Raw genomic sequence first — 121,896 nt, 5'->3', positions numbered from 1 at the left:
CAAAGACTGTGACTTAAATATGCACTTCATGTCAAACATTTGCTGCACTTTTGGACGTCTGAGCTTTAAATGTACGTTGAGTTCTTTGACTCTATGAGCTTTGGTATGCATGCGTTCTGTTTCTTCTGTCTTGATATTGACTTTCAGAAAGTGTCTAAAAAAGGGAAATGATACAAATGCATGTACAGAATGCAGTTCCATATCAACGTCCAGTAAACAGACCAAACCAAAGTAGGATCATTTGAAATAATACTTTATTAGTTTGCATTCTTTGTGCGTATCCCTATATCAAAGTATAAAAGTCACCTTTTGTGCAAGCTACTTTTACCCTGTAAATCTCTTTGACAGTCTTTTCCAGTGCAACTTTTTCAGAAGACCACTATAGACATGAAAAAAGGCTAAATTTGGAATGGCTTTTCTAATGATAAAATGGCATGTTATTGTCTAATTAGAGACTAATCTTTTATAATCCAAAAATTGTGAAGGGGGATTTTGAAAGAACTATACTTCATGACATTTACTTTGTCTTTTGCATATTATGCTCTTAAATTTGCAAATGAAGTTAGATTTAAACTGGCAATGAGAAAAAAACATCCCATTAAGTTCCATTCAATAAAAGAGTCCTCTCTTGCTCTGAACCAAGATGAATTCCAGGACGGGACCTATGCAAAATGAGAAGAAAAAAAATGTTCTCAGCATATTGGGACACTACAAAGACAAAGAGGCAATATAAGCACACTTTTCTCATAATTGGGCATATTATTTTGCATAAACCAAAAAATAAATTGTATTACACTGTGGAAACTGGCTGTAAAAACAATGACATTGCTTCACAGAGTTCACTCAAAGGTAGCAAATATATATATATTTGTCTGATTCATGTGGGAAATCCAGAAAAGAGCACTGCTGTAGAGAAGGTGGCTATGTGGCAGCTTCAGAGGACTCTGGAAGAAGTGGATTATCTGGACCAGTGGTGGGTTGCCCCTGGTTCGCACCTGTTCTATAGAACTGGTAGTAAAACCGGTAGGGGGGCCAGCCCACCAACCCCGACGTCATCAAAATGCTTCTGCGCATGCACAGAAGAGTGTGCATGCAAGCAAAGCAAGTGCACATGTGCGGCCCCGCTGCGAACTGGTAGTAAAGGTAAGTAGAACCCACCCCTGATCTGGACCCCTTTCAATCAGGATTCAGGCCTGGGTATGGGACTGAAATAGTATTGATCACACTGCTAGATAACCTCTGGAGGGACAAGATGGGGGTGGGTGCATCCATTGGATGACCTCTGGCAGGAGTGGGATAGGACTGGTGCATCCATCCTTGCTCTTCTTAACCTCTCAGTGGCTTTCGATACCAACAAACAGTATCCTTCTGGACGAGGGCAGAAGACATGATATTGTACTGGTTCTCTTCCTTCCTCTGGGATTGGTTTCAATCAGTGTTGATAGGGGAGAAGAGATCCAGCCCACAGACCCTACTTCATAGGGTGCCGCAGAGCTTAGTACACTCCTGTTTAATATCTAATTGAAGCCACTGCATGAGGTCATTTAACAGATTAGGTGAGATGCTGATGATACTACTCAGCTTTATATTCTGGATGTGCTATAGAGGTTCTCTCCATGTCTAGAAGTTATGAGGCCTAGATGGGGCACAGTAGGCTTCAGCACAATCCAAACCAGACTGAGTGGCTCTGGGTTTTTGGACCTCCTCCTTAGGACCCATTCATATTTGGCTTTGTATGAGGTGGTACCTCAAACCTGTGCATAATCTGGAGGTCTTCCTGGATTTGCAGCTCTGCTCCAAGAGCAGGTGGCAGGTGTGGCTAGGAAAGACCTTTGCACAACTTCGGGTTGTGCGTCAATTGCACCCGTTCATGGACTGAGGGGCCCTATTCACAGCCACTCATGTCTTTGTGACCTCCAGATTGACTATTGCAAATCACTTTATATGGGACTGTCCTTGAAGAGTATTTGGAAACTTCAACTGGTGCAGAGAGAGGTGGCATGGGCAGTTATTGGTGCCAGTTAGTTAGCACATCTAACACCATTGCTTTGGGAGCTGCAATGGCTTCTGGTGTGCCAATTAATTCAGGAAAAACACAGAAGATCTAACAAAAATTAGCATTAATTTTTTTGTTGTCTAAGTGAGAATCAATAACGAAGCAGTCTCCTCGTTTCATCAAATTTTAAGAAAAAGAATAAAATTTCACTGTACCTCTTCCTTTGTATGGCTTCATAGGTGTAATAAATTGCAGCTGCTAGTCCCTTCAGAGAAAGCAATTATTAGTATATTTGTGACATTTCATATTTAGATGTAATAAAAGAATGAATAAACCATGTTAGTGTACATACACTTAACAATGTAAATCCTCCTTGTATGGCTGCAGACCATTCAAAACCCAGTTTCTCATTTAAGAAGCCACCTAAAGTTGGACCTACAAAAGACCTGCAAACAAACAAACAAACAAAACCATACATACCAAATTTATCATAGATCTAAAAATATGTAAGATCGGGAAATAAATATGTAGCAGGGAACAACAGATTGAGGTAATCAACATCCACACAAACTGCCTTATGGGAATTCCACGCTCCCAATCATGGGTATGGCTATTCCACAGGTAAAACAAATCCACTGTCAAACCCAAAATTGACATATGTGTAGCCATTTTAGTTAGGTTTATATTATACTCATTTATTTCTTCTCTTTCTCTCTGTTTTGTAAGGGGAGTTTCTCAGGCTCGCCACAACCTTAAGATGGGAGGATGGAACAGATGGACTTTGACTATTTCTTTTTTTGAGTGGGTTTCATCACTTGGAAACCTAACATACTTTTTGGCAGGTAGCTATTCTGCCATCATCTGTTCTGCTACCCTCTTCTGAAACCTAGACCTTTGAACCTTCCCCAGAAATAAGCTTTTAAATAAATGGCTCCAGTTTTGCCCTTTGAACCAAGGTTACCCGAGTAGTTTCAGACTGCAGGCTGCTAAGGGCAAACTTCATCCAAACTCCATTAGGTGCAGTGGTTAGAATGCAGTATTGCATGCTAAATCAGCTCACTGTCAGGAGTTCAACCCTGACTGGCTCAAGGTTGACTCAGCCTTCCATCCTTCCGAAGTCATTAAAATGAGGACCCAGATTGTTGGGGGCAATATGCTGACTCTGTAAATGGCTTAGCGAGGGCTATAAAGCGCTATGAAGTCTAAGTGCTGTTGCTAGTGCTATTGCTATCCTGGAATGAAAAAGAATAAATGCTTTTATCTTAAGAAAGATAGCAAAATACTTGAGATGCAACATTTATGTGAGGTTGATACAGTACGTAGCAAAGGTAACCATCATTAATCTGTAAACAGCCTGAACAGACTAAGAGATAGGCCAAGAACAGGAATGCACATACAGCTAATCCAAATTAAGTAAACCACATTGAAAAGAAAAGAAAAAAAATCTGACCTGGCAACTTTAATTTGCTTGTTCCAAATCTCTGGGAATACCTGAATTCCTAGGCTCAATCAGATAAAATCTGTTTCTTTAAGGTTCTTGCTTCTCCCTAAGGCCATTAGCCAAGACTCTACAGAAATAGATTCCTAATTTTGTTTCCCTTGAGAATCCCATCCCCTGCCTCTTACTTGAGAAAGATAGTAGGTGTGTTTGTAGATTACTTAGGATTCCCAAGAGACCCCTCCTGGCCAGGTTCCTAGTTCCACTACAAAGTACAAAACAACTATACAAGATGTACCAAACGCCAGGCCCCACAGACTTTTTATTGTATATGTTACATTAAAAATCTGAATTAGTTGCCAGTTATTTCTAAACAATTCCTTACTCAATTGATAGTTTGAATGTTTTAAATTACAATAACATTTTCTTTAAAGAAAAATAATGGAACATATTATAATTGATTTTTAGTACACTGTGTATATCAAGCTCAATATCCAAAATAAGTGCATGTAATTGGCATTAAGAAACATTGAAGCCAAATTTAACCACCCCAACCGACAGAAGCAACTGTCAAGCCACATGCTGTTTTTCTAGAGAAACATAACAAAAAGTACTTTCTTCCGTATCTATACATAAAGACTAGGCAACCTGTATCTGTTGGGTTATCATTTCATATATATTTCCTTACTTAACTCACCCCACTCACACACTTGCTGCACCTTCTCCATACCCTTCCAGACACACTTGAATCCTCCCCAACCTGCACAGTACCTCTTGTGCCCCCCCACCCCCACCTGCATTCTCCACCAGGTGTCTCTTGTGCACCCACGTGCACCCTCATATCAATGGCACTTAAATTTATATACCACTTCACAGTGCTTTACAGCCCTAAGTGGTTTGCAGAGTCAGTGTATTTCCCCCAACAATCTGTGTCATCATTTTACCAACCTCAGAAGGATGGAAGGCTGAGTCAACCTTGAGCTGGTCAGGATCGAACAGTTGGCAGTCGGCAGAGTTAGCCTTGTCAGATGTAAATGCCTTATTCTATAATGTGTAAATAATATATGAACGGGGTATCAGGGGTTAACTTATTCTTCACTTCTTAATGTATTCATGATTCACCACTCCCACATCTAGCTCCACCCATTGTATATATAAGGAGCTGTTTGCCCCCATTTACTTGCTTCTACCTATGAATATTCAGTTAATATAGAATGCCTATTGTAAATAAAAGGAGATATATTTAAACCTTTAACTCTTACTAAATTTATTGAGTCTGATCCTGAAAAATATTGCAACAAGCTGGTAGCAGAGGATGGTTAATTGACTCAATAAAAATTAAAAATGTCTAAGAAAGATAGGCCCAACACCAGGGCATACAGCAAAGAAATAGAAACAGAACAAGAAATAATCAACGAATCCACAAATGCGATTTCGAGAGAATCTGAAGAATACACCACTGAAGACGAAGAAATAATAGATGAAAATGATGATGAGGAGGAAATCGAAATAGAGAATAACGAACTCAGGTCAGAAATATTAAAACTATTGAAAAGCCAGAAGAATGATGAAAGCCTCATCGCGAACCTCCAAGATATGCTGAAGAACAGCGGAGCAGCGAGAGAGAAGCACATCACTAATGAAAAATCAAAAGACACCAAAATAGTGAGTGATATGACTACAGAAAATATTGTTGTGAAGAAGAAAACCGGTGATCCCGTGCGAAATTTTGAATGGCAGCCATCTTGGTTTCAACAGACCTCCAGGGTGAGCGAAGAAGAGCCAATCAGAAAGCTCAATTCAAAATTTCTGGCGCGAAAAACATCAGACAACGAAAATGAAAAAGAAGACTCTAACACCTCTGAAGAATCAGAATCGGAAAGTGAAGAGGATTCAACAAACAATCAAATAAAATCAGCAATGAAAACGCTTTTTGCTGCCTTTGGACCAAAACTAAAAATAACAAAAAAACTGACGAAGAAGCGAGCGGTCAAGCCAATGCCTCAAGACCTGCCCGCTCCCATTCTGACTACGAGAGCGACGACGCCCGAACCCAGAGAGCCCTGCCGATACCGCCCCACGCCACAGACCGAAGCAAGCACCAACGCCGTCAAAAGAAGAAGAAGAGCAGCCGCCATCGTCAAGACTCCCAAAATCGAGCCAGAGACCAATTCGTCTGAGGAGGAGCAGAACGAGCGAGCCGCAACGAGGAGAACCTCTCACGACGACTCCGTGGAAGAAATGAACAACGCGCATGCGCAAGACTACGCAGACGGTCCGGGAAGACATGAACTGGCGAGGAGACCGTGCAGGCTCGTTGCGAGCATCCCCACGCCGTTTTGTAACTTTCTGCATTTGCGAGACCACGGACTACCTCAGGTTGTAAGTAATGGACCTAATAATGTCGGAAATTTACCCAGTGACTTCCCAAAGCTAAGGGTAGATGGCATTAATTTGCAAGAATGGTATCAGCAGCTCCAGGTTGTCTTTATGAAGGAAAACTTACTGTTTTTTATCACTAGTCCCCCAAAAAGACCTTGGACTCTAAAAATAGACTGCTTACACCATAGAGCATTTTTCTTATTAATATCTAGCGTGTCTCCTGCAATGTATCATAGCATTAAGCAAAATATGACTGTGTCAGAAATTATTCAATGCATGTTCAATTTGTTTTACAGTGACAGTGTAGCTACCACCACAAGGATGTCTAAAGATTTCTTTTCATCTAGGATAAAACCAGGGGTTTTCATAAGTGAGCATTTAATATCTTTAAACAAAATAAGAGCTGAGCTGCATTTAAGGGGGGAGGTGATTTCAGATCAAACAATGAAAAGTGTTATTATCAACTCACTTGATCCATCATGGGACAATTATATGTCACATTTAGACACAATCAATCTAGGATACTTATCCATAGAAAGTCTATCCAATAAATTAATAGCAGAAGACAATTCAAGAAGGAATCGTTCTAACAATCACATAGAACACAAAACATATAGGAAAGTAGCTTTCCAAGAAAAATATAATGAAACATTTAAATGTCATAACTGTGGATCCAGGGAACACAATAGAAGGGATTGCCCCAAAATTTCAAAAGAAAGACGTAGGTCAGAATATAGAAACAAATACAATTATAGACAGTCTTCCATGGATAGACATAGATACAGAAGCCCACCAAATTACAAAGACAATAGAGGGGGCAGAGATAATTCAAAGGATAGAAAATCTGGTTCATTGAATGGATTAAATAAACAAGACAACACTAACACACAGCAGAATGAAAATAGTAATTGGCTTATTGATTCTGGAGCAACTAATCACACCACTAATAACAAAGATATATTGTCTTCATTTGTAGAAGATAAATTTGTAATAAAGGTAGCTAACCAAGAAAAGGTTCAAGTATTAGGCAGAGGGAATGTAATACTGCCAGGTCTAGGAAAAATAGAGGGGGTATTGCTAATACCTGAAATACCTCATAACATACTAAGTGCCATAAAACTAAGTAGAGATTCTGATATTAACATAGTTTTTTTCTAAAGGAAAGGCGACTTTAGAGAAAAATAAAATAGATATAGGCACTGTAATAATTAAAGGAGGCCTACCTTAACTGATAACAAAGGAAAAATGGTTACACAACATTGATTCAAATATGGAAGATTGTATTGAAGTAGATGATGAAAACATTAGCAACAGTGACAATGATGAATGTAAAATATCTCATGATCACAAAGATGTACACAATGAAAAAAAACCAAAAATAGGTAAGCCAATTCATGATGAGTGTGCTCACATCTTACATAGGAAGTTAGGACATGCCAGTTTTCCTGTAGTACAAAAAATGACTGAACACGCAGAAGGTGTCAAAATAAAAAATTGTGAAAACTATTTGGAATGCTCAGTATGTAAATCTACAAAACTAAAGACTAGCCCCAGACCAAGAAAATCCACCAGATCAACCAACCAAATTTTTGATTTAGTACACATGGACTTAGTTGGTCCACTAACTCCATCAATCACTTATAGAAAACGTTACTTCTTAACCATAGTAGACGATTATAGCCGTTATGGATTTGTCTATACATTAAAACACAAAGACGAAACCTTCCAAAAATTTAAAGAATTTTATAAACGCATAGAAACACAACACAATATCAGAATAAAACAAATTATGACAGATAGGGGATGTGAATTCATGTCTAAAGAATTCTCCCAATGGTTAAAGGACAGAGGAATGTTACATTACACGTCTAGTCCATTTTCTGCGTTCCAGAACGGGATTGTAGAGAGGAAGAACTCAACATTACAAACCATGATTAGATGCACATTGGAAGATGCTGGCTTAAGCAAACAATTCTGGTCAGAAGCCTTACATTATTCCAATTACACACAGAATAGAACCTGGTCCAGCATTGTAAATAAAACACCATATGAAGTAATGTATAATAGAAAACCAAAATTGGCACACATGCACATATTTGGGGTCACTGCAGACGTACACATACCTAAGCAACTGAGAAGAAAGGGAGAAAACGTGTCCAGAAGACTCAGATTTATGGGATATGAGACAGGTACTAAAGGGTACAGATTCATTGATAGTAATAACAAATTTATAGTCTCCAGAACAGCTGTATTCCATGAACAGGCCAACTGGTCTAAAATACATCTTAATGAAATATTTCCAAGTGACAACAAAGATACAAAATCTCAAGAGAAAGGGACCATAGAAAAGCAAAAGATCAACAAATATAAAAACAAAACCAAAACATGGACAAATAGCCAACACAAAATAAAGACAGACACACTAACTAAAAAGGAAGCAAGATATTTGCATGATAACAATAGTAAACCTGAAAAAACAATTAGAAACACCAGAAATCAGATGCCAAATAAATATAAAGACTATATAATGCATATGGATGATGAGCCAAAGACACCTAATACATATGAGGAAGTGTTAAAACTCCCTCGTGAAGAAAAAGAAAAATGGGAATTAGCAATGAAAAAAGAAATGGAAAGCTTACAAGGACTAAATGTATTTACACCTGCAATCGCACCAAAGGATAAAACAATTATTGGTACCAGGTGGATATATAAAATTAAGAACTTAGAGGGAGGCAATACCCTATACAAAGCTAGACTAGTTGCACAAGGTTATGCACAGAAATATCCGGAGGATTACACTGACACGTATTCCCCCACAGTAAGAACCGAGAGTGTCAAAACAGCTCTAGTGGTAGCATCAGCACTTAATCTCGATGTATTCCAATATGACATACAGACAGCGTACCTACACGCAAAACTAGATAAGGAAATATATGTAAGAGCACCCCACAGTCAATACACAAACAGAAATGAGACTTGGTTGTTAAACAAGAGTTTATACGGGTTAAAACAATCTGGTAAACGATGGTATGATTGCTTAGTAAAAGTACTTAAAACCATGGACTTCAATGCCACCACTGCTGATAACTGTTTTTTCGTTAAAAAGGGTGATGATTACATGGAATTTGTATTGATCTATGTGGATGACATTTTATACATAGGAAAACATAAAGAGAGAAGAGAAACCTTTGTAACTAAGCTAAATGAACATTTCTCATTGAAATCTTTAGGCAAAGTAAACAAATATCTTGGTGTTCAAATTAATAAAACAAAAAGAGGATTCAAACTTACTCAGAGAGATAAGATCATAGAGCTTTTAAATAAATGCAATCTAAGTAATGCCAAACCTTGTGATACTCCTATGCAAACTGACTTTCTAAGAAATACTGATGAATCATCCCCTGAATTCAAAGATAACACATTTTATAGATCAGTCATAGGTTCACTTCTTTATATATCTAATTGGACAAGACCAGATATCGCTTTACCCCTCAATTTATTATCCAGACATGTCAGCAAGCCAACAATGTACCACTGGGAAGCTGTTAAAAGAATATTAAGATATCTGAAAAGTACACTAGACTTTTGTTTAATGTTGGAACCTAACGATAATAAAGAACCAAAGCTTACATGTTATGCAGATGCAGACTGGGCTGGAGACACATCATGCAGAAAAAGTACATCTGGTTATATATTCCTCTTAAATGACTGTCCAGTTTACTGGTACACTGGTAAACAAGAATTAGTGGCCACTTCAACGACAGAAGCAGAATATGTTTGTTTATCTAAAGCTGCAAATAACCTTGTATGGTTTAATGATTTGATTTCAGATGTTTGGAAAAAACCTGTTTTACCTTTTATTATGCATGAAGATAATAAAGCAGCTATTGAAATATCCAGATCTGACGCCATTGGACAAAGGTCCAGACACATAGATATAAAATTTAAACATGTGAGACAATTATCTCAGGATGGATTTATTAAAGCTGTGCATTGTGAAACTTCAGAACAATTAGCTGACATATTGACAAAGCCTTTACCTGCCAAGCAGCATAAATACTTAACTTCTAAATTGTATGTTTTGTACTGTCCTGAATCTGAATGTAATTGGTGTTGTGTAACGAATCGGCATTTAGAGGGGGATTTGTCAGATGTAAATGCCTTATTCTATAATGTGTAAATAATATATGAACAGGGTATCAGGGGTTAACTTATTCTTCACTTCTTAATGTATTCATGATTCACCACTCCCACATCTAGCTCCACCCATTGTATATATAAGGAGCTGTTTGCCCCCATTTACTTGCTTCTACCTATGAATATTCAGTGAATATAGAATGCCTATTGTAAATAAAAGGAGATATATTTAAACCTTTAACTCTTACTAAATTTATTGAGTCTGATCCTGAAAAATATTGCAACAAGCCTGCTGTACTGCATTCTAACCACTGTGCCACCAAGGCTCATGCTGTCTCCTGACCCTCATGGTGATTCTTGCACACCCACTCACACCCCACTTACCCTCCTGACCCATGTGTGGCCCTCTTGCACATTGTCATGCATCATCCCCAGCATAAATGGGGATGCATGCAAGGGCTTGCAGCAGTTTCATAGAAATGCGCAAGATGTGCAAGAGGTACTGTGCAGGTCAGGGTAGTGCGGGGTACACACGGGAATCAGGGACGGCACATAGGGATGTGGCACCTATCAGGAAAGGGTACGTGAGATGTGTGACTTCACAAGTGACAGTTTTTTAATAGTCCTGACTTACCACTTGTTGCAATGGGCCATTTTGCCCCATTTCACAAATAAGCAGTTGAGGTGTGCTTGATCCATCTGATCCTACTTGACTTTTCCCACCAGTAGGAATAGCTTCAGGAATTCTTCAGGAAGAAAACTCTTAATTATTATTGATACCGATTATAGATGTGTTGCTCTCCAATAAAGCAGAAATAGACAACTCCAAACTATGGTTTCAGACTCCGATTTATTGGAAACAACAGACCAAAACTTCCAACTTTATGTACGTGTAACTCTGAACCAGGGGTGTCAAACTCAAGGCCCGGGGGCCAGATGTGGCCCACAGGGCTACCCTGAAAATAGTGAAGGACTGGCCTGCGGTCCCTCTGCCAGCAAAAATGGAGCTCAGGAGGATCGCAGACCACACTCCCGAGCTCTGTTTTTATTGGCAGAGGGTTGCAGGATGCCGTTGCAGCTGAAAACAAACCTTGGGAGCCTGTTTTCTCTTGGTAGAGCACTCGGACCACCATAGGCATCCCTGACACGAGTGATGTTGAGCTGGCCATGCCCACTCTGGCCCCCTGAAGTCAAACACAACCCTGATGCGGCCCTCAATGAAATTGAGTTTGACACCCCTGCTCTAAACCTTTTCCTCTGGTTTTGTTTTTTCCCCAATTCCTGAAGCTTCTCCAACTGGTAGAAAAACAAGTATGTATTTGTCAGCATATTGTTTCTGATTTGATAAACCATGATTCTGAAACATGTGCTAGCTTTATAAACTGTATATCCAAATGCACCTTTAACATCCTCTCTCTGGTTCTCTATTGGTGCCCTTTTTCTTTCCTTCCTTCTCATCTTTGGTTCTTTCTCAGCAACCATTGCTGGACATAGATTCTTTAATACACTGTTGCAATATTTTCAGGATCAGACTCAATAAAGATAATAGAAGTTAGAGATTTAAATATATTTCTCTTTAATCATAATAGGCATTCTATATTCGCTGAATATTCAAGATAGAAGCAATGAAAATGGGGAGGATGGCTCCTTATATATACAAGGGGTGGAGCCAGGAATGGGAGTGGTAAATTATGAATACATTAAAGTCCAAAGAATAAGTTAACCCCTGATGTTCCATATATACATTATTTACACATTAGAGAATAAGGCATTTACATCTGACAAATCCCCCTCTAAATGCCGGTTCGTTATACAACACCAGTTACATTCAGATTCAGGACAATATAATACATATAATTTAGAAGTTAAATATTTGTGTTGTTTAGAAGGTAAGGGTTTTGTTAATATGTCAGCTAATTGTTCAGAAGTATCACAATGTATTGCTTTGATGAATCCGTCTTGAGATAGTTGTCTCACGTGCTTAAATTTTATATCAATATGCCTGGACCTTTGTCCAATTGCATCGGATCTAGATATTTCAATGGCCGCTTTATTGTCTTCGTGCATAATAAATGGTAAAGTAGGTTTCTTCCAAATATCTGTGATCAAATCATTGAACCATACAAGGTTATTTGCAGCTTTAGACAAGCAAACATATTCCGCTTCTGTGGTAGAAGTGGCTACCAGTTCTTGTTTACCAGTATACCAGTAAACTGGACAATCGTTCAATAGAAAAACATAACCAGAGGTACTCTTTCTGCATGATGTATCACCAGCCCAATCTGCATCAGCATAACAAGTAATTTTTGGTTCTTTGTCATTATTGGGTTCCAATATTAAACAAAAATCTAATGTACTTTTTAGATATCTTAAAATTCTTTTGACAGCTTCCCAATGATACAAGGTTGGTCTGCTAACATATCTTGACAATAAATTGAGAGGTAATGCAATATCTGGCCTAGTCCAATTGGATATATAAAGGAGTGAACCTATAACTGATCTGTAAAATGTGTTGTCTTTAAACTCAGGGGAAGATTCATCAATGTTTCTGAGAAAATCAGTTTGCATAGGTGTGTCACATGTCTTGGCATTATTTAAGTTACATTTGTTTAGGAGTTCAATGATTTTATCTTTCTGAGTAAGTTTGAATCCCCTTTTTGTTTTGTTAATTTGTACACCAAGGTATTTGTTCACTCTACCTAGTGATTTCAATGAGAAGTGTTCGTTTAACTTATTTACAAAGATTTCCCTGCTCTCTTTATGCTTTCCAATATATAAAATATCATCCACATAAATTAATACAAATTCAATATGATCATTACTCTTTTTTACAAAGAAACAGTTATCAGCAGTGGTGGCGTTGAAATCCATGGTTTTAAGTACTTTTACCAAACAATCGTACCATCTTTTTCCAGATTGCTTCAATCCATACAGACTCTTATTTAATAACCAAATTTCGTTCTTATTAGTGTATTGACTGTGTGGTGCTCTTACATATATTTCCTTATCTAATTTTGCATGTAAGTATGCAGTCTGTATGTCATATTGAAACACGTTCAGATTGAGTGCAGATGCTACTACAAGAGCTGTTTTGACACTCTCTGTTCTCACTGTTGGTGAATATGTGTCAGTATAGTCTTCTGGATATTTTTGTGCATAACCTTGTGCAACTAGTCTGGCCTTGTATAAGGTATTACCTCCTTCTAAATTCTTAATTTTATAAATCCACCTGGTACCTATAATTGTTTTATCCTTAGGTGCGATCGCAGGTGTGAATACATTTAATCCTTGTAAACTTTCCATCTCTTTTTCCATAGCTAGTTCCCATTTTTCTCTTTCTTCACGGGGAAGTTTCAATACTTCCTCATATGTATTAGGTGTTATTTGTTTTCTATCCATATGCATTATGTAATCTTTGTATTTATTTGGTATTTGGTTTCTATTGTTTCTAATATTTCTTTCAGGTTTGCTATGGTTGTCATGCAAAAATCTAGCTTCCTTTTTTGTTAATGTGTCTGTCTTTATTTTATGCTGACTGTTTGTCCAAGTTTTGGTTTTGTTCTTACTTTTGTTAATACTTTGAATTTCTGTTGTTCCTTCCTCGCAAGATATATTATCTTTGCTTTTATTAGGAAATATTTCATTAAGGTGCAATTTAGACCAATTGGCCTGCTCATGGAACACAGCTGTTCTGGATACTATAAATTTGTTATTATTATCAATGAATCTGTACCCTTTGGTTCCAGTTTCGTATCCCATGAATCTTAATCTCCTGGATACGTTTTCTCCCTTTCTCCTCAATTGTTTAGGTATGTGTACGTCTGCAGTAACTCCAAATATGTGCATGTGTGCTAATTTGGGTTTTCTATTGTACATCACCTCATATGGTGTCTTATTCACGATACTGGACCATGTCCTATTTTGAGTGTAATTTGAATAATGTAAGGCTTCTGACCAAAATTGTTTGCCTAAACCAGCATCCTCTAATGTGCATCTAATCATGGTTTGTAGTGTGGAATTCTTTCTCTCTGCAATCCCATTTTGAAATGCAGAAAATGGATTGGACGTGAAATGTAGCATCCCTCTATCCTTTAACCATTGGGAGAATTCTTTAGACATGAATTCACATCCCCTATCTGTCATAATTTGTTTTATTCTAATATTATGTTGTGTTTCTATGCGTTTGTAGAATTCCTTAAATTTCTGAAAGGTTTCATCCTTGTGCTTTAATGTGTAAACAAAACCATAGCGACTGTAATCATCCACTATTGTTAGGAAGTAACGTTTTCTATAGGTAATTGATGGAGTTAATGGACCAACTAAGTCCATATGTACCAAATCAAAAATATTGTTGGTTGATCTGTTAGATTTTTTTGGTCTGGGACTGGTTTTTAGTTTGGTGGATTTACATACTGAGCATTCCAAATAATTTTCACAATTTTTTATTTTGACACCTTCTGCGTGTTCAGTCATTTTTTGTACTACAGGAAAGCTTGCATGTCCTAACTTCCTATGTAAGATGTGAGCACACTCATCATGAATTGGTTTACCTATTTTTGGTTTCTTCTCATTGTGTGTACTTTTGTTATCATGAGTTATTTTACATTCATCATTGTCACTGTTACTGACATTTTCATCATCTGCTTCAATACAATCTTCCATATTTGAATCAATGTTATGTAACCATCTTTCTTTGGTTATCAGATAGGGTAGACCCCCTTTTATCATCACAGTGCCTACATTTGTTTTGTTCTTTTCTATAGTTGCTTTCCCCTTTGAGAAAACTATATTGATGTCAGATTCTCTGCTTAGTTTTATGGCACTCAGTATGTTGTGAGGTATTTCTGGGATTAATAATACCCCCTCTATTTTCCCTAAACCAGGCAAGGTCACATTTCCTCTGCCTAATACTTGAACCTTTTCTTGATTAGCTACCTTTATCACAAACTTATCTTCTGTAAATGAAGATAATATACTTTTGTTGTTAGTGGTGTGATTTGTTGCACCAGAATCAATAAGCCAATTATTGTTCTCATCTTGTTGTGTTCTGGTGCTGTCTTGTTTATTTAGCCCATTTAGTGACCCAGATTTTCTCTCTTTTGAATTTTCTCTACCCCCTCTACTTTCTCTGTAATTTGGTGGACTTCTATATTTGTGTCTATCTGTGGAAGATTGTCTGTAATTGTATTTGCTCCTGTATTCTGGCCTATGTCTTTCCCTTGGGACTTTGGGACAGTCTCTTCTACTGTGTTCCCTGGATCCACAATTGTGGCATCTAAAGGCCTCATTATATTTATCTTGAAAGACTACTTTCCTAAAAGATTTGTGTTCTGTTTGGTTACTGAAACGATTTTTTCTTGAATTGTCTTCTGCTATCAATTTGTTAGATAAACTTTCTATTGATAAATATCCCAAATTAATGGTATCTAAGTGTGACATAAAGCTATCCCATGATGGATCAAGTGAATTGATAATAACACTTTTCATTGTTTGATCTGAAATCACTTCCCCCCTCAATTGCAGTTCTGCTCTTATTTTGTTTAGATTTATCAAATGCTCACTTATAGAAACCCCTGGTTTCACTCTAGAAGAAAAGAAATCCTTAGACATTCTTGTGGTTGTGGCTACGCTATCGCTGTGAAATAGATTAAACATGCATTGAATTATTTCTGATACAGTTAGGTTTGGTTTGATGCTATGATACATTGCAGGAGACACGCTAGAAATTATTATGAAAAATGCTCTATGATGTAAACAATCTATTTTTAAAGTCCAAGGTCTTCTTGGAGGACTAGTTATAAAGAATAGTAAATTTTCTTTCATAAAAATAACCTGAAGCTGTTGGTACCACTCTTGTAAATTAATGCCATCAACTCTAAGTTTTGGGAAGTCACTGGGTAAATTCCCTACATTATTCTGTCCATTACTTACAACCTGAGGCAGTCCGTGGTCTCTCAAGTGCAGGAAATTACAGAACGGCATTGGGATGCTTGTAACGAGTCTGCGCGGTTCTCTGGCCAGTTCAAGTCTTTCGGGGCCGTCTACGTAGTTTTGCACATGCGCGTTGCTCATTTCTTCTTTGGCGCCGTTGTGGAAGGTTCTCTCCATTTCAGCTCTCTCGATCCGCTCCTCTTCAGATGAGTCGGTCTCTGGCTCGGTTTTTGGGGCTTTGGTGATGGCGACGGTTCTTTTCTTTCTCTTGTGTGCGCTGGCACTCGATTCTGTCTGCGGTGTAGGACGGAATCGGCATGGCTCTCTGGGCTCGGGTGTCGTCGTTTTCGAAGTCAGGATGGGAGCGTGCAGGTCTTGAGTTGTCGGTTTGATTTCTTGCTTCTTTGTTGATGTCTTGGAAATTTTCAATCTTGGCCCAAAAGCAGCAAAAAGCGTTTTCATTGCTGACTTTACTTGAGACTTTGTTAAATCGTCTTCACTTTCTGATTTTGGTTCATCTGAAGAGTTTGAGACTTCTTTTTCACTTTCTTCGTCTGATAGCGTTTTTCGCGCCAGAAATTTTGAACTGAGCGTTTTGATTGGCTCCGCTTCACTCTCTTTTGAAGTTCGTTGAAAACAAGATGGCTGCCATTCAAAATTTCGCGCGATGTCACATCTTTTCTTTTTTACAACTATTTTCTCAGTAGTCATTTCACTCACAGTTTTTTGATCTTTGGGTTTTTCTTTAATGACGTTTTTCTCTCTCGCTGCTCCGCTGTTTCTCAGCATCTCCTGGAGGTCCGCGATGAGGCTTTCATCATTCTTTTGGCTTTTTAGTATCTTTAATATCTCTGACCTGAGTTCGTTATTTTCTATCTCGATTTCTTCCTGGTCGTTATTTTCACTCATCAGTTCTTCTTCTTCAGTGGTGTATTCTTCGGATTCTCTCGAAATCGCATTAGTGGATTCGTTGATTGTCTCTTGGTCAGTTTCTATTTCTTTGCTGTAGGCCCTGGTGTTGGGCCTATCTTTCTTGGACATTTTTTATTACTTATTGAGTCAATTAACCATCCTCTGCTACCAGCTTGTTGCAATATTTTCAGGATCAGACTCAATAAAGATAATAGAAGTTAGAGATTTAAATATATTTCTCTTTAATCATAATAGGCATTCTATATTCGCTGAATATTCAAGATAGAAGCAATGAAAATGGGGAGGATGGCTCCTTATATATACAAGGGGTGGAGCCAGGAATGGGAGTGGTAAATTATGAATACATTAAAGTCCAAAGAATAAGTTAACCCCTGATGTTCCATATATACATTATTTACACATTAGAGAATAAGGCATTTACATCTGACATACACTGATTAGAAATGAATGAGGCATAAAGTACAATATTTATTAGAACTATCTGAACTTCAGCAACAATTAACCATAATGGGAAATCCTATTATGTAGGACATGTCAGAATTCTATCGATCTCTGTTGCCTAACAGTAAATAATTTAGTTACATTAAATTAAGGTAAGCTATTAAATTGCTGCATGCTTTAAAAATGGTTTGGAAGAAGTCATTTGAACCTGCCTACGTAGAGTATTTCTCTTATTCATTATAGCACATCTTTGTTGAGGCTTCCTGAAACAGAGATTGCTGCTGTTTTAATGAATCAAATAATTAGATGCAACTTTTAAGGCTGCTAAACCTTTTCTCAGCATCATATAGAAACTTGGAAAAAGATATCTGTGCTTTAAGAAAAGACAGAGAGGGGCTGGATTTATGAACATACTCTTAAGAGCCATTATGTGTAGCTAGCTCTCCCATATATGCCAATTTGGCACAGGAGCTTAAAGTGCTAGCCTAAAAACCAGGAGACTGTAAATTTTAGTCCTGCCTCAAAGCTGAAAGTCGGCTGGGTGACTTTGGGTCCAGTCACTCACTGTCTCACAGACCAACCCACCTCACAAATAAGAGAATGAAAAAGTATTACAGATGTTTTACTTTTCTTCCCATCACATAGAAAATACTGGCTTCTGAAGGAAACACTGTGATTGATATCTGTTCTTTAGCAAAGCCTATAACCAGCTTTCAGTGCAAAAGTAGGGCCTGTTTAATAATACAATGTGATCCAAAAGAGAGCAAAATGACCACGATTGTGATCTATAGATCCAAGAAAATCAGCTGCCCCTTAGAACCAGAATTACTCTGTATAGTGCTTTGGTGTCTTTGTGCAGTTCAACCTTCTATACTTCTGGAAAGGTCCTGCATGGATCACTCAACACTTATGGAGGATACAGATATTGGGAGAGATCATATGTTGGAAAATTTAAGGCACAATGTTTCAGAGTCATCTCTCGTTAATATCCATGATTGTTATGCCAAAGATTGCATACAATGTGCCTGAGCAAGCATCACAGGCTAGTAGCTAACAAAAGTAGCATCATTGCTTGAAGCAATAATAATTTACTGTGCCATTTTGTAAACCTCAAGTATCATGTTTTAATAGATGAAGGCCGACTACACATTCTATTGCTCATGAAGCACCAATATAGCATCTTGATGATAGAATGATAGTAGCACTATCATGGTGCAGACAGATTATGGGTAGGGCTTGATTTGGGGTGCTGCATTTATCAGTGTGAAATCCCCCCCACCACCACTGATTGGCTCTTCTCCACAGATGCTATTGTCCTATTTCCTGAAGCGTTATTGGCTTTTATGTATTTCTCCCCAACTCTTAAGAATTTATTTTGTACTTGATAATGCTGTTCAAAAGTCTACATAATATTTAGGCAACAGTGGTATTTCTGATCATGAATTGTATAGGTTTTTTATGAATGGTTACATACCCAAGTGCCCATAATGCACCGAAGAGTCCAGACACCAATCCTAATAAGCTTAATCCTTCCTCAAATCCATTCTCACTGCAGAAGGAAAGGCAGAAACCCAGAGTTATTTCCAGCGATGATATTTTCATTTACAACTACAAAACATTTTAAAAGGTAATCATCACAAAAATAATTATATAGTCCCAGAGCAGCAACATCTGTAACAGAATAGTTTGTCCTTAAATGTAGAAAATGAAAAGAAAAATATCAAGGGTTATCTTTCTCCTCAATACAATATATTCAGCATTTAAAATCTTTTCAGTGATTGGGCTCACACACTGAACTCTGCCATGGTTTGCTTAGAATAGAATAACAGAGTTGGAAGGGACCTTGGAGGTCTTCTAGTCCAACCCCCTGCTCAGCAGGAAACTCTATACCATTTCAGACGAACGGTTGTCCAATTTCTTCTTAAAAACTTCCAGTGGAGCATTCACAACTTCTGGAAGCAAATTGTTCCACTGATTAATTGTTCTAACCATCAGGAAATTTCTTATTAGTTCTAGGCTGCTTCTCTCCTTGATTAGTTTCCATCTATTTCTTCTTGTCCTGCCCTCAGGTGCTTCAGAGAATATCTTGACTCCCTCTTCTTTTGGCAGCCCCTGAAATATTGGAACACTGCTATCATGTCACCCCTAGTCAGTGGTGAGATTCAAATAATTTAACAACCGGTTCTCTTTTCATTAAACTAGACATACCCAATTCCAGCAACCGTCCTTTATATGTTTTAGTCTCCAGTGCCCTAATCATCCTTGTTGCTCTTCTCTGCACTCTTTCTAGAATCTCAACATCTTTTTTACATCATGGTGACCAAAACTGGATGCAGTATTCCAAGTGTGGCCTTACCAAGGCATTATAAAGTGGTATTCACGCTTCACATGATCTTGATTCTATTGCTCTGTTAATGCAGCCTAGGACTGTGTTGGCTTAATCATGATTATTTCTGGGTTTGGCCAACGGCCACACTTAATCTTCTTAATGATAGTCAAGGATTGTTTCAGATATATGGGATGGCAGTTTGTGAAGATGGGGGATATACTTTGTTTAGATTTTTTTACATTACTTTTTTTTTAATTTGATTTATATGCCGCCCTTCTCCGAAGACTCAGGGTGACTTACAATGCATTAAGCAATAGCCTTCGTACTTTTGTATATTTTATACAAAGTCAGCTTATTGCCCCCACAATCTGGGTCCTCATGTTTTCATGTGTTTACCAATTCAAACATCATGAAACTGCCATTTCAGCTATCATAAATGGGGTCACCAAGCAAGAAAGAGAGACAGAAACAGAGCACTCAGGGGCCACGTGTGGCCATAGATTGGGATCAGTGATGGGTTGCTACCAGTTCGCCCCAGATTGGGCGAACCGGTAGCGGCATCAGCAGCAGCGGGAGGTTCCGCCCACCTGCCCAGACATCTCTGCGCAGAAGCTTCTGCGCATCTGCAGAAGCGGCGCACACACAAGCGCGCTCACACCCACGAGCAAACCAGTAGCAATGGGATTTGAATACTGATTGGGATGTTTATTCCAGTTTATTGAATAAATGGGGATTAACCAAATATGAGAGAGAGAGAGAGAGAGAGAGAGAGAGAGAGAGAGAGAGAGAGAGAGAGAGAGAGAGAGAAGAAAAGGTTTTTCTAAACAGAGGCAGAAGCCAAACCATAATTTGGTTTAATAACTATCTCTGTCTTTAAAGCAATCCTAGCAATTTGATGTAGTTGTTAAGGCATCAGGCTTGAAACTGGGAGACTGGAGTTCTAGTCCCAATCTGAGGCAAAAAGCCAGCTAGGTGATCTTGGGCTAGTCACTTTCTCTCAGCTTTTGTTGTGGTCCACAACAAAATCCTCTGTTGGCAGCAGAGTCAGACAGTGAGGAGATTGGGAAAGAACATGGGCCAGTCCTGGAGTTTAGGGAAGGCTCAGACAAGGGCTCTGCTTCGGAGGCAGAGATGGGGCCAGGGCCATCTGGGAGTTATGGGCTGCCTCCGGAGCCTCTAAAGTTGGACATCAGCGAGGCAGAGGAACAGGGGGAGCCTGTTCCCAGTGCGCGCATGTGCAGAGCTGCCTGAAGGCAAGAACAGTTAAGACCAAAGAGACAACTCGGGAGTAGGGCTTGGAGATGATTGGCCCCTCCCATAAGACATAAAGGAGGAGCAAAGGCACGTGAGCCTTTGCAGGAAGCAACTTTCTTTGTTTTGATCCGTTTAAATTCTGAAGCTCCATTTTTTTGACTCTGTGCTCTCTGTGGCCTTGCAAAGCTAATTGCCAATTAGGTCTTTGGCAGCATGCCAAGGGAGATAAAGGTGGGTGGTTATCAGCCTTATCCTGAAGGACTGTGGCAGAGTTCTGTCGGACTCTTTACAAACTAATTGTGACTCATTACGGGCTGTGAATGAACATAATTCACAGCTGTTGAAATTAAAAAAAGGGGTTTTGGGACTAATCATGTGCTTTTTACTGCCTCAGAAAGCCTAGGTCAGCACAGCCTTAGGAAGGAGAAAACAGCAAACCACTTTTGAAAATCCTTGCCAAGAAAACTGCAAGGACTCGTTCAAGCAGTCCCCAAGAGTCAGGCATGACTGAATGGAAAGGGGGGAGGGAGGGGAGGAAAGAGGATATACAACTGTAGATAATTATTCTAGTCTTTGAGAATAAGGAATAGCATCAATATGAAGAGAAGATCACTTACTATGCACAATTGATTGCTTCAGGGTATATTGGGATAGCAATCATTGCAAGAGCAAAACCATCCAGGACCAACATCAGAATGAAAAGCCAAAGCTGACTGCAAAATCAAAAGCACAGACACAATGCTTCATTTCAGCTGTAATTCATAGTATCTCTCTGCCACCTGCCATTAAAAGGCCACCCAACTGTCAGTGACCTTAGAGATTTAGAGTCCACCACTTCTTTTATCTCTTAAGTGTCATTCTCACTGACTGCAATAACACTACACATAGCTCCTTTCTGTTAGTCGGGGACTGCTATGTTGTTGTTGTTTTTAAAATTTGATTTATATGCCGCCCTTCTCCGGAGACTCAGGGCGGCTTACAATGTGCTAAGCAATAGCCTTCATCCTTTTGTATATTTATACAGAGTCAGCTTATTGCCCCCACAACTGGGTCCTCAATTTACCTACCTTAGAAAGGATGGAAGGCTGAGTCAACCTTGAGCCTGGTGAGATTCGAACCTGCAGTAATTGCAGGCAGCTGGTCTAATAACAGGGTGCTTGTACTACCAAGGCTCTGTTAAACCATTCAGGTTTCATGCTGGTGCTACCAGGATTTTAAGCCATTTTAAAAATATTCTGCCTAAACTCTGGGTCACTTCAGTGAAGATCTGCCAATTAAGGCTTCAATTAAGATTCCCAGCTACAGAACAGAAGCCCTCCATTGAGCAATTCCCTTACTGTTGGTCCCTCCCAATGTTTCATGCCTGGAAAATAATTGACAATTGTATGTACTCATAAGCATATATTTAACTAAAGTTAAGCTAAATACAGCATTAAAGTATCAAAATACACACGCATGCAGATACAACAACCAAGTTTTAAATAAATAAAATAATCCTTTCTTGCATTTTTTCCAGATTTGGATGAATAATGTCCGACGCAGATACTGATAAAAATAGCCTCTCAATAGCATAGTTCTGGCTGACATACAGAAATTCACTGATTTAAAACTTAGAGCAGGCATTTTCTTTTCAGTGATTTTTTTTCTTTTTCTGAGCTATATTTCTTAGTCTTGGGCTTTTTTTAAACAAAGACACTGGTGCAACTTTTCATTATTTTCCATGTCATCTAAGATGAGAGTTTCATTCCTGTTCCAGGAACAGAAGGGAAGGGAAGGGACAACTCGCTGCAGCCAACTTGCCATGTGATAATTCACCATGGCCAGCCTGCCATGGTACAATGTGCTGCAGGAGAATTCAATAATTCAATTTATTTATTTAACATAAATCATTATTTTAACGGTTATCATTTAGTCCTTCCTTTGGCATGATGATGATTCTATTCCACTGTTTCTCTGATATTAGTGTAACTCTTCTCCTAAGGCAAGTTGTCCCATGATGAGTTGGCCATGGGGAGTTGGCCACAGTGAGTTTGCTGCACCAAATTGGCCATGGGGAGTTGTTATAAACCAGGGAAGGGAAGGGAAGGGAAGGGAAGGGAAGGGAAGGGTGATTTTGTTAAGTTTTAAGCCAGTGACCCTCTGCGTGTCAGAAAAATGTCCTGACTCCTAACCAATATGCAACTGGAACATCAGCAATAACAGTAGCCAGAACAGAGCTTAGAGATTAGTGATCCAGATGAGAGGATGTTCTAGTCACTATGCACTGTAGGGGTAAGGATGAGAAGCAGGAAATGTCTCTAAGCCTTCCCATTCACAGATAAGGAAAAATAGAATTGTACAGCTGTTATTCTATCCACAGGCTGAAGAAAACATTAAAAAGAATACTAATGCTAGGCAGCAGAGTTCATTTATTGGGGTACAAAAATTTGATATTATATCAAATTATATTTAATACACAGCCGTTTCCTTATTGACTTAATGAAAAGTGGTGGGTTGCTACCTGTTCACCCCAGATAGGGCAAACTGGTAGTGGCAGTGGTGGGAGGCTCCGCCCACCCGCTTTTGCGCATGGGAGCGCATGCCCACAAGAGAACCGTTAGCGACGGGTTTTGAAATCCTACCCCTGCTTCAGACCAGGAAAGTTAGTGAAGTATATCTTACCTTTCAATATGTAAGATGGGAGCTGGCCCTAAGAAAATATAGCATAATGTGGTCAGAAAAGCTCCAATGATTAGTAGCCACTTCCTTAACCTCTGTAAGAGATAGACAAAGAACTTGATTCTCATAAAAACAACAACCATATTTGAATAAATTGAATGCATTAATTCAACCAATAGGGAATAAAGTGAAATAACTGAGAAATTTCACATTAGATCATTTTATGTATTCAGTTCAACCAGAACCTAACATTCATCTTCACTTTCTTTTTAGAAGATGTAACCAATCCTATGAAAGAGGTTACTTTTTCAAGAGCAAAGGGTGACTAGGGAAAACTTCTTCTCTTTCTCCCAATGAAAGTGTTGCACGAGCAAACTGGTTCTTCCAAAAATTAAGATTCAACTTGTCTGTTGCTTGGTGAACAAAAACACAAGTTTCATCACATCTATCAAATCAGAGATGGGACTTTTTGATTGGATGGCAGTGACAAACCAGCTCTACAGTTCTTCCACACATTATGAATATATTGTATTACTATTTCTTACCATTTCTTGGCTGAGGAAACTCATTAGGCAGAAACATGTCTTCATAGCTGATCTATGGGATTTGGTAAGATCCAATGTCAACACAAGGATTTCTATTATTTGGCTTCTGAAGCATGTCAAACCTAAACACCAATACTGGATAATCACAACTGGCAAATCTAAAAAAGTTTAAAAATTGAAATAAGGCTGGGGTAAGATCTTGTACTCACCGGCTTTTTATCACTTAGAAAACCAAGAAGTGGTGAAGATAAGGAATAAGGGAGCGCTAGGGCCAGAAAAACCAATCCTACGTATCCTGCTGGCAATTTAAACTATAGAAAGAAAACCAATATTCTTGTTAGGGCATAAAAATAGAATACAATATTATTTCAATGCAGGTAGTCCTTAACTGACAACAGTTCATTGAGTGACCGTTCAAAGTTACAACGCATTGAAAAAAGTGACTTATGACTGGTTTTCATACTTGGGGGCTTGGGTGGGTGTGGCCAGCTCAGCATCGCTCATATCGGGGGCGCCTGGGATGGCCAGAGTGCTCTGCCAATGAAAACAGGCTCCTAAGCGTTATTTCGGCTGTGACAGACTCCTGCAACCCTCTGCCAGGGAAAATGGAGCTGGGGAATGCCGCCCGCAGCCCTTGCAAGCTCCATTTTCAGCTGTGATGGCCTCCTGCAACCCTCTGCCAGCGAAAAGAGATCTCGGGAGGGCTGCCCCCAGCTCTCCCGAGCTCCATTTTCGCTGGCAGAGGCACTGTGAGACGGTACTTCATTGTTTTCAGGACAGCCCCGCAGGCCAGATCTAAACATCCCATGGGCCGGATCCGCCCCCCAGCCTTGATTTTGACACCCCTGCTTCAAAGTGTACACAAATGTAGCACCTGCCTGCAGTTCGTTAAAACAATCCCATCTTTTCCTGAGATCATGTGGCAGCAGGCAATCCTACTGGCAATTTAAACTATAGAAAGAAAACCAATATTCTTGTTAGGGCATAAAAACAGAATACAATATTAATTCAATACACGTAGATCTCAACTGACAACAGTTCATTGAGTGACCGTTCAAAGTTACAACAGCATTGAAAAAAGTGACTTATGACTGGTTTTCACACTTACGACCATTTTTCACACTTACAATGATTGCGGCATCCCCACGATCACATGATCAGAATTTAGATGCTTGGCAACTGATTCATATTTAAGACGGTTGCAGTAACTCTGGGCCATCTGACAGCCTTTCGTTTCCTTCTCATAAGCAAAGTCAATGGAGAAACCAGATTCATTAAACAATTGTATTACTAACTTAACAGCTGCAGTGATTCACTTAACAACCATCACGAGAAGTGTCGTAAAATTAGACTTGGGTCACTTAACAACTGCTTTGCTTAGTAATGGAAATTCTGGTCTCAATTGTGGTCTTAAGTCAAGGACTACCTGCTTTGACCACGTGGCTGAAGATGAATCACATCAGATATATTTCATGTTAGTAATGTTTTCCTTATGTTGTTTTAAAGCAGGGGTGTCAAACTTGATTTCATTGAGGGCCGCATCAAGGTTGTGTTTGACCTTGAGGGACCAGGGTCAGCATGCCAAGGTAGGTATGGTCAGTTCAACGTCACTCGTGTCGGGGTCCCTGTGGTGGCCCGAGTGCTTTGCCAGCAAAACGGGTGCCCAACAGTGGTGGGTTTCAAAAATTTTTACTACCGGCTCTGTGGGTGTGGCTTGGTGGGCGTGGCAGGGGAAGGATACTGTAAAATCTCCATTCCCAACCCATTCCAGGGGAAGGTTACTGCAAAATCCCCATTTCCTCCCGATCAGCTGGGATTCGGGAGGCAGAGAATAGATGGGGGCAGGACCGTCAGAATTTTTACTACCGATTCTCTGAACTACTCAAAATCTCTGCTACCGGTTCTCCAGAACTGGTCAGAACCTACTGAAACCCACCTCTGGCGCCCAAGCTCCATTTTTGGCTGCAACGGCCTCCTGAAGCCCTCTGCCAGCGAAAACTACCATTTTTGCTAGCAGAGGCACATGGGTTGGTCTTTCGCTGTTTCTGGGGCGGCCCCGCGGGCCAGATCTAAACACCCCATAGGCCAGATCCGGCCCATGGGCCTTGAGTTTGACAGGTTATAATTTCTGAGGCATGAACTTATTTATATTTTGGAGCCCATATGACCCTTTGGCACTGCTAATTAGAATTACAATGTAGGAAGAGACATCTAAAAATGTAGCAACCATTTGAAAGGTTAAAACAAACAGATAATATGTGTTATACACCCATGATTTATAAATCTTTGATCAAATCTATTAAGCTTGATGAGTTCTTTTAGAATGGATAGGATGTATCTAAAAGATTTTTTTTTCTTCCAAAATGTACCTACTTTTTCCAAGACAAATAAAGACATTGTAGGATCCAGAAAAGCTATACTTGAACTTAGTCCAAATATATTTAGACAAAGGATTGCAACTTTTGGTAGAACAATAAGCTTCAAGAACGAATCTTTCTTAGGAATTGAATCTGAAATTGGAAAAGCATAGAATATAAAATTAATTATTATAGTAGCTAATCTTTTACACATTAAATATTTTACACATTAAAAGATACTAGTCCTTGCCCTAAGTCTACAGTCCTGAATTCAGATAAAGAAGAAGAAATAGCCTTTCCCTGTTAATATCTAACCAGGCTGACATAGGCTGACACACAAATTGTATTTATCATGCATTTTCCTTATAAACAAGAATATGAATCATTTAAAATATCAGTTATGAGCAGGATGAATGTATCAGGACAGAAGGTAGCATCCTGTATACCATGTCTAGCATACGAACGGTTATGGATAATGATAATACAGTTAGAAGTTATCACGCCCAAATACGGTTCTTGCCCTGATATCACCTTCAGCCCAGCCCATTTCCATTTAGCATTTTAAATGCTAAAAGAGCCTGCCAAACTTGTTCATCAGAAAGGCCAACAGGAAGGGGACTTCCGGTGGCTCCGCAGACGTCGAGGACGGTCTCCATAGACCGCCAGCCACCCGATCTGTTAAAACCGCCCTGACAGCGCTAAACAGCTGTCCGGCGGTTTGAAAAAACTCTCCTTCGGGCAAAGAAGGAGAGGAGAGTCGGAGGGGGTGGGTAGAGCTCCCCGAAAGTAACTGGATTAATTCCAGGGACTCGGAGGGTGAGAGCTCCCCAGTTCACCCCTCCCATCGCTCCGGATCGCTGGTGCCTCTGTCTTCAGAGCAAGACGTCTGCGTCCAATTCTGCCGGCAAACAGTGAGTTTTAATGATTTTCAACAAGGCAGACAGAGCGGAAGCAAGAGTGCAAGCTTTTTAAGAGAAACAGAACTTAACTCTGTGAATACATTGTTGCAAACGGAGCTCTCTGGAGCTGGAGGCTGGGAGGAAGCCTTTGTTATGGGCGGAAGGGAAAGTGAAAGTTAAAAGGAAACTGCTTGTTAATAGCCCTCTGCCTGAAGAGAAAACTGCTGGGTATTGAGTATAGTTTGAAGAGAGGATTGTTTATTTTGGAAAAACCTTGAAATATACTTTCTAAGACTGTTTACAAGATTTCCTGGCTGTAAAAGGAAAACTTTTTTTAAAATAAAATGGCTGCTAAACAACTAAAGCCACCAACTTCTAAAGGGGGAGGAGGTTCCCCTGTAGTGACTCAAAAACAACAACTTCCGGCTGATACACAGTCACAAGACCTTAAAGAATTTATAATGGGTGCCCTGAATAATCAGACAGAAATGATGAAAGAATTTTCAGAGGAGTTAAAGAAACTTACAAGTGTGGTGGAGGAAAAACATGATGAAATAAGAGATGACATTGTTTATGCAGTTTCAGGATTGGCTACTCACATGTTAAAGATTGAGGAGAGAGTGCGGGAAATTGATGATGCCAACTTGGAGATTGCAACTAAACTGGGAGAGGTTATGATACAGACAGAGAAAGTGGATGACGAGATGGTTATGTTACAATACAGGTCAATGGAATTTGCCCTGAGGCTGAGAGGTTTGAAAGAAAAGAGTGGTGAAAATTTAAAAGATGTTTGCTCCAACGCTTTAGCAGAGCTGATTCCAGAAAGGCCAGAAGATGTGGCAATTCAAATGGACAAAATTTACAGGGTCAATTCCTGGCTGGCAAAACAAAAGCAGCTACCAAGAGATGTGGTGATCTATTTTACAACAAGGAGAGTTAGAAATGACATTTTGCAAGCGTCTTATAGAAATAAGATTAAAGTGGAAGGACAAGAGCTGGTGGTCCTGAAAGAGCTCCCTCCTAAAATGTTAAGAGACAGAAAGCAGTTTGGCTTTTTGGTGAATGAACTAAGAAACCAGCAACTTCAGTACAGATGGGATGTCCCATTTGGGATAATAGTGACACACGCTGGGCAAAGACATCGTTTAAACACAGTTGGAAAGGCAAAAGATTTTTATGCCAACGTTTTAAAGGCTGGAAGGCCACCCTCACCAGGGGGTGCTAGAAAGCAATTGGAAATTACTCAACAAGAGAAAGATGGAGGGCAACCACAAACCTATGCTCAAGCACTAGCTGGAGGAGCTATTCTGGAAGAAGATCCATTACTGAGTGGGGGTCCACCACCAACCCTTGAGTCATTAACGATGATTCAGCTGCCAAAAGATCAACGACTGACAAGAGCTACCTATAAACAACATTTGGCACAACAGCCTCAAGATCCAACTCAACAAGCCCAAAAAACACAAGCAGTGGGAGGAGCTAGGCCGAAGTCTAAAATGGCGGAGGAGGTTCAGCTGATGCTCTCAAAGCTTGGAACGCCCAGAGATGGCAAATAAATTTCTATCATGGAATGTTAACGGTTTAAATTCTCCACAAAAAAGAAAGAAAATATTTCATTATTTGAAGCAATTTCAGAACGATGTTATTTGTTTGCAAGAAACGCATATCAAATCTTCAGATCAAAAGTACTTGATAAATTCGAAATTAGGTACACATTTTGTGGCATCAGCACCAGAAAAGAAAAATGGCCTAGTAATATACGTTAAAAGAGGCTTAGTGGCCAATTTAATTGAGGCTGACACTCAAGGTAGATATATTGCAATTGAATTAACAACACAGAGTGGGAAGCTGCTTGTAATTGGAGTATACGCACCTAATCAACAACAAGATAAATTTTACAAACTTTTACATACCAAAATATTACAATGGGACTATAGATCCTTATTTTTAATGGGTGATTGGAATGGGGTATTAGATACCCAGAAAGATAAAAAAAGTCTTTCCAAGATCTCCATGCGTGCCAAGTTGCCTAAATCTTTTTTTGATATTTTGGAGGATATGGAGCTTAGAGACATTTGGAGAGAAAGGAACGTATTGGAGAGCGATTTTACTTTTTTCTCAGATAGGCACCAATCTTTTTCGAGGATTGATTTTATATTAACTACAAACGATCTTTTTTCTAGGGTGAAGAGTACGAAGATATGTCCAAGAACTTTAACTGATCATAGCCCGGTTTGGGTGGAACTAGAGCAGGAGAGAGGGGAAAGGAGGTCTTGGAGGTTAAATGAGAATTTATTTAGGTATGAAGATAATTTGTGTGAGCTTAAAAAACAAATGAAAGAATTTTTTATTAATAATATGAACAAAGGAACTTCGATGGAGATGGTATGGGATGCGTGTAAGGCTTATATGAGAGGAACATTAATCTTTTTGAATAATAAATATAGATTAAAACAACAAAATAGACGGAAAGAGATAGAGGAGGAAATTAAAAAGAAAGAACAATTGCTTATAACTAACCCGGGAGATAAAAAGGCAAAAGACATGATTAATATTTTAAGAGAGCAATTTAATATGTTAATGGCGGGGCAAGTAGCAACCAGCATACAATATGCCAGACATAACACATTTTGTAATGCTAATAAACCTGGGAGATGGTTGGCTTACACGATGAGGAAAAAACAGAAATCACGTATTATAGACAAGATAGAATTTAGAGGTAAAGAGATTTATCAACAGAATTTAATAAAAAAGGCTTTTTTGGAGTTTTATACAAAATTATATGCTAAAGATGCAATTCAAGATGTTGATATTGATAGATATTTAAAGATGGAGATTCCTGAATTAACGTTGGAACAGAGAGAGAGATTGAATCAGCCAATAACTTCTGAGGAAATTGTTGGGGCAATTAAACAATTAAAAATAGGTAAGGCTCCGGGAACAGATGGACTAACAGCTGTTTATTATAAACATTTACAATCCGAAATGTTAGAACCACTAAAAATTTTATTTAATAAAATACAATTAGGAGGAGGAGTACCACCTTCTTGGAAAACAGCCTTTGTTTCACTAATTCCAAAGGAGGATCAAAATTCCATTAAACCGGAGAATTTCAGGCCAATTTCACTTCTGAATACTGATTATAAGATTTTTGCTAAAATATTAGCTAATAGACTAATGCCAGTTATGCAACAAATAATTCACAATGATCAATCAGGGTTTATAAAAGGTAGACAAATGAGATATAATGTTAGACAAATTGTAAACTTACTGGAATATTTGGAAAAAAATAATCAAGTCCCTGCAGCGTTTATATTTTTGGATGCAGAGAAGGCATTTGATCGTTTGAACTGGCAATTTTTGTTTAAAATAATAGAGAAAATGCACTTTGGGGAATATACACAATCAATTAGAGCGATATACCAGCAGCAAACAGCACAAATCATAGTTAATGGAGGTTTAACAGAGGCTTTTAAAATTGAGAAAGGAACAAGACAGGGGTGTCCTCTGTCCCCACTATTATTTATTTTGACTTTGGAGGTACTATTGAATAAGATACGTGATTCAGAAAAATTGAAGGGTATTGTAATTAGACAACAAGATTACAGATTAAGAGCCTTTGCAGATGATTTGGTTATTACTTTATCTCAACCTATAGAGTCGGCTCCATACATATTGGATATAATTGATCAATATGGGAAAGTATCAGGATTTAAAGTTAATTCACATAAGACAAAGATGATAGTTAAAAATATGACTACATTTGAAAGAGACAAACTAGCAAGATTAACAGATTTTGAAATAGTTAAAAAGGTTAAATATCTAGGGGTATACATAGCAGCTTCAAATACAAAATTATACAAAAACAATTATGAGGTACTTTGGCAGAAGGTACAGAAGGATATGGAAAATTGGAAAAAATTACAGTTGTCTTTATTGGGAAGAATTGCAGCAATTAAAATGAATGTTTTACCAAGATTTTTATTTCTGTTCCAAATGATACCTGTGCTTAAGAAAGATGAAAATTTGAGAGAATGGCAGAAAGGTGTTAATATTTTTATTTGGGCTGGGAAAAAACCCAGAATAAAAATGAAAATTATACAAGATACACGGGAAAGAGGGGGTCTTAAAATGCCTAATTTAAGATTATATTATGAAGCAGCGGTTTTATCACAAAGCAGTGATTGGTTTAACTTAACTGAGGGGAGAATTTTGAATTTAGAAGGTTATGACTTGTTATATGGATGGCATGCCTATTTGTTATATGATAAAAAAGTGGATAAAGTATTTAAGGTTCACATATTAAGAAATGCTTTGTTAAGGGTTTGGAAAAAATATCAATATAAGCTAAATTATAAGATACCTTTATGGGCAAATCCTAGACATGCAATAGAAAATATAAGTATAGAACAAAAACAGGAGGTGATTACTTATAAAGAGCTTCTTATTATGGAAAGGGGGGTAATGTATTTGAAATCTTTAGATACACTGAGAGAAGAAGGTATAATTTATACATGGTTTCAGTATGGTCAACTTCAAGCTAGATGGAAGGAAGATCAAAAAACTGGCTTTGTGCAAAATGAGGAGAATTTGGTTAAACAAATTAGAGATCAAAAACAAATGCATATTAAAAGGTTGTATAATGCTTTACTGGAAATAGATTCTGAGACTGAATTGGTTAAAGACTGTATGATTAAATGGGCACAAAATTTTCAAGAGCCAGTAATGATGGAAACTTGGGAAAAGATTTGGATTAGAAATGTGAAATTTACACAAGCACAAAATTTAAGAGAAAATTTTTATAAAATGTTTTATAGATGGCACTTAGATCCTAAAAAATTATCATGTATGTATTCTAATGTGCAAGCTAAATGTTGGAGATGTGACTGTGATGATGCAACTTATTATCATATATGGTGGACTTGTAGAAAAATCAAAGCATTTTGGATAAAGATTTGGTGGGTGATGCAGAATATTCTTAAAAAGAGATTGAAATTTACTCCACAGTTGTTCTTACTGGGTATAACTATGGATTGTACAGTTGCAGAGACTAAATTGATTTTGAACTTGATAACAGCAGCAAGATTGCTGGTAGCACAACATTGGAAGAAGGACTTTTTGCCTACTATTGAAGATTGGATATTGAAAGTAACTAATTTAGCTGAAATGGCTAAAATTTCAGCATATTTGAAGGATCACACACAAGAAAGGTACATACAGGACTGGAGAAGATGGATTGATTATATACAAAATAAGTACCAGACCAAAAAATATCAAATAGCTTATGAATGATTTTTCTTATTTGTATAAGTGTTATATAAGTGATATTAGATGTATTATGTTTAAGAAATAGGATTTTACATATGGAGGGTTAAGAAATTTTTTTATAGGGGTGTTAGTTTATTGATTGGTTATGCAATTTAGATTATTGTTAAAGATCAATAGAAATACCTTGTGTTCTGCTCTGGGAAGTCGGGGAGGGGGAGGGGGGGTTGGGGGGTGGGGGGGGTTGCGGGGAAAATATGTTTGTTTTTAAAACTTTTTCAATAAAAAAAAAAAAGAAAGGCCAACAGCTTCCATCAGCAATAATGCCGCTACAATTAATTTTCTATAGAAAATTATATTTACTACACGTTCCTGCAGAACACATCCATGTAAAATACCACAATATTTTTTTTTTATTGTGCTATCATCATCTCTCTTGTTTTTCATTGCTTTCTAAGCTTTCCCTGAGGCATATGAGGAGAGATTGCCATTTAAGACAAAAAATATTTTGGCAAATATATACAGCCATTGCAGCAGAGCTCTGGCATGCTTCAGAGCAAATATGTCAAACTCAATTTCATTGAGCGCCGCATCAAAGTGATGTTTGACCGTGGGGAGCCGGGGTGGATGTGGCCAGCTCAACATCACTCATATCGGGAGCGCCTGTGATGGCTGGAGCAGTCTGCCAATGAAAACAGGCTCCTAAGTGCTATTTCGGCTGTGACAGACTCTGTTGTGGCCCCGCCCTCTGAGCCTGTCCCATCGGAGGAAGAAAGCTCCGAGCATGAGGAAGAGGAGTCAGCCAGGCCTCCCTCTCCAGGCCCCTCCCCTCTGGCATTGTTTCAAGTGCCGGCTGAGGGAGAGGAAACAGCTGATTCGAGTCAAAGTGATAATGAAACATCATTCCTGGACGTACGCCTCCGAAGGCGTGATAAACGTTTGCAGCAGCTTGGGAGGCGTGCTAGGGATTAGAACTGAGTCACTGGACCACACCCCAGAGACTATATAATAGAGGGTAGTGGTCAAAGGATCCTTGTGACGAACAAAGCAAAACCTTGGAGTCACTAAAGCCTCGTCCGGAACTGCTGGGAGGAATATTATTTCTGTTTGGACTTTCTTGAACGTTCGTATCTTATCTGTCTGTTTGTGAAAATAAAGACCCTTGGCAGACGGTGTGTCTATCGCTGCCAAGTCGGAGATAAGACCTGGGTGCGTTCCAAAGTGTTTCCTTAACCCTCGACTGGCTGTGTGGGTGTGGGTGTGGGTACGGGGACAGATCATCTTGTTCGTCACCCCATACTCCATCGTTAACCCACGATGGACCAACAGCTGCAGCAGCAGATACAGCAGATGCTGGAGGCCAATCAGCTTCTGCAACAGCAAGTAGCACAGCTAACTGCCCAACTTGCTTTGGGAAATGCTCCTGCAGCTCCACCTCCTCCCCCTCCCCGTCCGAGATGCCCAGTGAATGTGCCAGATAGGTTTTCTGGGCAGCAGGAGATGTTTCCGGCCTTCTTGGGACAATGCCAACTGTTTATGGCAATGAGGCCGGAGGATTTTCCGGATGACCGGGCTCGGGTGGCATTTGTTATCAGCTCCCTCTCGGGCACTGCCGCCCGATGGGCCACGCCCCTGTTGTTGCAAGATAGCCCCTTGCTCCTGGACTTTCAGGGCTTTTTACAACACCTGCGCACCATGTTTGAGGACCCCCTCCGGGTGCAGACGGCAGCGAGGCGCATCAAGGACCTCCGCCAAGGCAAGCGCCCCCTGCAGGACTATATTGCAGAGTTCCGACTGCTAGGCCAGGATTCGGCTTGGAATGAGGTGGCGCTGATGGACGCTTTCCAGGACGGCCTTTCTGACGAGATGCAGGACGAGCTGGTTCGTGTGGAGGCACCACCGACCCTCGACGCGCTGGTGACCCAATGCCTGCGCATCGACGCCCGCTTGCAACGGCGACGGCCCCGTCGGGCTCTTCCGGAACCATCGACAGCGTCGGCACCCCCGCGTTTCGCACCGACAGCGCTCCGGACCGCACAGCGTTTTGTGGTGACGGCTGAGGAGCCTATGGAGCTCGGAGCAGCCAGACCTCAACTGACGGCCCAGGAGCGGATGCGGAGACGTCAAGGGGGGTTGTGCCTCTATTGCGGCGAGGCGGGACATTTTGCCGCCTCGTGTCCCCGGAAGCGGAGTGGACCGCTCAAGCCTGTTCCGGAGTCTCGGCGTGACCTGCCGGGAAACGGGCCAGGCCTGGCCTAGGGGAAACTCTGGGTCAGGCACGTGACCATGCCCCGCCGGAGTTGGCGGCTGTGGACTGTGAGCCCCCTCGGCACCTGATTTTGAACACCCGGGTGTTGTTGGCTAACCGGTCGGAGGGGCTCCAGGCGCACGCGCTGGTGGACTCGGGGGCCACCACGAACTTTATGGACCAGGCCTTTGTGGCCCATTACAAAGTCCCCTTGGTTCCAGTGGACCCTCCGTTGAGGGTTGAAACTATAGATGGGCGGGAACTCGTGGCGGGACCCATCAAAACCGCTACCCAGCCCTTGCGCCTCGCCATTGGAAACCACGAGGAGGCGATCCAGTTTTACGTAACGGCGGATCTGCACTTTCCCTTGGTCCTGGGGATGGCCTGGCTTCGAGCGCACGACCCTCAGGTGGCGTGGTCGAGAAACGCCATCTCGTTCCCGAGCCTGCAGTGTGTCGACCACCTTCGCCACACCTGCGCCGGCCAGGACGTCTCTGCCCCAAACGTCTCCTTGCCTCCGGAGCTGACGCCCTTCGCCGACGTGTTCAGCGAGAAGGAGGCGGACCGCTTGCCCCCGCACCGACCCTACGACTGTGCGGTGGACCTAATGCCCAACGCGCCCCTGCCCTCGGGACGCCTGTACTCCATGTCGGAGCCCGAGCTGGCCGCCTTACGGGACTTTCTGGAAAAGAACCTGGCCCGTGGGTTCATCCGGCCTTCGACCTCCCCGCTCTCGGCCCCGGTCCTCTTCGTTAAAAAGAAGACGGGGGACTTGCGCCTGTGTTGCGACTACCGGCGCTTGAACGCCATCACAGTGCGAAATCGCTACCCCCTGCCGCTGATCCCGGAGCTGATGGAGAGGTTGCGGGAGGCCTCGATCTTCACTAAGCTCGATCTCCGAGGGGCTTACAACCTGGTGCGCATGAGAGAGGGGGACGAGTGGAAGACGGCGTTCGGCACGCGGTACGGACACTTCGAGTATACCGTCATGCCGTTCGGGTTGACCAACGCCCCCGCGGTCTTCCAGCACTTGATGAACGATGTGTTCCGGGACATGCTGGATCGGTTCGTGGTGATCTACTTGGATGACATTTTGATCTATTCCCGGACCCCGGAAAGTCACCTCCAGCATGTCCGCCAGGTCCTGCAGCGCCTGCGGGAGCACCAGCTCTATGCGAAGTTGGAGAAATGCTACTTCTTCCAGACTTCCATAGAGTTCCTCAGGCACATCATCACCCCCGAGGGCATCGCGATGGACCCGCACAAGGTGGAGGCCTTGCGCAGTTGGGAACCCCCACGTCGGGTGAAGGACGTCCAGCGTCTGTTGGGATTCGCCAACTACTATCGGACCTTCATCCCGGGCTTCGCCACCCTGACCTTGCCGTTGACCCAGCTCCTTCGGAAGAAGGTCCCGTTCCAGTGGGGGCCCCCGCAGCAGCAGGCCTTCGAGGTCCTCAAGCAGGCCTTCCTCACGGAGCCAGTCCTGAGGCACCCCAATCCACACCGTCCGTTCGTGGTGGAGATGGACGCGTCCAACGTGGCGATTGGGGCGGTGCTGCTACAGGCTCCGGTGGATGGCGGCACTCTTTTTCCCTGCGCATACTACTCCCGGAAACTCAACCCTTCCGAGCGCAACTACACCATCTGGGAAAAGGAGTTGCTGGCCATCAAGGCCGCGTTCGAGGCTTGGCGACATCACCTCGAGGGGGCCCGACACCAGGTGGAGGTGCGGACGGACCATCGGAACCTGGAGCACCTCACCACGGCATGGAAGTTGAACCAGCAGCAGATCCGGTGGTCGTTGTTTTTCGCCCGGTTCAACTTCCACGTCACCTACATTCCGAGCAACCTCAACCAGAGGGCGGACGCGCTATCCCGTAAGCCGGAATACTTTTGCCCCAAGGACTCCCTTCCCCCCTGGACGGTGCTGCCAGCGGACTCCTTGGCCGCGGTCCAGGAACCGGTGGACCTGCGGGCTCGGGTGCTGGAAGCGCAGCGACGGGACGACTGGTCGCAGCAGCGGAGAGCGGACGTCGGCCCCGCGTCCCCATGGACCGTGGAGGAGGGCTTGCTCAGACATCGGGGTCGGCTGTACGTGCCCACGAGTCCGCTCCGAGCCCTCATCATGAACCAGTGTCATGACAACCCCGCGGCGGGGCACTTCGGCTTCTTTAAGACTTTGAACCTGGTGACGCGGACTTTTTGGTGGCCTCGGGTACGGCACGACGTGCACGCCTACGTGACGTCCTGTGTGACGTGCCGACAGGCCAAAGCCGCGTCCGGCCCCCCTCCCGGACTCCTCCAGCCGCTACCGACACCGGAGAGACCTTGGGGAGACATCTCCATGGACTTCCTGACAGACCTGCCCCTGTCTGCTACGTACACGACCGTCCTCGTGGTGGTGGATGCGCTCACGAAGATGGCACATTTCATCCCGTGCTGCGGCCTGCCCTCGGCCCGCACCACGGCTCGCCTGTTCCTGCAACATATCTTCCGCCTCCACGGCCTGCCGGACCGGGTGGTTTCGGACCGCGGGGCCCAGTTCACGGCTCGCTTCTGGAAAAGCCTGATGGCCGCGCTGGAGGTGCAGGTGTGCCTGTCATCGTCGCACCATCCGGAGACTGACGGGGGCACGGAGAAGGTCATCGGCATACTGGAGCAGTACCTCCGCTGTTTTGTCAACCAGCAGCAGGACAACTGGGCCGAGTACCTTCCCCTGGCGGAGTTCGCTTTTAATAACTCCCAACACACCTCCACCCAGATGACCCCGTTCCATGCCAACGTCGGATACCATCCACGGCTTTTCCCGTTGACCATCATGGACTCCCCTGTTCCCGAGACCCGGGACTTCCTCTCGGAGCTGCAGGCAGTGCAGCAACTGGTGCGGCGGCAGCTGATCCGGGCGAAAGAGGATTATAAACGGTTCGCCGATCGCGCCCGCCGGGCGACGCCACCGCTGGAAGTAGGAGATCGGGTGTGGTTGTCCACGAAACACCTCCCCACGGACCGGCCGGTGAGGAAACTGGCCCAACGCTTTATCGGTCCCTTCCCTATCGAGGCGGTCATCAATCCGGTGGCCTACCGGTTGACTCTACCCCGCTCCATGCGGCTCCACCCTGTTTTTCATCGGTCCCTCCTGGTCCCTGAGGCCCCCGCGAGCCATCTCCGCCGCCTGCCGACACCTGCCCCCCCAGCCGCAGCCGACGAGGACGATGCCTCGACGTACGAGGTGGACAGTATCCGGGACTCCCGTTGGCTGAAGGGGCGCTTCCAATACCTCATTGCCTGGAAGGGGTACGGGCCCGAGGATTTCACCTGGGTGGACGCATCTGCCGTTCAGGCCCCTGACCTGGTGCGGGCTTTCCACGAACAGTTCCCGTCCCGACCCCATCCCGACCGTCAGACCCGGGGGAAGGGCCCTGCGGTGGGGGATAGTGTTGTGGCCCCGCCCTCTGAGCCTGTCCCATCGGAGGAAGAAAGCTCCGAGCATGAGGAAGAGGAGTCAGCCAGGCCTCCCTCTCCAGGCCCCTCCCCTCTGGCATTGTTTCAAGTGCCGGCTGAGGGAGAGGAAACAGCTGATTCGAGTCAAAGTGATAATGAAACATCATTCCTGGACGCACGCCTCCGAAGGCGTGATAAACGTTTGCAGCAGCTTGGGAGGCGTGCTAGGGATTAGAACTGAGTCACTGGACCACACCCCAGAGACTATATAATAGAGGGTAGTGGTCAAAGGATCCTTGTGACGAACAAAGCAAAACCTTGGAGTCACTAAAGCCTCGTCCGGAACTGCTGGGAGGAATATTATTTCTGTTTGGACTTTCTTGAACGTTCGTATCTTATCTGTCTGTTTGTGAAAATAAAGACCCTTGGCAGACGGTGTGTCTATCGCTGCCAAGTCGGAGATAAGACCTGGGTGCGTTCCAAAGTGTTTCCTTAACCCTCGACTGGCTGTGTGGGTGTGTGTGTGGGTACGGGGACAGATCAGACTCCTGCAACTCTCTGCCAGTGAAAATGGATCTCAGGAGGGCCGTCTTTTCCTGAGTTCATGTGGCAGCAGGCAATCCTAAGAGAAGTTGAAACTGCTTTCAAGATTTGCTGAATGACCACAAGATTCACTTAACAACTGCAGCGGTTTGCTTATCGAATGTGGCAAAAAGGTCATAAAATGGGGCAAAACTCACTTAACAACCATCTCGCTTAGTAACAAAAATATTGAGCTCAATTGTGGTAATAAATTGAGGATTACAGGTAGACCTCGATTTACAGCAGTTCATTTAGTGACAGTTCAAAGTTACAACAGCACTGAAAAAAGTGACTTACAACCGTTTTTCACACTTATGACCATTGCAGCATCCTCACGGTCATGTGATCAAGAGTTGGATGCTTGGCAACTGGTTATGATGGTTGCAGTGTCCCGGGGCCATGTGATCCCCTTTTGTGATCATGTGACAAGCAAAGCCAATGGGGAAAGCAGATTCATTTAACCACCATGTTATTTAATAACTGCAGTGACTCACTTAAGAAATTGGGAAGAAAGGAAGGAAGAAAGGAAAACTGCAGAAAGGAACAAAACTCACTTAACAAATTTCTCACTTTACAACATAAATTTTGGGCTCAATTTCAAAGAAAGAAACTGTCAGATGTAAATGCCTTATTCTCTAATGTGTAAATAGTATATGAATGGGGTATCAGGGGTTAACTTATTCTTCACTTTTTAATGTATTCATAATTCACCACTCCCACTTATAGCTCCACCCATTGTATATATAAGGAGCCACCTACACCTTTTTCCTTGCTTCTATCTGTGAATATTCAGTGAATATAGAATGCCTATTGTAAATAAAAGGAAGTATATTTAAACCTTTAACTCTCACTAATTTTATTGAGTCTGATCCTGAAAATATTGCAACAAGCTGGTAGCAGAGGATGGTTAATTGACTCAATAAAAAAAAAACTTAAAAAATGTCTAAGAAAGATAGGCCCAACACCAGGGCCTACAGCAAAGAAATGGAAACAGAACAAGAAATAATCAACGAATCCACAAACGCAATTTCGAGAGAATCCGAAGAATACACCACTGAAGACGAAGAAATAATAGACGAAAATGATGACCAGGAGGAAATTGAAATAGAGAATAACGAACTCAGGTCAGAGATATTAAAACTATTAAAAAGCCAGAAGAATGATGAAAGCCTCATCGCGAACCTCCAAGAAATGCTGAAGAACAGCGGAGCAGCGAGAGAGAAAAACATCACTAATGAGAAGTCTAAAGACCCAAAAACAGTGAGTGATATGACTGCAGAGAAAGTCATTACGAAGAAGAAAAACAGTGATCCCGCGCGAAATTTTGAATGGCAGCCATCTTGGTTTCAACAGGCCTCCAAGGTGAGCGAAGCAGAGCCAATCAAAATGCTCAATTCAAAATTTCTGGCGCGAAAAACGTTATCAGACAACGAAAATGAAAAAGAAGATTCGAACTCCTCAGAAGAATCAGAATCAGAAAGTGAAGATGACTCAACAAAATCCCAAATAAAATCAGCAATGAAAACACTTTTTGCTGCATTTGGGCCAAAACTAAAAATTACCAAAGAGCCACCGAAGAAGCGAGCGAGCAAGCCGATGCCTCAGGACCTGCCCGCTCCCATCCTGACTTCGAAAGCGACGACGCCCGAACCCAGAGAGCCTTGTCGATTCCGCCCTACACCACAGACCGAAGCAAGTGCCAACGCCCCCAAAAGAAAAAGAAGAGCAGCCGCCGTCGTCAGAACTCCCAAGGTCGAACCAGAGACCGACTCGTCTGAAGCAGAGCAGAGCGAGCGAGCCGCAATGGAGAGAACCTTCCACGACGACTCCAAAGAAGAAATGGACAACGCGCATGCGCGAAACTACGCAGACGGTCCGGGAAGACATGAACTGGCGAGAGAACCACGCAGACTCGTTGCGAGCATCCCCATGCCGTTTTGCAATTTTCTACACTTGCGAGACCACGGACTACCTCAGGTCGTAAGTAATGGACAAAATAATGTCGGAAATTTACCCAGTGACTTCCCAAAACTAAGGGTTGATGGCGTTAATTTGCAAGAATGGTATCAACAGCTCCAGGTTGTCTTTATGAAGGAAAATTTACTATTTTTTATCACTAGTCCCCCAAAAAGACCTTGGACTTTAAAAATAGATTGTTTACACCATAGAGCATTTTTCTTAATAATATCTAGTGTGTCTCCTGCAATGTATCATAGCATCAAACCTAATCTGACTGTTTCAGAAATTATTCAATGCATGTTTAATTTGTTTCACAGCGATAGTGTGGCTACCACCACAAGAATGTCTAAGGATTTCTTTTCATCTAGAGTGAAACCAGGGGTTTCCATAAGTGAGCATTTAATATCTTTAAACAAAATAAGAGCTGAGCTGCATTTGAGGGGGGAGGTGATTTCAGACCAAACAATGAAAAGTGTTATTATCAACTCACTTGATTCATCATGGGACAGTTTTATGTCACATTTAGACACTATCAATCTAGGATATTTATCCATAGAAAGTCTATACAATAAATTGATAGCAGAAGACAATTCAAGAAATAATCGTTCTAGCAATCACACAGAACACAAACCTTATAGGAAAGTAGCTTTCCAAGAAAAATATAATGAAACATTTAAATGTCACAATTGTGGATCCAGGGAACACAATAGAAGAGATTGTCCCAAAATTTCAAAGGAAAGACATAGGTCAGAATATAGGAACAAATACAATTATAGACAGTCTTCCATAGATAGACATAGATATAGAAGCCCACCAAATTACAAAGAGAATAGAGGGGGCAGAGATAATTCAAAGGATAGAAAATCTGGATCACTGAATGGATTAAATAAACAAGACAACACTAAAATACAACAAAATGAGAACAATAATTGGCTTATTGATTCTGGAGCAACTAATCACACCACTAATAACAAAAATATATTGTCTTCATTTACAGAAGATAAATTTGTAATAAAGGTAGCTAACCAAGAAAAGGTTCAAGTATTAGGCAGAGGAAATGTAACCTTGCCTGGTCTAGGAAAAATAGAGGGGGTATTGTTAATACCTGAAATACCTCATAACATACTAAGTGCCATAAAACTAAGTAGAGATTCTGACATTAATATAGTTTTCTCAAAGGGAAAAGCGACTTTGGAGAAGAATAAAATAAATATAGGCACTGTGATGATTAAAGGAGGCCTACCTTATCTGATAACGAAGGAAAAATGGTTGCATAACATTGATTCAAATATGGAAGATTGTATTGAAGCAGATGATGAAAATATTAGTAACAGTGACAATGATGAATGTAAAATATCTCATGATCACGCAGATGCACGCAATGAAAAAAAACCAAAAATAGGTAAACCAATTCATGATGAGTGTGCTCACATCTTACATAGGAAGTTAGGACATGCCAGTTTTCCTGTAGTACAAAAAATGACTGAACACGCAGAAGGTGTCAAAATAAAAAATTGTGAAAACTATTTGGAATGCTCAGTATGTAAATCTACAAAACTAAAAACTAGTCCCAGGCCAAGAAAATCTACTAGATCAACTAACAAAATTTTTGACTTAGTACACATGGACTTAGTTGGCCCATTAACTCCATCAATCATCTATAGAAAACGTTACTTCCTGACAATAGTAGACGATTATAGCCGTTATGGGTTTGTTTATACATTAAAACACAAAGATGAAACCTTTCAAAAATTTAAGGAATTTTACAAACGCATAGAAACACAACACAATATCAGAATAAAACAAATTATGACAGATAGGGGATGTGAATTCATGTCTAAAGAATTCTCCCAATGGTTAAAGGATAGAGGAATGCTACATTACACGTCTAGTCCATTTTCTGCGTTTCAGAACGGGATTGCAGAGAGAAAGAATTCCACATTACAAACCATGATTAGATGCACATTGGAGGATGCTGGCTTAAGCAAACAATTTTGGTCAGAAGCCTTACATTATTCAAATTACACACAAAATAGAACCTGGTCCAGTATTGTAAATAAGACACCATATGAAGTAATGTATAATAGGAAACCAAAATTAGCACACATGCACATATTTGGAGTCACTGCAGACGTACACATACCTAAGCAGTTGAGAAGAAAGGGAGAAAACGTATCCAGAAGACTCAGATTTATGGGATATGAAACTGGCACCAAAGGGTACAGATTCATTGATAATAATAACAAATTTATAGTTTCCAGAACAGCTGTGTTCCATGAACAGGCCAACTGGTCTAAATTACATCTTAATGAAATATTTCCAAATAAATGTAAAGATACAAAATCTCATGAGAAAGAGACCATAGAAAAACAGGATATCAACAAATATAAAAGCAAAACCAAAACTTGGACAAATAGCCAACACAAAATAAAGACAGACACACTAACAAAAAAAGAAGCAAGATATTTGCATGATAACAATAGCAAACCTGAAAGAGTCATTAGAAACAACAGAAATCAAATGCCAAATAAATACAGAGATTACATAATGCATATGGATGGTGAGCCAATAACATCTAATACTTATGAGGAAGTGTTAAAACTCCCTCGTGAAGAAAAAGAAAAATGGGAATTAGCTATGAAAAAAGAGATGGAAAGTTTACAAGGATTAAATGTATTTACACCTGCAATTGCACCTAAAGATAAAACCATTATTGGTACCAGGTGGATATATAAAATTAAGAACTTAGAAGGAGACAATACTCTATATAAAGCTAGATTAGTTGCACAAGGTTATGCACAGAAATATCCGGAGGACTATACTGACACGTATTCCCCCACTGTAAGAACAGAGAGTGTCAAAACAGCTCTAGTGGTAGCATCAGCACTCAATCTTGATGTATTTCAATATGACATACAGACTGCGTATCTACACGCAAAACTAGATAAGGAAATATACGTAAGAGCACCTCACAGTCAATACACCAACAAAAATGAAATTTGGCTGTTGAACAAGAGTTTATACGGATTAAAACAATCTGGTAAAAGATGGTATGATTGTTTAGTAAAAGTACTTAAGACCATGGATTTCAACGCTACCACTGCTGATAACTGTTTCTTTGTCAAAAAGGGTGATGATCACATTGAATTTGTGTTGATTTATGTAGATGACATTTTATATATAGGAAAACACAAAGAGAGAAGAGAAACTTTTGTAAATAAGTTAAATGAACATTTCTCGTTGAAATCTCTAGGTAAAGTGAACAAATATCTTGGTGTTCAAATTAATAAGACTAGAAGGGGATTCAAACTTACTCAGAGAGATAAGATTATAGAACTTTTAAATAAATGCAATTTAAACAATGCCAAACCCTGTGATACTCCTATGCAAACTGATTTTCTTAGAAATACTGATGAATCTTCCCCTGAATTCAAGGATAACACGTTTTATAGATCAATCATAGGTTCACTTCTTTATATATCTAATTGGACTAGACCAGATATCGCCTTACCACTCAATTTATTATCCAGACACGTCAGCAAACCAACAATGTATCACTGGGAAGCTGTTAAAAGAATTTTAAGATATCTGAAAAGTACACTAGATTTTTGCTTAGTATTAGAACCTAGTGATAATAAAGAACCAAAGCTTGCATGTTATGCAGATGCGGACTGGGCTGGAGACACATCATGCAGAAAAAGTACATCTGGTTATATTTTTCTCTTAAATGACTGTCCAGTTTACTGGTATACTGGTAAACAAGAACTAGTAGCCACTTCAACGACAGAAGCGGAATATGTTTGTTTATCCAAAGCTGCAAATAACCTTGTATGGTTTAATGATTTAATTTCAGATGTTTGGAAAAAACCTGCTTTGCCTTTTGTTATGCATGAAGACAATAAAGCGGCCATTGAAATATCTAGATCTGATGCCATTGGACAAAGGTCCAGGCATATAGATATAAAATTTAAACATGTGAGGCAATTATCTCAGGATGGATTTATTAAAGCAGTGCATTGTGATACTTCAGAACAATTAGCTGACATATTGACAAAGCCTTTACCTTCTAAGCAACACAAATATTTAACATCTAAATTGTATGTCTTGTATTGTCCTGAATCAGAATGTAATTGGTGTTGTATAACGAATCGGCATTTAGAGGGGGATTTGTCAGATGTAAATGCCTTATTCTCTAATGTGTAAATAGTATATGAATGGGGTATCAGGGGTTAACTTATTCTTCACTTCTTAATGTATTCATAATTCACCACTCCCACTTATAGCTCCACCCATTGTATATATAAGGAGCCACCTACACCCTTTTCCTTGCTTCTATCTGTGAATATTCAGTGAATATAGAATGCCTATTGTAAATAAAAGGAAGTATATTTAAACCTTTAACTCTCACTAATTTTATTGAGTCTGATCCTGAAAATATTGCAACAGAAACTTCATTAATTGAGTTAAACAGCACAAATATTATGTTCCCTTTCCTTTTCCCAGTTGTAATAAGGAAGGCAATAAAACCTCCACCTACTATAATTTGGCAAGATGAACATATTCAGAGGCACCATGAGCAGCATTACACTTCCAAGTGCAATGAAAGGGATTTCATAGCCAAAACTCTGGTACAAAAAGCCACCAATTGGAGGACCCAACACTAATCCCAATCCGGTAAAAATTTCAAGAATGCCCTAAAAAGAAAGAAGAAACAGCAGTGCAGTCAGAAAGGATGGACTTTTGACACCAGAAGAAGCCCACGGGCTGGGTAAATAACTATCATTTATTAACAAGAGTGCTATAAGAGTGGACTGCATGTGGTTTCTTGTATGTAAGAGGTGCACAGAACCCCACTACAAATAATTGCTGGCACATTTTTAAAAAGCCGGTCATTATTGTGACTGATTAAAATTCTGCAAAACAAAATGGCATCCTGATTCACTGACTTGCTGTGCCATTTTAAAACAATAGCTTCACCAGCCTTCTATGGCTTTTCAGGATACATCACTGAAAACCTTTCCAGTGAAGTAAAGTGAACTGCGTTATGTTTTAGTTAGGGTTGTCCTGCACCTTAATTAAGCCTGGGATATGCCACTTTGGTCTAGTGATTAAGGCACCAAGCTAGAAATCATGAGACTGTAAATTCTAGTCCCACTTTAAGCACAAAGCCAGCTGGATGACTTTGGGCCAGTCACACTCTCTCAGCCCCAGGAAGGAGTCAACGGCAAATCATTCTGAAACCTTGCCAAAAAACCTGCAGGAACTAGTCCACGCAGTCATTCATTCATTCATTCATTCATTCATTCATTCATTGGTTCAATTTATATGCCGCCCTTCTCCAGAGACTCAGGGCAGCTTACAATGTGTTAAGCAATAGCCTTCATACTTTTCTATATACCTGTTTAGTAGGGCTTTTGGGGGGCCCCTAAGCAGTGTTTTTTTATATATATACAAAGTCAGCTTATTGCCCCCACAAACCGGGTCCTCATTTTATCTACCTCGAAAGGATGGAAGGCTGAGTCAACCTTGAGCCTGGTGAGATTTGAATTTGCAGTAATTGCAAGCAGCTGGTGCTATTTAACAGCACTTTAGTCTGCTGCGCCACCAAGGCTCTTGCTGACTTGCTGACTTGAAGGGGGAAGAAAGATTATTTAAAAAATTATAGTTCAGTTAACTTTCTGGCCTCCTAGATTACTTACAGAGATTATTCTGAATTGTTACCTATTAAGGTCATCTAAGAAGCTGGCAAAAGTACAGGATCATTCACTTTAGAGAAATATACATATAATTTAGGGTTTTTTTTATCATTTTCAAATAGTGTATTCATTAACAAATCCCTATTTAATTAATAATGAGCTGATTTTTTTTTCCTCTTCCTCTGCTTGTTGCTTTATATTATGTTACTGATTTTACTCTGAGTGGCTCTCTATTGTCATTTTAAGCTCTAAAATGTTTCTGTTTGTTTAGCACTTAATGTTTAAGTGCAAGTGTTTGATGTATTAAAACATTCTTTCCAGGATCCTTAAAGAGTACTTTTCTGAAGTGTGGAATAAAAATAGAATAAAATAGAAACAATCAGCAAGCAAAGGATCCTTGTGTTACTATTAGTATTACTACTGGTATTATTAAAATTCATTATAGCTGCCCACTCTCATAGACTCTGGACTGCTTACAAACACAAAAACATTGCAAGTGTTTAAAAACATACAGCACCACAGGCAGCCTGGACCAAATTAATCATAATGATAACACACTAGATCAGGACTCCCCAAAACACATTAATCTCAGTCCTGACAGCAAAGCCAGGTCTCATGAACTTTCTGGAACCCCAAGAGAGAAGGTGCTGTTTTATCGCTGAGGGGATGTTGTTCCAGAGCATGGAGGCCGGCACAGAGAAGATACACTACCTCAAATCATAAGATATCAAAGTTTAATAAAAGGGATCTGGAATATACATTATTTGCCGGAACATATTAGGTGGAGAGAAACAGTTGGCAGTCCCACAGGTATCTAGGTTTGATGCCAGAAAGGTCTTTATAGATAACAACTAGCATCTTCAATTGCTCCTGGAAACTGACTAGCAGCCTACGCAGCTCAGTGATATATTGGCATACTAAAAAAATGATAATACCGCTTTATACTGCAGTAGTGAGGTCCTACTTGGAATACTATATACAGTTCTGGTCACCACAATATAAAAAAGTTGCTGAAACCCTACAAAGTGTGCAACAAGGATGATATAGGACCGTGTTGGCGAACCTATGGCATGGGTACCACAGGTGGCATGCAGAGCCCTGTCTGCGGGCACATCAGCCGTTGCCCCAGCCCAGCTCCACCGTGCATGCATGCATGCCTCCCGCCAACCAGCTGGTCTTCGGGTCTCTGCCATGTGTGTTCGGGGGGCGCGGACTTCCCCGATCTCTGCAGGTTCCCTTCCCAGCACACCCTACCTTTCTCCTCCATTTCTGCTGCCCTCACCAACCTGGAAACCAAAATGGGGTGCAGGGACACCACGTAAGGGCCCACCGCACCCTGTTTTGGGCCTGTAAAGCCATCTGCACCAACCTGGGAAGCCAAAACAGGGTGAGTGAGGTGCATGCGCAGGGCATATGCATGGGAGATCCTCACATTGCATTTTAGGGGTTGGGGCACATGCACGTGCATTCGCACATGCACACTTGAGCATTGGGCACTCAGCACCAAAAAGGTTAACCATCACTGATATAGGATATGAAGACTAAATTGTATGATGAATGTTTGTGGGAACTAGATATGTCTAGCCTACCAAAGAGAAGAACTGGGAGGACATGATAACTGTCTTCCAATATTTGAGGGATTGTCAAAGAGAAGAGGGGATTGACTTATTCTCGGAAGCACAAGAGGGCAGGACAAGAAGTAATGGGTGGAAGCTTGTCACATCCAACCCAGAAGTAATAAAAAACTTTCTGACACTGAAAACAATCAATGGAATATCTTGCCTCCTAGAATTGTGGGTGCTCCATCACTCAAGGTTTTCAAAAATAAACTGGACAACCACTTAACCAGGATGGTATAGAGCTCCTGCCTTGGGCAAGGATTGAATAGCCAAGATCCCTATGATTCTATATTCTAAATGCCCATTACTACTTAAGATTGCTGCATTTTGTATTAGCTGTAGGCTCTGGATGATAGGGTTCATTAAAACCATGAAAGCAGAAGGAATTCCACCAGAAGCAAGGAAAAATCTATAAAATGAAACAACTATTTATTTTATTTTATTTTATTTATTTATTTATTTTTAAATTTATATACCGCCCTTCTCCCTGAGGACTCAGGGCGGTGTACAGCCAGAATTAAAAAACATGAAATACAAATATTAAAAACAATTAAAATATATATAAATTTGGCCCAAAATTAAAAATACAAACCAATTAAAACATTTAAAATTTCTTCTTAAGCCAGCCCGGCTTGTTATTAAACAACCCTCTTACTTGTTATTAAACAACAGTAAGAATAAGTAAATTTACTGAGGAGTCATCTTGATAACATCTTTTTCAACTAATTGATCGTATTAAAAGGCCCAAGCTTTTGTGAGTTTATCAAATGTCCAGAGAGGTTTCATTGTAGAGGGAGTTTAATTCTTTAGTCTCTTCACCAGCTCCTTATAGCTTGCAATACTCTTATTACTCTTCCTCCCTGTTATTTTGGTAACCAATTTCCTAAACCCTATTGTCTGCTGAATTTCTTGTTACTCCAAAAGTTCGCAATAGTGCATTATCTTAAACAAAAAGAATGCATATTATTTCATACCTTTTGCTGTGATTGAAATTCATCTGCACTCAATTTAAAAGCTAGCTTATAAAAGAATGGAACTGCCCTTTGGTTTAATTAGGTTATCCATAGAAAATCAAAATTGCATTGGCTCATAAATTCATTTTTTCTGGTTAAACTTTTTCTCAAGGGAGTTCAGCGTATTACAGCCTTTCTATGAACGCATGATAGAGGTATCAAGCCACAGTTAGATGGCTTCCGGTCTCTCCCCCTCTATATGAGCTTTTATGGCAGCGTGAGGCATCTGATTTCTGGCAACCAATGTAGAAAGAGAAAATTCTTCATTGTTGAACCACAAAGCCTAATTTACCCTCTTTCTTAAATGTTTTGTGGGAGAAGCCACAAGTTAATTTCTTTTCAGCAAAGACCTCATACAGTATCTTAGATAAGTGAAGGAGGAGAGAATCAATTTCTTTGCATCAAGCCAGAGGTGGGCTTCAAAAATTTTAGCAAGGGGTTCTCTGCCCGGTTGCTGGGTGGGCATGGCCATAGTGGGCATGGCCTAGTTGGCCTCCTGTACCACGGTGGCAGGGGGCCGTTTTTGCCCTCCCCTGGCTCTGGAGGCTTTCCTTGAGCCTCTGGGAAGGTGAAAATGGCCTCCCCAGGCTCTGGAGGCCCTCTGGACGGGTTCTTCCCAAACTTCCAGTAAGCCTGTTTTTTGCTCTCCCTGAGCCTCTGTGTGCGCCCTGCACTTACCTGCATCCAAAACAGGCCATGTGGGGACTCCTGGGAGGGGCGGAGCAGGGTGGGCAGGGCCAGCCAGGAGTGGGATTTGGGGGTTATCCAAACTGCACAGAATCTTAGCTAGAGGTTCTCCTGAACCCCCGCGAACCCCCAGCAGCCCACCCCTGCATCTAGCTATATTAGGTCAACAGCCTATTATGACTGCAGGAAATAGGCAAGGGAAAACAGAGTCAACTACCTCAAAATATATGTATAGATATGGAAGATACTATGTTTTTCTTCTCACATTCTACTGGTTAAAGTATGTTACAAAGTTGGAATTAAGCATCCTCTATTTCTTGATTGGGGTGAAATTACAAAATAGGGGTCAGACTGAGGATTAAATAAAAGCACAGGAAAAGGAGAGACAAAAAAGTGAAAGAGTCAGGGTAGCTTTCAAGAAAAGGACTGTGTTCTTTTGTTGTATATTAAGATGGAAATACTATATTCGCCAGGGTGTGGAGCAAGGCTCCAGGCCAGATGCGTCACATGCTGGCCATGCCCACACCCAGTTTAGCGAAGGGGGAAAAAAGTCACGATACGTCATGTGATGCCACCGCGATGACGCAAGTTTGTCATCCCTGGTGTGGAGCTTTTAGATTTTTTTAGAAAAGAGATGCTCATTCTTATAACAGTCATCCATAGATCCAATCAATCAATTAATCAATCAGATTAGACCTGGAAGAGACCTTGAATATCTTCTAGTCCAATCCCTTGCTGAAGCAGGAGACCCTATATGATTTCAGATAGCTGGCTGTCCAGTCTTTTCTTAAAACCTCCAGTGATGAAACACCTACAACTTCTGAAGGCAAGCTGCTCCACTGGTTAATTGTCCTCACTGTTATGAAGTTTCTCCTTAACTCCAGGTTGCTTCTCTCCTTAGTTAGTTTCCATCTATTGTTTTTTGTCTTGCCTTCTGGTGCTTTAGAAAATAAGTTGACCTCCTCTTCTTTGTGGCAGCCCCTCCAATACTGGAATATTGCTATCATGTTATCCCTAGTCCTTCTTTTCTCTAGACTGGCCATACCCAATTCGTACAACCGTACTTCATATATTTTTGTCTTCAGGCCCTTAATCATCTTAGTTGCTCTTCTTTGCCAAAGTATATAAGCAAAGTATACATTATATTTTAAATGTTATTAGATATACACTACATGGACATTAGTCTTAAATAGCCATTCACCTGGCTCTGTTCCCAAAAATAATCCCATGTTACATGGTTTTGATTAGCTTCATACATACCATAACTGTAGCTACATTTTGTGGGAAAGCATTTATGAGAATAGAAAATGAAGCTGTCACTGCAGCAGCAAAACCAATGGCATCCATTGCTCGGACTAAAAAACATAGCCCTATGAATATTGGCCCATCAGGTGCTTTGTCCAAAAATCTAAAGAGAAAGATATAACGAATCACTCTGTCTCTTAAAGCAGAGAATCCTGCTTTAATAACAGATGTTATTTGGACAGATGTTAAAGTCGCAGTATATGGACTGGTTTAGCAGTATTCTACTGCAGAATAAAATAAAAGTAATTTGTATTTTCAGCAATGTTCCAGATCATAGAAGTATTAACAAACATTTCTTCCTGCTAAATTTATCAGGGTCAAGATAATTGCCTGGGACTTACAGCCTAATATCAAAAGGAATGGAGAAAAAAAAACGCTAACAATGAACTCCAGAGATTACCCATCCTTTCAATCAGCAAGTCTGGTTAATAAAAGAAAAAAGAAAGTAGATACATATGCTAAAATAAAATAGCCACAACAACACAGTGAAGCTTTTAGGAAAAGACGCTGCATAAAACAGATATCTATACTCACCCAAAGAGAATTGTGACACATCCCGAGACAAACATACCAGCAATAAACATGAATTTTGCTCCAATTTGTACAAGCTGTAAATTATTAAAAAATAAATGCTTGTTTTGGAAATTTTCTTATACTTCAAAAACAAATGATATATTGACATAGCTACATTTGTAACATTATACAAATCAACCTAGTTTTATACAGTGATGAACTAAACTAGTGCAATTAACTGTTCTTTACTAACAGTTCATACATTAATGACATGGAGGAAACCGGAAGTGTCGCAGTGACACTGGCTGGGAAATAGTGAAGCTCCATTGAGCTTCGCGAAAACCCAGGCAGACAAACCACTGTCTGGGAGTCTTTGGACCAGAACCATCTTGTAGGGACAGGGGAGAGAGAGAGGTGCCTCGGAAGACCAAAGAGGAACAGGCAAGTTCCTCGAACGGTCAGAGGCAGCTCTTTGAACCAGTGGTGGGGGAGGCGGCCATTACAGGGTAACCGGACTAAGAAATGTGCAGGAGTGGAGTTCTGAACAGAGCTTTGTTGCCGGGCGAGTAATTGGCCAACTCACAGATAAAAAGGAAAAAAAACTTTTAATAGCTTAAAGAAATCCCAGCGATAAATTGGCGGCTAATTGGCACGGAGGAACTTAAGTAGAGGGGGAAAAAAAGAGGAACTTTAAAACCAAACCTAAAGTCCTAAAACAATCTTCCACCTGGAATTAAAATTGGATTTCGAAAGAAAAAAAAATATAAGACAAGGAAAAAGGAGGCAGAAAAGCATTTTTTAAATAACAAAAGGATTTAATTTGGAAAAGAGAAAGTAAGCGTTTTTGTGGATTACAAAATGGATACGTTGTTACTAGATGATTTGTGAATCGGAGAAAGACATCTGCTAGCAGAAAGAGCATGAGAAAGAGACGTGGGAGTACATATTCATGCAGCTGAACCAAGATTAAACAGAAGTGAAGGATAAAGATTGAAATTGTGTTGGCTCAATATTTGAATTGGACATTAAAAAAAAAGGATATTATAGGGACTTTGAAACCTGAAGTATATGTAAATGAAAAGAACAAATTTAAAAATCCTAGCCTTTTAAATTGAAAATATGGAGAATTGAGAGGATGAATATGAGATACTGAGGGAGATGTTTCAAAAAACAAGAGAAGCATTTAAGGGAAATAAGGAAGCAGAGGATTGGTCAGAATGCAAAAAAAAAAAAAGAAAGAAAGAGAAAAGATGAATGAGAAGCAAAAGAAACAAGGAGATAATATTGAAAAGGAAACAATTGAAAATAAAGATAAAGATGATTACACTGAGTTTAACAGTGACAGAATAAAAATAGATAAGGGAAACTACATCTCAAATATGAAAAGAAGAGAAATAAATGGGGAAAGATTGAGAAGGAAAATTAACAGAATTAAAATTAAAGAAAAGAGGCTGAAGGGTAGAAATAAGAAAAGGAAAAAGAAGAAGGTAAGGGAATGAGAGAAAGGGAGGAAAGCATCAAGAAAAGGGATTGTGGAGAGTCTAAGAGAAAATGGTTAAGAGTCAGTGAAAATGTTAATTTGTTAATAGAGAGAAGGATGTTAGTTGTAGAAATTATATGTGAAAATGTTGTTAAATGGAAAATATACCAGTAGATGCAATGTGAAAGAAAGAATGATATTGGAAGAAGCACTAAATGGAGAGAAACAAATAGTAACATAAGGATTAATTGAAACTAAGACAGAAAATTGAAATTGAATGTAAAATTGAATGAAATTGAAATGTTAAAAAATGATTTAAATGTCATACTTGTAAGGGAATGGGAGAAAGGGAGAAAAGCATCAAGAAGTTGGATTGTGGGGAGTTTAAAAGAAAATGGTTAAGAGTCAGTGAAAATATTAATATGTTAATGTTAGTTGTAGAAATTATATGTGAAAATACTGTTTAATGTAAAATAGATCAGTAGATGAAATGTAAAAAAAAATGAACTATGTTTTTGATGTTGGAAGAAGCACTAAGTGGAGAGAAATAAAAGCAACAAAAGAATTAATTGAAATCAAGACGGGAATTGAAATTGAAATGTAAAATTGAATGAAAATGAAATGTTAGTAAATGAATCTAATTCTAAATTCACAGCAAGATAAATTGGCCCGGATATTGCTGAAGCACCATCGAAAAATCTTGAAATTTCATAAATGCAGGTCATCTAGTCCAATCCACTGCCAAGCAGGAGACTTTCTGACAGATGGCAGTCCAGTCTCTTCTTGAAAGCTTCTAATGATGAAGCTCCCACAACTTCTGAAAGCAAGCTATTCCATTGGTTGATTGCTCTCACTGTCAGAAAATTTCTCCTTATTTCTAGGTTGAATCTCTCCTTGATCAGTTTCTATCCTCTCAAATATTGGAACACTGCTATCATGTCACCCCAGGTTCTTCTCTTCACTAGACTAGCCATGCCCAGTTCCTGCAACCGTTCATTGTATGTTTTAGCCTCCAGTCCCCTAATCATCTTGTTTGTTCCTCTCTGCACTCTTTCTAGAGTCTCAACATCGTTTTTATAGTGTGGTGATCGAAACTGGATGCAGTATTCTAGGTGTGGTCTTACTAAGGTTTTATAGCTGAAATCAATCTTCAATAAAAATTGATTAGCCCTTGGGCCATATCAAAGTGCAGAATTCCAGAAACAAATTATTACTAAAATTTGATAAATGCAATATAAAATGGAATTGGATAAAATACAATTTTAAATGAAATTGGAATAAAATATGATTTAAAATGAAATTGGAATAAAATACAATAATTTAAGATATAGATAAAATATGATAAAATTATATTTCAGTGTCACCACTGCAATCTACCCCAATCAGTCCCATATATGCAGATCTCAACTGAACCATTTTGCTTAAGTACTTAAGTGACCAAAACTTGATGCAATATTCCACATGTGGTCCAAAGGCTTTATAGAGTGGTATTAGTACCTCACTTGATCTTGATTGTATCCCTCTGTTAATGCAATTTAGGATTGCATTGGCTTTTTTGGCTGCCACTGCACACTGTTGACTCATATTTAATTGGTTGTCTATTACTAAAACTCCAAGATCCCTCTCACAGTTATTGCTATTAAGCCTGGTTTCACCCAGTCTATATGTGTACTTTTGGTTTTTCTAGCCTAAGTGTAAGACTTTACTTTTCTCTACACTGAATTTCATTTTGTTAGATAGGGCCCAGTGTTCAAGTCTGTCAAGATCAGTGGTGGGATTCAGCCAGTTCGCACCAATTCGGGAGAACCGGTTGTTAACTTTCTGAGCAGTTTGGCAAACTGGTTGTTGGAAGAAATCATTAGGGCACAGAACCAGTTGTTAAATTACTTGAATCCCACCACTGATCAAGATCCGTTTGGATCTTGAGCCTATCATCTAGGCTGTTGGCTATTCCTGCCAGTTTAGTATCATCCGCAAATTTGATACGTTCCCCTTCTATCTCACTATAAATAGTGAGATCTTAAGTGAGAATCTTAATTTATCTGGTTGGCAATCAGCCAATATTTTCTGGGCAGCATCTCTAGAAATGTTCTTAAGATTCCAATTGACATATATAATGAGGCAATTGTTCACATTAATTAGCCTAAAGTCATATAAAAAGTACTATTTAAAGGCAAGACTTTAAATAGTACTATGAAACTGACTGGATCCAGTGAAACACGAAATGTAAGAGCATGCCGCTTTCTTGGGCTTGCACTTCAAAAGAAACAATTGTGAGACTTTGATGATCAAAAAAAAAGTATGGCCAATGTCATAACATTACTGGGTAGCAGGGCCAAAATTTTCAAAACTTAAAAATTCAGATGTGGGAATATTTTTGTTTTTCTCATACAAATGAGATAGGTTGGTGCCTAAGGTTATTTCTTGTTTTATATACCAATTTTATTATATTTCCTTGGTTTCCTCTGTTTTGTAAACTGCCAGAGTTGTATATTGCATTTGTAAACCCAAATATTGCCATAATATGGCAGAAATATAACTTTCAATTAATAGATTTAATTGTTCTTCAAAACTAGCTATGATTTCCAAATATTCTTATAGGTCCATAAATGGGGTCCCTATGATTTCTGGTGGGATCAGGATAGGGGTAGTGCAACTCTCTGGATTCTGCTTGACCTCTCACTGGCTTTGATACCATCAATTATACTATCTCACTGAGCTGTCTCTAAAGTTTAGGAGTGAGAAGCCTAGTACTTTTCTTCCTTCCTGAAGGGATGGTCCAAGTCAGTGGTGAAATGTAAAATTTGCTACCAGTAGTTCTGTGGGTGTGGCTTGGTGGTGGTGGTGGTAATATCACTGGGTGGGCGTGGCAAACTTTTTTTTTTTTACTTTTAAACTATTTTTTCTATAACCTCTTTAGCTGAAAGAGGTCTCTGACGATCCCAGCTGAGTTGCCTGATTGGCAGAGGCTTTTTTTCTTTTAAAAACATTTTTTCTACAACCTCTTCATCCGAAAAAATGCTTTTAAAAGCCTCTGAGGATCCCAGCTGAGCTGCGCAATCATCAGAGGCTTTTTTTTTAACTTTTAAAAGCATTTTTTCGGCCGAAGAGGTTGTAGAAAAAATGCTTTAAAAAAAAGCCTCTGATGATTGCGTGGCTCAGCTGGGCATGGGGGCGGGGGGCAGGGATTTTTGCTACCGGTTCTCCGAGCCACCCACCGCCATCGCTACCGGATCAGGCAATCCGGTCTGAACCGGGAGCATTTTACCCCTGGTCCAAGCCAGTGGAGATGGTGGAGTCAGTGGAGATTGACACCCCCCCCCAAATACCTCCAGTGTGGGGGTTGCTACAAGGCTCACTCTTTTGCTTACTCTGATTCAACATCTATATGAAATCATTGGATGAGGTCTATTGACATATAACCACGTTTCAACAATAAACTGATGATATCCAATTGTACATCTCAACCTCCAGTTAAAATAAATAATACTGTCAAAGTCCTATGCAGCTGAACAACTGCAATGAGGTCTACATTAGGTTGCCTTTGAAGAGCATTTGGAAGCTAAACTAATCCAGAATCTAGCAGCTTGAGTAACTAAGGAATGCATTTTAAGGCACTCATATAAGATTTCTACTACGGGACCTGTAGCAGATATTAGTTAACTTCCAGGTACAATTCAGGATTCTGGTTGTCATCTTCAAAGCCCTTCTTAATTCTCTCATTAACATCTGCCTGCCAATAGCAATAGCACTTAGATCTATATACTGCTTCATAGTGCTTTACAGCTCTCTCTAACTGGTATACAGAGTCAGCATATTGCCCCCAACAATCTGGGTCCTCATTTTACCTCAGAAGGATGGAAGGCTAAGTCAATCTTGAGTCTGGTGAGATTTGAACTGCCAAATTTCAGGCAGCCAGCATGCAGCCGAAGTAGCCTGCAGTACTGCATTCTAACCACTGCGCCACCGCGGCTCATATAAGATCTAATAGGATGGAATCACTAAGTGTCCTACTAATTAGAATTGTCTTCTTAAAGTATGTGTTCAGTCACTACCACCACCCTCTGGAATAATATTTCCTCTGATGTGAGATCAATCTCTTCCTTCTAGGATTTTTTTTTTTTTTAAAAAAGTGTATACTTGGCTATGCTAAGCCTAAGGAATGGGAGTTAGGCTGTTATGACTGCCCTTCAAATAAATGGATTGGTCTTTATTCTTACCATCAATGTTTTAGTCATAACTCCTGATTGTATAAGAATATAAAATATTGTTTTCAATTTTAATTTTTGGTTGTAATCTGTAATATATATTGTGGAGCTATATTCTACACAAAGATGGTAGAAACTGGACAGATGAGATAGATATGAGAGAGAGGGAGGGAGGGAGGGAGGGAGGGATGGAGAGAAAGAGAGAGAGATTGAGAGAGAGAGAGATTGAGAGAGAGAATTGAAAATTTTGCTTGCTACAGATTTGCATTTGTTTATCTGCTGGGAGAGATTGAACAGTATGCCATTGATATTAATTCATTCTGTTGCCCTTGGTCCATGAATTAAGATTCTCATATAGTCCTAAATTCGTTTTTTACTACATAACTTAAATGGTTTTGGATTTCGGAGAAATTGAGAGAGTCAATTTTTGCAGAATCTAAGGGTACATGTTCAATTGACAATGTTTTAGTTAACATGCACTACCATTTAAAAAGCTGACTTTTCCCAGAAACAGTGATTACAGAGTTTAGAACATTATGATCTATTTCACTGGTGCAATGAATGTTTTATTTATCAGGCAATATGTTATTTTTGCTTAGTCATCATGGTATTTTTGAAGATACTTACATATTTGCCCATTATCAACGATGTCAGGAAGTTGAATAATGCAAAACATCCAAAAATAAATCCAACAATTGTACTACTAACTCCTTTCTTTTCTGCCTTAAAAAAATAAAATACAAAAACTTACAAAACAAAAGCCTGTAGAATGCACAAAATAATTACATAGCTCAAATTTTACCACAATACCATAGGAAAAGAAGTTCTGACTATTATATAATATACATGTCTTTTGCCTGATTTATTTTCTATAATTAGCATTTTTGTGATATGGGTACGTTTACACACTCCCTCTTTGCTGTAAGTCTTACAGTATTGTGAAAAATGATTGCAGCATTTCTCAAGTATAAAATAAGAACAGGAAAAAGTGGTATGTTGGCCTAATGGTAAAGATGCTTGCCTTCTACTAAGAAGGTTAAGAATTCAGTCCTAGATAGCAGATTTTTTTCTCTTAGAGCGGAAGGAAAAAATATCTGCTGCAAACTCCATGTGGTATCAGGAAAGGCATCCGGCCTGTAAATGCTCACACTCCATCAGCCCAGCTCTACCCTGAATTAAGGGACTAGAGCAGGGGTTTCAAACTTGCGACCTGCAGGCTGGATGCATCACGCGGTGGCCACCCCACCCCCATTTTAGCGAAGGGGGAAAAAGTTACGATATGTCACATGACAACGTGTCATTGCAACTTTGACACCCCTGGACTACAGGGTTGTAAAAAGCACACACACACACAAAACAAAACAAAACAAAACAAAAAACCAAAACACCAACCCCAAGCAAAAAGAGAAAAAACAAATTTAAATGCATGAATGCCTATGGCATTGGAATGGTGGCAGATATTGAAAAGTGGTATGAATTAAGTCTATTTTTTTGCTGCTTTTGGTACCCATCTCTCTGGGTTCAGTCATTTGTATAATTATTTTTGTCAGCTTAGGTGAATGTTTAGCAAGTGGTAACAATTTGACAACATATATACAAATGTATGAGTGATTATATATTGCACACCAAAAAGAACATTGTTACAGTAAATTGAGGTGATGCAATCATTTGTAATGCATATCCACAATTATGCAAGCAGTTTCTGAGTGTGAATGCAAACTGAATGTTCTGAATTCCCTTTTAAAAACCAAGCAGCACAATGGTGCTCAGTCCTCAAATAATGCAAGTATACAACTTTGTAGAAAACTGCTTTTAAAAGGCTGCTTAAAGTCAGTGGAAATCTAATCCAACCGAGAGGCAAGAGATCGGAAAAAATTGTACATATTTATTTGGTTTTAAAAAATAGTAAATAGACAAAGAAAAAAAAGCTAATGATATAATTATTTTAAACTAAGTCGAAACTACAACAACTTTTTAAAATGTTGTAGCTATTATATTGCTCCTACATATGTAGTAACACTTTTTGTAGCAGCAAAAGTTTACAAAATGTTAGTTTTTGTATTTCGTGAACTAAAAATTGATACAAGAGCAAATGAGTCTTTGTTGTATGCGCTGCTATGTCACAGAGGCCATCATTAAAGAACCTTATTGTAGACTTTTGTTTTAAACATATACATCCATTTACCTCTCTTGGAAAAAATGGTCCCAGAATCGAGTAGCAAACCATTGAACTGAAGTTGAGGGATGCTGTTGAGACCATGATAAACATCTGCTCTCTGCTCAGCCGCTTCGGTTCCTCATTAGCAACCTGCGATCTGTCATTATCTGAGTAAGAAAAATCTCTCTTAGAGTAGAAAAAGGAATGCAGCCTTCAAAACTAATAGAAACAAGTACCTGTTTCTGACACCGATCAGTTAGCAAAAATAAAAATGCAGAACCTTGTATTTCAATAGGAGCATGCTTTGTTTCATAACTTGTCCCAAATCTATTCACATGACTGCACTTCTGATACAAAGCTGGAGTGAAAACAAGAAAAACATATTTCTAAAACACACTCATTAGATAGTGCATTCTTGAAAGTTTTAGAAATACAGAGATTAATATTCAAAATCTGTCTTTCAGTAGGATTAGGAATATGAGAATTCAGCTGTACTTTAGCCTCCCCTAATCCAGAGCCCTCCAAATGTGTTGGGTTGCAGCTTCTAGAATTCATATGCTAGCTGAAAACTTGAGAAGATTCAGTCCAAACAGTTGAAGAGCATCAGATTGAGAAAGACTGATTGTGCTGGTATCAGATTTTTGAAACCAAAATATTTGTGTCTTGAAATGCTCCAGACTAAATACTAGATGTGAACTAAGCAATTAGAGAAGAAAAATATCACCAAGATGTTTATCTTTAATTTAATCCTTCTAAGAAATTATTATTTTACATATTTACAATGCAAGTCAGTGCTTCTTTATTCAGATCAAGTATAATGTAATATTGATCTTATCCCTCTTGACTCCTGGCGAATTAATAGACAGGTCCCTGCAGGGTTCTCGACAACATTTTTCAGAAGTGGTTTGCATTTGCCTCTTTCCTACCACTGAGAGAAAGTGACTAACCCAAAGTAACTTAACTGGTTTCAGCCTAAAACAGGACTAATCACTTAATGGTTTTCATTATGATAGAATAGAACAGAACAGAACAGAACAGAACAGAACAGAACAGAATAGATTTCTTTATTGGCCAAGTGTGATTGGGCATACAAGGAATTTATCTTGGTGCATATGCTCTCAGTGTACATAAAAGAAAACATCCATCCATCAAGAATCGTAAGGTACAACAATGATATTTTCATACTCATCTTTCTTTACTTTCTCTGTATGTATGTATGTATGTATATATATGTGTGTGTATGTGTGTGTGTATATATACTGTGTGTGTGTGTGTGTGTGTGTGTGTGTGTGTGTGTGTGTGTTTGGTTCTTTTTTCTATTGAGACACCTGGTCTACCCCAACATGTGGGAGGAGGCATTCTGCTCCCTTTTGCTTTTCAGCTCCAATCCATCATGACAAACCATTTTATACCAAATTTATATTTTGCTGATAAAGAAATAAAGGCAGACTAGTATAGATCTATTTCAAGCTTTTTAGCTTTCATCAGCTAGGCATACCCTTACTCGGATTCGAACTTGGGCTTCCTGCATGTTAGGCAGTTGAATTAATCTTCTGAGCCATAAGTTCTCCTCCTTTCATCAGCTTGAGCCAGGGGAAAGATTAAGTGTTTTTCTATCGAGACACAGTCATATTCACAACAAACCATTATACACACACACACACACATAAATAATATAGTATAATATAATCTATATATAATTTTATGAGAGAGGGTGGGAGGAGAGGCCGAGGGAATCTAAATTCCTTCCTGGAAGTGTCCCAGATTCTAACTCAGTTCCTTTAACCCCTAGCTGTCATATACAATTTTTTTAAAAAAAAAATATCTTCGGGTTAGTCTCAACACCTGGCAACTGCCTGGACTACTGTAGTGCCTGTAGGCTTTCTTTTTTTAAAAAAACAAACAAACAAACATTTGGAGGAAATCTTTGGAAGTGGTTAGCCCTTGCTTTCCTCCTAAGATTTTGTGTCTCAGGCAAGAGACACAAAACTAACCATCTCCCAATTTGTTAAAAAAAAAAAAAAAAACTCAAGCGCCCATAGGTAGTAGATATGACCTTCGAAACTGCAGTTTCCAAGGCTAATTTTTGCAAGGATGCCATCTAGAGAGCCAGTTTGATTTAATGGTTAAGGCACTAACCTAGAAAACCAGGCAACGGTGAATACTAGTCCTGCCTTCAGCACAAAGCCAGTGGTTGACCTTGGTCCAGTCACTTTGTCAGTCCTGGGAAGGAGGCAATGGAACCTGGTCTTGCCATGAAAACTGTTAAGTCTTGCCAAGAAAAGTAGAGGACTTGGCAAAAGAAAACTTAGGCACTCACCAGGAATCAATACGATTGCATAACCTCTTTCGAAGGATAGAGCAGTTAAGATCCACTAGCCTTACATGTGATCGAAGATGTGGAGAGCGCAGGGCTGCTTGTAATTCCTGACTGACGTTCCTCCGATGAGAGCACTGCGGGGAGGGGAGAAAAATGCCCCAGGAATGCCGACAATAGCTCTGGCCCCTCTCACCTGGACTCTCGTCATCCGGGGTACCCACCGCTTGGTAGCTTTCCATAGCCGCGGAGCTCCTGCTGTAAAGCGGCTTGGAAAGGAGCGGAGGCTGAGCCTCCCTGCCTGTCTTCTCGAGGTCCACCCTCACAGAGGCGATAAAGTTCAGCCGCTGCGGTCAGGAACTTCCTAAACGCCACAAGAGGTCCGGAGCAAGCAATCCCGATTCAGCCGGAAGCCGAAATCTATCCAAGGCTGGGATCCCTCCTTTTAGTTAGCCGCTGCGTTCGGAAATTATCTCATACTTACTCACCTGTCAGCAAGCCAGATTTATTACTATGACGATGTCCCGGCCACGCTTCAGCGCCCTTTTGAAATAAAAGATGAAAGGTTTCTTTCGAGTTATGCTCTACTCCTGCCGTTTTATTTACAACAGCAGGTATTGCTTTCTTCCGGATTTTAATTCTCCCCCTCCTCCATTTTTTCTTTACTTCCCTTTAAAATCCCTTGATCTCCCGTTCAAGTATTAAGAGGTCCTGCTTAGCTTTTTGATATCAACCAAAAGTTAAATAAATGAGAAAGAAACATATGGGATATCCGAACCTTAATTGTATTCTAGAGGTTATTTGGAAAAGCACTTGGTTTTATATATTTACACTATACTGTAATATGGCTTAAGTTAATGTATTGAACTCAAGCCAATGTGGTTAGTAAGCCATGATTTATGGCATATTTAAAGTTGTCTAAATTCTTCCATATGCCTTTTAGAGTAAATGATGATTGATTAAGGTGTTTTGGTGGGGGCCTTGTACTTAATGGACATTTTCTGCCATTCATTTTCATAGATGGATTCATGTGTGTCAATTTACGGCTTATTTACCTACAATGCAGGGGTGAAATCCAGCAGGTTCTGACATGTTCTGGAGAACTGGTAGCAGAAATTTTGAGTTGTTCGGAGAACAGGCGAATACCACCTCTGGCTGGCCCCAGATTTTGGTGGGAATGGAGATTTTGCAATATCCTTCCCCCTGGAGTGGGGAGGGAATGGAGATTTTGCAGTATCCTTCCTCTGCCATGCCCACCAAGCTATGCCCACAGAACTGGTAGTAAAAAAATTTGGATTTCACCACTGCTACAATGTAGTTAATAAATTACAACTGATTAAAGTCATAATGCCTGATTTACAAGCTACAATGTGCTCATTTAATATTTTAAGTCAGAAACTAAACTAGCCACATTAAGTTCAATGTACCAGCCCAAATGCTGGCTGTTTGCCAGACAGGCTTATGGATGGTTAACAATTATGACTTATTGAAAATAACTAATCTTCTTGGTTCCTATAGTAAACTGCACCATATTAACTGACCACATGGGTTTGCATAATAGATTAAATGTGATTTGCAAGTTTGTGTTTCAGAGAATCATGTAAATTCAGCAAATATATTGATTTATTAGATTCAAATCCCGATTTTCCTGCAGGAGCACAAGATGTCCTACATCAGGGTGTCAAATTCTGACACAGCGGCGTCACGTGATGATTGTGACTTTCCCCCCCTTCACTAAACCGGGTATGGGCATGGCCAGCGTGTGACGCATCCAGCCCGCAGGCCGTAAGTTTGACAGCCGTGTCCTAGATAGTGTTGCTTCCTCCATTTTCCCCCAAATGATCCTGTAGGATAGATAAGAGCTGAGAGAATCGCCCAGTATCAGTTCTGTATTTTAACTAATGTACCATTGGGACATTTCATGTTATCCCTATATGGAAAACAAGGTGCATAAAATAATCATAATGTTCTCCCAAATCATAAACCTGAGAAGAGTCTAAATATGTTTTAAACTAAATTTGCTCTGTGAAAAAATATATATTTCTGTCTTCAAATCAACAATACTTACCAGTAATAATTATTGGTCTCTAACCTCCCATTTTGGGAGTGAGAAGACATCTTCAAAGTGCCTAACAGAAGCAAATTGTCTAGATTCTTTTCAGTCAGGGTTCAGGCCTGGTCATGGAATGAAAATGGTATTGCTTGTTCTGGATGAAAAATTGTGTGTGTCAGGACCTAGAAGATAGTAGTGTTCCACTTGTAGTCCTGTTACATCAGTATTTTAATACCATGATACTTTAAGATAATATCCTCCTGAACAATTTAAGAGAGTTACAGAATTTGAGGCACTGTTTTGCAGTGATTCCATTCATTCCATGATAGATAGCTCCAGTTTCTTCCATGGTGCAGTACTTCTTGGTAGGTAACAGCAGGTCGACAAGAAACAAAAAAAAAAACAACTTCTTACCAAAGCTGCTAAGTTCCAGACAAAGTCAAAGATACTACTACTACTACTTCTTTTTTATTTCCTCTTTTATCACTTCCGATGTTGAGGGAGAAATTCTGGTTCTTTCTAGCCAAAGGTATACCCAACCAAAATCTCTCTCCGTGTGGTATCCAACCTACCTTTGTCTACCTTCACTGCACTCTGCAAAACTGAAGCTAAAGTTGGACAAAACTTATTAAAATATTTAGAATGATTGTATCTTTAACTTGTGAATATTTATCTCTCTGCTGTTAAAAGTCTGTCAGTCTTCTGTAATTGAGTACCCTCTGGATGAAGAAATGTATGTATTATTTTGAAATTCAGGCAATCAACGTAAGTAAAAATGCCCTCAAATTCAGAAGTGATGCTAAAATTTTTGACTCCTTTACTTTTATAATGTCACACATTTGAGCTTTTTCCAAAACTGCATTGCAGGTTTCCTGCTTTAATGTTGTGTGATCCTATGTGTGATGCTCAGAAATAAACCAAATGCATTTTTCTTGGCCAATATTTTATACAAATTCCACTAAACACAATGAAAAGTCTACAGTGCTAATTTACACAATTGCTATAGAAATCTATCTAAAGTTTTCTTTAAATCTATATAAATTTTACCCAAGTGGATTTGCACAGGAATAGCCTTAGAAAATAATAGTAACAGTGCTTTGGTAGGGCAACTTTTGAAATAGGATGCATAGGTCTCTACTACTTCTATTAGCATATTAAACTGAAGCCATTACTTTCTACTGAAATGAGTTCTCCATTGAGTTCCAAATTATTACTTCCTCATAAATCCATAAACACATGGACTTCAAAACTCAACCAGGGTATGTAATTTATATAGACTTCTGTAAAGTCTTCGATTCAGTGGTACACAACAAGCTACTTCTAAAACTAAAATCTTATGGCATTTCCGGATTCCTGCATAAGTGGATAGCTGTGTTCCTATCAAAAAGGCAGCAAGTAGTCAAAATAAGGAACCCTGCACCTGTTAACAGCTGTGTCCCCCAAGACAGCGTTTTAGGACCCACGCTCTTTATACTTTATATAAATGACCTTTGCAATCATATTATAAGTAACTGTGTTCTCTTTGCGGATGATGTAAAACTATTCAACACCACTGACAATGCTGCTACTCTACAAAAAGACCTCAACTATGAGTCAGAATGGCAACTCCAAATCTCAACCAACAAATACTCTGTCTTATACATTGGCAAAAAAAATCAGAACACAAAATACAAGCTGGACGGATACAACCTAACGGACGACCCTCACTCTGTCAAAGACCTTGGAGTACTCATCTCAAATGATCTAAGCGCCAGAGCTCACTGTAACAGCATTGCTAAAAAGGCATGAAGAGTTGTTAACCTAATCTTGCATAGTTTCTTCTCTGGTAATATTGAACTGCAAACGAGGGCATACAAAATCCTGTTATCGAAGGAATTTATTGTCTGCAAGTTTTATTTAACTCCTGGCTGACTGTTTGTGTGCGTGTGTGAGACGGGGACAGAATAACTCCTCCGCTCGCAACAAATTACCTTATGCTACCAGGCTCGAAATGTTGGGCTTAGACAACTTAGAACTTCGCCGTTTTAGTCTGACCGAAGCATAGTACATAAAATCCTCTGTTACAATATCCTACCAGCCAATGAATACTTCAACTTCAACCAAAACACAATAGATACAAACTCATGGTAAACTGATCCAAACTAGAATGCAGAAAATACAACTTTAGTAAAGAGTTGTCAACGCCTGGAATGCACTACCTGACTCTGTGGTTTCTTCCCCAAACCCCCAAAACTTTAACCTTAGACTGTCTACTGTAGACCTCACCCCATTCCTAAGAGGTCTGTAAGGGGCGTGCATAAGAGTACCAGCGTGCCTACCGTCCCTGTCCTAATGTTTTCTTTTATTTGTATCCTTTTCATGTATTTATAATTATGTTTACACTTGTATCTGTCATAAAATACATGCTTGACGAAATAAATAAATAAAATAAAATAAAAATAAGTGAGACTTTTAGGGTTAGGGTTAGCCTTTTATTGGAACCTTACATGTTTATGTTTACAAATTCAGTCCTGCCTCCTAGCAAAAGTTGAAACATAATCCCAAATTCACACAGTTTCACAATTTGCTGCAACTGGTTCAGGTTGCTACCATGCTAAGAGCGCCTCCTAGTGTTAGGTATCAAAAAGTATTGTCTTTCCACTTGAGAGGTATTTTTCCTGGGAAGGAAAGCCGGAAGAATCAGCGAGAAAAATTTAAAGATTTTAAATCCAGGACATCGTGTGGAGTTCCAACAACTTTCTGTGAACGAGGATCATATACCAAACACTTTGCTTATTTCAATTTATTCTAAAATTTAGTTAGAAGTGTGTGTCCTATGGCGCACTCAGCAGTAACTCAAGTACAGCAGCATTTACTAATTTTAAAAACTAGTTTAGAATTAGGAATGGTGGGTTCGAGCAATCAACAAAATGTATCTATTGCCGAGTAACGTGATTTTTTAAAAAATCGAAGGTCTTTTTTTTTATAAAAAGAATTATATTAAAATAAAATTTGACAACTGTTAGATGTTGACCTGCGTGACGACTTGGTTTTATTTACCTCCAAGCACCATGCACCTATTTGCTAGTCCCCGCATTAGGCGAAAGGGGGTGAAGATGAACGCGTTAGAAAGGCACTTCAGTTGCGTGCACGTGTTTTTACGGCAAGTCAAACAAAAAGTTCATTTCCACCCCACCCCCCCCCCCCCCAAAAAAAAACCCAAACCCCGATCAGGTGCATTTGGTAAAACAGTAAAGTAACAGAAATGTAACTTGCCCTTGATCATTTATACATTAAACCAGGGGTGGGCAACTATGGCCCTTTTATGACTTGTGGACTTCAACTCCCAGAATTCCTGAGCCAGCCATGTTAGCTCAGGAATTCTGGGAATTGAAGTTCACAAGTCATAAAAGGGCCATAATTGCCCACTTCTGCGTTAAACCATTCCCTTTATTGCTCAGCAATCGCTTCTATCGTCCAATCAAAACTCCTGAACAGAAGCCTCCCTCGCGCCTTTGTGGTGTGCTGTGCTAGCCGAAGGAATATCCTTCCGGCAGTTAGCATGGACACCTATTGGCAAAACTCTCAGTGCTTCAAAGATTCCCGCCGCCCGAATAGGCGACCTTCGACTTCGATTATAGGATGGCGTCTAATTCTGTTTAACCTTTGAAATTCCTACAAGTTGTCGACCCCCCCCGAGACCCCCCCCGCTCCAGCCAAAACAGGCAATAGAGCCAGACACCTATTTTCAGAAGCGGGGCTTGGGTCCTCACGGGGGTTTAAATAAGAGCCCGGAGGCTCCACCTCTTCCTTTTCATCGGCGACTCGTGGAATTTGTAAGGTGAGCGTGCGCCTTGGTAGGCCTCTAGTAGTTTAGATTTAGTTTTTTTAAAAAAGATAATTCGTTTCTTTTCGCTCTTCGGGGCGGGGGGGGGGAGTGCTGAGAAGGAAAAAGGCGGGAGGAAAAACCACGTGGGGTGGGGGTGGGGGGGTTGTGTGCGTGGTTCCGAAGATTTAACGGGGATTTGTCTTGTTTTTTTTCTCCAGGAACTCCGGGTGGGAGCGTTTACCACCAACATGACCGAGGAAGGGTAAGTGTGCGCGAGACGGAGACACTTAGAACGGTGTCCACGAGGCCACTGGAGGCCGGCCTGCGCGTGCTGCCTTGTCCTCGGCCGGCCTGGTTCTGTGTGCATGGAGCGCTGGGTACTGTCCGCTCGCTTGCATGCATGCATGCTTGCACCACGTGGTGGGACCTAGTTTTGTTCTTTTTTTTCTCTTCCCCCCCCCCCAAAAAAAACCCTCTCTGATTACGGCCAATATTATTAAATATTAAAATAATCGTCTCTTCTGATTTTTGCTCGCCACCGAGTTCTGTAAATCACACCATACACGGTACAGGATAATAAAAACAAGGAAAAATAGGATTTTTTTTATTGGCCAAGTGTGATTGGACACAAGGGATTTTTGTCTTTAGCTCTCTGTGTACCTAAAAGCCTGGACTGAGGGGTTTTTTGATTATTTTAATATATGTTTAAATTATATATTTATACATTTATGTATTTTATGCCTTTATTGGCTTTGTTTTTACTTGTGTGCCGCCCTGAGTCCTACGGAGATAGGGCGGCATACAAATTATATTAATTAAAGAAATAAAGAAATAAATAAAAGAAAGGATACGTTCATCAAGAATCATAAGGTACAACACTTAATGATAGTCATAGGATACAAATAAGCCATCAGGAAACATCAATATAAATCAGGCTGAATTTATCAATATAAATTCAGATTTATCAATATAAATTAGGCTGTTTTTCAGCCTATAAATAGGCTGAAAAAACAGCTTTGATCCCAGGGCAATAATCACGTTGAATTATATGGTATAGTGCAGTATCGGAATTTCAGTTATATAGAACGTAAAGGATGTATGTTTGTGTTTTTATTTTTATAGTTCTAATGTACACTGAAATGGCATTTAATTTCGTTGTACCATGACAATAAAGTAAACTAAACGATATGTTTATGTATATTCTCAGAATATACACATATTCAGGCAAATCACGTTTTAATGTATTCCAGTGTGTTCACGGACGAGAGTGATAATAAAGGTTATCTTGTACCTTTATAAATTTGTATTTATATAAATGGTACAAACTTGTTTATAAATTTATCGTGTAAATATATTTTAAATATATTTACATGATCTATCTGTGCAATGTTCCCGTAACTATTAATTGTCGCGGAATGTGAATTTTTATCTGCTGTGACGTTTAAAAATTGGATGTGAGATTTTATCACTAGTGGGCAAAATAAAATAAAGTGGCTTTGGCTGGTTTTTACAGATGATGATACAGAGACGGTGTGAGTTATTTCAATTCTGCCCTGAACATCTTAAAATCTTGAGGCATTGATGGAAAAGTTGTTATCACTTTTCTGTAGAATTGTGGGTGGGGGAGAGATTCTGCATCATTTGAGGTGGAATAAGGACTGGATAGGAAAGTTTTTCAATATAATTTGTATGGATAGTAGAAGGCTATAATAGAGGAAATAGCCACAGCCAAATTCAGAGCAGTGTTGAGAAAAAAAATAGCATTATAATGTTGGAGTTTCAAGTAATTATAATCAGTTTTTTCTACTTCGCTTTGAAATGCCAGTCTGTTTTTGGTTTTTTGGGTTTTTTTTAGGATTTTATCCTACCATTTTTTTACATATACAGCTCAGAGTGATGAACATTACCAATGCTCTATTTTCCCCACAACAACCCTATGAGATGAGTTGGGCTAAGAACAGTTGTTTTAGCCCAAGTCACCTAGCTGGTTGTTCATGCCCAAGGAACACAATAGATTTTTTTTTTACTTTTGTGCCTTTTACTTTAGCACCCTCAGATGATAGTTTTTACATATATTCACTAGTTACTTGCTTGTTAAAATACATATTATACAGACTTTGTTTTGTGTTCTGATGGCTAGAAGTGGCATAGACATGTGTTTTGTGTCCAGCTGCTTGTCTAAATCATTATTGTTTCTCCAAAGCATGAAATTACTTGTTTTCCTAACTTCGAACTTGTTAAGGAGTTCCTTAACAAGTTAGAAATTAAACTTAAACTTGTTCCTCTGTACTCATAATTCAAATCTGTTTTGAACTTGTACATCCTTTTCATTGTTCAGACCTTTTGCATCCTTGTGCTTCAGGTTACCATTAGAAGGGCGATCAAAATTTTAAGGAATTTCTATGTTGCATTCATTAGCTTGCTTATTTTCATATTTTGTTATATAGCATAACTGCTGGAGGCATTATGGATGTCAACACTGCCCTTCAAGAAGTGCTGAAAACGGCACTTATCCACGATGGATTAGCTCGTGGAATTCGTGAAGCTGCCAAAGCCTTGGACAAGTAAGTGATTAGATTTGCTCCAAATCAAAGTGGGATTGTACAGCCTATTTCTTTGATTTTGTATGCGATTCATGTTTGCATACTACTTGTCAGAAGAATCGTAAGTTGTTTAAGGACATACATATTCTAAATATTAAAGTCTATTCTGCCAAATAGTTCTGTTATCAGCGTGAGGTGAAATTAAATGTGGGACTTAAATTGCAAATTTCCCTCTTCACACTGCAAGGTAATTGCTGGCATGATTGACCATATAACACCCTATATTTTAAGGCTCTACTTATATGAAAGCATATGTGTGCCAGTAGATTTGATCCAGAGAGGGATAAAGGGGAAAGGCGAGCTAGTAGTATGTGATGATGGTGAAGTAAAGTAGGTCCATTGGATGGATATGTGGAAGTGATAACAGAAAGATAAAACTGGTCCATCAGCTATAAATTAATTAAATGTAATTGGGAAGATGGGAAAATAGCTAGGTAGGCTGAGCTGGTATAGTTTAATAGTGAGATGCATTTCAGATTTCAGCCAGAGGGCAAAGATGATGTAATGTCATACTAATTTTTTTTAGAAAGTGGCTAAGTGAGCAGCAAATGGTATATTAGATTTGAAGATAAGAGCTACAGTGTTTGAATGATGACTTCATGAAAGTCGGATACCCCTTCACTCTTTTTATGAGTGATAATGATAGTCTGACAAACCTGTAAGAGAAGAGTTTATTTTGTGAGTAAACAAGCCAGAAACAGCATAAACTTTAAAGGTCATTCTTTGAATGACTAAATGGTTATGCTAGTTTTACCGACTTCTAAGTGGTAAACAAGGATTTTGTTAAAAAATGACTTAAAATGCAACAGTTGAATAATAACTGGTTTCAATTTTAGAATTGTATGAAAACTTCCTTTCATTAAGATATTTCTAGTCAGTTACTTAGTATTAAAAATGTCTCTGTGAATTAAACATATAAAGTGTCACAGAAACATTTTAGCTCTACTCTATTCTTTTTCATCTTTTTATACCACATTCCCAAAATATTTCTGTAGGTAAAGCACAACTAGGAAATGATTGAAAATTATGACTAGGGATTTGTGGGTGTAATCTTCTCTGTCTTCATATTTTACAAATAACAATTTAATCCAAACAGCTATGCTAAGGAAACAAAGGACACAGATTGTCTTACCAATTTTATTTGATAATTTTTTCATTTTAGACGTCAAGCCCATCTTTGCGTTCTTGCATCCAATTGTGATGAACCTATGTATGTAAAGCTGGTTGAAGCTCTTTGTGCTGAACATCAAATCAATCTGATAAAGGTAACAGCTATTTTACTTAGAATTGGTGAGAATTAGAATGTGAGACAAGTAAAATCATGCAACTGTTCGGGAAATCTTGGTTAAAACAAGTTTGTAATGCTGTACGGTGATGATAACTTGGCTCCCTCTACTGAGAATTGTGAGGAAAGCAACCACAAATTGTTACCCTTTTAGTCTGAGTGTACAGCTGCCTTTGATTCTGTCTTTATTGCCTTGTATTGTTAGCACTTCTAACAAAATGCAAATTGCTCTTGACAGGTTGATGATAACAAGAAGCTTGGTGAGTGGGTAGGTCTCTGCAAGATCGACAGAGAAGGAAAACCTCGTAAAGTTGTGGGTTGCAGTTGTGTGGTTGTTAAAGTAAGATAACTTCCTTTTTATTTTAGATTATTTGCATTTACTCAATTGTATACTTGTACAGGCTGCTTAAAACTGCAAATACTACTACATCATATCCTTTGAGCATTACATTTAAAATAATGCTTACAATCTTTTTGGACTGTTGCCTTCTGGGACAAGATACAGAACAATTAAAACTCAGACCACACGTTTTCTGAATAGTTTTTATCCCAGAGCTATAATTGCACTCAACAATGAACTAAAGGGCCACCATCAGTGAGCTGTTGGACAGTATTACTTGGTCTGTTGTGTGGATGTTTGGTTTAGGGGTGGGGAATTGTGGGTGGGTCTGTGGGTTTGGGGATTGTTATGTGTGTTAAGTGAATTTCGTTGTATGGGTATACTGTGTATACACGTACAATGACAATAAAGTTATTTAAAGCCAGTTTCTTTTTGCCAGTTTCTGGCAAAAAAGTAACCATTGAACAGGTTCATTTAAGAGCCATGACAAAACGAAGTATAAAATCAGGCACAGTCACAGGGTGACCCAATTAATGACTGCTAGGTTTTAAGACTTAATTTCTAACTTAATTACGGTCATAAGTTGAGGAGTACTTTTATTTCTGCCATATAGAAGTTGCTGTGTTGCTTATAAATAATAGAAAAAGGTGGAAAAATCCTTTTTGGGGGATGTTGGTTTGTATAGACAAAACAATAAGTGAGACAGATAAGGGAAAGTTTTCTTTTGTAATGTTCTATTTCCATTGCAGTCTTCTACTTATCACAGTTGTTTAGGGGCTGCCAGTAAGACAAAATCTGCTTAACGTACAAATGTTCTGCAGAAGATCGTTGCTGGCAATAATAATGCCAGGGTACGAGCCTTGAAGACTTTGTAGTCATTGAGGTCCCAATAAAGGCCACATTGATATTCTATGGAAGGCTTTTTCTTTAAACTAAAGGATATGGTTAGCAACTGCTAACTTTATCTAAATTGCCTTTTTTCTTGATTCTGCAATTATAATAGATCACTAAATATTTACTAGTCTGGACATTATGTAATTGTTTAAATTGTTTAAATCAATAATTTACTGGAATATTAATACATTGTTTTGTTGTAGGACTATGGCAAAGAATCTCAGGCCAAAGATGTCATCGAAGAATACTTCAAGTGCAAGAAATGAACAAATAAAATACATTTGAGCTGACAGTACATTTGTATTTTGCTTGTTTATGATGAGTCTTTCAATTATTTATATAAGTTTATGATAGACCTACAAAGACTGATTGATGAACAATGAAGAAAAACACAGGAAGTATAAAATTGATCAGTGATACAACTATAGTCACATGGCGATCTACAAGTGCCTTACAAGTCAAAAGTTTTTTAAAATACAGGTAGCTCTTGCTTACCAACCACTTGCAGTGACTGAAGCTGCAACAGCGTGAACGAATATTTAAAAGGCTGGTCCTTGAACTTCTGGCCGTTGCAGTGTCATTATAGCCTGCCATGGTTTACTTAAAGCAAACTTAATTTTCCAGAGGTCACAATTGAATACAAAGTTTAAGAATATTTCAAATGGACTGAGCTACAGAGAAGTCCCATGATAATCACTGATGAGTGATTCTCAGTTGCTCAGCCAAAATAGCAATTTTTTTTGTGCTGAATTGGAGTAACTTGAATTTGAACTACTCCATATTTTGTTAATATTTTATTTTAAATTACAAATTTGGAAGTTGTGCAAACCACAATGAACTATAGAACTATGTTTGTGTTTTTGCATCTTTCCTGTATTTATTTCTTGGCATGAATTCTGTATAGAAGATTCAGTTCCATAAAAAGAAAATCCTGTTGATTAAAGAGATTTTTGTACAGAAACTAAGCTTGAAAAACATTTTTGGCACTAGAGAGTAGGCACTCAATATCTTAATATACTATGAATGGAAATGTAATTTGTAAATGAAATAAGGGTGATGCTGCTGTTATGGGTGTTGGGCCTTCTGCCGAAGAATTTTTAAGAGGGAAATAGTATTAAGTTGGAAAAGTAATGTGGAATGGATCATTTGTAAACAATCAAGTTTGTGATATGTGCAATAACAAATGAGGATAGCATAAAGAAGGGTAACATGAAATTTGAGCTAGTCAAAAGATAGGAAACAGACTGCCATTTCCCCCATTCTATTAAGGATAGTTGCTTCAGGGATTCCCCATGCTCCTGCATGCACAATATATTTATAAATTTAATATTAAATTTATGTAGACACCCAATTCAGGTGATTGGATGGATTACATTATAGACAGACAAATCCTTGTTTTGTAAATTTCTCTGGCAAATCTTTCCACAGCCTTAAAAATTACAAGCTGTTGATTAATGGTAACATTTGCATTAACCTTAAGAACTTAAATTTTATTTTGGAAAGTTTAAATTGTTCAGAAAGAGTACATGGCTGTTGTGATGGTGTAATTTGTTAGATTTTTTTACTGGTAATACGGGAAGCAGTTACGCAGATTCATAACATCCACAACTTTCTGAACTATAAGGGGCAAGGACCCCCTGTAAACTTCAAATCATCACAGGAAATAGTATAATTCAGCATCAGCTCTAGACAGTGTTTAGCTTCGGATTACCTAAGGGTTCATTGATGTATGCTACTTGACCAAGTTGATTTAAGATTAAGCCCTGACGCAGGACAAAGCAGTCACTTTGACTCAAGCTTTTACAATTTATTTTTAAACTCTTAAAATGTATTCCTCAATTTTAAACAGGTTGAAAAAAATGTTTATTCACTAAGCATGTTTGCAATTTAGCGAAGTGGGTTACAAGAATTTATTGAGCAGAATAGCTGGCAAGTTGACGAGATTGCTTGATACTGGGGTAAATAAGAGTTCCCTCTGTGTTGTGGTTTTATGGTTGCCTTGAAAATGGGCTGATTCTGGCAATGAAGTACCGTAACAATGTGTTACTACACTAGCCTACTATTACCTCATGGCTAAGTTTATGAGTCTTTAAAATTGATTGTAGGAATTAAATGGGCTAAACTCTGAGGAATCTGAAAAAGAAATTAGAGGCACTTCAGACATAACAGATATGAAAGATTGGTAACTTCATAAGGGGCATTATAGTCTGAGCTGGAAAAAGTTGAGAATCGAAACCATAGAGAATCTACCTTCAGGAACTAATAAAAAGTGGAAGTGTGTATTAACATTTTCCAGGATTCTGTATCTTACCTAATATTTGAATTAAAACAGTGAGATTTCTGGTTCAATAATCATGTAGTATGGGGCTTGACAGTGACTTTTTTTTTTTTGCTTCATTCCCTCTGCTGTTAAAATTATGCATTGTTCCAGAGTACCAAGAAATGTTGAACTAAAACTAACCAGCATAGTGGTTGATGCATGTATTTGCAAGAGAAACCTAAACCTACAGTGTAAAACAGTTCAATGCCTTTTCTGTAGACCTCCCTACAGCAATACAATAATCTTGAATCATTAGTAATATTCTTAAAATGAATATGCTTTAATACGTTGGGGATTGCATCTGACCATGAAATACATGCATGAGCAAAGTTTATTGAGAGACCACCTTTCCTAATTCCATCAGTCTGTCACTTAGATCTAGCAGAGAAGGTAGTTCCCATTTGCCAGGGACTTAAATTTGATGGTGGTGGGCAATCTTAGCAGTGGCACCTGCCTTGTGGGACATTCTCCTGCTGCCCTCCTCCCTACGGTAGGTTGACTCCGCCGCTATTGATGTTCAGTAAGTCCCTCAAGACTTGTGATTTTAATATTTAACTTTAACACTGACTTCATGTAGTTATGATAAAACTATACACAAGGGGATTTGGTAGACCAGGTGTCCCTCTATTTTACAATTTTTGTACACCATGAAAAGAAATAGCATTGCTTTTTCCTGTAAATGTCCAGGCAGCCTTTTTAATATATTCTGTTTTATTTACATACTTCTGTAATAGATGGCATGAAAAGAAATCACCAAAGGCACTTGAGAAAGGATGATTTTTTGGGGGGGGGGAGAGATGAAAGGGTGAAACAGCAGGTGGCAGCATTGATATAGGTCTGCAATAGTTAGTGCCTATGCAGGGTAGAGGAGATGAAATGGGTTGTCTTGAATAGGAGCCCAGCAGGCACTCCAGTGTTCCTTTCAACTGCCTTCTTAGGAAATTAAATTAGAATATTGAAGAATTATGTCATGCATTCCTCTAATACATGGTCTATAAGCTTGTATTATGTGCTTTACATGAGCATTAAAAATAATGGCATTTTACAAATACACCTTTGAAACATAAAGTTACAGTTTTGATTTTCCTGCGAGCCTGCTTCATCTTCTCCACAACTATAAGGATATGGTGCTAGTGAAGAGGAAGGAAAACCCCCGTAGCTTTCTCTATATCTGCAGAAAGACACTGAATCTATTTCTAGTCTGGTCATGTTCTAACAGATATTTGTTATCTCCTTGGACTGCCCGAAGAAGAGAAAAAGATTGGACCAAGGACACTACTCAGTCTTTCAGACCTCCTTCACAGCACTTGGCCTTAAGCTGAACTGGCAGAAGAGTATTGATGTTGGCCACCCAGAAAGTGATGAGTTCATTTGGCAACAAGGGCGGCATGTAGAAGATTATGGCTTGGAATGTAAAAGGAGCAAATGACGAAGAGCATGTTTAATCTTTCATAAGGGTCATCCACTCTTGTGTTCCATCCACATTCTTTCGTGATCTCTCTCTTCTAGACATTCTGCTCACGTTGAAAACTTGAGGTTGCTGCTACTGTTTGGAAGAATGCTGGCTGAGACTTTACTAGCGAGACTGCCATTTCAGCAAAAGTAGACCCTCATTTCTGCCTTTGTCACACACTACCCAGATAGTACTGATTACACAGCCTTCCATGTCAGATATATATTGATGGTCGTGCTCATTTGGTTCTATGAGGAAGTTATTTGGTCAATACAGCTTCAGGTTCAAAAAGTTGTTTTATTATTTACAAAATATATACATGCATACAATAATGAACAAGGTGTCCTGTTGCACCTTTTACCCTAACGGTATGACTCAGATGTTGAGAGGAGAGATAAGTTCACTTGTTGTCTTGCTGAGAGAGAGAGAGAGAGAGAGAGAGAGAGAGAGAGAGAGAGAGAGAGAGAGAGAGAAACGGAAGATGTCCAAGTGGTTTCTGGGTAAGAGTCCAATAAAATAGTTCATTGGCTGATATAGTCACATGTGATGTCTGTAAAGACTTAACCCCTTCTAGTCTCTGGTACATCATATGTAGGCAATATTCTGACATTCCACTGCTACAAGATGTTGCTTCCATGTGCCTTTGCATTCAGGTAAAGTTTGCACATTCCAGCTGCCACTGAATAATGGCTCCTGTAATCAGCCACCTGTTCACAAGGGTACCCGTAAAGCCAGTAGATTTTCTAGCCAAGAAACACTAGAAATGAGGGGGAGTTTTCATCCTTTCTTCAGGTAACTTCACAAAGAGAAATTCCAGGATGAAGAGCACTGCTAGCCCTCATGAGATGCTCCCCAAGAATAGATTTGAGAACCAACATGAGCTGAGACGAAGTTCCACCATCTGCCAGCCAAGCAGCCCATTTAACATCAAGCTCCAACATCTCATAGACTGATGCTTCTGCTTGACTGAGCAATTGGGATGTAGAGATTTGTTGAATTGCCACATGCTGAAAGATATGGTGATGCAGGAAGACCAATCGCTGCTTGCTTCTCTCACAGATGAAGATGTGTTTCACATTAAGGTGGTCTGTGATACACCTGTCCAAAACCCACAATACAATCTTTTTATCTGCTGAAGGGGATTCCATGCAATGCAGTGGTGAAATGTAAAATTTGTTACTACCGGTTCTGTGGGCATGCTTGGTGGGGGGGTGTAATATGACTGAGTGGGCGTGGCCAACTTTTTTTTTTTTTTTTTACTTTTAAAACCATTTTTTCTACAACCTCTTTGGCTGAAGAGGTTGTAAAAAAAAATGCTTTTAAAGCCTCTGACGATCCCAGCTGACTTGCCTGATCGGCAGAGGCTTTCTTTTTTTAAAAAAGCCTCTGATGATCCCAGCTGACTTGCCTGATCGGCAGAGGCTTTCTTTTTTTAAAAAAGCCTCTGATGATCCCAGCTGACTTGCCTGATCGGCAGAGGCTTTTTTTTCTTTTAAAAATTTTTTTTCTATAACCTCTTCGGCCGAAGAGGTTGTAGAAAAAATGCTTTTAAAAGCTCTGAGGATTCCAGCTGAGCTGCACGATCATCAGAGGCATTTTTTTTTTTACTTTTAAAAGCATTTTTTCGGCCAAAGAGGTTGTAGAAAAAAATGCTTTTAAAAATATAAAAAAGCCTCTGATGATTGCGTGGTTCAGCTGGGCTATGGGGTGGGGGGCAGGGATTTTTGCTACCAGTTCTCCAAACCACCTGCCTCCATCGCTACCGGATTGGGTGATCTGGTACGAACCGGGAGCATTTCACCCCTGAACCAATGCCTATTTGGGGGACATAAACATGCAGATCCTGCCTCTCTTTCCCTACTATCATTGGCATTATAAGTTGCAGGCTCAGCAGAGGAATTTCAGTTTGGAGCACGACTTGATTAAACTGCCTTTGAATCAAATCAAATTTGGAAGCGTCACTCAGCCATTGTAAAGAGATCTTCCCGTATTAACCTGCCTGGATACATTATGTCAGTTCAATAAAATTGCAGCACACTTGCAGAGTGCCATGTAGTTGACATTCCTATACTAAATGCTTGTGGTTAAACCCGTAATGTACTGCTCGCTGGAGTTTTGCTATATGTAATATAATCTCTACATGCGCATAGGGCATGAAGTATTTTATTTTTTTGCTTAAGCCAGAGAATGTGAAATTAAATTTATCAGTTGAGGAATTTGCACAAGAACTCATAAATAGTTCTCGACTTGCTTCTTGTGCCACAAGGAGAAATGGGGGGAGGGGGCTAAGAATTTATGAGGGAGAAGGATTTTTAAAAAACTTAGTCCACAAATTAGTCCAATCTCATGGCCTTCTACAAACTGACCTTGAAGCAAGTAAAAAGAGACAGATTTTTACAATTCTTTAGGCAAAAATAAAATAAAAAGCTTTTAAGCAGCCAGTACTTATTTCTTTGAAGAAAGCCTTCTAATTCCTTTTTCTGATTGTATCCCCCTGTCAAGCCAACTTGCCTTCATAGCTTTCTAGAATGGCAGATACACCTCAGGCAAAATGCAGCAATTCTGAATCCACATCATTCAGAAGGACAGAATCCTGGTAGCTCAGATACATAGTCAGTTCTCAACATCCCTTCCCTTTCTGATGAGAGAAAAGCAATCTTAAAATCAGATTAGAAATCTGGTTGAAATGCTGGAGATCAACGGGCTTTATCATCTCCCCTTAGCCTCAGATTTAACTTGGAATTTGCAGAAACAGGATTTCCAAGTAACGGAATGTGGCACTAAAGTAATGTCTTCTCTAAGGGTTGTCCATTTTCCAGAGGAATTTCTTTTTCTACAGAGGATTTCAAATATTTTTCTTTTATTTAGGATTTGTAGAATGGAGTGTAGTTATGGACTTGTCTCTAGCTGTGTGCCTATATGCTTTCTCATAGTTCATGTTCAGTAAACCATGTTTACTATTTTATGCAGTTTGGAATCTCTTTACAGCAATGGCCTTCTAAATTAGGGATAAAACTATAACTTCTCTCTACCCAGAACCTTTAAACACGGTGTGATCCAAAATGCATTAGCATGGATTATAGCAAAAGCAATAGCACTTAGCAATAGCATGTAGACTTATTTACTGCTTCACAGTGCTTTACATCCCTCTCAAAGTGGTTTACAGAGTCAGCACATTGCCCTCCAACAATCTGAGTTCTCATTTTACCAACCTCAGAAGGATGGAAGGCTGAGTCAACCTTGAGCCGGTGAGAATCAAACAGCTGAACTGCAGGCAGCCGGCAGGCAGCAGAAATAGCCTGCAGTACTGCATTCTAACCACTGTGCCACCATGATTCATAAACTTAAACTTATATACTGCTTCATAGTGCTTTTTCTAAGAAGTTTACAGAGTCAAATATTGCCCCCAACAATCTGGATCCTCATTTTACTGATCTCTGAAGCATGGAAGGCTGAGTCAACCTTGAACCGGTAAGTCTTGAATTGCAGGCAGTTGGCAGAATTAGCCTACAATACTGCATTCTAGCCACCGTGCTACCATGGCTCATTGTAAATAGTGTGCTTTGATGCCTTCAACACTACACCAAACCATCTGTATATCATATAGAACCATTGTCATACTTAAGGTGTTGAAGTAGCACAAGTCAAACTCCTTCTTCAACCATGTTAATTACTTTAGGGCAGTCATTCTATTTTATTCCCACATATTTCATAAGGCTGATATTGAAACAATTGGAGGAAAAAGTGCTATGCATGTTGCCTTGGACCCCAAAAGATAAAGCAAAGTATAAATGTGACATATTATATATATAGAAAGAGTTGTAATCAATGCTAAGGTTTATTAAAATACAGTTTCTGATGTTCCAAATTAGTTCCATGGTTATTTAGATCCTGCCTTTTGCATGTTACAACTGAAAATATAATTTCCCCCTCTTCTATATTGGCAATTCCAAGCTTTTCTCTCTTTCATGCATCTTTTAGCAGGCTGGAAAGAGATATCTTAAAAAATACAGACAATTCCATGTTGAGATAAATTGGTCAGAAATCCTCAAAAAGTTCCATGTAATGCCTGTCAAATGCATGATAAAATCCTCATCTATTATCACTGAAGGGAAAAGAACATATTTAGTTTGGAATATATTTCTCCTATGTATAATTTGCATTTGGAAGCCACTCAGCACAGCAAAATAATGTATATACATTCAGTCCAGCACATGTAGAAAAGCTGGAACAAGAAAAGAATCTCCTCATCAATATTTCATACTATATTTCAACACAAACTAAATAGCTACATCAGGTGGATAATTAAATTGCAGTCTGCCAAGAATCCTGAATTTAAAACAATAGTCTAGTTGAGTGGAAAGTTTAGACTTTGAAGCAGACACTTAGTCTATATTAATGGATGTGAATAAATGGGCAAGAACAGCTGGAAGCTATGGAACAAAAACTGTGGGTTTTTCCTGCCAGTATTCGCCTTATAAGAGCGAAGTAAAATACGACAGAGTCATGGCTGTCTTTCTACACCACTGAACATGTGTGGCCTAAATAACTTATTAAGCAATTTCTTTATTTAAAATCTTATTCGATCCAAACCTAAAAACTGGGAAGTAATACTTTGGAAGTTGCAGATTAATATTGCGGTACATTATATGGCTCAGTAACTACCTGCAGTATTCTTTTCCTGGATATTTGGGAGCATCATGGGCTGTAGTGTGAAACATTTCAATCTCAAATGTGTCTGACCTCAAAGGAACTATCTCAAGTATTCTGAACCCAAAGCAAATCATAGATAAATAAAACGTTGGAGTAATGTTGTTTCAGGTATTTCAACTGCAGCAATTGGGCTGTTGCTTTGTAGCTTGTGTGATTGGGCTGCTTTTTTTTTTTTTTTTAAACACAAGAGGAGCCAGGTTAGTTCAGGCCAAAGTCCATCTTGACCCAGTTGTGGGTTTCTTACAAAGATCAACCAGATGCCTCTGGGATGCTAACATCAGAGGATGGAGACTTATCCTTTTCAGAGGATAGGACCTTTGGACCGGTTTGCCCGAACTGATAGCAGAAATCGCGGGTGGGCCTGCGGTGGACTTGCCCTGGCTCTATGCCATCCTATTTAGGAACGTTTTTTTAGGACAGGCGCATGCGCGGAAGGCAGGTGCGTGCGCGAACTGGGTGCGCACGGTGAACCAGTATTAACATATTGTGAAACCCACCGCAGAAAAAATAATTGCTACCAATCTGCCTTCCATTGAGGACCTGTATACTGCTTGAGTCAAAAAGAGGGCTGTGAAAATATTTAGAGACCCCTCACATCCTGGACGTAAACTGTTTCAACTCCTACCCTCAAAACGACGCTATAGAGCACTGCACACCAGAACAACTAGACACAAGAACAGCTTTTTCCTGAACGCCATCACTCTGCTAAACAAAGAATTCCCTCAACACGGTCAAACTATTTACTAAATTGTTGTGGCCCGTCAGCGGCCTGTGCAGTTAGTAGCTGATTCCGACAGCGAGGAGGCTGGTGTGGTACTGCGCCAGCAGCCTGTGCAGCTGGCGCTCGAGTCAGACAATGAGGAGGCTGGAGACGATGTGGTGTCAGGGGATTCAGCCAGGGCCTTCAGAACCTCCAAAAGCTCCCATAAGTGAAGAGGAAGAAGAGGAGGAGCCTCTTCTCGATGCACGAGCGCACAGAGCTGTTAAAAGCCAGGAGTGGCTCCTCAGGAGTTGCTCTCCTCAAGAGTAAGGCTTGGGGCTAATTGGCTACTCCCCTAGCTTATTTAAGGAAGGATGATGACTGATGCAATTTGCAGGAAACAACTTTGTTCATATTCCTACGCGTATTGATTCCAGAAACGTTTGATTCGGCTCTTGTTTATCTCGTCAGTTTTTCTGCAAATTGCTTCTGGGCATTCTGCCAACTACAGTAAGATTACGGTTATCTGAAATACTGTACCTCAGAATTGAGTTATTATTCTTTGGATTCTTGTCGGTTGTTAATGAAGTTAAATTAATAGCCCTTGTTCAGAAAAGACTAATTTAAACTGTACTTGTGTTCGAACAACTACTAAGAAAGCTCATTAGTAGTCCTTAATTAGTAAACTAAGGTTTGTACGGACTTTGTGTGTGCTGCATTCTTTGGGGTCCATAGCTGGGGCAGAACATAAGTCTGCACTACTATTAATCTTCTCATTGTTCCCTCCACCCATCTTTTTCCACTTATGACTGTATGACTGTATTGGTATCCTTACGATTTATATTGATATTGTTTCCCGATTGCTTATTTGTACCCTATGACTATCATTAAGTGTTGTTCCTTATGATTCTTGATGAATGTATCTTTTATGTACACTGAGAACATATGCACCAAGACAAATTCCTTGTATATCCAATCACTCTTGGCCAATAAAAAATTCTATTCTATTCTATTCTATTCTATTCTATTCTATTCTATTCTATTCTATTCTATTCTATTCTATTCCTTTTCCTTTCATTGTTCCTGTGCAGACCTCCATCTAACCTTGTTTAAATACACCCAAGCCACCCCATTTTGTGCTAATGAATTTTATAGGTTACCTTTACAACTCCTTTTGTCATCATAAAATTGCCTACTCCTAGTATTTTAAGAAAGATGGAAAAACTTCTTCCTGATAATTTTTTTCAGACCATGCTCAATCATATCCCACTTCAGTTACCTCTTGTCAAAGCTAGAATCCTTGAATTTCTCCTAAAACAGGCTTTGACTTCCAATCACTTTGGTTGCACATTTCTTCCTTTTGCCAGCTCAACTACATTCATTTTTGAAAGTGGTGACTGGAACTGTACCCAGTATTCCGGATGCCAATGTCCAACAGATTTGTATAAAAGCATTATCATATTGGCAATTTTAATTTCATTCCTTTCCTACAGAACCCTAATATGGAATGTGCCTTTCTCACAGCTACCACCCAATGTGTCAATACCTTTTTTGAGTTATCCACCCTGAGCCCAAATCTTTTCTTTGGCTAACTGTAGACAATCCAGCTCCCATCACTATATATGAAAAATACTGTGCTAAGTTTTGCTGCCCTGCTCAGATAGCAGTAATCATTTATCACTGTCTTCATTGTCTATTTAAAGCAAGATTGCTTCACCCTGTTGCATGGTTGAAGTAGCTGGGTATATCCTGACCTTGTATTTGAATGTCCAGCATGCAAAGTCTCATACTCTTAAATCATCGTCATTATACTGAAAGAATTAAACACATACAGTACTCACTTCTCTCTCCTACTTACAGCAGGTAAGACTTCAGAGAGTTTTAATTTCAGATGGATTGTGTCTTATGAAAATACATCTGACTTGTATATTTTCATTGTCAAAGCTAAAAGAAAAGTGTATTAAAATTGCATGCATAGTGAAAGAATATAAGCCTTAGTTTAAATTCTTAAAATATTGGCTCGAATTATGTTACAAAACTCAATTCAGTGCCCAAAACCACATGAGGTACCAGGCTTGTATATATCCAAATGCAGACTGAAATCTAAAATTTTCTGAGCACCACTTTAATGATGCCTTGAATGGCTAGGGAAACCTGAGTGGGCTATCAATGTCAACAAACCCCCAGATGGAGTTACAGCTCTTAATGCACTGTTTGGTTATACCTTATTTGCTATAATACACAACAAAGATAATGTTCTATTAAAAATATACAGAAGAAAGCATTTGTTAACCAGAATAGTTTAAAAAGTAGACTGGATTTGACAATGAATTGTAAAGTGCAGAGTCAGCTTTATGGAGGAAGGTTGATGGATGGAAGCATTGAAGAAAAAAAATAACAGCAATTTTTAAAATCTAGCTTTGGAGTCTTAGAGTTGGGTATTGTAACTAGTGAGAGTCCAGTTGAATTAAAATGAATCATTGCTTACAACCTGCAATGTTTCATATTGTAGGATTTTTTTAAAGGAATAAAAGGTGGCCAATGAGTTTACAATATTTATGTAGCTAACACACACTGGAATAACATGGACTTGAAGGGGCAAACATAATTTGGAAAACATTAAAGCTTCAATTGATACACAATCCTAGGAAAACATGCCTTGAATTTAAAGTTTTCCTGATGGTGTCTAGGATGAGTAAAGGGTCTGGACCTCTCCTCTCCCCAACCATTTTCCAAATTCTTAATTCCTGTCCTGGGTAAGTATGTACTCATCATTACAGAAATCATTGCTGATCTTGTAAGATGGAAAAGTTTTGTATCCCAATTTGACAGAAAGATAGTTGACTAGAAAGAGTTAAGCAAGTGTTAGTACAAAAGGCAAAATAACAACAGACCAAAACAAAACTACAGGTAGTCTTATAAATGTAACTGAATGTTGCTGCAATCACTATGACTTAAAATAACTATGAATAAAATAAAATAAATGAACAAAATAAACATGAAAAAGTGTTTTGTCTGTGGCAGGCTAGATTTAGCCCTATAGGCCACAAATTAAACACTACTATTATAAACATTTTCTCAAAGAGAAGAAAAGCTCATTCTTTAATCTACTAGATTAGTTTGCTTGCCCATTTGTCAAGAAAGTAGATCAGATCTACCAGAGAGAAACTAGCTTGTTATCAGTTAACCACCATAATTGACAGGTCAGTCCATATCACAACACAACACAACTTTAAAAAATATTTACCAGTTTCTTAAATTTTCCTGAAAACAAAATTGTTGTCTTTGAGAGCTTGGTAAATTGAAATTTATTTTGAGAGCAAAGTTTTAGTTGTAATATTTCAACTTTGCAAATAGCCATTGTGTCTGGCAATAATATCCTCATAGCAGAAACAGAAGTCCTGAAAAGTACATTAAAATGTTTATAACTTATTAGTTGAAATGCACACTTGCTAGGGAAACATAAGATGCAGAAGAATTCAGCTTCTATTCAACTCCTTCTAACACCGACCGTCCCAAAGAGTTAATGTCAAAACTGATTAGAGTAAGCAGGTGTTTTGGGAGGCATGTATGCTCCACATTTACATGAAATTATGCATATATCTCAGACTCTTTCACACGATTATACATTCTAATGTATAAATATACATTATGTGTATATTTTGCCCATTTCTATCATTGATTTTGGAGGGTCCAAATAGGACAAAATAAATTTCATAATACAAGTTTAAATTTCAAATGTAAGTTTAAAATGGATGATTATTGTTTGGCCATTTAAAACTTCAAATTATTATTTCCAATTGACAGTTTTACTCCACAAGGAGTTATTTCATCTACTACTTCTAATTATGCTGTTATGATTAATACAAGTTTATTACACTTCTGCTGTTTCCATTTCATCTTGCTTTCATTGCACTTCTAGTGCACTGTTTCCATAGGTGCTCTGAACTGTAGGGGAAAAGATTAAAAGATTTTCTGATCGGTCATTATCTGTATATTATTAAAGCTCTCCTGTGCATCTGTTTGTAACCTTCAATTAGCCTAAACGGTCCATGATAGTGCAAAGATTTGAGTCAAGGTACCTCAAATGGGGGGCTGCCACAAAAAAGAGGGGGTCAACCTATTCTCCAAAGCACCTGAAGGCAGGACAAGAAGCAATGGATAGAAAATAAGGAGAAGAGATCCAACTTAGAACTAAGGAGAAATTTCCTGACAGTTAGAACAATTAATCAGTGGAACAACTTGCCTCCAAAAATTGTGGGTGCTCCAACACTGGAGATTTTCAAGAAGAGATTGGACAACCACTTGTCTAAAATGGTATAGGGTTTCTTGCCTGAGTAAGGAGTTGGAATAGAAGACCTCCGAGGTCCCTTCCAACTCTATTATTCTGTTAAATCTTTTAGCTTAAAGTATGCATACAAAATCCAGGATCCATTACTCTCATGTAATTGAAATTTCAGTGATCTTCACACAAGCTGTATTTGCAAATGTATGTCCAGCGCAGCATCGCTTGAGTTAGCCACAGTCACATCATTCCTGATGCTCCAGGCCAGTTTCCCACAAGCAAAGTCAATGAGGAAGTCAGACGTTGCTCCCACTGCTTTTTTGCCCACCCATGCTCATTCCGTTTCTCTGTTTAGGTAAGGAAATATCTCTGAAAGGATGACCCAGTGGGTCATGGGTTGCCTAATTGCATCTTAAAATTCTGGGAATATTTAAGCTCCTGGATGATTGATTTAATTGTCAAGGCTTTTTTTTTTTTTTTTTTAGCTTACAATGCCAACTGCTTTTAATAGCAGAACATGTTCCAGCTGATCACAAGGCTCATTCTTAATATTTCATTGGAATTGCTAGCAAAATATAATTTCACTCTAACATATGCTGAAGTGGTAACAAAGTACCCTTTTTCCTCCAGCAGGAATAAGAATGTGGACCAAAATGTGCCTGGATGGTTCCAATTAGTTGGAGGAATGCTTAATGTAAAGCTTCACTTGATGAATATAACTAAAGTCCCTGACAAGCTAATAAAGTGGAGTTAAGAATACAGTTACGTTGTATTATACAGAGAAGTAATACTAAGTTTGAACCATCAATTTTAGTCATGCTTTCCTAATCTTTTTATATTAAAATAATAATGGACCAGTAATGTGATTTTCTTCCATCCGTAAACATGGAATGAGACTCAGAAGGGATCGCATCCAGATGAAATGAAATAGTCTGGTTACCAGTATTTCAATTGCCAACCAGAATTTGAAATAACTTTAAACTAAAAAGCAGAGAGCTCATTTAAAGCATACAAAATCAGAAATCAGCAAAGGGATACCGATTTTTAATACATTAATCAATGTTTTGTTTGCTGCGGCAGTACCACAATAGATTGTATTATAAATTCTGGGCTGATACTACGGGTAGAAGATGATCCTGGGAGACATCTGACTGGATTATGTTTGCTCTCATTTGGCGACTTTCTTAACTGCTCTGTAGGACCTATCTTTGTAAGAGATTACCTGTTGGTGTTGCACTTTTTTTTTTTACTACTGTGTATATAATTTGACCGCCAGTTTGATGTAGTGGTTAATACACCAGGCTAGAAACTGGGAGACTGTGAGTTCTAGTCCCACCTTAGGTAGGATCCAAGCTGGATGATGTTGGGCTAGTAATTCAACCCTAGGAAGATGGCAAGGGCAAGCCGTTCTGAAAATATCACCAAGAAACTGCAAGGACTAGTCCTGGCAGTTTCCAGGAATCAATACTGACTCAAAGGCACCTATATATGAGTGGAAAACATGGGATAAAAGCCAACAAAGGCAACAAAACCAAAAACTAATCTAACCTGAATCCACAGAACCATAATAATGAAAAATCACATTATATTAAAAATATTTTGGTGTTTTGTATTTTAATCTTTCTTGAAGAAACTAAAATTTTTGAAGAAAAAAAAATCACATTGATGGTCTTGACCAGCCTCCAGATGCCATGCCTGAGGGAACATCCAACATTCTTAACATTAACATTTGTATTGAGTTATACAGTATTGTAAAATACAAAATGCAAAGTAAATAGGAAAGCAATGGGGAGGAAAAGGGGAAGGAGAGGTGAGGAAAGGTAAGAAAAAAAAAAGAAAAAGAAGCGTTGACTTTCGACTCTCTGTGTTACAGTAAAATAAGGCATTAACATCAAATCACAACTTTTTGCTTTTTCTTCCCCATTGCTTTCCTATTTACTTTGTATTTTGTATTTTACATTACTCTATAACGCAATAAAAATGTTAAGTTAAAAAGGAACATTCAACATTCTTCAATGACTTATAAAATCCCGGCATCATTGAGGCCAAATGAATCCCAGAGAGTATGATGTGACAGAGAAGGCACGATGAGATACTCTAGATCACAGGTTTCAAACTCACCATGTCACGTTGCCATCACGTGACGTTTTATGATGATTTTCCCCTTCGAGGAGCAGGGGTGGACATGACCTTCATGTGACGCATCCGGCCTGAGGCTCCCAGTTTGACACCCTTGATCTAGATAGATACAATCATTACAGTGTTGGAGTACTTAAGAGTAACTTTGACATAATGGAACCAAACCATGCTGTATATATACATACTGTGTATATATATATATATATATATATATATATATATATATATATATATATATATATATATACAGTATAATTGCCCTGAGTAGTTGAAAGAGGGAAGCCTCTATTATAAACAAACAAACAAACAATGAATGAATGATTGTTTAAAGATTCAAACTGAGGAAAAGAGTGAATACTTCCTACAGTTGTTCTACTTTCACTCATGTTTCTTTCTTAACTGCCTTCCTGCGACCCAAGGCAAAAGTTAATTTAAATGGAAAAAATGACCGTAATAGGCATAAAAAGATTGCTTACCATTGGTTTTATGAATTAAGAGGTTATTATTGTCTGATGGCATTTTAACTGTTACTGGGCCTGATTTGAATGCTAATGTGCATGCAGAATGTTTTAGCTGTTGTTTAATACCCTTAACTCTTTTGATTAGAACATAAGAACATAAAGGTTTACAAGGCAGCCTACACAATTCCCCACCCGCAATATTAGCAATTCCAGTTGTGATACTTGGGGATCTAAACTTATCCAGTCCTAGATGATGTTGCTTGAGTTATTTGTTAGCTTCCTGATAACAATAGCAAAAGCAAGGACAATAGATTAAATTTATATGCCGTTCAATTTTCAGCAGGTCTAGGTGGTTTAATGGCCTTTAAAAGTGCAATTGCCTTATCCCATCTCTCTTCATTAGATTATCTATCAGCAATAGACATTTTTTACCTACAATTTAAACACAATTTCTTCTCACTTTTTCTTCTTTTGTTGGTTTAGTGAATCTATAACTGCTTTTTTCAGGGATTAATACTAATAACCTGCTCAAAGAAGTGATTTCAGACCATGCTTTCCTTCCTCCACCACCCAGGGCCCTAATAAATTCACAATCTGAATCTGAGAATACTGAAATCTATCAAGCCTCTTTTTGATTCTTGTCAGCAGAATTTTGTCAAGGGCATTTTGTGTCACATTCCAATCATGTCTGCTACATTTGATGTACTTGGCTTTCTCTACCAGCATGCTAGGCGTATTTGCGCTCTGCACAAGGCCAGTGCAACAACACCTTACTGATGTTGGAAAGGAAACCAGACCGACATTATTTCCTTCCTTCCTTTTCTCATCCCTCTTGTACAATTCTTCAATCCGCCATTTTACTTTTCTGTCTCATGCTGCAACTGTCCTCTTTGCTTTTTTCACTTCATAGCAGCAGACTAGCTCATTCTTTTAAAGGGCTTAAACTATATTTTCTTTGTAACATCCATTTTAGTTTATATCTTGCTGCCAGAAACTATTTATATGGCCTTCACCTCTGGAGAAAATATTGAAGAATTTCTGGTTGGAAGCCCCAATTCATGAAGTAGTGGGAACACAAATGTGGAAAAAAAACCCAGACCCATTAAATGTATACAGATAGTCCTCAACTTACAACTATTCACTTAGTGACTGTTCGAAGTTACAACATACTCTTATGACCCAGCTTCGAAATTCCAACACTGCCCCTCCACAGACTTCCATTTATGACATTTTTTTCATTTTCATTTCTCTATTTTTATTGTAGCTGCCTATAGTAGCCCCATGGTGAGATAAGCAGCAAATAAATTTAATAAATAATAAAAAATTCGCTCCTGGAATCTGAGAAAAGGAACTAGTTCTACTCACCCCCTCCCATATCTAAACAGTTTGCCAGATTCTGACTCATATATTTGATTACTGTCAATCACCAGGAAAATCAGGAGATACCAGACAGTTCAAATGAGTATAAAGATTTATTGTAAGCTAGAGCTTTCTATAAGAATCTGAACTACTAGCGGCCAAGGGAAATTAGCGGGAGATAATAGTAAAAGGAATTCAAGGTGGGCTAGATCTGGATCTTTTGTGGGTGCGAAGGGCCTCATGACAGATGAGGCATTTGACACCTCCCTTAGGCTCAGCCTAGTCATTCCTATAGTTTCTGGACTTCAGCGAGGGCTGAGCTCCTCAGGTTTATCACCAATAGGAGGAAAATCCACTATTGTTGTGACCTAAGCTCAATTAGGCATTACCAGACACAATTAACCTTAAACAAACCTATTTTATTATAACAGCTGGGAATTACTTCATTCCCAGCTTAGTCCAAATTAATTTCAAAACAAGTCCTTCAGAAAAAGTCCTTCAGCTTATCACAAACCTTTATCTTCTTTGGCCTTTCTTGGCAAAGCCCCACGAAGTTCAGAAACAAGAGACACTGACTGGAAACAGATTTAGCAATGTTGCTTTCCTACAAAGAGCCCAAGAGCCTTTGCTGCTCTTTTAAGCCTTATGAGAGGGGCCAATCATCTCCTGGCCTTACTCCTGAGTCATCCTTTTTGCTTTATCTGCTCTTGCCTTCTGGCAGCTCTGAACATGCGTGCACTAGGAACAGGCTCCTCTTGTTCTCTGCTGTCTGACTCTGGAGGCTCCGGAGTCTGCACATCACTCCCAGATGGCCCTGGCCCCATCTCTGCCTCTGACACAGACCCCTTGTCTGGGCCTTCCCCAGACTTCAGGACTGGCCCGTGGTCCTCCCCAGCCTCCTCACTGTCTGACTCCACTGCTAGGTCTGTGGGCTGCTGGCGGACCTTAAGAACTATGGAGTTCTCCAGACACCATAATCAGCCATCACTGAAGTCCAGAAACTGGGGTTCTGCTGCAACAAAGGCAAGTAGCATCTAAGGAAAATTGCCTCTATTACCAGTCACAGCCAATTTTTCCTCGAAGATAATAGATGACAAAGATAAATAGATTTTCGAGATGTTGAGAATTCTCTTAGGGAGTGCTAGAATGAGATGGAAAAATGTTATTTTAACCTCAGTACATCTAAAGATGACTTAAACGTGTCTCACTCATGGGGTAGGTCTTGGTTTCTCTTAGGGCCATCTGGAGATTTCATTGCAGCCATATGTAAGAATTGCAATAAATGTTGCTGTCAGTGTCATTTTTTCCCGGCAAAATCCTATACCAGTTTCACAACCTCAGTGACTTTAACAAATATGGACTTCAAGTCCCAGAATTCCCCAACTGGTAGAAATCCACAGATTAAAATTGTCCAGGTTGAGAAACATTATCCTAAACTATTGGTTTTTCCAGTGCAGAACTCCTGTACGCTAATGTAAACCCTTATAAAATACTTCTGAGTAATTCTGGACGGCAGAATCAACTCTGCTGGATATGTAAGGTTTCTACAATCTTGTTCCAAAAAATACTTTTTCAAATATATGTTTTCAGCATAGCTGCCGAACTGTTTTCGAGGCAGGAAGGAATTTTGAAACTGGAGAATAATAAGAATAGAATTGTTTTGAAAGGACTTGCCCTGCAGTATTCAGGGCCAAAAGTTTTTATTAAAATTATATGAAAATCTTTCCTGCTTTTTGCATTCCAGTTCAGTCTATCCACTTTTACAGACTTTGATTATAAGCAGGTATAAGTACTTTTTACATTAAATACAGAATTAGCAAAGAAAATTGACAAGCAAAGGTTTCCGTAGGTGGGGGTTATTCTAAAAAACCTTTTTTCCCAGAATGGAACATTAATTTTAAATTTAGTTTTTAGTTTTATTATTATTTTGCCTTGGCTTTAAACTTATCTGTTACCTTTTTAATAATTTGCTAAATGTTGTCTTTACCATCCAATGGAATTTTATGAATGTAAGAAATGCCTGTTTAAAAAAAAAACACGAGTGATTTCAGTCCAGTCCTGTGGACAAAAAGGAGCATTTGCTCTTCTACCGAGTGTAACAAAATTGTCTCTGCCGCTTGCGACTTTGAATTTAAACATCCTGCAGAATTTTAGCAAACATTTTGCTTCTTCAGCCATGATATGTGTTTCTGAAAGAATGGCTTAAGTCATCATGGCTGGAAGTCACATATGCAGCGGCCAGCATGGTTTTGTGCAGACCCCGGCGTGCACATGTATCACCGTGGGAGCTGCATTGGCTGCCAATTTGTAGGTAGGTGAAATGAGGACACAGATTGTGGGGGGCAATAAGCTGACTTTGTATAAATATACAAAAGTATGAAGGCTATTGCTTAACGCATTGTAAGCCGCCCTGAGTCTCCGGAGAAGGGCAGCATATAAATTAAAAAACAAAAAAAGCAAAATTTGCTTCCGGGTGCAATTCAAGGTGCTAGTTGTCACCTTTAAAGCCCTTCATGGCTTGGGACCAGGATATCTGAGGGACCGTCTCTTGCCGGTCACATCTACCTGACCCATCAGAATGGGTAGGCAGGGAATGCTGCAGATCCTATCCCCTAGGGAGATACACCTGGTGGGGCCCAGAAGAAAGGCCTTCTCCGTGGTGACTCCCTCCCTCTGGAACATCATCCCCCCCAGAAATTAGAACGGCTCCCACTCTAATACTCTTCCGGAAGGCGCTGAAGACCTGGTTCTGCCAGCACGCCTGGGGAACCCAGAGTGGGATGGAGCCCATTAAATGGCTCATGTGATCTGCTGTCACTGGGGCGGGCAATGGGGGGTGATTTTATTATACACTGCTCAAAAAAATAAAGGGAACACAAGCAGAAGACATCCGAGATCTGAATGAATGAAATAGCCTTATTAACTACTTTGTTCGTTACATACAGTAGTTTTGTGTTCCCTTTAGTTGTTTGAGCAGTGTATAAACTACTGTATTTAAAGAACAAAGTAGTTAATAAGGCTATTTCATTCATTCAGATCTCGGATGTCTTCTGCTTCTGTTCCCTTTATTTTTTTTGAGCAGTATATTATACTATATTAATTTATTTGATTCTTTTTATTAGTTTTATTGTTTTAAATGTGGTTTTATATTCTGTAAGCCGCCTTGAGTCACCATGGGCGAATAGGCAGCAGTATAAATTCAATAAATAAATAAATAATAATATAAAATAAATAAAAATATCCTCAGACACAGAGATTTTGCCAGAGATTCAGCTGCTTTTCTCATCCTTTCCGGCTGGAAGTTAATAATGAGCAATCATTTCTAGTTTTATCACACCAGGAATCTAATATTGCCATCTGCCAAACAAGTCCAAACTTTGAAGTTCTTTGAAGCTGATGTAAGGATCTGAAGTTGCTTTTGTAACCATAGTCCCTTGCCTGAGATGAAATGGGAAATTATTATTAATTAGAATGTTCTGCATGGCAGTGTAATCTTTAGGCTGTCATCCAAGATCTGGTTCAGCACTGCAGGTCTTCTTGTTTTACAGTTAACATTTCTGCTTCAACCAGGAAAAAAAAAAAGAGATCCCAGTTTTAACCTCTGGAGAGCAGTCTTTATTTATATATACACAAAAACATATAAATTATAAAATAATTATCTTTAGACAGGTTAATAGTCAACATAAGAAGAAAACCCTAGTTATTAAAAAATACTTCAGTTTTTCCAATCTCTTTTCAAGGTCTAGAATGTACCAGAAAGAAACTACCTCCATTAGCTGTACTGTAACTCCAAAGATGCAATTCATTAAAGAGTCTATTACACTTCAACCAAAAGAATTGTAAACCATTTACTCTTCCAGCAGGTGGCAGCAGCAAACAAGCTCCAATAGTTCTTCCAAGTTTTTTTCCCCTCAGTGTTGCAAAACTAGGCAGGACAGTTATTGCTTAGTTGATTAATAGGAACTGCAGGTAATGTATCTCAATTGGTACTCAAGATTCTTATATTCTAGTCACTATTTCTAGCCAGTAGGATCAGCTGGCCAATGTAGGTGATTTTTAAGACTGTATCAGACACAGCACAAGAAATGCCTATTTAAGGGAACAATTAATTCCATTCAGATCGTAATAACTTGGAACCAAGTATATATCTATTTAGTTTTACGTATCATTGACTAATTATGTGCTATCAGATTGGTGTCAGCTCTTAACAACCACATAGACAGACCTTCTCCATGACAATGTGTCTTAATTTGGTCTTTCAGGTCTCCCAACGTGTACCCATTTCTGCTGTAATCAAGACCATCCATCTTGCTATTTGTTGTCATTCTCTTTTCTTCCACTTTCTCAGCATCATGATCTTCCAACAGATCTGAGTCTTCACATCATGTGTCTAAAATATGATCATTTTAGCCTGTCAAATAAAACTCTGGATTGATTTGTACCAACACCCGTTTGTTTGCTTCCTTGGATATCCATGATATTCTCAAATGTTTTCTCCAATATCAAAATCTAAAATCATCAATACTTCTTCTATCCTGTTTCTTCAAAGTCCAATTTCACATCTACAATTCTGAACTTTGTGGGTATAAGCAAATCTGGGTATCTGAATATCTTTTCCAAGGTCTTCATGGCTCCTCTACCAAGTGCTAGTCTGTGGCATAGTTCTTGACTCCTTGTTTCTTCACTGATGATACTTATCCTAAAAGGATGTAGATAGTCATCCTAAAAGCATAAGGTATCTATCTCTTTGATATCTTCAGTATCATCATTGCCAGTTCTAAGGCTGATTACTCTGTTATTAGTTTGGTTTTATTCAACTTAACTGTACCCCCATTTTTTCACCATGCTCTTTGACTTTCATTACTAGAGCTTGCAGATCATTTGCAGTTTCACCTATTAAAATACTGGTAATCTTCACTTAGTGATTAGAGTTGGGAACAGCAACTCCATCCCTTAGCACTATGGGTCACTAAGCAAAAAGTCATGTGCCTGTAACAGATTTATGATGTCAATTCCCAATTGGTTATTAAGCAAGGCATCACAAGACTACAACTTGTGATTTTATTTTTTGGCTTTCTCTACTATCCACAATACAATCCACAAAGCAATAATTGTCTGCTGCAATTAACACAAACGTGGACATTTCTTGAAACATTTGGGATCTTCCTGAGTTGGATAATATGATTGACTGTCTCTTTAAGGCTTACTGTAACATGATCAAACCATTAAAGCTTGGAATAATACCAGTAAAAAGTTGAATAGACAGAATCAATTAATCATCCAATTGTCAGTACCATGGAACCGAGTAGGAATTAATATTAAAAGGCTAAGCCCAGTATGAGATAGATTTAACTTAAATGAAAACAAACAATTCAAATCTCCCTTTGAACTTTAAATAGTCCAGGTCTTAAAACAGCAGTAGGAAATTATGAAGTGAAATACTTGAAACCTTTTCCTTAACCACTTGTGGCATAGGGATCTTTGTTCGTAAAAGAGATTATAAGCAGCATAGACAATTCCACCCATCATATCTACAATGTACCCTTAAGCCTCTACTCTCCTATTGTTCATGTCAATTGTTTTAAGGAAATCTTGCACAGGTTGAGATGCTTACATACTGCAAAATATCCAGTTTGGATTGCAGACTCCCATTTCCTCGCATTAAATAATTCTTCTGCTAATGTGCTCTTGCACCTTCCTGTTCCAGGATAGTCAATCTCTTCCCTTTCTGTGGATGGTATTACTGGTATTAAAAAAAGGTAGTGTCCAGTCATGTCTTTAGGGGGCGGTGCTCATTTCTGTTTCCTAGCTGAGGGAGCCAGTGTTGTGAGAAGATGCTTCAACACCAAGGCTCATGGAACTCTGTTACCTTCCCATCAAAGTGGTACCTATTTATCTACTTGAATATTTTTTTTTCTCCTGTTCAATTATGTCTGATTCTTGACACAGCCTGGACAAGTTCCTGCCATTATTTCAGAAGTGATTTGCCATTGCCTCATTCCTAGAGCTGAGAAAAGTGACTATCCAAAGAACTCATGGTTTCCATGTTTCTACTCTGATGCCTTACAAAAGTGGCATAGGGAGAGGGAGAGAGAGGGAGAGAGGGAGAGAGAGAGAGAGATTTGCTTATCATTTAATATTCATGTAAAGCTAGGAGAATTTTAAAAATACAAGTTTTGTTTCTCAAGCTATTTTTTTACACTGTTCTGGTTTTTTTTTAAAAAAAAAGTAATTACATTAGTTCACCATTTCATCATTTTTCCAGTCACTTGCTGTAAAGCAATTAGAGAAATGATGAAACAAATTTCTCGACTTAACTTTGAAAAGAGTGGAAAAGGAGGCAACTCGGGGAAAGAAAAATAGTAATTAAACAAAAACGGCTTTGCTAGGTTTCCAACCAGCATTGTTCTATATGCTAGACAAATCTCATAATTACTGCACTATTACACAACTACCTTAATGATAGCTCTAAAAAATATTGAAAACCATGGCAACCACCATCTCAGTTGAGGGGCTATTCCTTTCTCTACAAAGCAGCCAATCAGATTGGCCTAGCAAAAATAATAATAATGTGCCACAGGCAAAGCAGACAGCAGTGTCTGAGGCACTGAAAGCAGGAAACAATATTTGGAAAGCAGGGCAGAAAATGTGCTTGGAGCGCCTTTTTATGGTGTGACAGGAGTAAATACAGGGCAATATCATCTCTGCCTCCATCCAAAAACAATTGGTAACTCGCATTGGCAAAGAATCCACCTGGCAGAGTGAATAAACCCTGAGATGGAAATCACACATTATTTATTCAGCAACTATAAGCAAAGATGTGTCTTTCCTGCAAATCAGATGCTGAAGAATAACTTTTTCCAATGCTTAGTCCAGCTTCAGACATTGAGTCGGAATGATCTACTTCTGAATTGGGCCCCCAAGTTGGAAAGAATGGTTTGGGTATATTTCTAACATCTAACCCAACAGCTTATTAATCTTAAAAATAACACCCATCAATGTTTTCACTAGTAGCTGACCTGTTTTTGCTTTAGCTTTCCCTTAAAGGTTTTATTATGGAAAAGGCCAAAAAAGAGAAACCCAGAGGAATGTGAAGTCCATTGTATTCACCATGCTTTGCTAGCTGGCCAGCTAGTCTATATTTAGGTTGTATTTCTGATTTTTCTCTGAATTATATGCACAGTAGCAGAAGGCTTTCCCAAAGTCGCCGGAGAAAAGAATTTATGCAGCAACTGGTTAAAGAAACCTTCCAATTGCTTTCCATAATTAGCTTCCAACTGCTGAGTTAGTCCTTTACATGGCAATCATTTAAAATGTTTTCCGAAAGAAAGGAAAATATAAAAAGAAGCCAAGAACAAGATTAGGAAAAGGGAGTAGAAGAAACAGTTGGGGAGATCTCAGGGCTAATAATTACTCTCTGCCCTTCTATAGAGGCTACATTGAGAGCAAATCAGTTTGTTTTCATTTCCAATTAATTATAGTTCAATCTATTTCACTTATTTCTATCTTCCGGTATTCTTATATTCATGGAATCTTTAACATTCTAATTTCTTATGAAACAAAAAAACAATGCTGCAATAATTTAATTTTGGTGTTTATTATTAATTTACCATTAGCGCAACCTTTATCTTAGTCATACAAGCTAATGCTTTCTATATAAGATGTCCAAGGGAACTACATTTTTCCTTCCTCCATGCCTCAGTGTTTCTCCACTATTGAGCTGATGAGGGACGATATTGGTTTTGCTGTGAAAACATGTGCTATAATTGTAGTAATTAATAAATGGAGCCAACTGAAATCATGTAATGTTGGGCCTGATTGATACTTGGAGGAATCACCAGGAATTCTTGGTTGCAAGACTAGACAAAGAACAGAAGGTAACAGCAAACCACTTCCAAAAATATTGCTTAGAAAACAACAGGGACATGCACCAGAGGTGGGTTTCAGCAGGTTCTGACCAGTTCTGGAAAACTGGTAGCGGAAATTTTGAGTAGTTCAGAGAACCGGTAGTAAAAATTCTGACTGGCCACACCCCCATCTTTTCTCTGCCTCTCAAGTCCCAGCTGATCGGGAGGAAACGGGGATTTTGCAGTAACCTTCCCCTGTCATGCCCACCAAGCCACGCCCACCAAGCCACGCCCACAGAACCAATAGTAAAAAATTTTGAAACCCACCACTGACATGCACATATAGTCAGGAGTTGACTTCCACATGAAAAAAGCATTCTCTTGTTTTAAGGAGGTGCCTCTGAGTCAGTATTGACTCCTTGAGACTGCCTGGACACATGCAATTTTCTTGGCAGCATTTGCAGAAGGAGTTTGCTCTTACATTCTACCTTGGGCTTAGAGAGAGTGACTTGTCCCAAATCACTAGTGCCCAAGGCAGGATAGGACTCAGTCTTTCGGTTTCTAGCCTGGTGCCTTCACCACTACACCAAACTGGCTCTTGAAAGCTTTACTCTCTCTTTTTACTTTATTATAATCACATACTTCCTACTGCAGGTTGGATACACTGGGACATATGGACTTTCTATTTGGTGCATCTGAAAACCATCAGAGCAAAGAAAAACTAAATCTAATTATCATATTTTTGGACTATAAGATGCACCAGAGTATAAGACACACTGGAGTATAAGACGCACCTAGATTTCAAAGAGGAAAACAAGAGAAAAAAATAGTGAGTCTGGTTTTTGCCTTCCCCGGCCTCCAGGAGCACTCTGCAGGCTTCCCAAACACTCTGCACATCCCATTTTCATGAAAAACAGCCCAGTTTGGGCCACCTGAACCCCCCATTTGTCCCGTTTTTGCCATCCCCAGTCCCCAGGAGCACTCTGCAGGCCTCCCAAACCTTCAGCGCATCCCATGTTTGCAAAAAAATGAGCCCATTTTTGGCAAAAACAGGATGTGTGGGGAGCCAAAAACAGGGCCATATTTGGTCTATAAGACTCACAGACATTTCCACCACTTTTTGGGGTGAAAAGTGTGTCTTATAGTCCAAAAATATGGTATATTTATGTAAGAGATGACCAGGCTGAGTCTGAGAGAGGAGTCAAATGCATCATCAGTCTCAAGTCCTTCCATGCCCACAAAAAAATCTAAGCCCAGTGCATCTTGAATTCTGTGGACCGCCAGTTTGTTTTGACCATTAGTAGTTTAGATTCTTGTGGAGAGCTCTATATATTCATTTGAATTGCCTGGATTTCCTGATTTCCTGCGTTTTACACTTTGTGTGTACATGCAAGTATTTGTGAAAATCTGCTGGCAGCAATTATAACTATGTAACCGTTGACATTTAAGTTGATTATTACATTTATCAATAATGTTTATTACTTCTATTTTATAGTTTTAAGTTAAATGTTTTGATCTGTCTCTCACTGTACTTCATTTTATGTTTTAGAGAAACATCACCTTCTTAGCCTACATCTTGAATCCGATGAGCTAATCAAAACTCAACTAGATTATTTTTAAGTCTCTGAGATATTTCCAAGGCAACTCTATCTCATTCTCATCATGCCCTGAGAACCAAATTGGTGTAGTGTGGAAGTCAGTCTGTCTGTCTGTCTGCCTGCCTGCCTGTCTGTCTCCCTCTCTTTCTCTCTCCCTCCCTTAACAACAACATAACAACAAATCATGCCTTACCACAATGCTGGTATTTTGTGGGATGATTATTACTACGACATCACTGAAAAGATCCAAATTTAGGGTTTAAATTACCCAGTTAGCACTCATAGCTCTTTAGCATCTTCCCTCCTTTTATTTGTCTACACAAAGTCCCTTCATCAATATTCATTCAGCATTTTATATGATGGGTTGTTTTTTTTTTTTAGCAAGCTGCTCCTTCATTCTCAAATTGTCCTTTCTAATATACTCACTTTTGGATGTGTGGGATTATAGCTCCCATCCGGGGTGGATTCTACTTACCTTTACTACTGGTTTGCAACGGGATCGCACGTGTGTGCTTGCTTTGCTCATGCATACGCCCTGCTTCTGTGCATGTGCCTTGCTTCTGTGCATGCGCAAAAGCTTCTGTGCATGTGCAGATAGCTTCTGATGACATCAGGGTCAGTGGGCGGAGCCTCTCGCCGGTTTTACTACTGGTTCTATAGAACCAGTCCGAACCGGGGGCAACCCACCACTGCTCCCATCATACCCTACCAAGTTGCTTCACACCTGCATTTTTTCAAACTTGGCTACTTTAAGATGTGTGGACTTCAGATCCCAGAATTCCCCAGCCAGCAGGGTTGTCCATACATTTTAATAGGGCCAAGTCTGAAAAACACTGCACTAAATCACTTTTAAGAGTTATAAATGGAAATCTAAATTCAAATGGATCACTTTCCCATTTTAATAGACAAATAAATATTTCCTAGCACGTTCCACAGCTAAGTTTATTTTTTGGTACTCAATACCAAATTTAAAAATTGTCTTTAATTAACCGCTGAATAAATGAAATTAGTACTTATAATTGCTTTTCATTTTAGCTTGCCAGATTGAAATACTTTTTGCATGAGACTTACAAAGTCTGTCTAAGATACTTTAAATTACAAAAAGGGTTGAACAATTGAATAGTTCTCCCTAACAAGCAACATAATGCTTTAGAAAAATAATCAACAGCTTTTCCATCATCAGATAGCTTTATTTCCTCCATGAGGTTAGGGTGGTCTCGGAAGCTCTCAGCAGCAACTGATCAGACCAAATCTGAAACAAATTGCTTTGTGATAATCCTTTACTGGCATGAAGTACTGGATGGAAGAGAAATTAACTAGAGCCACATAGCAACATTGGCTGCAACAGCATCCTGAGTAACAATGTTCTAATTTGCTGAACAACCCATTTGTGCAAATTTATCAAGACATATTAAACTTTTATTTGGGCAGTTGTGTGCCAGTGGAAATGATTTATATTGGCATTTAGCAAGCTGATCTACACTGTTAAGCACTATTGTTATTGTTTCTATTGAACTGATTTATCCTATGGAGTATTATTAAAGAGATCTGCTTAATCCTTTCCTTCTAAATGAAGTCCCATTATCTGGCATGTGGCTATATTTTTAAAAATGAAGATGAATTTATAGTTCATTAGTGTTGGCCCCATGATTTCATGTCCGAATCAATAACTTTAATTTTTATAGGATCTAGAGCCGCCATTAGAAACAGAATTTTCTCTATGTAAAATATTTTAAATTTAAAACTGATTTAAATTTGAAACACCCACTTCAACCCCATTTGTTTTTCACATTCAGAATTGGAGGTTTCAAATCGGACTTGCAATACTTGCTGATATTGTCTATCTATCTTGTTTTAGGTCTCTTTCATTGACACTGTTGCTGTACATACATACACATGCAGATGCATGCACACACAGAGATATATATGTATATCCTATAGATATTTTTATGTAGTATGTATGGAATTAGAACATTGTTTTCTTCTGCAGACAGCACAAATGGAAATTCAGAAATGTAGCTGCAGGAGTCCAGATAGGTCATAGTCTTGCCAGACAAAAACTTGGCATCACTTAAATATTCTTGGTTTTGGTCAAAACAAATTCTGGAAGGTCTGGCAGGTTTCAAAATGCTAGTGTAGTACATGTTGTTCCTCTGATCTGCCCACTTGCTTGCCTGTTTATTGTAGTTAAACATATTCAGCTCCTTAATCCATGGCTCATGCACATGCCCAATCATCATGACAGTACATCTAGTCTGATCTGAATTCTTGATTCACTTAGATGTTGGTAAATCAAATTGAGTACATCCAATAATGGATTTGATCAGAATTGTCCATCCAATTGGTTTGATTCCGAGATTTGATTTAAATAACTTTTTATTCAAAAATAATATTTCTCCAGGCTTTTTTGGGAATGAGGGCATATAAATATGTAAACATTGTATTTTTTTTAGAGAAATAAATAATCAAATATAAGATTTAGAGGCCTGTAATCTCTTGGTAGAAAGGCTAGAGCTTCATTCATTCATTCAAAGAAAAATTATAGGTATTTTGCCAATTGAATTTTATTTTGTGAATTTTGTAATTTCTCATCTCATATACTGTAAAATTTCAGAATAAGATAACATAAACAAATAAATATTACATTATGGGGAGATTGCTCTCCCCTAACTTAATTATTGGCCTGTATTCATTCCTTCATTTTTCATAGAATAATGGAAAGGGATTAGAAGGGCTTATCAAGTTATAAATTAATCACAAAGTACTTAAGATAGTGAACACTGCCAGAATGATTGTGTTACTGCCTTTCAGTCACATCTGACAAACATCAGTCTCTAACCTGGCATAGTTTGTGATTATGCTTAGCCCAACTCATTCTCCAATATATTAATTTGCAAATGTTTATAACTAGCAACAAAACATTATGGAATCTTCTTCTTCTTCTTTTTTAAACTGAGAAGAATAAGAAACAGCTGCAAATTAGTCTCCCAAATCCACTAATAAGACATTAGATATTTAAACAGAAAGTCATAACACTGATTTTACAAATGGAAAATTGGTCCTTCTTGCTGATGAAAATTGACATCTGTAGCCAAAAAGCAAGCAAGCACTGCAAGATGGCATTTAAATAGAGGATCCTATGGACACCAAGTTCATAATTCTTAGTGTGATACTAGCATAATTAAAATAGAGATTTGAGATTTGGACAGATAATTTTTGTTCTATCCAATGCATCATTCTCCCAAAAAATTAAGAATGTCTTCTTAATGAGAACACATAGGTTTTAAATAGACTTCAAGTCTGGCTTTTACAATTTTAAACTTAACTTTATGCACCAGAAACATTTTTTTAGATGAATCCGTTGGTATGTTATTTTGTTGCAACATCTGAAGTTTTGGGTGGGCAACTAGTTTTTGGTTACTCAATATGGATTTGTATGTTTAATAAGGAAGAGGTACTATCTTCAGCAAGGATTCCTTCTGTTAGCCGGGATTCTATTTTATACCTGCAACTTTGCTATTAGTGGGATTTATGTTTCAATAATACTGTATTAAATATACTGCAATACTTTGCCAGCTGTTCTAATTGTGGAAAAACTGTTTGTGGCTCTCCACTAGATTCCACTGTCCCAGGGATCTTCTGTAGCCTGAAAGTTATTTGTATGCACTGGTTTCAGGAAGCATAATCTTGGGTATCATCTGTAGAGTTAAAGTTTTCCGATTGTAAAGCTCTGACAAATAAAGTACAGATGGATTCCCCCCTCCTTTTTTTTCCTTTTTTTTTTTTTTTTTTGCCTGCAGGCTTCGGCTTGCCCACTCAATTCTCTCACTTGTATCTTTGTTCCAAACATTTTTCACTACCAGTAGTTATTGAAAGCTGTTTATGTAGATATGTTGCAGGTACTAAAAACATGACATTGAACATTAGTCATATGGGGTTTTCTCCTTTGATCAAAATCCCTGACAAAATAGGGTTGGCATGTAATTCTCGGCATCTAGTTGTACCACCTGGAAAAATTTGCTCTGCCAATCAACAGATGCCAGACAGATTGTTCCAGTTTCTGGAGAGATGTTTCAGATAAGGAGTCAGGTTCGATAAACGGTTAAACCTGAGCTGGCAAATTCCATCAGGTACTTTTTTTCCTCTGTGGGGTGTGTGTGTGTGTGTGTGTGTGTGTGTGTGTGTGTTAACTGGAAAGGCACGTGCAGCTTTAGAGATGGGTTGGACACAGCAGTGTGTTAAAATTGAAATGATTGATGATCATTCCTTTAGGGCATGCTCATGTCTTGGGAAAAATCTTGCAAGTTATTACAGCTATTTGCAAGTTATTAAAGGCTACGTTAGCAATTCTTTGTGGCTATTTAGTTATTAATGAAGGGGGGGAGGAAACACACACAGAAGTTTCAGCAGCCTTCGGTCTTTGTTTCTGATTACTTTAAGGCTTAAACAGATTTTCTTTGTTGGTACCCAGTTGTTATTTATTTGATTTTGGTCTTTGATCTCCATTATGCTGCCACATCATAAAAAAAAAAAACATGTCCCTGGTCAAGTTCTGGATTAGACAGTTCATGGTTTGTTTGTTTTTTTCTATGTTCACCAGGCAAGCTGCACATACAGAATAAGACTCTTTGTTTTTGATAGAGTCCAGGTGTTTATCGCTAAGACTTAACTAATGTATTTGACCGCAATATATATATATATATATATATATATATATATATATATATATATATATATATATATATATATATATATAATGAATTGTATAGAGATCTGAAAATTGAATTCCTGAATTATTGGCATGCGATAATGAGGATGAATAATTCCATACAATTTACTACAATTGTAGTCCTATTATTCTAACCCCAAACATGACAAACCCTCTATAGTTGAAGCAATAATTCCTTTATTAGGAGTGCAAGCAGCCCCGGCAAAAAGTTTCTCCCTTACAGCAGGCTAATAAGTCCATCCGTCCGGAAGATGAATAGTTGTCTGCCACATCTATTCATCTCTGCCCCCTGCCTTTTATCCCTAGAGCTACGGTGGGACTTCAGTAGCAGCGAGGGCTCTTCCGTCCCAACGATCGGCCCACAGATTTCCAATGCTCTCCTCTGCCTTCTGCCCATCCATGCGTCAGGCACTGGACCCAGCTGTTCCTCCTCTTCCTCGTCAGCCACCTCCAGACCTGGGGGCTATTGAGTCTCCATCTGAGAGCTGACGGATGGCCCAGGCTCTGCCTCTGTCTCACCCTCTCTGACAGGTCCATTCCCTCTTCCCCCTCAGAGCTCTCAGGTTGCCTTGATGCTGGTCCTGCCTCCTCTTCATCTGATTCAGCTGCTGGAGGGACCGGCGGCCAACAGGCCATAACACCTATAGAGACTTAACTGGAGTCATGACTCTTAGATTAGGTGATAGTAAAAAGAGCCAATTGGGAGAAGTTAAGGTACCAGTCTAGAAACCATGGAGACCATGAGTTCTAGTCCACTTTAGGCATAAAGCCAGCTGGGTGACCATGGGGCAGTCACTCCCTCTCCCATTACCTGGGAGACAGGTAATGGCAAACCATTTCTAAAAATCTTCCCAAGAAAACTGCAGGGATGAATCCAGACAATTGCCTGGAGTCAAAAAGAAAAGATTCATTTGTATAGCCCAACAGTACGATTTGTCTAGGCACTGAAAATGTGTCAAGCAAAAGTTTTGTGCTAAGGCTAAAGTGAAAATAGTGCACAGAATGCATCTGATCCTGTTAAATTTCTGGGTAGTTATTCCAAATGCCCATTTTGTATATAGGTTCCCCTGGATCCTCTCTGGTTTTTTTTAATTTTTTTTATAAAGGGGGGGGGCATGCCTTTCAGAAGGCCCAGTTTGCACCTTCCAGAGCATCCAGTTGTATTCCAGGCACAAATGAACAGCTGCAGTTTAATTGCTGCAGAAAAGCTAACGACTTGCACCTGTCACGAGCTCAGATTTGAGGTTTGCATGTTTGGTGGCATTGGAGAAATACCCCTCCCCTTTCTCTGCTCCTCCAGACTCTGTTCTTTGGATGGTTGAGCTGTTGCAAAATTAGCTTGCTATATTTGCACGGAGAGTCTTCATTTGGCACGGACTTCTACATGTTCCAATAGTAGCATGTAGGAACTGAACTGGGCATTAATACAGGCAGTTGTCCATGCAGAACTGAATAATTTGTCTCATTCTTCACTGGGAATTTTACCAGATCAAAGTACAAAATGTAGCTTAGGTCAGGTGTGATCTTCGAGGACTACATTTATTTTTCTGTGGCAACAGCATGGAAGTGGCTTGGCATTACCTTGTGAAAATCCAAAAACCTGGATCCCAGGACTGATCAAGGTAGCCACAAGCCTTTCAGACTAAATGCTGAAACGTGGCTGGTATTTGTGAAGCTTTGGCTGAAGATTATGAAATTTATGAAGATTTTATTCTTCTCCTTGTCGTGAGAAGAACAAAATCTTATAAAATCTTATTCAATAAAATCTTACTCTGTAACTTCTGTCTTTGAAATTTCACAAGATACTCCCCCCCCCAATCAAGCAGATCTTCCATGCTGTAAAGATCAGAACTTTTTAAACAATTGGGAAAAAATGAAGTTTCTTTGATAGTGGGAGTTTGTAGTCCATATCCTAAGCTTTGTAGAAATGTGCAGTTTTAAAGTACCTTATTCCACTCCCCTTTTTCCCATATGTGCTTGGTGTTTGTTTGTTAAATTATCTATTATCCCCCCTCTCTCTCGTTCTGTCTCTTTCTCTCTCTCCCTCCCTCCCCCCCTCTTATCTAGTTATCATCTCTCTCTCTCTCTCTTTCTCATCTATTATTATCATCATCTATCTACCCCCTTCTCTTGCTAGATTAATGGCAACTCTGGGTTACTTTGTAATAGTGATCAGGAATGCATTCAATATTTGGTTTGGTCCATCTATAACCTAATCATGCCTCATTGAAAAAACCAAAGTGAGCAAGGCAATCTGTTTTTCGATTGTGTTTGCAATTCTAATACTTTGCACTAATAGCACTAATAATTAATTTTTCCACATTGCTCTTGCTTGGCAGTACAGTAGTTCATAGCAGATAACAGGCAAAGCTTGTTTTTAAAATGCACTTTTCTTTCCCTTCAAATAACTTTCTAAAAATTCTTCCTGAGGTTATGATCATCATTCATTTTTCAGAGGCCTAAAGTAATAACATCAAAAACTTTGCAGCGGTTTTTTTTAAGTGCAGCTGCTTTATCCAGCATTTAATTCAGTTAACAATATTTCAAACTGTCATGCATGAAAGCATCTTTGGTTTTTGTTAAGCAGCCTCATTTCTGAGAACATCCAATCATTGCAACTGTTCTGTATATTCGGTGAATATTCAATCTTCTATCTGCATTGGGCTAAAATCTCAGGAAATGAGGGCCAGTATCATCCAGAACATTTGAAAGAGTTCCCATTGGAAAAGAGTTATAGTTGAACATGCGGCTTAAGATATATAAAAGCCGTATCTGTTCTTATAGTGAGCATTGAAAACGACAATAGGCTGGCACAAACCAGATTAACCACGGTGTCTCAGTGGGTAAGACGCTGAGCTTGTTGATCGAAAGGTCGGCAGTTCAGCGGTTTGAATCCCTAGTGCTGTGTAACGGGGTGAGCTCCGTTACTTGTCTCAGCTTCTGCCGTTCGAAAGCATGTAAATATTGCAAGTAGAAAAATAGGGACCACCTTTGGTGGGAAGGTAACAGCGTTCCATGCGCCTTTGGCATTTAGTCATGCCGGCCACATGACCACGGAGATGTCTTCGCACAGCACTGGCTCTTCGGCTTTGAAACGGAGATGAACACCGCCCCCTAGAGTCAGGAATGGCTAGCACATATGTGCAAGGGGAACCTTTACCTTTGCTCTTCCAAACATTTTAAAGAGTTTTCAGCCCACTGGCTGAATATCACATAATTTTTATTCTTCCCAGCCTTACCAAAAGTTGAAAGAAATTGTGTAACATGGCTATGCGCTCCACCCATCTGCCAGTTCATGTGCCCGCTTGTTTCTCTAGCAGCAGAAAACTCTTTGAAAACAGAATCTGAGACCAAATTTGATGTGGAGGAGAAGCTGGCAAAACCAAAATCCAGTTTGAAAATGGATCATATCCAACCAGGGCTGCAGGGAAAACAATTGCACAATCCTGCCCCCCCCCAAAAAATGTATCCTGCTAGGAAAGAGAATTGGGCAGCAGCTTGGACTGCTGCCAGATTTACCATTTGAAGCCCCCTCCTTTTCCTTTCTTAGTCCTCTGACCCAGAGTAAATCTATCATTAAGAGATTGGAAAGTATTCCATAAGCCATGCTCTGCATGCTTTTTGAAAAATGCTTGGATAATCTGATCGTTGTGGAAGCTGGATTCATGTCAGAGCAGTGTTTCCATCCAGGCTAATGGGAACACTGAATTCCATTGAGGACTAAGGACCTTTTTAACACTTGTGAGGAAAGCCATTTAACTCTCCTCTCCCGACTTTGGAATGGTTATTTTTAAAAAAAGGCTTTCATAGGCTCATGTAAATGGGTGTGACTTCAGCTATTCAGTAGAATATGGGTCCTCAAACTTTTTAAACGGGGCCAATTTAGGGTCCCTCAGACTGTCGGGGGCCCTGACCTGCTGGGTGGGTGTAGCTAGGTGGACATGTGACTGGGTGGGTGTGGCTAGGTGGTCATGTGACTGGGTGGGCATGGCTAATTTAGCAGTCCATTAAACGATACAAACAAATTAAACTTTAATTTTTATGCTCCTGTGGGTGGAAAGCAGGTTAGGGAAGGGATATGACTGCTTTGGGGGTGGTTGTGAGGGACTTCTGTCTGTGTGTCTGTGTGTCTGTGTGTCTGTGTGTCTGTGTGTGTGTCCTTCCCTCCTGCCCTCCCTCTCTCTCTCTTTGGAGGCTGGGGAGGCCAAAAACAGGCCCTTTTGGCCTCCTGGGGCCTCCACACATCCTGTTTTTGGGCTCGGCCTCCAGAAGGCAGGTGTGGGCCAGCGGGTAGGTGAGGCAATGTGGGTGGGGCAGCCTCGTGATCCCGCGTGGGCCAGATTAATGGCTTTGGCGGGCAATATCCGGCCCGTGGGCCATACTTTGAGGACCCCTGCAGTAGATAAATACTGACATATACAACTTTGAAGATAGGAGAATCTTTGAAGATTCTCTATCAAGCATCAGGTATATTCCCATCTTTAAGGTGCAGGATAGGTATGTTTTTCCCCCATCTCAGACTACTTATGTCACTCTTCCAAATTGAGGAAACTCTTATTTCAGAAATAAAGTATATTAATTTCTGAAATACAAAAACCTGTCACACATTGCTGATTATTTTGCCAATAAACGGTTTGATTAATTTTTCTAGTTATTATTTGGATACCTTGTAAAGTCCTTAAATTAAAAGGGAAGAGTTAGGAATAAGGATCAGGATTTTCATTTAATTTGCCATTTAATTTTAATTGTGGATTAGTCCAGATTTACAATCTGCAGGTGTCTAGGATGAAGGCATCTGCCTAAATACTCATGAAGAATTGGATTGGCAGAAAGGAAACTGTTGCATGCAATAACCATGTTGCACAAATGTCTTATAAGGGAACATTGTTTAATGACAATAGATGTTTGTAATTTAGAACTTGACTCAGTCATAGGATAAACAGAATGATCCCAAAGGGAACATAACATACCACAATAGATTTAATGTGGGGAATATTTCTCTCTCTCTCTGAGTGTGTGGGCTTTCCAGATCATTCTGTTTTCAGTCTGCACTTAGCTATTCCAACAGCACAGCAAACATGAGGTTGCAGTATGCGTTTCCATTTGTGCTCCAAAAACGATGCTTCAGCAGAAAACACAAGAAGATCACATTTGGGGTGATCACAGTTCTGGCCCATAGGTAGAAGGAATTTAATTCTTTTCCCAGCTCCTACTTACATGTATTTGGCAGGCGAACGCTGCCATTTTCAGAAGACCTACCCATAAAACATGTGCATATGTCCTGAGAACTGAAGGTAGATTATGATATGGATCCAGCTGCATCTCATAAACTTCCCTAGGTTTGCAGCCAACTCTTTTCGATGCATCCCTATTCTTTCAAGATGGTGTTCAGAAAGCAAGTGAAAGATTGGGATACGGCCAACTGTGGAAGGCAAATGTTTTTAGAATTAGTGAAAAACCTTGGCTTCATCTGTTAGTTTGATTTAAAATATATATGTATGTATATCTGTACACCCCACAAGCAATTTCTCTTCCTTTGTTCCTCGTGTTAGTTTTGGATCATATTCTTCCTTTATGGTTTATATATTCTATAAAATGAATAGAAGCATGCAAAAGAGAGTGCTTCAGTCCGTTTGGAGCCTTTCCTGCTATATCATTATAAACTATTTGCCTATCTTTCTGTTCGGGATGAAAGATCCTATTTCCACCTGAAGGACAGTGATTTTTAAAAAAAAAACAAAAAAACCAAAACTCTACATGCTTTCCTAGACCGAGCTAAGATAAGGTATCCCTGACCAATGGTAAATACTATTTCGAGTCAATTTTTACACCTAATGATTACAAGAATACATCTGTGATTTGTTTGCTTGTTTTTCCTTAGCAACAATACAGAGCTGGCTTGCCACTGCCTCCTTCTTGTTCAACAAATCATGGTTTCAAATGTTCTTAGTGTTTTATGTGAACACAGCCAGTGTGCCTTCATCAAGAGGCCCCATTGCTGTGTAATGTGGGAGATCTTAGAAATTTCCCATTACCACCCACTTTGTTAACTTTCCCTGCAAAAGACACAGTGATTCAGCTCAGAAATTACACTGGTCCCTATCTATAGGATTGTTCCTAGCCATTTATCTAATTAAACCAGAGAGGGTAACAATTCATTCCTGGAATACTAGTCAATTTCAATCATCTGTATCTAGTGCATCTTTAATCTTAGCCAGGAATGCCTGATTAGAAGAGGTTGCTTAATTCTCCTGTGGAATTCAACTGGGCTGCAAGTATTGTAAACAAAAGGGTTTTTCAGATGTGGTTGGGAACTTTTGAAGTGGCTGGTTTTGAGAGAGGACAGTTGCACGGACAGAAAATGTATAGTTACCCTGATCTACAACATTTGTATTGTTTTAGCTGAACATGTTTATGTTATATTTAGTGTAAGTTTTTCTTTTTCCTGAAAGTTGAAACAATGTGATATAATGAAATGTTGTTGTTGTTTTTTTAAAAAAAGACATCAGGATAATAATATGTAATTTACAATAGAATCCATATAGTTAGGAGTAATTGAGCTTGTATTTTCATTTTCCTAGCACCCATGTTTAGAGAATGGGTATTCGGAAGTCAACACATTTTTTTTTCTTCCCTTGTACCTCATATTTTCTTTTCCCCTCTCTCTTTCCTTCCCTTAATTTCCTATTTTTTTAAATATTTCTTTGTATTTTATACATTGATAAAAGAATAAAAGGCATGAGATAAATAGAGTAAGAGCTGTATGTGTATAATTAGTAACTTTCATTCAGAAAGTTTTCCCTGTAGCATGAGAAATGGTCTATGGGAAACATAGAACAGTCAAAGGGGTAATAAACAAATAAGATGCTTGACAACCTATTTCAAAAAGTTGTATACTACTAGCCCCAACTCATATTCCTTACAGTTGTTATGGGGTTACAGTATAGTATCAAGGACAAAATTGTACATATGATCCATGTTCTTGCCTGTACTTTACTTTTCCCTTAGCTAGTCTGGGCCCTTCTCAGTGGTGTATTAACCATTAACCAGACTAAGTACCTGCTTAGGGCACCAGGCCCAAAGGGGGCACCACAAAGTTGAGAAAGAAAGAAAAAACCTCAATGAAGATTGGTTCTTCATTGAAAGGAGGGGGGCACCAAGATTTTTCAGTGCTTAGGGCCCCAGTGAGCCTTAATCTACCACTGACCCTTCTGGAGAAATCACGGTAAATGTCTTTCTTCCACTTGAGTTGATCATATGTTTCTGAGCAAACCAGTCTTGGTCTACCTACTAATCTGAGCCACCCTTTATCTCACATCTTCTTTAGGAGAGATTCTGTTTCTCATTTGTCTGCCTACTGCAATTTCCTATCCAGCACATTGATCCAAATGCCACAGGAACAGATCAGCTCATCACCAAAGGCATTTTTATTGCAACCTATCTACACAAGCCTTCTGATCAGAGCTGCAAATCATGCCCTATGATGGATATTAGCCCTATCCAATAAATATGCTATCAAAGCTTTGATAGATAGTAAATAGCCTCCCCCACCTTTTACATATTAAATTTGTGGGTCTTGTTAATCTTTTCTAGATACTGACCAGCATTTTGGGATTTACAGTGTAACTGGAAGTCCTTTGTTTGAACTTGTCTAATCATACTTTATATAATCCCAGGGATATGATGTATAACTCCTGCAGATCTGATATTACAAGGCAACCAATGTTGCACTTGCCCAGATCAATACCCCAAATCCATACTTCCTGGTGGACCATAAATATTGCTAAAATGAAGAAATATATCAGTGGTGCAATGTCACTATATCAAGGACTTCCATGCGGTTTATGATGAACCTCCAAGTGAATTCAGCTGCTCCACTTCTGAAGAGTCCCATGCCATGTTACCTGGCTTTATCCTGTGGCAGTCATGCAAGCGCATAAGATTAGAGAAAGTGGACCTTCAAAGGGAGACACCATGTGATTAATCCACCAAGGAGCCTGATGGTCCAATGTGCTCCAGTTGCAAAACTTGAATAAGGTTTGTCATGGAGAGGAATGAATGTTATAAATAGACCTAGCCAATGTGGATCTACCTTCAGCTATCTTAGGTAAAGCATTTATACTCTCCTCCTTACGTATTGTATATATTTCATGTTCCCAAGGAAATACTGTACCCCTGCTTTTAAATAATGCTATCGATTCTTCAGGCCTCAAGACTTTAAAGGAAGTTGGTTATAGGTTGTCCTACATAAAGTGGCTTCAAATAGTGATGAACACACCTGATTGCAGATTCCTGAAATGATGCAATTTCCATATCAACAACGCTGGATACCTAGGAAGTTGGCTTTGGAATTGCAATTATTCTAAGCAGCATCTTTTATTTTAAGTTAACTCAAATTATTTTTTTTTGCACACACACACATTCATAGATAGTCACATAAGGCAATTATTGTTAAAAGAGGGGGATTAGGAAAATAGTGCCAATCTGTTACAACACAGTCAAATATTTAATTGCGATATTGATATGCTTTTTAGTCCCACCCAACACTCTTGAATCATACAAAATAAAAACAGTATATATATGAAAGGATTAAAGGCCTGTTAATAAAATAAAGGTTTATCAATGGAACAAAATACTGGACCTTCACAAACATTTAATTATTTCATTTCATTTACAGAGTATATTTCATTTACTCTGATTTAGTGTACTTGAAATAAATTTATAGACTCGGGTAGCATTTTGTAGGACTTCAGGATTAATTTTCTGTATGTATCTTTTTCGTAGTACAGCTTCTGCTGCTTCCCTGTACTTTACAAAGTATGGTTTTGATTATGCTGGATCCATATTGTTGCCTGTTTAGCCTGGGAAAATTCTATCCAACCTACCAAAAATATATATTTTTTTTAAAAAAAACCCAGTGCTTTGGGGTTCTTTGAATGTTTTCCTGCCACTGCTTACTTTTTGTCATGCTTGAAATACTACAAATGGACAAAATATGTATGATTTGAAAGATACGTGATTAGATACCCCATTTAAAACAAAAAAACAAAAACAAAACTTAGGAGTAGGAATGTGTTCTGATTTGGCATAGATTCTGAACCAATCACAGAATGGCGTAAATTCAGGTGGTTTTTAAGATATTTGAGGCATGACAGACTTGTCTAACTTGTCCTATCTCCAGTTAAGAACTCTCTATGATGTCCTGTCTCTAATGTGTAATTGGAAAGCTTGGTGTTCTAAGCACTCAGTGCGTGCAAAGTTAGTCAACCAGTGTTTAGAGTTACCTTTCCTTTAAAATCATAAAGTGGCATTAGTACTGTTCTCTCTTCCTATTTTTCCTTACAATGACAGCCCTGTGAGGTAATCTGACCAAAGAGAGAGCAACAGGCCCAAAGTTATTTTGTGAACCTTTGCAGTTAAGGGTGGACTGGAACCTGGATCTTCCTTGATGCTAGTCAACTGCTACCCCATATCGACTCTATTCTATCCAGCATGGTTACAATATATTGTTCCTACTATGCTCAGAGGATGGAAACCTGGTTTTTCCAAGTAATGCCCTAAACTTGGGAATCTTGTCTTCTTTGAATAAAAAACTAGTTGTGCTATTTTCCAAGTTTGGTATCCAGTCATAAGAGGGTTGCATGGTTATATTTCAAGCTAACTTTTGGGAGCTCCAGATATGATAAGAACAGCAGGATGGGCTCTTAATACTCCAAGTCATTCTCCTTTGACTTTGTACAAAGTTCCTGCTAGCCCTTATGGGAGGAAAGTATATATACCCATATGCTACTAGCTTCACTGCTCCATTTTTGTTTAAGAAAGGAAGGAAATCTCATCTTCTTTGGCATTAAACCTTTTTTTTTAATGGGAAAACAGTATCTGTTTTGGGCCAGCAATGAAATTCTATGTAAATTTTCTTGAGTAGTTAATAGCTTCTATTGTAGTTTAGTGGGGTTTTGAACTTATAAATATATTAGAATAGAATAGAATAACAGAGTTGGAAGGGACCTTGGAGGTTTTCTAGTCCAACCCACTGCCTAGGCAAGAAACCCTACACCACTTCAGAAAAGTGGTTATCCAACATCTTCTTAAAAACTTCCAGTGTTGGAGCATTTGCAACTTCTGGAGACAACTTATCAATTGTTCTAACTGTCAGAAAATTTCTCCTTAGTTCTAAGTTGCTACTCTCCTTGATTAGCTTCCACCCATTGCTTCTTGTCCTGCCTTCAGGTGCTTTGGAGAATAGCTTGACTCCCTCTTCTTTGTGGCAGGCCCTGAGATATTGGAACACTGCATCATGTCTCCCCTAGCCCTTCATCACAGTCCCCTAGTCCTTCATCACAGTCCTTCATCATAGCTACTGAACATGATCCAGTCCAGAAGGGTTTCAGTGTTAATATAGAAATCTGTGCTTTCCTATTATATTTAATATTATGTAGGATGTCTCAGGACATTTCATATTGGAGCTACTGGCTCCTGGATAAAGTAAAACATATGTTTAGGGAAACAAATTGTTCAAAGGAAGTCTCCCCCCCTTTTGGGGGGGGGTGTTACATTGATTGGAAGACTTGTGAAAAAAGTTTCACACAACCAGTGGAGTTTTCACAGTATTGTTAAATGGTACATTTAAGGAAAGAAACTTTCAGAACTAGTTTGTAATGGGCCATTGGAGAATGCTGTTCATAGTATCATAAGACATTTAAGGTATAAGGTGGAAAAACTAAATTATATCACTAGGTATGGCTTCCCATAACTCTTGGATCCCAGTCCCTGATTCCTTCTATTGTTTTCCCATTTTCAGTTCATTGATTGAGAGTAAAAGAAGGAGACACTGGATGAAAGTTGTCCACTCTGAGTAATAAAGATTGGTTTGTAGTTATTTTAAATATGGGATAATCATTTTTCTTATTTTTAAGTCATTCTTTTATATAAACTGCCTAGCGTTGATTAAAAATAGCTATGTTTAATGAGATTAAAGTGTATTTTTACATCTTTACAAATGTTAAAAAACAAGAGCCCTAATCCAGGTTAAAGTCAGCCCTTCAAAACAACCATAAAAATCTTCCCAATGCTTGTTGTGGATTTTGGACCAGATTACTAAAACATATTCATATAATCACATGCCAAGAAGTTCTCAAATATTAAAAGAACTTGGTTTTCCTTTCTAAGGGGAAAACAACAACAACCAAGTACTGTAAAATGAAACTATTGCTTGTAAATGTAACAATTCAGAGCCAAGGTTTAACTTCATACTTAGTAGTCAGGGATCTCCTTTTCAAAAAATTATCCAAACACAAGTGTGTTCCCCCTATGCCCAGGGAACCATCAGACTTCTGCAACGCTATTGATTACACAGGAAAATGCTTTTTAACTCTTGTTGAGTTTCCAGGGAACTTCAAGGAATCTTCGAGAAAAGCCAGGTGAGATCCAGAAACCTCTTGATAGACATGCAGTGCTCAACTCAGTTTAGAGTTACAGCTCTCCCTATAAAAATATGTCAATGTCAGGATCATGACCTGGTCTGTTTTGAGGTGTTTTGCTGCAGAAGGCTCATTTGGTAGAATGGGTCCACACTGGATTGAATTATGGAATTATCAGATGTTTGTCACACACTGAGTTTTAGAAAATTTGAATTTCACTGAAGATTGTCAAGCTTTTTTCCCTATGGCAGACTGATGTGCCCTATCTAGAAGAGAACATTTCTGTAACAGAGCTTCATTTTATTAATGTTCTTTGGATTTTTTTAAAAAAAATAACATTTTGTTTAAGGGTGAATTTTAGAAGCCTAAAAGCACAATTTTTCATGTGCCGCTGTGTGTGTCTTTTAATTTTGTAAATGGATTCATACATTAAATAAAGATGGGATGTTATATGCAAAAGTTGGAAAATGTGGCAGGGAAGATTTGGAATAAGTGTGACCTGGAAAATGTTTTTCATGTACACACACACACACACACACACACACACACACACACACAAAGGGGACTTCTAAGCTGTTGTTAAACACATTGATATATTTTGGGAACGAAGTATAAATGTACATGCAAATTTGCCTGTGCTTTCCGATTCCCATACTTAAGACTTGCAATTGGCTCTTAATTTCTCTGCCATATGTATCTGCAAATACAGTACATCAAAGGTATGCATCATAGTAGTTAGTATTTCCTCCTTATGTTTCTTTTCTGTAAGAATTCTTTTTCATATTATATAAATCTTTGGTGCTGCAAACAATGCTATGAGCTAGCATAAAAAGGCAAGAATTTTTTTTAAAAAATAATTAACTTTATGTTAGACTGTCATGTTGCGTCTCTTTAAGAATTAGATGTGATGTGTCATTTTATTCACAGTTCATGGAGCGCAGCTCTGACTGGCATTCCTGCCTATTCTTGCCTTGATAAGCTGCTAGCAGCTTAAGCAGAAATAGTTTTTAAAAGCAGAGCTGCTGTTTTGATTAGCCAAACTAGCTAAGCCAAACCTGACAATAACGCATGTGCTTTAGATTTCCCTGGTTCGAGGCACTGTTTACTCTGGCAGCTCTATCATTAAGTGAAGCTTCCCCCCCCCCCACCTCAGAGCTGTTACATGGTAGACTGATATTGGCTGACCCTGAAGCAAAAATATGAAAACAGCACATTTATTTTCTCCCTAATGCTGAACACACATGCAATGAGGCATACTTTGGCCTAACTTGGACATTTTTCCAAAATCACAATTCTTTCTTTCTTTCTTTCTTTCTTTCTTTCTTTCTTTCTTTCTTTCTTTCTTTCTTTCTTTCTTTCTTTCTTTCTTTCCTTCCTTCCTTCCTTCCTTCCTTCCTTCCTTTCTTTCTTTCTTTCTTTCTTTTTTCTTTCTTTCCTTCCTTCCTTCCTTCCTTCCTTCCTTCCTTCCTTCCTTCCTTCCTTCCTTTCTTTTTTCTTTCTTCCTTTCTCTCTCTCTTTCCCTTTCTTCCTTCCCTCCCTCCCTCTTTCTTTCTTATCTACCTCCTCCCTCCCTCCCTCCCTCCCTTCCTTTTCCTGTAAATGTAAAAATTGAATTTTCTCCAAGGGCAAAAATTAGCTCAGATCCAGCAAACACAAGCAAAGTTTCTGAAGGCTTAAACCGTGATGGTGATTTGGATCCAAATATTAGGCTGTCCTCACTGAAAAATTGCCCCCTTAGTGACACAATTCTATGCACAAGTAGTGAGATCCAAAACTATTTCTATGACACTGTGATTCAGCAAAGCCGTATCAGCAGCAATAGAATATTGGCTTATATGCATCTGTCCTTAAGAAATGACTAAATTCAGCAGCTGAATTAAATGGATTCAACTGTTGGAAACCAGCAACCAGACCAGTTAATGAATCAAAGATTTAGAAAGTCAAAATTTCCTGCTTTAGCTTTACACTTTTGCTCTGCCTGTTGCTACTCCCACTGCTAAATTAATAGTTTCAATAAACTTACACGTATAGTTTCCAACACCCCACCATCCAACATACTGCTGTCAGTGATAGTGATCCAATTTTAAGAAACAACACAGATAGGAAGTGACAAATAGTATACTTCTTATGTGAACTTACAATGATTGAACATCAACTCCCCATATAACAACCTAATCAGAGGTGGGTTTCAACAGGTTCTGGAGAACCGGTAGTGGAAATTTTGAGTAGTTCGGAGAACCAGTAGTAAAAATTCTGACTGGTCTTGCCCCCATCTATTCTCTGCCTCCTGAATCTCAGATGATCAGGAGGAAATGGGGATTTTGCAGTAACCTTCCCCTGGACTGGGGAGGGAATGGAGATTTTACAGTATCCTTCCCCTGCCACGCCCACCAAACCACACCCACCAAGTCATGCCATGCCCACCAAGCCATGACCACAGACCTGGTAGTAAAACAATTTGAAACCTACCACTGAACCTAATCCATAGTTTTATCCTAGTGCATTGCTAACTAAATAATGAAAAGCAATTTAAAAAAAGCTTGATGAAATGTTGACTGAAATATGATCCTGAATATATACTCTTGCTGCTCTTTTGGGTTAATTGCAGCCTCTACCATCTGTAAAGCTGACACTAATCAACAATACACTCCCCCCCCCCCTCGGTGAGGAATCAGCCTAGGCCAAATAGATTTTTTAAAAATAGAATATATATATATATATATTAAATCTATGTATGATTTTTAAGAATCAAAACTAGAATTTTGATTGATACCTATAAGATTGTAGGAAATCAGTGCAGAGAATATAATCCAAGGTGGGAATGCCAAGAGCTTTGTACAGCTTCTTAGATCAAAGTTTTCATCTTTATGATGGCCAACCAGATGCCTCTCAGAAGCACATTAAAAAGATATGGTCACCAAACATGCATACATTCAGTGTTCAGGCATATTGTTCTTGATATCCAAAATAATCTATAAACACTGACTTGTAGCCACTTCCCCATATGTGTCTATGGAGATTCTCAGTCATGTATGAGGTTCCCCATACATGATTTCTCTCTAGAACATGGGTGTCAAACTTGATCATGTCATGTGTCATATTGCGACATTTCACAACATTTTTTTGCCTTTGCGGAGCAGGGATGAGCGTGGCATGCACATAACGCATCCAGACAATGGTCCGACCCTTAACAACTTTGGACCATAGTAACCAATAGAAACCTCTATGAGCCTACCTGTGTGTGTGTGTGTGTGTGTGTGTGTGTGTGTGTGTGTGTGTGTTTTGGGTGTTTTCCTTGCTGAGGTGTGGTTAATGGCTGCCTGTCTAGGAAAGTGCCCCTCACTTATGGACCCTTTGTTTCATTTCCATATTAGCCTCTATTTTATTAGTTTTCCAAGGTGAGACAAAGATTAAGCTGTGTTCCTGAGCCTTTTCAGAAGTTAATATTTAGATTTGTAAGCAGTGATGAATTTGTTGATAGACAGCCCAATGGATGTCTATGATTTTATTGTTTTCATTTTGTATTTTATGTCACCTTTTCAGTTTTTAAAATGTTTAATCTGCTTTTTAGTGTGCATGTGTAAGCATTCCTGAGAAAAGTGTTTGAAAGGATGACTTCCAAATGTAGATAGATAGATAGATAGATAGATAGATAGATAGATAGATAGATATAGATAGACAGATGGAGACAGAGAGACAGATAGTGAGACAGATACAGACAGACAGACAGACAGACAGACAGACAGACAGACAGACAGACAGACGGAAAGACCAACAGATATATAGAAGAATTTCAACCATGTAGTTCAACATGGCAGAAAGCCAGTGGATGTTAATCGACTGAATAATGGAAATGTTTCCATTGAGCAATCTAAGTTGTCACTTGAGAAGATATGCTTCTTCAGCTTAATTGGGTTGGTAGTATCCAGTGTTGGCTTTTCCTATTTCTCATCAGCTGCATCAGAGAAGAGAAAGGTTAGAAGAGAAACATGGCACACCGAGCATGAACTTAGAAGACAGAAATTTGGCTCAGCACTTTACTGCTCTTGAACTTCTGCTAAGCATGTGATGAAAGAGAGTTTTCAAATGTGCCAGTTGTGGAAAGGTTAATAAAATAAAACAAAAGTAATTCAGAGCATTAACGATTCAAACTTTGTTGATATTCTGATTAAAAATAACAAGTTGCAAAGGCCATGGTTGCTAAGAATTCACCCTTTTAATTTCTGTTTTTCTAGCTTGGGGCTGCCTACTTGGTCAATATTTTTAGTTGGAACTATGCAAAGTCCACGTTGCAAACAATGGCTATTCCCATAATGCCTACTACAAAAAAGCTGTTGAAATTTGATCAGCAGATATAATGGATCATAAATACTTTGTGGTGGGCATGTCATGTCTTCTGTTCTAAAAAAAGCAGGGATGAGATTTTCCCACCTTTGCTAGAATAATTATGCCAGTTTTGTTCAATCTGAATTTTGACTATATTAGTTAAGAATTATGAAAGTTGCAACCTCATGTTGAGGAAGGCATGGAGAAATTATCATGCAGAATTGTGACTCTCAAAATATTAATATTATTGATAATGTTCACATTTCTGGGCTAATTTCAAGGTCTATCTCTGATTGTCTCCTTACTTTGTTAATGTTCCTTGGGTATAAATTCTTCCAACTATAAATTGCTACTTTTGGTCTTCTTTAATCTGTTCTATTTGACCAAATGTCTTCAACCTACTTCTTTCATGTGCTCACTTACTTTTGGGTTCAGTCTACGTTCATTCAGCACCCATTCTTCTTGACTTTGTCTCTTCTGGTTATACAAACACACTGGCTGGCAGTCAAACACCACAACCCCAAACCCTTAAATCTCTACCCACACCAACACCAAACAGTACCAATTTGATTGGAGCAACACAAAAATTATCAGCCATGCTAACATCCACCATGCTCATGAGTTCATCAAAGCTGGGCACTCCACAAGCAATTCCATCAACAGACACATTGACCTACAACCAGCCTACGAATCCCTCAGAATCTAAATCAACCCCGCACAGCCAACCAGAGACAGCACCCTCAACCAACTCACACAACCACCCCCACCAGCAGTTTACTTCCCAATGACTCTGACCTGATGTAATCTTCTTATCACAAGACCCATCACACGACCCATCACAAGACTCACAGATGACTCACAGATGACCCCTCACAAGACCAGGGGTGGGTTCTACCTACCTTTACTACCGGTTTGCAACGGGGCTGTGCGCGTGCGCTCTTCTGCACATGGACAGAAGCATTCTGATGATGTTGGGGTCAGTGGGTGGAGCCTCCCACTGGTTTTACTACCGGTTCTATAGAACCGGTCCAAACCGGGGGCAACCCACCACTGCGCAAGACCCTCACTTGACACACCCACACCCGAAGCCCTTATAAACAGAAGAATACTGACATTGACATCCCCTAAACTCCGTTGAAGATGTTACCTAGCCTGATAATGAAATGTTCAGAAACCAACCCACAAACTCGGAGAATGAACCTTCACCTTCATCCTACACCTGAGCTACAGATATTCAGCACTATTACAAACACATTTCTTATGTAGCCATTTACTTTAAGATTTCTATCAATGTAACCACTTTCACTTCCATATAACATAGTGAGCAGAAGCATAGTCTTCCTATATGCAGCCATTTTCTTTACAAACATACTTTCTTCATAAGAGATAAGGTACTCTCATTACCTTTAGATCAGGTAATGCACCTTTGCACATCTTTGTCCATTTTGCCAATTTGAGAAATATTCTACCAAGATACACAGATTCATAAACTTGGTTTTTAGGAGTTCTTTTCCCATTTATGCAGAACTAACAAGTGTTAATTCTATTTTCTCCATAAAACACAATTACAGAACCTTTGATACACTCTTTTTTAGATCTATACTCCTTTTTGCATTATGTACTGGAGCTTCACATTCATTGCAAATCAATCAGGTTCTTTGCCAATAGCACAGGATCATTTGCAGGCAAAGGTAACATGCACACTTATATGTATAACTAACAAGAGTGGCCCGGTGGGCTAGAGGTGAAGACACTCACCTCCCACTTGG

The 121,896-nt window shown here is 39.1% G+C and overlaps 2 protein-coding genes and 3 non-coding genes across 5 annotated transcripts; 4 read left to right on the top strand and 1 right to left on the bottom strand.

Moving 5' to 3' along the window:
• Window positions 1-536: 536 nt before the first annotated feature.
• On the bottom strand, window positions 537-62,036 carry SLC18B1 (solute carrier family 18 member B1). Its single transcript, XM_070952529.1, has 14 exons — window positions 61,955-62,036; window positions 61,863-61,913; window positions 59,505-59,644; window positions 57,947-58,042; window positions 51,653-51,726; window positions 51,074-51,221; window positions 45,336-45,492; window positions 26,421-26,557; window positions 24,257-24,358; window positions 23,506-23,597; window positions 21,462-21,557; window positions 18,736-18,810; window positions 2,349-2,442; window positions 537-662 (listed from the first exon to the last, which is right to left on the bottom strand). Exons 1-14 carry the CDS (start codon window positions 62,034-62,036, stop codon window positions 537-539), a joined length of 1,470 nt encoding a protein of 489 aa, XP_070808630.1.
• A 5,570-nt stretch (window positions 62,037-67,606) lies between these two features.
• On the top strand, window positions 67,607-73,072 carry RPS12 (ribosomal protein S12). Its single transcript, XM_070932705.1, has 6 exons — window positions 67,607-67,667; window positions 67,874-67,917; window positions 70,103-70,219; window positions 71,421-71,523; window positions 71,782-71,883; window positions 72,981-73,072. Exons 2-6 carry the CDS (start codon window positions 67,904-67,906, stop codon window positions 73,041-73,043), a joined length of 399 nt encoding a protein of 132 aa, XP_070788806.1. The 5' UTR covers window positions 67,607-67,667; window positions 67,874-67,903; the 3' UTR covers window positions 73,044-73,072.
• Window positions 70,841-70,914, top strand: LOC139309208 (small nucleolar RNA SNORD101). The gene has a single exon (XR_011599853.1). It is a non-coding gene; the product is annotated as a small nucleolar RNA SNORD101 (small nucleolar RNA).
• Window positions 71,622-71,711, top strand: LOC139309158 (small nucleolar RNA SNORD100). The gene has a single exon (XR_011599816.1). It is a non-coding gene; the product is annotated as a small nucleolar RNA SNORD100 (small nucleolar RNA).
• LOC139309153 (small nucleolar RNA SNORA33) lies at window positions 72,661-72,787 on the top strand. Its single transcript, XR_011599811.1, has one exon. It is a non-coding gene; the product is annotated as a small nucleolar RNA SNORA33 (small nucleolar RNA).
• Window positions 73,073-121,896: the final 48,824 nt, after the last annotated feature.

The sequence above is a fragment of the Pituophis catenifer genome, unplaced genomic scaffold (genome assembly GCF_029215685.1).
Source record: "Pituophis catenifer annectens isolate HBS135680 unplaced genomic scaffold, rPitCat1.0.hap2 SCAF_1, whole genome shotgun sequence".
Taxonomy (NCBI): Eukaryota; Metazoa; Chordata; class Lepidosauria; order Squamata; family Colubridae; genus Pituophis; species Pituophis catenifer.
Note: the sequence above shows the minus strand (reverse complement) of the source record. Positions and strands in the feature narration are given on the sequence as shown.

What these genes read in the sequence shown, in the direction of transcription:
- SLC18B1 (XM_070952529.1), bottom strand. Translation starts at nt 62,036, where the DNA reads ATGGAAAGCTACCAAGCGGTGGGTACCCCGGATGACGAGAGTCCAGGT. An exon ending in CTCCACATCTTCGATCACAT is followed by an intron (nt 59,645 to 61,862) that starts GTAAGGCTAGTG and finishes TTTCTTACTCAG; the next exon opens with ATAATGACAGATCGCAGGTT. An exon ending in GAGGATTTACATTGTTAAGT is followed by an intron (nt 663 to 2,348) that starts GTATGTACACTA and finishes CATTTTGCATAG; the next exon opens with GTCCCGTCCTGGAATTCATC.
- RPS12 (XM_070932705.1), top strand. An exon ending in ATCAAATCAATCTGATAAAG is followed by an intron (nt 71,524 to 71,781) that starts GTAACAGCTATT and finishes TGCTCTTGACAG; the next exon opens with GTTGATGATAACAAGAAGCT. An exon ending in GCAGTTGTGTGGTTGTTAAA is followed by an intron (nt 71,884 to 72,980) that starts GTAAGATAACTT and finishes GTTTTGTTGTAG; the next exon opens with GACTATGGCAAAGAATCTCA.